At 53.8% G+C, this 119,141-nt stretch overlaps 12 protein-coding genes and 2 long non-coding RNA genes across 50 annotated transcripts; 7 read left to right on the forward strand and 7 right to left on the reverse strand.

Moving 5' to 3' along the window:
• Positions 1-246: 246 nt before the first annotated feature.
• On the forward strand, positions 247-10,486 carry PRODH2 (proline dehydrogenase 2). 2 transcript variants are annotated; one of them, XM_058707456.1, is made up of 10 exons: positions 247-488; positions 570-766; positions 847-985; positions 1,068-1,154; positions 4,653-4,733; positions 4,811-4,966; positions 5,043-5,209; positions 8,741-8,851; positions 9,250-9,335; positions 10,253-10,486. In XM_058707456.1, exons 1-10 carry the CDS (start codon positions 312-314, stop codon positions 10,435-10,437), a joined length of 1,386 nt encoding a protein of 461 aa, XP_058563439.1. In that variant the 5' UTR covers positions 247-311; the 3' UTR covers positions 10,438-10,486. The 2 variants fall into 2 exon arrangements, with proteins under 2 accessions (XP_058563439.1, XP_058563440.1); XM_058707457.1 differs by having other exon boundaries at positions 274-390.
• A 1,343-nt stretch (positions 10,487-11,829) lies between these two features.
• LOC131499515 (inactive serine/threonine-protein kinase TEX14-like) lies at positions 11,830-19,469 on the forward strand. Of its 5 annotated transcripts, XM_058707563.1 has the most exons (16): positions 11,830-11,941; positions 12,552-12,802; positions 15,301-15,415; positions 15,791-15,956; positions 16,036-16,190; positions 16,271-16,331; positions 16,408-16,532; positions 16,667-16,759; positions 17,190-17,525; positions 17,605-17,762; positions 17,839-18,032; positions 18,115-18,187; positions 18,271-18,359; positions 18,449-18,619; positions 19,135-19,184; positions 19,273-19,469. In XM_058707563.1, the coding sequence occupies exons 2-16, from the start codon at positions 12,670-12,672 to the stop codon at positions 19,367-19,369; spliced, it is 2,016 nt and encodes a 671-aa protein (XP_058563546.1). In that variant the 5' UTR covers positions 11,830-11,941; positions 12,552-12,669; the 3' UTR covers positions 19,370-19,469. The 5 variants fall into 5 exon arrangements, with proteins under 5 accessions (XP_058563546.1, XP_058563547.1, XP_058563549.1 ...); XM_058707564.1 differs by lacking the exons at positions 11,830-11,941; positions 19,135-19,184 and having other exon boundaries at positions 11,948-12,802; XM_058707566.1 differs by lacking the exons at positions 11,830-11,941; positions 18,271-18,359; positions 18,449-18,619 and having other exon boundaries at positions 11,948-12,802.
• A 55-nt stretch (positions 19,470-19,524) lies between these two features.
• On the reverse strand, positions 19,525-32,503 carry ARHGAP33 (Rho GTPase activating protein 33). 4 transcript variants are annotated; one of them, XM_058707546.1, is made up of 22 exons: positions 32,392-32,501; positions 30,385-30,482; positions 30,221-30,305; positions 29,789-29,869; positions 29,544-29,681; positions 29,027-29,119; positions 28,318-28,440; positions 28,152-28,229; positions 28,001-28,067; positions 27,858-27,917; positions 27,617-27,769; positions 27,425-27,527; positions 26,048-26,192; positions 25,885-25,967; positions 25,694-25,801; positions 24,203-24,348; positions 23,410-23,563; positions 23,180-23,325; positions 23,026-23,100; positions 21,276-21,953; positions 20,792-21,183; positions 19,525-20,698 (listed from the first exon to the last, which is right to left on the reverse strand). In XM_058707546.1, exons 1-22 carry the CDS (start codon positions 32,395-32,397, stop codon positions 19,913-19,915), a joined length of 3,798 nt encoding a protein of 1,265 aa, XP_058563529.1. In that variant the 5' UTR covers positions 32,398-32,501; the 3' UTR covers positions 19,525-19,912. The 4 variants fall into 4 exon arrangements, with proteins under 4 accessions (XP_058563529.1, XP_058563528.1, XP_058563531.1 ...); XM_058707545.1 differs by having other exon boundaries at positions 19,525-21,183; positions 32,392-32,503; XM_058707548.1 differs by lacking the exon at positions 32,392-32,501 and adding an exon at positions 31,545-31,634 and having other exon boundaries at positions 19,525-21,183.
• Positions 32,504-32,602: 99 nt separating this feature from the next.
• Positions 32,603-41,516, forward strand: LOC131499524 (uncharacterized). Its single transcript, XR_009255925.1, has 3 exons — positions 32,603-32,775; positions 34,941-35,065; positions 40,700-41,516. It is a non-coding gene; the product is annotated as an uncharacterized LOC131499524 (long non-coding RNA).
• PROSER3 (proline and serine rich 3) lies at positions 35,288-43,985 on the reverse strand. Of its 12 annotated transcripts, none has more exons than XM_058707556.1 (11): positions 43,858-43,985; positions 42,760-42,856; positions 42,251-42,453; positions 41,306-41,427; positions 41,093-41,199; positions 40,324-40,406; positions 40,086-40,225; positions 36,826-37,001; positions 35,757-36,708; positions 35,587-35,668; positions 35,288-35,475 (listed from the first exon to the last, which is right to left on the reverse strand). In XM_058707556.1, the coding sequence occupies exons 1-11, from the start codon at positions 43,866-43,868 to the stop codon at positions 35,334-35,336; spliced, it is 2,115 nt and encodes a 704-aa protein (XP_058563539.1). In that variant the 5' UTR covers positions 43,869-43,985; the 3' UTR covers positions 35,288-35,333. The 12 variants fall into 12 exon arrangements, with proteins under 12 accessions (XP_058563539.1, XP_058563538.1, XP_058563536.1 ...); XM_058707555.1 differs by having other exon boundaries at positions 41,093-41,202; XM_058707553.1 differs by having other exon boundaries at positions 41,093-41,220.
• Positions 43,986-45,028: 1,043 nt separating this feature from the next.
• On the forward strand, positions 45,029-47,633 carry HSPB6 (heat shock protein family B (small) member 6). Its single transcript, XM_058707588.1, has 3 exons — positions 45,029-45,264; positions 46,264-46,386; positions 46,500-47,633. The coding sequence occupies exons 1-3, from the start codon at positions 45,082-45,084 to the stop codon at positions 46,677-46,679; spliced, it is 486 nt and encodes a 161-aa protein (XP_058563571.1). The 5' UTR covers positions 45,029-45,081; the 3' UTR covers positions 46,680-47,633.
• A 56-nt stretch (positions 47,634-47,689) lies between these two features.
• Positions 47,690-53,368, reverse strand: LIN37 (lin-37 DREAM MuvB core complex component). Of its 2 annotated transcripts, none has more exons than XM_058707585.1 (9): positions 53,029-53,368; positions 49,733-49,808; positions 49,522-49,572; positions 49,176-49,205; positions 49,009-49,094; positions 48,757-48,923; positions 48,072-48,212; positions 47,911-47,984; positions 47,690-47,826 (listed from the first exon to the last, which is right to left on the reverse strand). In XM_058707585.1, the coding sequence occupies exons 1-9, from the start codon at positions 53,060-53,062 to the stop codon at positions 47,745-47,747; spliced, it is 741 nt and encodes a 246-aa protein (XP_058563568.1). In that variant the 5' UTR covers positions 53,063-53,368; the 3' UTR covers positions 47,690-47,744. The 2 variants fall into 2 exon arrangements, with proteins under 2 accessions (XP_058563568.1, XP_058563567.1); XM_058707584.1 differs by having other exon boundaries at positions 49,522-49,575.
• A 1,212-nt stretch (positions 53,369-54,580) lies between these two features.
• On the reverse strand, positions 54,581-56,030 carry PSENEN (presenilin enhancer, gamma-secretase subunit). 2 transcript variants are annotated; one of them, XM_058707589.1, is made up of 4 exons: positions 55,875-56,030; positions 55,583-55,740; positions 55,027-55,131; positions 54,581-54,867 (listed from the first exon to the last, which is right to left on the reverse strand). In XM_058707589.1, exons 1-4 carry the CDS (start codon positions 55,913-55,915, stop codon positions 54,728-54,730), a joined length of 444 nt encoding a protein of 147 aa, XP_058563572.1. In that variant the 5' UTR covers positions 55,916-56,030; the 3' UTR covers positions 54,581-54,727. The 2 variants fall into 2 exon arrangements, with proteins under 2 accessions (XP_058563572.1, XP_058563573.1); XM_058707590.1 differs by having other exon boundaries at positions 55,583-55,674; positions 55,875-55,970.
• Positions 56,031-56,080: 50 nt separating this feature from the next.
• On the forward strand, positions 56,081-58,359 carry U2AF1L4 (U2 small nuclear RNA auxiliary factor 1 like 4). Of its 3 annotated transcripts, XR_009255923.1 has the most exons (9): positions 56,081-56,226; positions 56,373-56,460; positions 56,832-56,898; positions 56,981-57,030; positions 57,106-57,204; positions 57,370-57,503; positions 57,609-57,704; positions 57,791-57,953; positions 58,071-58,359. XR_009255923.1 is itself a non-coding variant. In XM_058707587.1 (8 exons), the coding sequence occupies exons 1-8, from the start codon at positions 56,183-56,185 to the stop codon at positions 57,809-57,811; spliced, it is 585 nt and encodes a 194-aa protein (XP_058563570.1). In that variant the 5' UTR covers positions 56,081-56,182; the 3' UTR covers positions 57,812-57,947. The 3 variants fall into 3 exon arrangements, 2 of the variants coding, with proteins under 2 accessions (XP_058563570.1, XP_058563569.1); XM_058707587.1 differs by lacking the exon at positions 58,071-58,359 and having other exon boundaries at positions 57,805-57,947; XM_058707586.1 differs by lacking the exon at positions 57,791-57,953 and having other exon boundaries at positions 56,083-56,226.
• A 149-nt stretch (positions 58,360-58,508) lies between these two features.
• On the forward strand, positions 58,509-61,098 carry IGFLR1 (IGF like family receptor 1). Of its 3 annotated transcripts, none has more exons than XM_058707582.1 (5): positions 58,509-58,648; positions 59,082-59,304; positions 59,773-59,957; positions 60,263-60,641; positions 60,725-61,098. In XM_058707582.1, the coding sequence occupies exons 2-5, from the start codon at positions 59,118-59,120 to the stop codon at positions 61,048-61,050; spliced, it is 1,077 nt and encodes a 358-aa protein (XP_058563565.1). In that variant the 5' UTR covers positions 58,509-58,648; positions 59,082-59,117; the 3' UTR covers positions 61,051-61,098. The 3 variants fall into 3 exon arrangements, with proteins under 3 accessions (XP_058563565.1, XP_058563564.1, XP_058563563.1); XM_058707581.1 differs by lacking the exon at positions 58,509-58,648 and adding an exon at positions 58,822-58,960; XM_058707580.1 differs by lacking the exon at positions 58,509-58,648 and having other exon boundaries at positions 58,972-59,304.
• Positions 61,099-61,478: 380 nt separating this feature from the next.
• Positions 61,479-81,828, reverse strand: KMT2B (lysine methyltransferase 2B). 2 transcript variants are annotated; one of them, XM_058707544.1, is made up of 37 exons: positions 81,446-81,828; positions 80,251-80,323; positions 77,857-80,006; positions 77,498-77,611; positions 77,255-77,405; positions 76,709-76,988; positions 76,492-76,547; positions 75,968-76,246; positions 75,535-75,629; positions 75,156-75,254; positions 74,906-75,019; positions 74,619-74,765; positions 74,420-74,515; positions 73,830-73,947; positions 73,190-73,303; positions 72,826-73,010; positions 72,662-72,751; positions 72,467-72,571; positions 72,260-72,333; positions 71,557-71,672; positions 71,369-71,460; positions 71,149-71,286; positions 70,147-70,305; positions 69,793-69,913; positions 69,637-69,715; positions 69,375-69,535; positions 68,082-68,309; positions 66,701-67,997; positions 66,529-66,618; positions 66,342-66,451; positions 63,406-63,543; positions 63,250-63,324; positions 62,974-63,151; positions 62,588-62,695; positions 62,389-62,472; positions 62,139-62,268; positions 61,479-62,048 (listed from the first exon to the last, which is right to left on the reverse strand). In XM_058707544.1, exons 1-37 carry the CDS (start codon positions 81,803-81,805, stop codon positions 61,773-61,775), a joined length of 8,280 nt encoding a protein of 2,759 aa, XP_058563527.1. In that variant the 5' UTR covers positions 81,806-81,828; the 3' UTR covers positions 61,479-61,772. The 2 variants fall into 2 exon arrangements, with proteins under 2 accessions (XP_058563527.1, XP_058563526.1); XM_058707543.1 differs by having other exon boundaries at positions 69,793-69,940.
• Positions 81,829-82,790: 962 nt separating this feature from the next.
• Positions 82,791-92,062, reverse strand: ZBTB32 (zinc finger and BTB domain containing 32). Of its 11 annotated transcripts, XM_058707576.1 has the most exons (8): positions 91,963-92,049; positions 90,658-90,758; positions 85,073-85,249; positions 84,337-84,511; positions 84,010-84,083; positions 83,831-83,899; positions 83,553-83,714; positions 82,791-83,374 (listed from the first exon to the last, which is right to left on the reverse strand). In XM_058707576.1, exons 2-8 carry the CDS (start codon positions 90,734-90,736, stop codon positions 83,097-83,099), a joined length of 1,014 nt encoding a protein of 337 aa, XP_058563559.1. In that variant the 5' UTR covers positions 90,737-90,758; positions 91,963-92,049; the 3' UTR covers positions 82,791-83,096. The 11 variants fall into 11 exon arrangements, with proteins under 11 accessions (XP_058563559.1, XP_058563562.1, XP_058563551.1 ...); XM_058707579.1 differs by lacking the exon at positions 85,073-85,249 and having other exon boundaries at positions 84,337-84,384; XM_058707568.1 differs by having other exon boundaries at positions 84,337-85,249.
• A 688-nt stretch (positions 92,063-92,750) lies between these two features.
• LOC131499522 (uncharacterized) lies at positions 92,751-97,862 on the forward strand. Its single transcript, XR_009255924.1, has 2 exons — positions 92,751-93,757; positions 95,568-97,862. It is a non-coding gene; the product is annotated as an uncharacterized LOC131499522 (long non-coding RNA).
• Positions 97,863-102,770: 4,908 nt separating this feature from the next.
• On the reverse strand, positions 102,771-113,213 carry UPK1A (uroplakin 1A). The gene is made up of 7 exons (XM_058707258.1): positions 111,861-113,213; positions 110,161-110,361; positions 106,472-106,546; positions 106,229-106,336; positions 104,830-105,009; positions 103,412-103,495; positions 102,771-103,329 (listed from the first exon to the last, which is right to left on the reverse strand). The coding sequence occupies exons 1-7, from the start codon at positions 111,939-111,941 to the stop codon at positions 103,285-103,287; spliced, it is 774 nt and encodes a 257-aa protein (XP_058563241.1). The 5' UTR covers positions 111,942-113,213; the 3' UTR covers positions 102,771-103,284.
• Between the last annotated feature and the right edge of the window lie 5,928 nt (positions 113,214-119,141).

Here is a 119,141-nt window from a genome sequence, read left to right on the forward strand (position 1 = left end):
CAACACCAGACTCCCTTGAACCCAGGGGTCCTGGCTCCGGAGTCGCACTTTCACTTAGCATGGAGAGCACCTAGGAATTGTGAGCCGCTGTGCTGAGGGTGGTTGGGGGCTATTATTGGGGCTTTCCTCTCTTGTCCCGTTATTTTGAACTCTGTCCCCCTCAGTTAATAATTAACTGCCCCCCAAGGAGCCTATGATCCTAAAAGATTTGCCTTTCCCTGGCTACTGCCTGGTTAATCAGTCACTGTCCCTGGCCGGGCAAGGGGCACTTGGGAGACCTCTTTACTTGCTGTCGGAGCAGCTGGGGATTCATGATGCTCCGGACCTGTCGTGCGCTCTGTTCCCAGGCTGGGCCCTCCACTGGAGGCTGGCAGGCCCTAAACTTTGATGGTGGGGCTTTTCACCTCAAGGGCACGGGAGAGCTGACACGGGCTTTGCTGGTGTTACGGCTGTGTGCCTGGCCCCCTCTGGTCACACATGGCCTGGCGGTGAGCAGTGACCCTGGGGACGGGCCTGGGGGGGGGGGTCCCCAGGGCTGGATTCTGAGCCCTTGCTCTGTGTCAATCCAGCTCCAGGCCTGGTCTCAGCGGCTCCTGGGCTCCCGGCTCTCGGGCGCACTTCTCCGAGCGTCTGTCTACGGGCAGTTTGTAGCTGGTGAGACAGCAGAGGAGGTGAGGGGCTGCGTCCGGCAGCTCCAGGCCCTGGGCCTCCGGCCCCTGCTGGCCGTGCCCACTGAGGAGGAGCCTGACTCAGCTGTCAAGACTGGGTGAGTAGGGGCCAGGCCCTGGGAGGTTGGCAGGAAGGGGGGTGGTGGGCTCCAGAAGCTAATGCCTGCTGGCTGGGCAGTGAGGCCTGGTATGAGGGGAACCTCAGTGCTATGCTTCGGTGTGTGGACCTGTCACGAGGCCTCCTGGAGACCCCTGGCCCGACTGGGAACATCCTTATGCAGCTGAAGGTGACGGCGCTGACCAGCACTCGGCTCTGTGTAAGGGACAGACCGGATGGGGGAGGGGGGTATGGCTGCCTACCAGGTCCTCCTCACCACTCCACCCACTACCCTATTCCAGAAGGAGCTAACCACGTGGATCAGAAGACCAGGGGCTTCCTTGGAGCTGAGTCCTGAGAGGCTGGCAGAAGCCATGGACTCTGGGCAGGTAAAGACCTCAGGCTGGGGGAGAATGGATGGTTGGTGGGGAATGTGGGGGGAGCGGAGTTCTCTGTACTTGCATGTAGCAACCACCTGTAAGCGGGATATTCAAACTGTGTAGCTGCTGCTACTCCCCAGGCTTAGAATAATCAGGATAAGTATGCTATAGCCCTGGGGTCTGGTCGGAAGAGATGGAATATGGGTCATCTGGGGGTCTTGGGGAGGGGCCTGGGGGCTGGGAGTTCTCAGAGGAGGGAGTGAGATAGTGGCTCTTTACCAACTAGAAGGAAGTAATCAGTATTTGGTCAATCAATTCAGCTATGCTATGTGCTGAATGCCTGGGAGTTGTGATTAGGCCAGTGGGGTTTTGGTTAATTCATCCATTCCTTTCTTTTTATTTGCATACACTATTTTTACCCTCCCTGCCATTGGCATCTGGCTTCGTGATGAACAGAGGGGCCCTCCTCCTCCCTGGGTCACTTGCTTTCCTTGGCATCCCTAAGAGCATCACACCTGGTTTTCCTTTTTCATCTCTGCTGGCTCATACTCTATCCTTTTGGGCTCTTCTCTGCCTGTCTCTTAAATATGGAGGTTCCCCAGGGCTAGGTCCTGGCTCCCTCCTCCTTACTCCTTAATCCCTTCAATGGGGCCTTCTTACCCACCCTATAGCCTCAGTTTCCGAAGTCTGTACTAATGAGGCCCACGTTTATCTCCAGCCCTAGCTTTTTCCCTGAGCCCCTGGATATCCTCCAGACCCCTCACACCTAGCAGGTCCTACCCTGGCTTGAGTGTCTCGCCAAGGCTGCTGCCCTTCCTGTCCCCATCTCAGAGACAACCCTACATCCCATGTCTCAGATTTGAGTCCCTACCCTCCCTGGTCTCCACAGTACAATTCACAACTGTCCTGTTCACCGTCATATCCTCAGCCCCTGGCACCTAGACGAGATATGATAAATAGATGTTAAATAGATGGATAAATGAAGCAGGTGATTTTTAAGCAATAAATTACTAGCGAAGAACTTACTGATCACTCACAATGCACCACACACTGTCCTAAGTGGCTCATATATGTTTGAAGGAAATGTTTACCCTGCCTGTGAGTGGGTATATAGAGTGATGGTTAAGAACTCAGGGTCTGAAGGTGCCTGAGTGGCCCTGTCAAATTAAGCATCCAACTCTTGATTTCAGCTCAGGTCATTATTTCATAGTTCGTGAGATTGAGCCCCAAGTCAGGCTCTGTGCTCTTAGTATGGAGCCTGCTTTGGATTCTCTCTCTCCCTTTCTCTCTGCCTCTCCCCAACTTGCTCTCTCTCTCTCTTTCTCTCTCAAAATAAATAAATAAACTTAAAAAAAAAGAACTCAGGGTTTGAGGAAGCCGTGTGGCTTTGGACAAGCGGTCTCGCCTCTCTGTGCTTCAGTTTCCCTCTCTGTAAAATGGGGGATGATAATAGTCCCTACTTCAAGGAGGTGAAGATTAAGGGAGTTAAATTCTTGGTGAGATAGGTGAAATAGCACCAGGCACCACGCAGGACCTCGATGAGGGTGGCCATCGCATACAAGTGAGTTTTGCCAGTTTACCCCAGAACTCCCCCGAGACTCTGCCCTCAATCCTCCGATTGAGGAAAAGATGGCTGGGCAGGTGCCCCATCTCTTCCCTCCTTCTGGAGAGTTTTCTCCACTAAGATCCGGGGGAGGTTTGCCATGTTCTCCCAGCCCAATTCTGGGGGAGTTCCACTAGCGGACTTAGGCCTACCTCTCCATGTGGATTCTGTTGGATATAACAGAACTAAGTCCCACCTGTTCCTCCTTCTTTAACTTCCCAATTTCTTTGAACTCACCTGGACTCCTTGCGTCACCAGCGGCTCACATTGACCGTTGGAATCTCCATAACAAGATCGTAAGTTAGGGACAAATATTATTTCCACATTACAGATGTGTTAATTCCCTGAATGTTTATTGATCACCTACCATGTACCAGGTGCTGTGCTCCTCCAGGGGTGGAGGGTGGAGGGGACGATGACCAAGACAAACTCCCTGTCCTTGCTGGTCAGGGAGAGGCAAGAGGCACTCAATAATTAAAACCAAAGCCAATATGGAACATGTGTCAGTAGGCATCATAGGGAATAGTAAGGCTGAGGAAGGAGAAAGGAAAGCCCCAGATCGGGAGCTGCAAATTTGAACCAGGGAAAACCTCTCTGAGAAGGTGACATTGAAACAAAGACCTGGAGGAGAGGTGGGAGCGAGGTAAGTGGACATCTAGGGGAAGAGTGTTTCCCACAGAAGGAACAGCCAGAGCAAAGGCCCTGAGGCAGGAAGGTGCCAGGCGTGTTGCAAGAATAGCAGGGAGGTGAGTGTGCCTGGAGGGCAGTGAGCTCGGAGAGCTGAGGAGAGGAAAGTAGAGGGGACGGATGGGTGGAGCCTTGTGGGCTGCAGTGAGGCTCTGGCCTTAGATGAGGATACTGAGGTCCTAAGAGACCTAATACAAGGCAACACTTAATGGCACTTACTATGACCTAGCTACTGTTCTATGCACTTTCTATGTGTTAATTCCTAGTTACCTCACTCACCAACCTTCAGTCTTCTCCCTGGAAAATGGAGCTTGGAATAACTATCTACTGGGATCGTTGTGAAGATTATATCAATAAGCTAGTATATGAAGTCACTTATTACAAATTGTTTAAACAATTTTAATGTTTACTTTTTTATTAAAAAATTGTAATGTTTTAATTTATTTTTGAGAGAGAGAGACACAGAGTGAGAGCAGGGGAGGGGCAGAGAGAGACAGAGACACAGAATCCAAAGCAGGCTCCAGGCTCCGAGCTGACAGCACAGAGCCCAATGCAGGGCTCGAACCCATGAATGACGAGATCGTGACCTGAGCTGAAGTCGGATGCTTAACTGACTGAGCCACCCAGGCGCCCCATAGTTTTTTTTAGAGAGAGACAGTGCTAGCGGTGGAGGGGCAGAGAGGGGGAGAGAATCTTAAGCAGGCTCTGTGCTCAGCCTACAACCTGACAAGGGGCTCGATCTCACAACTCTGAGATCATGACCTGAGCCAAAATCAAGAGTCGGATACTTAACCGACTGAGCCACGCAGACACCCCGGAAATCACTTATTATTATAATGACAACATATATTGAGCGCTTATCATGCGCTGGGCCCGTCCCATTCTTCTGTCAAGGCACACTCCACACAGCAACTCCATGAGGTAGGTGCCATTATCATCTAATCATTGAAAAAATAGACAATAAATGAGGCCCAGAGAGGTTATACCACTCATCCAAGGCCATACAGTAAGTGGTGGAACCAGGATTCAAACCCAGATCCTGGGTTCTTGACCACTTTATTTCCCTCAATAAGTAGTATCTGTGTGATACAGCTACTTTTCATATTTCTAACGATTTCTAAACAGTTTTCCCTTCTCGGTGGTGGGGGAGAGGAGACATAGGCCCTGGAAGGATCCAGTAACCCGAGCCATTCTCGCCTCCCCTCCTGCTCCCCCAGGACCTTCAGGTCTCCTGCCTCAACGCCGAGCAAAACCGGCATCTCCAGGCCTCTCTGGGCCGCTTGCACCGGGTAGTACAGGTAACATCTTCTGTGGCCTGGCCCCACGACACCTCCTGGGCACCCTGACGCCTGACCACGGCCTCTCTCACCCTCAGCACGCCCGGGCCCAGCATGTGAGGCTCCTGGTGGACGCTGAGTACACCTTCCTGAACCCTGCGCTCTCTCTGCTGGTGGATGCCCTGGCCATGCGCTGGAACAGCCCCGGCGAAGGCGGGCCCTGGGTGTGGAACACTTACCAGGCCTATCTGCAGGTGTGTGGCACGCTCTGGGGGACGGAGGGTGGGGGTCCCGGTGTCCTGACCCGAAGCTGCCGGGGTCCTCCGCCAGGACACACATGAGCGGCTGAGGCTGGCCGCCGAGGCCGCTGACAGGGCTGGCTTGGCCTTCGGAGTGAAGTTGGTACGAGGGGCATATCTGGACAAGGAGAGAGCGATGGCTCGGCACCAAGGGACAGAAGACCCCACTCAGCCTGACTATGAGGCTACCAATCGGAGGTAGGACTGGGCCAGACAGGCCTCTGAGATAAATGATAACCTCTAACCTCTCATCAGAGCGCACTACATGATGCTGAGCTTCCTGTGTATGTCCATGTATTACTTCCTCTCCCCGGTTTAGGACATCGTCCCTTCCCACCCTGAACAGCAGCCTCCTCTTCGGGCTCCCTGCATCCTCCTTTGTCCCTCCCCCTCCCCAGTCTATTCCTTACCGGCAACCAGAGGGACTCTATTAATATTGAAGTCAAATCCTGTCCCTCTTCAGTTCAAAACCCTTCCGTGGCTCCCACTGCACCTCAACAAATCCCAAATCCTTAAAGCAGCCCACAGCTCCCTCATGATCTGAGCTTGTCACCTCTCTGACTTCTCTTCCTCCCACTCTGCTCCTCACTCACTGCACTCCAGCCACACTGGCCTCCTCGATGATCCACAGGGCCTTTGCACTTCCTGTTCCCACTGCCTAGAATGTTCTCCCTCCACACAGCTGCATGGCTCAATCCCTCACCTCCTTACGTCTTTACTTATTGGTACCTTCTCAGGGGACCTTCCCTGCCCTCCCTATCAAAAACTAGAACGCCCACGCCTACTCTCTTCCTGAATTTATTTTTCTCTTTAGCCCTTACTTACTGGCATCTGAGGTTCTATACACTTTCGTATTCAATTGCACATTGTCTGTCTCCCCCCTCTCTAGAGTGCGGGCTTGGGAGGGCAGGGGTTTCTGTTTTGTTCATCGCTGAACACCCAGTGCTTAGAATCATGCCTTCTACATGGTAGCTTCTGTACAGGTCTGTTCAAAACATAAATAAACAACCCCAAGAAGTAGGTACTATTATTATTACCCCCCACTTCAGAGGGAGGAACCCAGGCACGGAGAGATGGAATCACTTACCCAAGGTCACATAGCTCGTAAGTGGCAGGGCCATGTTTCGAACCCAGCAGGCTGGCCCTACAACCTGCATTCTTACTCACCTCAAATCATAGTGTGCGGGGAGCAAAATATGGGTGAGCTCCTTGGGCCCCCATCCCAGGACCCTAGGAAGGAGGAAATTGTTCCTTTACCACATACTTTCTGATCACCTAATTTCGATCAGGACCTGTGCTGGACCCTGGTCCCAGTATCAATCAAGGTGGTCCCCAAGCCCTGTCTGTGTAAAGCTTACAAAGTCTACCTCCATTTCACATTGGATCCAGAAGAGGTTTCTAAAGACGCAGGGACTGAGCCAAGTTTACAAGGCAAGTGGTCAAGCCATGGCTGGAACTGAGGCTTGCCTCCAAGGCCCATGAGGGCTCCTACATACAGTTGTGTCCCACAGGCTTAATCACTGGCACCATTATTATTTCTTTTTACTAAGATATAATTCATATACCATAAAATTCACCGCTTTAAAGTATACAATTCAGTGCATTTTAGTATATTCACAAGGTTGTGCAACCATCGCCACTAATTCCAGAACATTTCATCACCCCCCAAAAGAAACCCTGCATCCATTAGCAGCAGTCACTCCCCATTCCTCTAATCTTTCTGTCTCTGTGGATTTGCATATTCTGGACATTCCCTATCAACGGAGTCATAGAATGTATGGCCTTTCGTGCCTGGCCCCTTTCACTTAGCATAATGTTTTCAGGGTTCAACCATGTTGTTGGATGCATCAGTACTTCATTCCCTCATACGTCCGAATGATATTCCACTGTATGGACGTACCACATTTTGTTTGGCCACTCATCAGCTGACAGACATTTGGATCGCTTCCACTTTGGGCCATTGTGACTAGTGCTGCTATGAACATTCCTGAGCACATTTTTGTGCAAATATGCACTTCCAATTCGCTTGAAAGCTCAATCCTCTAGGAGTGGAATCACTGGGTTATACAGTAACTCCCTGTTTAACTTTGTGAGGAACTGCCAGATGGTTTTCCAAAGCTGCTGCACCTTTTTACATTCACACATTATACATTCTGAATACATAATAAATTTGTGTGATTAAAAATCACAATGATTCAAAAATGAATACAGACATACCTCACTTCCACCCAAATCCCCATCTCATTTTGGAGATGTTTATCTCCTAAGTTCCTTTATGCATAAATAGGCAAACACAAAGGTTTTGTGTGTCAGTGTACGAAAGGTATCATGCCTGCACACCGCTCCCTGTTTTTCCACTCAACTGCCTATTTTATTTTTTTTTTTTTAAATTTTTTTTTTTTCAACATTTTTTATTTATTTTGGGACAGAGAGAGACAGAGCATGAACGGGGGAGGGGCAGAGAGAGAGGGAGACACAGAATTGGAAACAGGCTCCAGGCTCCGAGCCATCAGCCCAGAGCCTGACGCGGGGCTCGAACTCACGGACCGCGAGATCGTGACCTGGCTGAAGTCGGACGCTTAACCGACTGCGCCACCCAGGCGCCCCTCAACTGCCTATTTTAAAGGAAGAACAGTCTAGTGATAATAAACGCAGGCCCTGAAGCATCAGACAGCCTGGATTGAAATCCCAGCCCAGCCACTTCTAGCTGTGTGACCTGGGGGCAAGCTTCAGTCTTCCCCTCTGTAAAATGGAAATAACCAGAACGTCTACCTCATGGAGCTGACCTGAGAGTCAGAAGAGTGAATGTATGTGTGTCAGGCAGGACCCCAGAGGAAACGGAATTCCAAGCAAAGGGCTTTAACTACAAAGAAACGTAGTAAAATGCACTCTCTTTATAGAGAATAGGAATATTGAGGAAGCCCGGAACCTACAACAGCATGAGGCTCTTAGGGCCCTTGTGCCGTAGCTGAGGAAGAGGGGCCACCCTAGAGGAGATGTGGCCACCCACAGAGCAGACAGGGTGAGCCAGGGAGGGGGCTGAGGGGTGAACTACCCCAAGCTCTCTCTCCTCCCACCTTCTGATCTCCTGCCCATTACACCATGGGTGATACAGGCCATAAACGTCAGTTTCCTGGGTAGGGGGCAGAGGAGGTCAGAGGACAGATCTGGCAGTCTGTCCAACTCAACTAGCCTAGTACATGAAGTCCTTAGGGTAGCGCTTGGCCTGCAGCAAGCTGGGAAAGCATTTGCCAGTCATCTTACCTTTCAGTGCCCAAGAGGGTCCTCATCCCTTCTCACGGCTGCCTGGCCCTCCACTCTCCATTGTGTGCCACCGTTCGTTTCCGCCAGTCTCCACTTACAGACAGTTGGGTTATTGCTACTCGTGTTCTGTAGATAATGCTGCAGTGAATGACCTTAGGTAAATTTCATCTTGTGCACGTGATGTGGCCCTTTGCTGTGAGACTGCCATTGTGCCAGGGGCTTTGACACCCTCATCTTACTCCATCCTCAGCAGCACTGTTAGGTGAACTTGAATTGTTACAGGAGAGGAAAAAGGCTCAGAGAAGGGCTAACCCTTGCACCTGGTGCAGGTGGAATGGAGGGACTTTCTGACTCCAGAGTACTTGCCCTTAGGCACCCCACCTCCCAGGGACAGGAGCCCTTAGTCCCTGGAGACTGACCCTTAATCAGCGGGTGCCATAAGCTGAAGAGATCATCTCCCTTCAGCTATAGCCGCTGTCTGGAGCTGATGCTGACCCATGTGTCCCACCGTGGCCCCATGTGCCACCTCATGGTGGCTTCCCACAATGAGGAATCTGTTCGCCAGGCAACCAAGCGGTATGTAGAAGAATGGAAATAGGTACCCACAAGAAGGCCCCCTTCCTTCCTCTCCCTTGCTCACATGCCAGGGTGGGCAGAGGGGTGGGTGGTGGACGTGGAATAGGGGGAGGAACGGTGAGGGGCCAGTAGGTCCACAGGGGTTCTGGGGAGGCTATTCAGACTAAACAAGACATTGCTCCTTATTTGCTGGGGCATAGAGAGGTCTGAGGGTCCCAGGGAAGGAGGTGGGACTCACTGGAGAGCTTTCCAGGGGCTTGAGAGCAGTGGTTATCTATCATTGGGTTTGGAAGTACTTCAAAATTTTAGTAACTGAAACAACCATATGACTGCATAATGGCTGCTTTCAGCTCTGAATCCAGCCACTGTCTGACTTGACGATGTGGCCTTGTTTGTAGCATGTGGGAGCTGGGCATTCCTTTGGATGGGCCCGTCTGTTTTGGACAACTTCTTGGGATGTGTGACCACGTCTCCTTGGCATTAGGTATGTGAATGGCCCCTTCTCCCCATACCCGACCACCATGCCTCACCCAGTCCTAGGCCTCATTCCCTCCCAGCCACATCCCTTCTCGCATTCCCAACCAATGCCTGGCCAGCCTCCCATCCAGACCCTTCCGGATACATCTGTTGTTCCCATTATCTGAAGGCCCTGCCTGCTTGTCTCTGAGCCCGCTGTCTGTTGGTTTTGTTGGTTCTTGAACATGGTGTCTTATTTCCTGTGTGCTTTATCTTTCCTGTGTTGTTCCCCTGGGTCTGAGACCAGAAGATTTATGTTTTCTTCTGCAGGCACTAAGGGGTACAAAACCACTTTACCCTAAATTCAGAGCTTGAGGTTTCTTGAGGCATCTCAGTGATGCAACTTTGAGCTACAAATATGTGAGAGGGCTGATCCAAGGCCTCAGTCTCTCAGAGATGGGTTTCTGTTTTCTTCTGTGCTCCACTTTGGTCAAGGCCATCATTCCCTGTGAGTGGGGGAAGGTGGGAGGGTTGACTTCTGGTTAGCTCTTACATGGAGGGTGCAGCTTAACTTGGGGGAGTTCCCCATTACAACTCTCACCCTGGTCAGGCTCTGGGCCTCGATCTCTGCACCCCTCAACTCTGCAAAGTCATCAAATAGCAGCTCACTTTTGCCTTCAGGGTGGAAGGACTTCCTGTGCATCCCTTTCCTCCGCGTGCTCACTTTCTCTTAATTTTGGATTAGTAAGCTCCTTACTCTTTTGGCAGTATTTTTATAACTTTAAGAAGATTTTCTAAACGTTTACTGCAGGATTTCTAGTTTTCTAAGTGGGAGATTTTATCCAACTCACCTAGTCTGCCATGTTCTCCGAAATGAAAGTCTCTGTTCCAGATGGGGCCTCACCCCAAACAGGTGTTCATACCCTGCCAACACTCTCCCCACAGGGCAGGCCGGCTATGCCGTGTATAAGTCCATCCCTTATGGTTCCCTGGAGGAGGTGATCCCCTACCTGATCCGGAGGGCCCAGGAGAACCGGAGTGTGCTGCATGGTGCCCGCAGGGAACAGAAGCTGCTCAGCCAAGAACTTCGGAGGAGGCTGCTGGGGCGGGGCCTGAGGGTTCCCCATTAGCACCCTCAGGGGTCCTGTGGTTAATAAAGATCCTGAGAGCTATTGCCCAGGCCGCTGTCCTGCACTGAAGCCGCCTCCTTGGGGAAGGACTAATCTCAACCTCAGTCAGCCCATGCTAGGGAGACCTTTAGTTGACCCTGGAGCACAGCAAGGGCATTGATCAAAGACTTATGATGCCTCTCCCTAACCCCAAGGCAGCCTATCCTGCAATGGGCCTGGGATCAGTCAAGTAACTGATGTGGGTGCTTTCTTAACTCCAGTGGATGTCCAGATAAAGAGTAGACTTTGAGGTACTGCATCAAGAGGCCGGGAGGGACAGAGGGAAGAGGCAAACCACCCATTCACTTGGTAAGCATTTACTGAGGCTCCTTCTGAGCTACACTTTGAGGTGAACAAGGCTGAGGACACAACAGTGCCGAAGACAACTCTGCAGGCCCTGCCTCGCAGAGCTTGGTCAGTAGTGGTAGACAGATCCGTCTTCACACAATGACAGCCTGGTGGATCAAGAGGGCTTCCAAGACTAACCAAGTGAATGCTGAGCAGAGCATTCAAAAGCAAGGGCATATGCATAGACAGAAAAGTGTGGAACAGACGGGGGAGTGGGGAGACAGGGATGGAAGGGTAGGCAGGCCAGATGATGCCATCTTTGATGCCAGACTTCAGGGCTTGGACTCTGTCCCAGGGGCGTCAGGATGCCCTGGGGAGTCGGGACAGTTTCAGGTAAGGGAGGGACAGAGTTAGGCCTGGCTTAATAAGATTTCCCTGGTGCCATGGAGAGGGTGTACCATAGTGGGGCGACAGGCTGGGAGCCGGAAGGAAGCTGGGGTAAGAAATCCCTGCAGGCAGCTGGAGCGTGGCAGGGCTGTAACAAACTGAGGAGGGGGCTGGCTGATGGAAAGGACACTCAGGAGGCTGAGTGGATAGGCCCTCAGCAGACAGACTGGATGGGAGGGAGACATTGCAGGGAGGGGCCCAAGGCTCTGGCTTGAAGAGGGGGGACCCTGAGATGGGGATTGGGGAAGAAATGCAGTTTGGGGGAGATATTACGGCAAGCGTGGGACCCAGTGGATGTGAGGGTCCCAGGGGATTCCCAGGGGGAGGTGTCCAGGACACTGCGGGCCCCAGGTTTGGGGCAAAGAGATGAGGCTGGGGCAAGGAAAGGGAGGAAACAGCCCACGGGGATGGTGAGAAGCGTGGGAAGAAGACAGCCAAGGACAGGGATGAGGAAAGGCCCACCACCTCCAACAAGTCCTGGGGCAGGCGTAATCAGGTGGTAACGTAGGGCACAGCCCACAGCTCTGGGGTGGACATCGCTTTTTCTTTTCTCGCGTCACTTCAGGGCTGGAGGGGCGCCTCTCAGGGGTGGGGGCTACTGCGCAAGCGCAAACGTGGCGGGAGTGGGCACTGATGCGCATGCGCCGCTGCTTCCTGCTCCGCGGCCCGCCAGAGCTAGTGTGCCTGGGTCACGTGGCAGTCACGTAGTGCTTGCTGTGTGAGCCCAACGGTAGGTGCCAAGACCCCTGGGCTGGGCCCTAGGCCCCCAAACCTTCCTAGAGCTTACTGGGCCCTCAGCTCTTGGCCAGACCCGCCCCCAGGCCGCCCTCTCCCTCGTTCCCATCCTTGGTGGCCCGCAGACCCTACCCTTTATCAGACTCTGGCTCCCAGCCCACAGGCACAGGCCTCAGATCCCCTTCTTCCTCAGTCCCTTCCCCCAGCGCGGAGATCCCAACCCAGCACCCAGAGGTTTCCCTGAACCTCAGTCCGCATCCCCGGACCTCAGACCTTCTCCCAGCCCGCAGACCCTGCCCTCAGACTGTCTTCCTCCCTTCGATCCCCTTGCATAGCCTGGAGACCCTGCCCCTTCTCAGGTCCCAACCCTCGGGCCCCTCTTCCTCCAGACCCTTTTCCTAACCCCCTAGACTCCTTTCCTACGCTCAGATCCTATCCCTGGAGGTCCTTACACCTCCCTGAGATGGAGTGCCCAGCCCTCAGACTCCCTTAGACCCCAGACCTGCTGGTTGTAGCTCCCAGAGCCCACCCCTTTGCTCCTTCAAACGCCTGACAACAAATCAGACCCCTCCTGACTCCCCTGCCTTTCTCACACTGCCCTCCAGGACTCCCAGCCGGCTCTGTTTTTATTGCCCCCAGAGGTCCTGTCTTCACTTTCTCCTGCCCTCATGAGACCCCCTAGGTGATCCCCACCCAGGAGCTGACTGAGTCCGGAGCCCACAGATGCCCTCCCCGCGCTCTCGATTCCCCGTGGAGCTGGGCTCTGTTGGGGATCCAGAAGCCCAGGTGGGACAACTGCATCGCCTGGCTGTAGCTGGGGGCCCAGGCTGGGGCCTCACGCGGCTCCTGCGCAGAGGTGAGGGTCTGGCTGCTTGCAGTTGCCTGTGGGGCAAGATCAGGAGGCAGTACAGAAGGTGTGACTTTAGCTGGCCAGTCAACGGCTGTGTAGTGGGCACCTGTTGTCCATGATGGGGATTTAGGGGTGAAGCTAACTTTCTGGGTCATTTCAAATGGAATCTATTAAGAGAATTTAAGAGAATGGTGAAGATGAAGTAGATACATTGAAAAGGATGGCTTTTTGGATGGGGTGATACTTGTCCCACATTATAAAAGTTGGTCATGCTTGGGGCGCCTGGGTGGCTCAGTCGGTTAAGCGTCCGACTTCAGCTCAGGTCACGATCTCGCGGTCCGTGAGTTCGAGCCCCGCGTCAGGCTCTGGGCCGATGGCTCGGAGCCTGGAGCCTGTTTCCGATTCTGTGTCTCCCTCTCTCTCTGCCCCTCCCCCGTTCATGCTCTGTCTCTCTCTGTCTCAAAAATAAATAAACGTTAAAAAAAAAAAATTTAAATAAATAAATAAATAAATAAATAAATAAATAAATAAATAAAAGTTGGTTATGCAAAAACCTGGGGAAGGGCACTTCAGAAGGGTGGAATAGCCATTGCAAAGGCCCTGAAGTCCAAACAGACTGGGTATGTGTAAGTAGCCTTGGAGCGAGGGGGCTCAGAGAGAGGGCTGAAGCTAAGAGGCTGCGGGTGCAGACAGGAAAGGGCCTCAAAAGTAGTGTGTGAATTTTGTTAGATTTTGTTCTGTGTGTGATGGGAAAGCATTGGAGTTGTAAGCAGGAAATGAAGGCCTAATTTACAATTTCCATTTTTTCATTGATGTTTGTAAGTCGATTGTGTATCTGGCTACTACTTTCTGAGCTTAAGTAATCGTTGTAACTTTTGGTTCTTTTACATTTTTTGTTACCTGAGGATGGTGACAGTTTGGCCCAGCCCTTTAAACTCGAATTCTTTTTTTTTCTCATGTGAGGTGTTGGCCAGAACCCCTGAACTTTGTCGTGGGTGGATAGCTCTTTCCTTCTTGACATCAAAGGGAATTAATCTGTATTTCTGCATTAAGTATCGTGCTTACTCTTGGGTTTTGGTTTATAATTTTTATGAAGTGAGGAAGTTCCCATCTATTCTTAGTTTTTGAGATATTCCCCTCACCCCCAGTCATAAGTAGGCATTGAATTTTATCAGGTGCTTTTTCTGTATCTACTGAGTCAAATGTGATTTTTGTTCTTTAATCCACGGAATGTCTTTTCCTACGTTGATTTTGTTATGTTGAATCATCCTTGATTTTTGGGAATCTATTGGGTAATCCCTTTTACTTTATTTAGGGGGGTTGCATCTATGATCATAAATGGAATCGAAATATACTTTCATTTTTGGTTCTGGAAGTTCATCTGGTTTTGGAATTAAGGTCTTACTAGCTTCATAAAGGGAGCCTTGCCCTCTTTTTCTCTTTTTTTGTTTTTGGATCATCGTGTATAAGATTACCTATACATGGAATGAAATGATTACCACTGTAATGATTATATCATGCAATGAGGTCTGTTTTAAGAAGATCCTTCTGCAGGGCAAGACAAATGCAGAAACCCAGTTAGGATGCCATTGTGGATGCAGTGAATGTGATATTCGGATGTTCCTAAAGGACCACATCTGGAGGGATTTTGTGACAGAGACCAAGCTGGTTTGGACCAAGTGCATGATTGATTTTAGTCATATCTGCCAAGGACATAGGAGTGCAGGGACAAAGACACCACGCATTTTCCCTCAGTAGGGATAGGGGCTAGGGCCTAGAGGGAGACGGGTGAGTCCAGGGTAGCTGGGAGCAGTGGGTGAATGGGCTTCATGTGCGGTTAGTTACCTGTCCGCATGCAGCAGCCACAGCAATGATGATGGGTGGGGAGAGGAGGGGTTAGCAGGGGGATCTGAGCAGGATGATGGGGGGGGGGAAGGGCTTGGCATAGGCGCGGAGGCTCAGAGGAGACTGCTACTTGGATTCAGCTCTTAGGAGCAATATTCAAAAATAAACTTGAGAGATTTCCTGGTAAAATCCAAAGAGTTTGCTTTTCTTGAAGAACTGGATGCTGGCCACATGGGATGTGTATCCATACACTGAATTAAAGCTGGGTAGAGGCTGCCTGCCGTGGACAGTGCTTACTCCTGTGAGCCGGAGTCCCTGAGAAGTCCACTTCCCCCTGGCCCCCGGGTACTTTTGTGTGATTTTACCACTTCTGGGACAGCAGATGGGTGTCAGCGTGGCAGGTAGACGTCACCCCTTGTTGCAGCTCTGTGCACTTACTAGTGGTGAGTACTGTGTCGAGGCGAACTCTGAGGCAGAGTCCCCAGGGGCTGGAGGGTGGGGGGTTCCAGGACGTACAGATAGAACCTGGAGTCAAGGGTCACCCAGTCAAGGAGGGACTGTGGGGACTGGAAATTGGCAAAGGTGTTGCCTAGCAGCCCTCAGGACCTCTGCCTCTGGAGTAGAGGGCAGGGACAGTCCTGAGCCTCGCTGCCCCTCAGTTGTCCAGGTCGATGGTGAGAACTCTGCTGGGCAGACGGGGCTCTTCCTTTCGGCGCTGCTGGGCCACAGCTCTGCCGTGCAGCTCCTGCTGACCTTCGGCGCCAACCCTAACCAGTGAGTGGACGGATGGCGGTGCCCCCACGCTCCCAGGTCTCTGAGTCACAGTCCCAGAGGTCCTGGGAGCCAGGGCTTTCTTCCGAAGACACCTCTCTCCCTCAGGACACCCTCCTATCCCCAGTGACCTCCCCCTTGTTCTCTGAATTAACCCCTTCTTGTCCTCCAGTGACTATTCCCATTCTCCTGGTATCTCCCATGCTCACGGTGATACTCTCACCTCTCAAAGACCCCACCGTGTCCCCCAAGTGACCCCTCCTGTTCTGATATCCACCTGCCACGTTCCTTTCATCCCTCAGTGATCCCATCCTGCCACCTCTTGTCCCTGTTACACCCTTTTCCTAATCCATTTCTGTCCTCATTGTTCTGCTGCAGCCGCTGCCTCGATGGCAGCACGCCTGTGCACGCAGGTGCCTTCTCGGGCCGCCGCCCGGTGGTGCTGCACCTGTTGCGGGCAGGGGGTGACCTGCGTCTACATGACCAGCAGGGTCGCACGCCTCGGGACTGGGCAGAGCAGGGTGGCGCCAGGCAGAGCCGGGAGGTGAGCGGCGGCCCAGGTAGGGTGGGGGCGTATAGAGTCAGCACCCCGATCTGCTCCAGCGCACCCCGCCCCCATCCAGGTGCTGGAGCTGCTAGAGCTATGCCGAGCCCGCGTAGCAGCACTGGTGCATGGCGGTGCGTTGGCAGCCAGTGCGTCCCTGGGCCAGCTGCAGGCCAGCTCTGTACACCACCTGTGTGGCTCCCTGTGGTTGCCGCGGCTGCTGCGTGCGGACGGGTAACTATCCACGCGTGAAACCCACTCGCCTGCCGCTCCCAGCTACCCTGGACTCACCCCTGTACTTCCCTTTGCCCCAGGGCGCCGAGGCAGGAGCAGACCAGAAGACCCCCCCAAATCCCAGCCTTGGGGTTTGGCCAGGTAAGCGGGAGAGGTTGGGGGAGCAGGGGCCACCCCTGTCCATTTCTTGCCTCATAGTCTCACTCCCCATCCCCAGCTGAGCAGCCTGTGGCCACTGGGGCTGCTGACGGGCATACCCCTCGCGGACCCCAAGGAGCTGCTGCCAGCCCAGGGCGAGCCCGACCGCACCTACGAGAGCAGCTCCCGCACCCTCATGGCCAAGTGAGAGCTAGCCCCCCCAGGCCCCTGCCTAACTGTCCGGCAGAGCTCTGGGAGGTATCCAGCTCTCCTCCTAACCTCACCAGGAAAGCCCCCTTGTCTCAGACCTGCACTCTTACCACCTCCTCATTCTCTAGCCTTCTGTGGAGGGGCCACCCTGTGACAGCTCGGCGGCTGAAGGTACTGGGAACTCAGCCTGATGTGCTGTTGGCCGACCTTCAACACTGCAGGTACCCCCACCCCCACCCCCAGCCTTGCCCTCAGGCTAGCCCTGTCTCACAGACCAGTCTCCTGCCTGCCTGTCCTACTCAAGTGTTTCACAAACAGAAGGCCAGGAACGTGACAGCCGCCACCGTTATAGTCTTCACCTCCAGGCCAGCGCTTGGCACGGACCCCTCCTACCGGAGTGACCACCCCTCCCCCTGACCGTAAAGTGGCTCCCCGTTCCGCGTGCAGTGTGTTACAGGCCGGATGTAGGGAGGGTACCACAGGTGGGGTGTGAAGTGGGTGCCGGCCCTGCGAGCCAGGTCTCAGTGTCTCCTCTGTCTGGTGGCTGGTGCAGATCGTCAACCCCTGGCACGCGGTGAGCTGTGCCCAGGGGCAGCCCCCACCATGCAGGTTGGGGCCTCCTTGTGAGTGGCCTGATCTCCTCCCACCCAGCACCCTGCACCACCCCAACATGTTGCTGCTGATGGCACTGAGCCCCTCGGCGGACCTGTCAGGGCTGTGCCTCCTCTTCGAACCCGTGTGGCTGGGCTCCCTGCACGTGGTGCTGCACCCACGGGGACCGAGTCAGGGAGGGCCCCGCACTGTGCCAGGCCTGCCGCCCGGCCACCTGCTGCTGCAGGTGCTGGAGGCCCTGCTGTTCCTGCAGGCCCGCTGGCGTGCTCACGGCGGCCTTAGCTCTCATGCCGTGCAGCTGGTACGGCCAGGCCTGGCCAAGGTGGGCAGCCTGGAGCACGGGCGCCCACTGCACCGATGCTGGCTGCCGCCCAGGTGAGTGCCTGCCTCATCTGCCCGCCCCTGTGTCCCTGTCCCGTGGCCACAGGCTCACCAGGCCCCTTGGCCTCCGCAGGCCACAGCAGGGCTACCCCCGGGGAGGCCCAGGCCCAGGGCTACCCCCGCCTCCTGAACTGTACCCATGGCTGCCACTTGAGCTCATCTGCGGCGACGTGCCTGCCGCCACCTCAGATCTCTACAGCTTCTGCATCCTGGCCCAGGAGGTCTTCACTGGTCAGTGAGTGATCATACACCCCGCCCCACGGAGGTACCTGTACTGTTTCGGTCCCCCAGTCATGCTTCCTCACAGGAGAGCTGCCCTGGGCTGGGAGAAAGGGGCCTGAAGTGAAGGCTAAATTGGAGGCAGGTGAGAGCCCGGCCCTGGATCCCCTGGTACCAGCCCCCTACCAGGCCCTGGTTCAGGCTGGGCTGGGCCTAGGGCCCGCTGACCGCTGGGGCAGCCTGCAGAGTACTCGATACCTGCTGCGGGAGGCCATGGCCCAGGTACAGGGCAGGTTGGCAGGGTGGGTGGTAGCCATGGAGCCTTAGGCAGGACCCACGTCCCATACTCCGCCTCCTTCCCCAGGACTCCACTCCTGAGGTGAGCTCCCGGAAGCATTGGCCCACACGGTACCTTTCATCCCAGGGTTCCCCACCAGGTGAGAGGGCAGGGAGTGGGTGGGAGCAGGTGGTGAGCTCAGCTCTGCTCTCCCCATTCCAACCAGCTGGTCTGTCCCCCCAGAGACACTGTACTGTGAGGTGGCTCCCAGAGCCAGGAATATACCCAGGCCTGTGCCCCCTGTGATGCCCCTACGCCCCTCCCCATGCCAGGTAGGAGCCAGAGCAGGGACATGGAGGACCAAGGGAGCTGTGGGGCACCTGGGCAGGCCCTGCCAGCTCTCTGCCATGGCTCTTTGCAGGCCCCGGAGACTCCTGAGACCCCAGGCCACAGCAGAGTCCAGAGGGGCACAGCCTGGGACTCAGGCAGCAGCTTGACTCTAGGCAGCCTGAGCCCCAGCCCCAGCCTCTACCCAGGCTTCAGCCCCGCAGCCAGGGTCAGCCTGCACCGCTGCCTGGAGCCCAGCTCAACAGTATGGATACCCGCGGGGCCCTGTGCAACCATTCATTTGTTAATCTTTTACCCCTCACCCCAGGTGTCACCAACCCCAGTATCCCTGGCTGCCTCCCCTTTGACCAGGGACTCACAGGACACCCCAACTTTCCTGTCACTCACCTGTGCCCCCCTGACCAACTCTATTTCACCCAGGGCCCTGTCCTGTGCTCCAGCCATCAGGACTCAGCCTCCCTTCTAGGGACCCAGGGCTCTTTGGAGGAGTTTGAGAGGAAGTTCTCAGTCACGATTCAAGCCCTGCAGGGGCTGTGGCATCACACACACAGGGCTGCCCTGCGGGGCCCCTCTGCCATGTGAGCCTAGCCCCTGCCTGCTGACCCACAAGGAGGCCTCCCACACCCTGGAGGCTGCTGGCAGGGAAGGCCATGAGGGCAGGTGAAGCAGAGGACCCTGAGCCTATCCCCTGCCCCATGCCACCTTCCCGGGCACCCTCTATGGCCACTGGGTGGCAGCTCCAGCCTTTTTCCCCTGCAGGTGCCCAGTCCTGAGCTGATCAAAGGAGAGCTCTTCTCCAGCCTGCAGAAGTGAGAAATGGGCCCTGCTGGGGGACCCCGGACCCCTTCCTCACCCCCGGGGTAACCTTGGCTCCACCCCTATCCCACTACTCCCCAGGATGGACCTGATGGAGGAGGTCATAGCAGAGCTGCAAGGTGGATGCCAACTCGGAGACAAGCCCAGCCTCGACCCCACTCCTGACACAGATTCTTAGGGTGCCCATGACTGCCTCCCTGAAGATATCACTGCTCAGAGCCTCCCAGGAATGGTTCCCCGTTCAGCACTTGCTGAAATGATAAAGTGATAAAGCAGCCTATCTGTCTCTGCCTCTTTGTTCACTGCATCTGGCTCCAGCATGACACTAGCAGCCATATTTTCACCATTTTTATTAATTTTATCAGATGGTTTAGTGGGGGTGTTGGGGGGGGGGAGATGGGCAGGAGCTGTTCCCCAACCCCCTGTGCACAGGGCAGGACAAGCTGGGGGCTCCTGAAGGGAGAGGGAAGACAGGCTGTTAGCCTAGCCCTCAGATTTGTGCGAGAGCCCCCAGGATGGGAGGACGGTGGGGGGATGGGTGTGCCCTTCGGCCCAGGGTAGGAAAGCTATAACAGGTTAGGGACCCACATCAGAAACAAGTTACAAAGTTAGAAACCAAGGGTAGGGGTCAGGAGCTCAAGAAAATACAAAACAAGGGATTGGATTGGGCCAAGATCAGTGAGGGGGAAGGGAAAGGAAGAAGGTCTCCCCCAGCCGTGGCTCAGCAGTAGCTTCGGGTCTGACCCTCAGAATGGAGGGACCAGCTGGGAGTGGGGTAGGGGGGTGGGGGACCAGCCCCCTCCCTTCCTTGCCCCCCATTCCTGTACAAGGATCCTCGGTGGTGTTCACCCCCCCTCCCGTAGGCTGGTGGGGCTGCCCTATACAGCAGAAGAGGCTCTGGAGGGCCCCAGGGCCCAGGCACCCTGTGAGGGGTGTGGGGGCCCCAGGGGGCCCGCTGTTTCTGGGGGAGGCGGGGAGCTGGGGGGCCAGGATCTGAACGGCTACGGGGGTGGGCAGGAGGGGAGGAGGAGCTGGAAGAGGCGGGTGAGGGACCCCTGGGCCCCAGAGCTAGGTTGACATAGAGGGGCTCAGGCCGGGTAGGGCGCCGGGCAGGATGCTGGGAGGCTGAGTAGCCAAGGTGGTCATGGGGAAAGCAGGAGGGGGGTGGTGGGTAGCTGAGCAGGAAGTCGGGGGACCTGTGGAGTGGTGGTGACTGGCCAAGCAGGCCGTATGAGGCATTGAGCCTATCTGGGGGCATAGAACGAAAGGGACTCCAGGACCGAGTGGGGCCAGAGTAGGGGGATCCCTCACCTGTCTCGATTTCATAGTACAGGTTCTCTCCCCTATCAAGTGGTGCAGGGGGACCTAGGGGGCTCCTCCAGACCGGGGCTGGGGAGCTGGGCTGGTAGGATGGGGAACCCAGGGAGTACAAGCCTGGTTTAGGGACCCCAAGGAAGGGTGGCAGGCACTCCCGGGGGGCCGAAGAGAAGAAGCCAGGAGTAGGAACCTGTGTGGGGACAGAATACAGGAACTGAGCTGCTGTCTCTGGCTCATCTCCACACCCCCTGCATCCCCCACTTGTCCTGAGCTGGGCACTGACCTGGGAAGGGCCTCGGAGTCCCCTCCTTGAGGTCCCTGGGGGACGCTGGCTCCTCACCAGGCTCCCGTCACTTTGTTGCCTCGGTAGGGAAGGTGGGGGTCCAGGAACCCAGGCACCCGGGTGGGCTAGGGAGTTGGGGGCTGGCCCAACCCCTGAGGTCCCTGGGGGCTCACCGCCCACCTCCAGTGACATTGAGCGGTGAAAAGGGGAGTGGGGAGCAGAAGGGGTGCTCCCATGCTCCTGTTGGCTCTGTCTCTGGGCCACCTGCTGAGCCCGCTCAGCCAGGGCCAGGGCCATGAGGCGTGCTGGGTTCTTGGGGGGTGGGGGCGGGGCTCCCCCAGGGCGCAGGAGGGACAGGGGTGGGGGCAGCAGCGGAGAATCTGTACCAGGACCTACACAGAGAGGAATGGGAAGAGGAGTCAAGCAGGTCTTGGGTGCAGCTTCTGGGTCTATGAGGGTGTAGGGTAGACTGAGCAGGACTCACCGTGCTGGCCTTGGGGCCCCCGGGGACCAGGCAGTGACAGCTTGCTGCAGATCTCCTGTTGGCAGGTGTCACTCAGCTGGGCCTCGGCTCCACGCAGCAGCAAGGGGATGAGATGCGGCCGCAGGCCTGGGTTGGGGCTGAGGGCTGGCGTCGGGGTGACTGAGGCAGGTGTTCCCCCAGCCCCCAGCAGCTCCAGGACAGCAGGTGGCACTGATACAGCTAGGGGCTCTGAGATGTCCAGGGCGGTGGGCGAGGCAGGGCTGGTGGTCCCACGGGGTGAGAGGGCCTGGGGGGTCACCCTGGGTGGGAAGGCAGAGGCAGGGGCTGGGGGTGCTGGGCTGGCAGGAGGTGCAGGGTCCCCTGGTGTGGGGCTGCTGCAGCGAAAGGTCAGGGGATCAAAGTCGAGCCCCCGGAGCCCCTCCAGGCAGCGGGGTGGGCTGAAGTCCAGCTCGTCACCATCATCTAGCCAGGCTGAGGTTCGGTGTGAAGGGGAGCCAGAGAGTGCCCCCAGCCCAGCTGCTGAGGATCCAGATGATGAGGACTCAGAAGAGGAGGAGGATTCAGAGGAGGAGGAGGAGGAGGAGGACAGGCTCTCGCAGGAGCCAGCAGGTGCTGGGCCCACAGGGAAAGCATCGCTGCTGGAGTGGGGTCGCCGTAGCCTGTGCAGCCTCTGGAGGCCTGGAAGAGGGGACAGTTTGGTGTCAAGGGCCAGAACTTTACGTACCCATACATCAGTGAGAATAGGGCACGCAGCCCAGTGGGTTGGTGGAGGAACACGAAGAGGCACTTCCCTGGATAGGGTCACAATGGCTGCGAATCCAGGGAGAGCTGTTCAGACTCACAGTGATAAAGGAAATAAATGGCAAGGCCATGAGGAGAACCATTCCAGACCCAAAGGCAAGAACGAAGTCTGACAACCACATAGCTTGTGAGCATGAGACCAATGGGATCTCACACGTAGCTGGTGGCAGTGCAGACTGGGGCAGCCATATTTGGAAAACAAGTGGGCCTTCTCATGTACAGTTGGACATGAACATACCCTACAGCATGCACCTCCATCCACTCCTGGGTACGTGCAGCGCTCTCACCAGAGTGTGGGGCATGGCAGAGATTGCTCACCAGAGCCCCTCAACCCATCGGGAGTGGGACGGACATGCAGCTCTGGATGGGACATCCACACACGGCTACCAGAGAGCAGCTGAGAGGAACGAGCCTGGGCTACACTGGGCCACATGGGTGGCAGTGAGTGAAAAGTGATGTTCCTCATCCAACACCATACCCCCTTTCTTAGGATACCTTTAAAGATCCAAAACCACTAGGACTGTGCTGTATGTTATTTATGCAGACGCCTACAGGTGAGGAGACCTTAGAGCAAGGGGATGCTGACCATCAAGTCTGGAGGGCGCCTCCGGTGGGGAGGCAGCAGATGCGAGGGGAGAAGCTTGAAGGTAAGGTCGTGGGGCTCTTTTAGTTCTGGCCAGTGGGTTCATGGGTGTTCATTTTATTATCTAGATTTGTTTTTCAACAGGAATGCATAGAAGACTGTTTGAAAGGGCCCTGCCTGAACCAATGATAACAGTACATCATGAACCAAGGGTGATGCTTTATCCAACTCATTGTACCTAATGTCCAGATTAAGGAAAAAAAAAAAACCCAACCCCCCAAATTTGAAGCACATTTAGAGGCCACCTCAGGGCCCCCGGCCCTCCCAGTTCCACCTGGGCACAGGCATGAGCCACCCTGTGCTCACCAGCTCCGCTGGCCTGTGATGACAGAGACTCCTCGCTTTTGGCAGATCTCAGCGTGACGGTGTCAGGTCGGCCACCTGCTAGGAGAGGGACAATGGTCACAGGGCACTTCAGAGTGCCTCCCCCTACCACCACCGCCCACTGCCGGCCTCTGACCTGAAGGCTGCGGTGGGGCACGGGTGCCCCCCAGCCAGGGTAGAGGTTTCTTTCGGGGGATGCTGGGGCCCCGGCCCAGGGCAAAGAATGTCTTCCAGCTGCTCCCCCCTGGCTTTCGCTGTTTCTCGCCTCTCTCCCTTTTCCTCCTGGGGTTTGCATGAGACACAGGAGACAGTTTGAGGATCTGGGGCCTCCAGGCTGATCCTATGCTCTCCTAGCATTCCACTCACCTCTCCACAGGTGAAGCTGGGGCCTTGGGAGTTATGGGCTCCGTGGGTGTCCCCAGACGGCCCTGGGTGCGAGCCTGGGCTTCCTCCAGCGTCAGCAGGCGAGTGGAGGGGCCGCTGCCCGCAAGTGACTTGGGCCTGGGGAGGAGGCAGCGGCCTAGGGAATTGGGAAAGGGGGCAGCTGTCAGCTCAGGGTGCCATTCAAGGCCACGGGCAAAGCCAAGCGCTACAGCCCAAGCCCCGGCCCCGCAGCGTGCCCACCCGGGCTGGCAAGGCAGGGGGCCAGGGCGGATCAGGCGGGAATGGGTGGGCAGCAGGCAGGTGAGGAGGAGGAGTGAGGCAGAACGAGCTGATGAGGAGGCAGCTCCCGGCAGCCAGCGAGGGCAGCGGCTCTGGCTTCAGTTACCTCGGGCCAGTGGGCCCTCCGACGTGCTGAATCCTGATTGGGCTGGGGTCCCGGGTTGGGCGGGGAGTCTGGGTGGGGCCAGGGCGGGGTCAAGTCTGGGGACCTCCCACCTCCTCCCAGATGGACCCATGGCCCCAAGAGCCCCCAGGAGCTACAAGGGGTGAAGGAAGAACGATGTCCGGGCCAAGAAGTGGGGATCCTGAGCGTAGGAGCTGAAATGAGAAGGGGTGGGGAGGGGAGGGAGAGGCCGGGGCGGGGTCCTCAAGGAGCCAGGAGGGAGGTCCAGCTTCAGTGGGGTAGGGATAGGGCTGGGAGCCCACCTGCCCTCCCACTGCAGCCCTAACAATGAGGGGGCAGTAGCCAGGACATGAGCGGGTGAGATGGGCGTACCTGCAGGGTCGAGGCCAGCAGAGGAGAAGGTGTCGCTAAACAGGACATCCACGTGGGTGAGCAGGAATTCCACCACCACAGACTGCACCCGAACCTCCCTGAAGGCTGCAGCCCCACCCAGTCCCACTGACTCCAGTTCCATGGACCTGGGTGGGAGGAGAGAGAGGGAGGCCAGGTGATTTAAGCTCCAGCTGGTGGATTTTAGCTACCCAAAATGGGGAGCCAATGGAAGAAATGACTGTCATCTAACACCTCTGACCTTCCCCAAGTGATCACATCTAGCATTGGGCTCTCAACCTTTCCCCAAACCTCCTTCCTCCCTGTCCGCAGCTCAGTCAATGCTCAGGCCAAACACCTCCGGGTGTTGTTCCTGATCCCCCTCACATCCACATCCAATCTCACATCCAATCTCTCAGAAATCCTCCCTGCTCCACCCACAAAATCTCTCCAGAATCTAAACTCTTCCCCACTGTCCCCACCCCTGGCCTGGCCTCTACCCTTCCCATCCCAGACACCACAGCTCCTCCCTGCCTCCCTGCCCCCTCCCCCTCCATTCTGTGTTCTGCCCTCTGCAGTCTGCTCCCCTCTGCAGCCAGAGGTAGCCCCTCCATGCTGGGTCAAGGCCCTCCTGGCTCAGAGCCCTCCCCTGGCTGCACCCCTGTCCTGGTAAAGTCTGTCCTCACCATGACCCACAAATCATAAGTCATTCCTCTCTCTGGTCCCCTGGCATCTCTGACCTCACCATCTCCTCCCCCTCAACCACTCCCTCCCTTGCTCACTGGGCTCCAGCCACACTGGCCTCCCCGCTGGTCCTCCAGCACACCGGGCACCTTCCCAGCCTCCAGACATTGGCACTTTTGGTCCCCTCGGTCTGGTTTGTTCTTCCCCAGATATCCACATGTGTCCCTCCCTCACCTTCCAAAGTTCTTAAATGTTACCTTCTCCGTGGAGTCTTCCCCACCCACTTTATTTGAAATTGTAAGCTGCCTTCTCTTTTTGTTTCTTTGTCCTCATAGTTCTTATATCCACCATCTGATGTACCACCTATTTTATTTGGGACAGAGAGCTTGCCTGTCTTGGTCACCATCAAATCTTCTGTGGCTCATGCTGCTACTGGCCACAGAAGCTTCTTACTGAAGCCTTCCCTGCCACTCTAAAAATCTCAAAATACCATGACCCTGTGCATCTCCCTTCCCTGCTTTGTAATCTTTCTCCTTGGTACTCATCACTATCAGACCATAGTGTCTATTTTTCTTGTTGATGGTTCATCGTTCATCTCCCCCATGAAAATGTGGACTTAGGAGCACAGGATTTTGCTCACTACTGTGTCCCAGTGCTGAGGAAAGGAACTGGCACACAGAAGGTACTCAAGAAATATGTGTTGAATGAAATGAATAAGAGAGCAAAAGTTGGGCTCTGGGTGTGGGGGGCTTCTTGAGGCCCAGCTAGTGGAGAAGGCTGAGGGGGCAGGCTGGTGAGTTGCCAGCTTACCGTAGCAGATTGGGTGCCCAGACAATGGCCAGGTTGCGGGCATGCATGCTGGTGTTGGCGCTGTGTCTTGCCATGCGGGCCAAGTGCCTCAGCAGGTACTCCAGGGTCCTGGGGGTGGGAGTGGAGGAGGACACCTGAGCCTCAACTCCCTTGGGACCCCACCACAGCCCTTTCTGTCCCTCCTGGTTTACCTGTAGTGTGGTGGGGGCAGCTGTTGGATGACGTCGTGGACACGCACCAGGCGTTCCTCCTCCCCAGGCACTGACATGGCTTCCTGAGATTATGCACAAGCATGATGGGGGCTGGGCCAGATGCATCCCAACACCCTCCAACCTTGCCAGCTCCCTTACTCACACTGAACTTCCCATAGAGCTGGTATGTGAGCAAGGGGTTCGGCAGCTCCCGGAAGTACAGCTTGCAAAGGGAGGACACACTGTGGATGTCCTGCAGAAAGGCGGGGCCAGACAGTTCAGGGATCCTCTCACTGTCAAACTCATGCCTGAGGCCACCAGGTCAAAGAGGAGAAAGATTCAGGTCAGAGCCGAACCACCTGGCCATGTTCTTCCCCCACTTCCCAAAGTGGCCACACATAGGTGCATGCACATGGATCCTGTGCTGGGCTCTTCAGAGGCAGAACCTTACTGACCGCCTCCCACCCCCCCCACCCCACCCCCGCAACAACTCTGTGTGCCCCAGAGAGCATGCCTCATTTGACAGGAAGGACACTGAGGCTCAGATGGGAGATGCCCCTGCTGTGGGTACCCAAGGCTATCTGAATCCAGAGTGTGACCATGCTCCTTCCACGAAGCTGTCATTCTCCTGGCTTCTGGAGGTCACTGAAAAACGTGGCCCAAATCCCAATAGCCCCTGCTCACCACTCTCTGGTGAAGTCCCACTGCTCTTGGGTAAACATCCTATCATGTGACCTCATGCCTGTCTCTCAGAGTCTCAGGCTCCACACTGACACCTCATGCCTCCTGTCAGCCCCAGTGCTCATGGCTCACTGCTTCCCCTTAGACTCTCCCACATGCTGTCCCTCCTCAGCTCAGAACCCTCCTGTGGTTACCCCCTTATTCTGAGTAAAAGGCAAAATCCTAACAGTCATCAAAAAGGCCCTGTATGCTCTGCCCCCATTTCCTTCCGGGACATGACCTCCTGCCGCTTTCCCTTGCACTAACTGTTCCCTCCATGGTGAATGTTCATCCCAGCACATCCACACAGCTCACTCCCTCACCTCCACCAGAGCAAGCTCTCTCCCAGGCGGCCTTCTCTGCCCACCCTATATAAAACTGCAATACCCCTCCCCAACTTATTATGAGCCTCCCCACCCCATTCTATTTTTCTCCATAGTACTTGTCACCTGCTAGTACACACTCTCATTTCCTTGTTTGTCTCTCCCTCTAGTATGTGAACCCCATGAGGGCAGGAATCTCTGGTTGTCTCTCATCCACCACTGTGTCCCCAGTGCCTCATGCTTGGCATGTGGCAGGTACTCAATGAAAGTTGATCTCTTGCTTCCAATGCTTATTCTGCTCTTGCCTTTCAGGTCTCAGTGTGGGTATCACTTCCTCAAGGAAGCCCTCTTTGCCCCCAGCCCCAGTCTAACCCCACTCTAAGCCCTCCTAACCCTCCCTGATAACTCTATGTCCCCAGCACATGGCACAGGGCCTGAAACAGAGATGATGCTCAGTAGGAGTTTGTGGAAGGAAGGGCTTGGTGGAGGGCCCTCACCGTAGCCTCTGGATGTTGGATGACACTCCTGAGAGCCGGTAGATTCCATCCACCACCCCATGGGCCTCAATAAACTCAGAGCAGCAGCGAAGCACCTGGGGCACTGGGGAAAAGCAGGGGCTCAGGTCTAGGCAGGTTGCAACCAGGGTGGGAGGAGAGGGTTGGGCAGGGAGACATAGGGCCTGTCCTCACCATCCTGGCCTGAATTGCTGAGATGCTCTCCAAGGTCACAGCCAAACACCCTCTGCCTCAGGATGCCCCGCTGCCGTAGCCGCTGCCGAGAAGGGCGGGAGCGCATGAATGTTCGGAGGAGGCCAGCCAGCTTCCCACGTGGCCGGGGCACAGCTGTGGGGGTAAAGGCAGGCCACACAGGGTCAGTGCAGCCACTGATCTTATGGTGGGGGGCAGGGGCCTGGCCCCTTGTTCCCATTACCTGAGGTCAGAGAGGAGACACCCTGGGGAGTTGGGACACCACACGGGGGGCCATCGGCATCTGTGGGGTGAACAGTAGGTGGAGAGAATGGATGGCAAGCAAAGGATGCAGGGAGGCCTCCACATTTTGCCCCTGGCACTTACCCCCCTTTAGTCCTGGGCCAGGCCGCTCTGTGAACAACTCCACACACTCACTGGGGAAGAAACCGACCTGAAGAGGGTTTGGGGTCAGCGAGTAGGCCACCCTAGCTGGCACAGTGCCCTGCCTCACTTGTCCACCCCAAGCCAGGCTCACCTGGAAGCCTCGCTTGCCCCTCCACCAGCTCCGATCCTCAGTGGGTGGCATGTCGATCACTGAGACAATGTCTCCCACCTGAGAGTGGGAAGGTAATTGGAGGGAGGGTCAGAAGGGACAGGGGAAGTGGGGAGCCCAGGTGGAGTCCGCTTCCCCACAGTCTCACCTCGAACGACAGCTCGTCTGGTGCCTGGGCTGTGTACCGTTTTATTACATGGGCAGCGGCCACCGCAGGGATGTTAAGGGAGGCTTCCTCACTGAGGAGCAGTCGCCGGCCATGGTTGTCCAGCTGAGATGGTGGGGGCAGAGGGATGTGCAGGGAGAGGCCAGAAGAAGATAATAAAGGCAGAGGAGGTTCCTCCATGTCCAGTGGAGCTCACTACCTGTCCCCTACCTAAAAGCCTCTGTCAGTCAGAGCTATCGGTCAAAGAGCTAAATTCTTGCCCTTACCCAACAAAGCCCCTCCTTCCTCTCGTGTCCCAGGATACCCCTGCACCCTCATCCTCCATGACACTGCACATTTGGTATCTAAAAACCGATTGGTTTAAGCCACTGTTGGCCAAGTGTTCTGTGAGTTACAGTAAAACCTATTTCTAACTGATATATCTTGAAATCCTCACATCCCCATAGTCCAATGCCTCTCTGTCTCTCTGTCTCTCTCTCTCTCTCTCTCTCTCTCTCTCACACACACACACACACACACACACACACTCATTCTCTCTCACAGGCATGTGCCCACACAGACACTGAAATATCAGTGCCTCCTCCACTCTGGCTCGTTTCTTTCCTGTGCCCACACACTCTCTCCGGCTGGTTCTCACTCCTCAGACATCCCTCACTCACTCCCCACCCCAAGTCCCCTTTCCCGGGCCTACCTCCATCCAGGTGAGCACAGGCCCACAATTGAGGTTACTGTCCACCAGTCCTGACAAGGTCTCCAGGTATTGTAGCAGCAGTGGTACCAGCATCTGGGGGCAGGTTGTCAGGATGGGCTTTTGTGAGGGGAACTTGAGAGAGTCACTGCCCTCCTATACTGCCCTAGCTCACCTCTAGGCAGGGCTGAAACTCAGCCTGAATGCATGGGTGCTGCTCCACTGGTAAGCACTGAAATATTTTCATATCAGTTAGTAAATAGGCTATGCCAAGCTCCTGTGTGCCCCCATTGGTCTGGCCATGCCGACTCTCCCACCAAATCCCCTGGAACTCCCATGATCCTAAAGCTGAAAGCAGCCTCCAGAACCTTGCTGCAGTTTTATTCTGGGCCTCTCCATTCTGATTGGTTGGAACTCGGGCCATACCAGTGTTTAAATATTTAACTATCCTCCCTTGATGGTTTCACACAGTGCTTATGAGGACACACCATAGCTGAGGCTGGGACCATAAACAGTTTACCTGGGCAGCCCTGGCACCCTCTGGGGGTGGGGGAAGCTCTGGGAGGCAGGAGAACCTCCTGTCAAATATGCACCGGTGTAGGTGGGCATCCAGGGAACGGAAGTCATCGTAGCTGCGCAGAACTGGCCACGAACGGCCCTGAGGGAGCAGGAGGGACAGAAAGGAGCAGTAGTCCTATTACACTGAGCCAGTGTAGACCATGAAGACCAGACTGTCAGGCTAGATGAGAGGAGGGGTGGCCTCACCTGGCAGGTCACCTGTACCCCAAACACCAGCTCATTCTCTCCAGAGAAGCTGGGGCCTTCACGCTCTGGAGACAGCAGGAGCTATAGTGGGAAATAAAGGCTCAGGTAAGGGCCTCACTTTTGTCCCAGTCCTGACATTCCCAGGTTAGCACTATCTGGAAATGGATCTGTGTCCCCTGCCTGGGGCTCCCTAACGGCAGGGCCTGCTGATGTCTCAGAGTACAGGGCCCTGGCACAGTGCGTACACCTAACAAAAAGTTAGGTGAATGAATAAAGAAACGAACAAATGAATGAACAGTTCTCTTCCACCCTGCACCTCCTGCCAGCGACTGCTCAGCTATTCCTGAGATAGGCTTCAGGGGTAAAGTGGCTGATACTGCTTCAAGGTTGGGTAGGATCTCACCCTCCCACCTGGGTGCAAAGCCCCCATACCTGAATATGGCCAAAGTCAACATTCTCATAGTGGAAATGGGCACAGTCAGCCAGCCGAGGGAAGGGACCTCGAGGAGCCGAGAGCCTGGGGGACAGGTGACACATCACTAGTGGCTCCTGTGCTTGGCCCCCCTCCTAAGCTGAGCCTCACCCTCACCTCTCACCTTTTCCCAGGCTTCCCCTTCACACTAGGCCCCCCAGTGTGGGGCAGAGGCTGCACTGAGCCTTCCCCTGGGCCATCCAGGCTGTCAGTGCTGCGAGCCTGTAGAGCAGAAAGAAGAATCAGAGGCCTCCAGAGATGGGAGCAGAGGGACAACGGGAGCATTGTTATCTGTGAGCCTGGGCCCAGAGGCCCGAATTGCTTCACAGGCTGCCCTGAGCATGGAGCAGAAGGGTAGGTCAGGGGGAGGTGAAGGCAACTGAGGGTAGGCCTGTTTCTTTGTGGGTGGTCTGGGGTAGGGGGCTGGAAGAAAAGGGACTGAGGGTGAGGGAGGGAGAGCGCACGCTGGTACCATCTCTCCCTGTTTAAAGCCCTCCTTTAGCCCCTGCGGAGTATAGTCATCTCCCCTATGTGCCTCTCCACACCTTTCATTGATGTCTGGACAATCATAGCTCCCATCTTATCAATCTTCCTGCTTCTAACCTCTCCCCTCCTGCTCGCTTCTTCCTAGCAAGTGCTGGTATAATTTTTTTACCACACAGATCTACCTCTGTCTCTCCATAGATCATAGACCTTCAATGGCTCCCTGTTATCTTCAAGAAAAACTCTGAATTCTCAGGTCTCTCTTTACCACTCCAGCCCAGCCTTCCCCCCCAATGGCCTCTATTCTCAGGGCTCACACTTTAGAGTCCAACAAAAGCATGACCTTCTCATTTCCTCCTAGGCCTTTGCAAAGATTGTTCTCTCTGCATGGGACACTCTTCCTAATTCTTTCAGTAGGTTCACTCCTCCTCATGCCTCAGGTCTCAACTCTCATTCTGTCCTCTTGACCCAGGCTGTGTCAGCCTCCTCTTCTGGACTCCTCTATCCCCATTCCAGCCCTGAGCACTCTGAGATGTCACTGGTGACAAGCCCATCTCCCCCATTGGACTGTGACTTCCCCAGGATCAGGGACTCCAGCACATAGCCGGGCACAGAATTGATGCTTCTCACAGGGAAGGTTGCCTGATTCCTCTGTGGGTCCCAGTGTCCAGTTACACAGCAGGAACCAAATAAAACCTGACAAATAAATTAACCAGCTGCCAGATAGGGATTTTCCAGGCTGGGCTCTAGCCTCTCCTTCCTTCATATCCCTGAGACCCCAAGTTCATCCTTGGGTCTCACCCTCAGGTCTGTCCCCCTCCAGCTCAGAAAGCTCCTCAAAGCAGGATGAGATCTGAATCTCTTTGCACGTGGAACATGGGGTCTGCCCGGAGGTATCAGGGAATGTCTGTTAAATGAGCGAATGAGAGGATGAATGGATGAATGAGCAGAAGCAGCATGGTGGGAGAGGGAGATGGTGGGGGAGGGAGGGTGAGGACAAGAAGATGGAGAAGGACCCAAGGATCTAGCAAGAGGTACACTGCTGGTTTGGGGTTGGGGTGAAGTAAGGAGAGGGGAGACGCTGGAGAGGATGAGGTAAAGGTTCAGGCTGATGGGGGGTAAGGGAGCGTAGATTGAGAGGAGACAGAACGGAATGAGATGGAAGAGAAAGAGAAGAAAAGGGTCAGGCTGAGGATGGAGCCTGGTGGGGGTGGGGCTCAAGAACGCGAAGGGGGCTGGTGGTAGGAGGGGGAGTGGGCTAGTCAGAAAAGGGTGGAGGTGGGGAGAGGAAGCTGAGGAAGGCTCTGGGATGGGGATTGGCGAAGGACCCGGGAAGCTTCAGCAGGCCCCTGCGGGGGCCACTTCGTGGTGCGGGTCCTTCCCGGGACTAGCCCCTCCCCCCCAAGCCTGGGTCCTCGGCCACTGTCACCTCCATCCAGGACAAGGAAGGGGACGAGCACTGAGGGGGCGGGGCTGGGGTAAGGGCTTGGGCCCAAGACCAGGCCGGGGGACGAGAGGGACCTCGACGAGGGGTGAGGGGCGGCGCAGGCCGCGGGCTCGGGCGGGGCCGGGGGCGGGGCGCGCGGGGCGGGGCCGCGCGCGGACAGACTGACACGCGGACGGACTGACGCCCGCTTGGGCCCCTCACCACCATGGTAGCGTAGCCTCCTCAGGCGCCGGCCGCGCTCGGCCCGTCGCTCGTCGTCCTCGTCGCCGCTGCCGCCGCCATGGCGACACAAAGGGGAGGGCGCGAGCCGCGCGCGGGCGGCTGCAGGCCCCGCCCCTAACGGCTGCCCGTGGCTCCGGCGCGCGCCCCACGGAGGCGGGGCAGTGGGGGACGCGGCGCCGCTTTTCATTGGCTCCGCCCTTGGCCTTAGGATGACTCCCCGCCCACCTAGCGGCTTTTCATTGGCTTGGGTTTTGGTCCCATCCCTGGCTCGGCCTCTTCGGTCCCGCCCCGCGAAGTTTGACAGCGCCGCGCCCATGACTGCTTTTCATTGGCTGTCATTGCCCTCCTGAGACACACCCCCAGGTTCTTTATGCTTTGCTTCCAACACTTCTAACACTAAGCAGTGGGCTCTCCCCTTAGTCCATTCTCAGTGACCACTCCTCTGACACTGTTTTCCCCCTTCTGACACTCTTAATTGGGTTCTTCCATGGCCTCGGGGCTTTTCTCCATCCCCAAGTAGCTTTTCAAGGTCTCAATCCTCTAGCTCCAGCATTGTCAGTTGACCCTGACACCGCCCACAGAATACTGAGGACATTTGCCCATGGATGGTTTTCACTGGCTCAGATACCCTGCCTGGGACATAATCTTTGCCCTTCCCACATTGTCCTTACCTCCTCCTCTACTGTTTCTTACAGGCCGGCCTCCGGCTCTGACTCCTTTTTCATAGGACCTGGTTTAACCCGCAATGCAGAACATGACCAGGTCTCCTATAAAGCCAATCCCAATCTTTCCGCCTCTAACTTGAGCCAGGTCCAGAAAACACTATAACAATGCTGTTTCCAAGAAGACTTTCACTGGTCATGTTCTCAACAGGGCCCCTCACCTCAGAAAGTACAGCTTTGATTCATTCTCTCATTCATTCAAAAACTAATCACTTAATTTGTGGCTACGTCAGTATTCAAAGGAAGGGAAAATATATCCTGCCTACATGGAGCAGAGATAAACTGTCCCCAACTGTGCTGTGTCCAAATTTCTGACTCACAGAATCCATGAACATAACAAAATGATTGCATTATGTCACTAAGGCTTGGAGATGATTTAAAATCCAGCGATAGTAATTAGGATAGTCTTTTGTCAACTAGTTAATTCCTACCTGTCTCAGCCTGAACGTAACTTCCTCAGAAATCCTCTTTATATCTAACCAGCTATTTCCTTCTTTTTTATTTCATTTAATTGCGTGGTTTGTTCAAAAAGGCTGAAGACAAATATATGCCATGTCTATGACATACAGAAGCTACTTTTAATAGAAACCTATCCTATCCTCCCTCTTTAATAAATACAGATATCAACATAATCCTGATCATACATTCTCCAACATTTTATTATGAAAACTTTCTAACATACAGCAAAGTTGAACAATCTTACAGTTGACACCCATAGGTCCACCACTTAGATCCTACAGTAAAATTAACATTTTACTGTATTTGCTTTATCTCAATTCACTTATTACTCTATTCATCCTGTTTCATTAATCTTACTATTTTTTGGATGTATTTCAAAATAAATTATAGGCATTGGTATACTGTCCCCTAAACACTTCAGCATGCATATCTTTCACTAGAGTTCAATATTTATTTTTGAGGTAAACTTCACATACAATGACATTCAGAAATTTCACTGAATTTTGACAAGTGCATACACCTGTGTAACCAAAATCCCTATCCAGCATGGCAACTGGACTTCTTACATGGAAGTCCAGGGCTCCAAAGCATACAAAAGGAGGGGGGAGATCAGGGGGATACTGTATCATCTTGGCTAATTTGGTTTAGAAAGTTAAAGCAGTATCATTTCCTCTGCATTCTATTTGTTGAGGCAGTCACAAAGTTTTACCCAGTTTCAAGGAGAAGGGACATAGAATCTACTTTTTGATGGGAAGTGTGTCAAATAATTTGCAGACAAAACAATAGGTTTTTCAATAGTCCAGGTGCCATAGCTTAGGCTGGGGTGAGGGCAGTGGAAGAATAAGGGGTTCAATTCCGGATAGATTTTAAAGGAATTGCTAGCCAAATTGACTGACTGTGGGGTGGGGGAAAGAGAGGAGTCAGGAATGGCCACATGGCTTTTGGCCTGGGCAACTAGAATAGAGCACAGGAAAACCAGAGTGGCAAGTTAAGGGGAAGATTGAGAGCTCAGTTTAAGACCTGTGAACTTTGAGACAGTAGGCATTGGCATGGAAATGGTGAGGAAGGGAGCAGGTAGCGGAATACAGGAACCCAAGGTTCAGTGGCCCGGTCTAGGGTGAAGATTGAAATTTGGGGACTATTAGAATAGAGATGGGCTAGAGATGCCTGAGAATGAGTACAGATAGTTAAAGGCAAGGACCTGGGACATGCTAAAGTGACAGGTTGGAGCAATGACAAGGTGTGACCAGAGAGGTGAGGAGTGGGGTGGGGCACTGGAAGGGTAAGGAGGAGGTGTTTCAGGGAGGGAGGTATCAGCACACTAAATACTGTTTCTGGCTCAAGCAGGGTGTGGACTGAGGATTGACCATTGCCCAGCACTCTGATGACCCCCATTAGTTTCATGCCCAAAGGACAGCCCTTTGGTCTCAGCTGAGACAGGAGGATCCACTCTGAGTTGAGAGTCAGCTAAGGTAAGTCCAGTCTTGCCTGAAATCTGTCCTGGAACCCCTCCCTGTCCTGACCTCAGAGAGGATTCCTCAGAGAGGATACCAGAAGAGATTTTGTGCCAATGGTCAGGAACTAGAGTGGGGTGGAGCAGGGCAGAGGTACCTCGGATAGGGGGAGGGAGGGAGCCATTTCTCTTAATTAGCACGACTCTTAGCCTTTCCAGAACAACTCCCAGAGAAACTAAGTAACTTGAAAAAAACATTTTATTGGGAAAAATACAATTTGTATAATTCAGCGTCGTCTGGTCTCAAGAGAAGCTCCTTCCTTTTGCATTCGCCTCTCTGGGGACCTGGAAGGTGATCTGGTTGGAGGAGACCAAGTCGCTTGGTCTTCAGTGTGGTCCAGTAAGAGCGATAACTGCGCGGCCACTTTCCTGCAAAAAATCCGGCGTTGTAGAAGCTGAGGTGGTTATGTGCTCAGGATTGGGGTCTGGGGTTGTGGATGGCTCTGGGAAAGGCGTGTTGTAGATCCTGGTGATGGTCACCTTTTTTGCAGCCTCAGCTCGGCCCTCTTAACTCTTAGCACCTGCAGTACAGGGTCGTCCTGGAACTCGCTGCCGTCAGAGTCTAGGGGAAAAAGAGGGGGCGCCAGGAGGTTGACTCGTGGGGTGCTGGACTACTATCCAGATCCGGGCAGCCACGCACATCAGCTCACCCTCTGCAGCCTCTAGAAGTCGGGCGGCCTGGCAGAGCAGATCTGAGGAGGCGTGGTCAGCAGCGGACGGGGGCGTAGCCACAGCCTCCAGAGACCCCGCCCTGAAGGAAGGGGGCGGGGCCTCGATGCAAGCGGACACCTCCTTAGCTGGAGGGGGCGGGACTCTGGGTTTCAGATACCCAGCTTCAGCCAAGGGAGTGTCTTTGTCCTTCTTCGGCTCCGACATCGCTAGGGGGAGCTTGGCCTTGGCAATCCGAGACTCTGCTTTAGACCGACTAGGCGGGGTCTGTTCTTTGGGAAAATGGGATCCAGATAGAGGGGGTGTAACCTTGGTTTGGGGCTGTGTGGCCTTGACTTTCTGAGATTCAGTCTCTGCCAGAGGTGGGCCCTCAAGGTGAGGGGGCGTGTCCTCCAGGCTGTCCGGGAAAAGCCGAGCGGCTACTACCTGGCCCAGGGCGCCTCTGAGCTGCAGGCCAGGACCCTCGTCAGCTGCCGTGACTCTCCCAGCGGACTCGCGCCGCCGGGCTCTGCCACTCCCAGGCTTGGGGCCCTGCTTCTCAGGCTGGGCGGGGCAGCTTGGCGCAAGAGCCGGCGGATCCTGGGGGACGGCTGGGGGCGGGGAGGTGGAGGCTGAAGGTGCCGCGTTGGAGGCCTGGGGCACCGGAGTGGAACCCGGAGGCGCAGGGGTAGAGGCGAAGGGCGTGGGAGGAATGGCCCCGAGAGGTACCCAGGGACCAGGCTGCGGGGCCCAGAAGAACCCATGTGGGCTGGGGCCCCAAAAGATGTGTGGAGAGAACCCTGGCGGAATAGGAGGCCTCTCCATATAGAAGGCCTCCAGGGGACCAGGCCGGGTCACACTGCTCCAAAGTGGGACGCAATTAGGCTGGGTTCCCAAGGAAGCAAGGGACTCTGCAGGGGCAGCGGAAGCTTGTCGACAAACAGGGACAGGGACCTGAGATAAAGAGAAAGGGTAGAGGGGTCCTCAGTCGCCTCCAGGCTCCTCTTTCCTCCAGCTCTCCTTAGCATCCCTCCCTCCAGCCCCCTCAAGCTCCTCCCTCCCCCATCTCACTGGAGTGGTGAGGGCAGGAGTCTGGGGTAGCACCCAGGTTCCATCACCCTGCCCTCCTCGAGCCCTTTCAAGCTTCCGCCGCTGCCGCCACTGGTATAGAATGTCATCCTCTGGACGCAAGGGTGCCTGGGAGGAGATCGGGGCTGGAGCAGGGATGGGGGCATGTGCTGGTGTTCCTGTGGGGTAAGCAGAGAGGGGCTAGGGTGATGAGCAAACCAAGGACAGTCTGTTTATATACCTTTTAACTGTACCAGAAAGTTATTCAGACAAGCTCTCCAGATAATGTCCCAACTCCTCATCCAAATAGGAAGTGAGAAAAGAAGCAGAGTCAGGGATAGAGCACTCCTGGGCTTCTCAAGCTGCCATCATACAATTCTTTATTCATCAGCAAGTATTTATTGAGCTCTTACTTTGTGCCTGGACATTATGCATACAGCAGTAAACAAGACAGATGCTCCAGAATCTGCCCTCTTCTCCCCCTCTTTTTTTTTTTTTTTTTTTAATTCTTTCAGACATTCATTTTTGAGAGGGTGGGGAGGGGCAGAGAGAGAGGAAGACAGAATCCGAAGCAGGCTCCAGACTCTGAGCTGTCAGCACAGAGCCTGACATGGGGCTTGAACTCATGAACTGTGAGATGATGATGGCCAAAGTCGGACATTTGACCAACTGAGCCACCCAGGGGCCCTTCACTTCTCCCCCTCTTTACTGCCCTTACCTGGGGCCAACCCAACAGGAACCTTTTCTCTTGTTTCTCTACTTCTGTCCTCCCAATCTATTCACCCTGCAGCCAGAGAGAGCCTGGGAACACCTGAGTCAGATCAGGGCCCTCCTGGATTAGAACCCTCCCCAGGCTGCACCTGTCCTGGTAAAAAGCAAAAGCCTGTGCATTTGTGGTTCCCACTGCCTGTCATGTTGTTCCCTCCTGTATGTACAGGGTTCAGGCCCTCAAATCCTTCCAATCTTTGCTCAGTATCACCTTCTTAGTGAGGTCTTCCCTTGCTACCCTATTTAAAACCAAAACAACCCCCAGCCTTACCACTCCCAATCCTCTTTCTTGTTCCATTTTTCCCCTTAGTACTTTTCACATTCTAACATACTCAGTATGGCGCTTCTTTGTTTATGTATCTCTGGCAGCTACACAAGGGCAGTGATTATTTCTGTCTGACCATTCTCATATCCCCAGTGTCAAGAACAAGGCCTGGTGCCACCAGTATCTGTGGCATAAATGCCGAATGAACTGATCATATTGAACTGCAGTGCCCAGACCCGTGCTAGGGATACCGCAGTGACTAAGGGTAAGGCCACTGGTTGTCCTCAGTTCAGTGGGGCAAATGGACATGGATATCATTCCGATCATTCACAGCATAACTTCATCAATAATGATCAGTAGGGCTACCATTGTCTCTTAAAAGACCTGTCATTTGATGTTGCACAGAGAAGGGGGGAGGGTGTCACCCTGGATCTCTCTCCCTCACTCCCCTCTATATCCCGTGACTCTACTTCCAAACCTGGCCACTTCCCTCTACTCTGCTCCTCAGGCTCTGGCCCAAGTGAAACTACCAGCATCTCTCACTAGGGGGTCAACAGCAGCCAGAGGGAGTCTGTTAATACCCAACTTAGATCACATCCTTTCCCTGCTCAGAATCCTCCATGGCTCCCTAGTACTAAGATCATGACCAAATGCCTCCTGTGCCTACCTGGCCCAATGTAATCTGACTCCTGCCAGTCTCTTCCACCTTACCCCACACTACTCTCACCCCCCGCATCCCTTGCCTTTTCTAGTCCATTGTCTGTACCATGTTCCCTCCCACCTCAGGTCCTGAGTACATGCTAGAGGGCTACTGTCTCCACCATCATTGTTCAAGTCTCCAGTTAGATAGCCCCTCTTCCCCGGAGGCCTTCTGTGACTTCCCAGCATCACAACCATCGCATGGCCTTCATTTCTGCTTATATTTCACTTTTGTTTGTGGGGTTATATAGCTATTTTCTGCCCTACACTGACTATATTATGAGGACCATGAAGGTGGGACCATGTATGGTTGGTTCACTGTGGAATCGCCAAGCCCACTCACAGGGCCTCATCCACAACAGGTATTCAATGTTTTTTGTGTGTTTGTTTGTTTGTTTTTAACACTTACTTTTGAGAGACAGAGCATGAACAAGGGAGGGGTAGACAGAGAGAGAGACACACAGAATCTGAAGCAAGCTCCAGGCTCCAAGCTGTCAGCACAGAGCCTGATGCGGGGTTTGAATCCACAAACCATGGGATCATGACCTGAGCTGAACTCGGATGCTTAACTGAACCACCCAGGCGTCCCGGTATTCAATGTTTTTTAGATGAAAGAATGAATACATTTCTGCAGAACAACTCATGAAGTACATACTAGTTTTACCCCCATTTTACAGATGAGAAAACTGAGGCTTAGGAAGGAAAGGTGAATAAAAGGTGAGGTGAAGCTGAAAAGGAGCAAAGAATCAGACAAGGAGGCAGGGTCACGCACCAGGCACGAATGCCTGTCTGTTCACTGTGCCTGCCTGTCCCCACTCACTTAAGCCCCGTGAGACACGGAGAGCATCTGTCCTGTGCACCACGGCATCATCCCAGGACCTGGGCATGGAGTAACAGTAACAACAATGATGACAGTAGTAACCCAGGTCCTTCATCCCACCTCTGAAGTCTGAAAATTTTAGACGGCAGAAATGGAGAGTTCAACAGTTTGCATGCTTTAGCAGAGTCACACGATGTGAACAGCACTGCCAGGGGGCTGGGTCAGTACACCAGACTCAAACACATTAGCATTTCGCTGAACAACACGAAATTGCCAATATTCAACCACCTTTTACTTACAAAGACAGAGATCTTCATGTGGTTCAATATAACACAACCATAGCAAAAATTGTACGACTAGTCACCCTAAATGAAATACGCAGAGATCATAAACAGCCTTCATACTCTTTAGGTCAGATTTTGCATCAAATCAGGTATGGTGCCAAATTAGCAAAGAGCTAATTTCCAATTTTGGACATCTGTGTTCAGAACTGCAAACGGGATGCAGGGAGAGAGCCTGCCATACTAATGATAGGTACTGTTCACAGACCGGCGGTAAGCGCACCCTGCATTATTCACCGACTCATTTATGACCCCTGTTCTAAAGCTGCAGAAACAGAGGGGCCCAGAAAGGTCCCAGGTGACACAGCTGGTAAATGTCAGAGCTGGGATTCACATCCAGACTGCCCTCAATCGTGGCCTCAGAACTTACCGTGTGCCTTGGGGTCAGAGCCCTTGCTGGAGTCAGGGGTGAAGGTCATGGAGAAGGGAGAGAGGCCATCAGAGCTGACGGGGCATGAGGAGCCGCTGGCATCGCTAGGGCTGAGTGAGGAGGAGGAGACTGAGGCCTTGCTGTAGGGAGAAAGCAGAAGTGAGGCAACAGAGGTCTCAGAGGCAGTGGGCTGGGCCCGGAGCTGTAGGAGTGGGGACGATGAGGGCAGGGAAGGCACCTGCGCTTGAGCAGCCTGGCAGCTCTGCTCTGCAGGCTCAGCGTCTCCAGGTCCAGCAGGGGTGAGTTCCACGTGCTGAGGCTCTGTGAGGTGACAGGGGTCAGAGGCCAGCCCCCACCTCAAAGGGTGCTGGGAAAGGGGCTCTGGACAGAGGGCCCGAAGTCCAGTCTGCACTCCACCTGGTACCCTCACATGCTGGCTTAGAATCTGCTCCTCCTCCTCAGGGAAGGGGGACCCAGTGTTCCTCTGTGGATCCACCCCCGCCCCTCCGCGCCTCCCCTTCCCCCCCTTGTAGTCATTGTTGTGGGAGAAGGGTTGACCTCACCTTCCTGACCAAGACTGGCTAATCGCAACAATCTGTCCTCTGGTTCCACAGTGATTGGCTCAAAGATGAACGAATGAGAGTAAGCCCTGGTGCTCTGGAAGGAACTATTGGAAAATCCTCCTCTTTCCGCTAAACTAACTATGTAAGTTAGAAACCTAGAGCGAACTAAGGCTATCTTAGTGACTTCATGGGGAAAGCCTGCCTGAGATTGAACCCAACAAAGAGGAACAGAGATTCAAGAGAGTTGAGTTCCTCTTAATACTGTCCAAACACCTGGATCCAGCCATGCCTGAGAGCATATACATTTGGATTTCTTGATTGTATTAGCCAACGAATCCTTCTTTTTTGTTTAAGCTTCCTTGAACTGGGATGGACTCTAAGTCTATCCCAGGGCTGGAGCTGTCAGTTCAGGTACAGAGGGAAGGAAGTGGATGAGGATGTCACCTGCTTCATTTCCTGAAGGGGGGCCACGGCCTTAGCCTGAGATGTGCTCGTCACCTTGGCAAGAGTTGAGACTGCTATGTCGGGTCTTCCTTCTGGTTCACTGGCTCCTGCTGAGAAGCCCCAGTTGACTTTGGTGGGGTATGAGGAATGTCTGCTGGGGACATTGATCAGGAAAGGTTTTCACCTGGGAGTGGATGGGACTGAAGCAGGTACCTGCTGCAAGTCGACTGCTGGTGTCTGGAGATTCAGGCCGCAGCCACCAAAAGTCAGCTGGGCCTGCAGGCTGGCGTTCCTCTCTGCTTGTAGGCTGAGCCTGGCGGAACCGGCTTATGTACCTATGAGCATCAGAGAATGGGAGGTGGGTGAATGAGTGGAGCCACATAATAATGACAATAACAGTCACAATAGTGACGTTTATCAAGTACCATGGAAGTACCTACTACTTGTCCCTCAACGTCTGTTCTCCTTTCTGATATAATAATGCAATATTATATAGGACTATATAAGACTGGACAGGTCTTCTACAGATATATTTATCAGGGATCCTTACAGTTTTATGGTCATGTAACTAGATTCTTGACCAACAGGGTATGAGGAGATGTGATTCTGGAAAGTGGATGTGGCTGGGAGCCATTTTGGTCCATAAAGGAAAGAGCAACAGCCTAGTGATGGGAGGCAACAAGATAGAAGGAAACTGTGTTGTGTCCCTGACATCTCAACTAGGGGCTGCCATATCAGCCCTGGTTGCTTCTACCTGGACTGTTAGGTGAGGGAGAAGTAAATGTTCTCTTGATTAAGCCCCAATTAATTTGGTACTCTTTATTAAAGCAGCTGAACTTGCAGCATACAAATCCAAGTACTATGTTATAGTACTTGTTATAGATGCTTTATAGACAGTAACTCGTTGAAACCTTAAAACAGCCCTAGGGGGATATATGCTATTAATATCCCAATTAACAGATTGAGGCCCAGATTGGAGGGTAAGTGACAGAGCTAGGATTTGAACCCAGGCAGCCTAGCTCCAGAGCACTTAATAACACACATGAAGTGTGGTTCTAAAAGTGCTGCATTAACAACTCTGGCTATGATGATTATTATGGGATGCCTGCCCCCTCCTGACCCAAACCCTTCTTTCCCTCCAGGGCCCCTGGTACTTACTTGGCCACCACGGACTCCCGGCTGTCAACCAGGGTGGGTGGTGGGGAGGCTCCCTTCTGTTCTTCAGTGGTGCTAGGTGGGGAAGGGGTCTCTGAGCTGGATGGCCAGGACTCTTCAAACAGCTCAGAGGAGTTGGGACCTGTGGCCAGAGCCTTAGGAACTTTGGGGAGCTTGGACTTCTGGGACCCGGACGGCCTCAGGGTCTAAGATACGGAGATGGGGAGAAGAAAGTGAGGGCTGAAGGGTCATCCCTGTAGGGGAACGAAGACACACACGAAGCGTGTCTCAGTCCAGAGGGGAGGAAACACATCCTATAATGGCAACAACTCAGTGATTGGGGCTATGACAGGGGATCCAGGTGACAGAGGACTAAGGGCAGAGCTGTAGGGAGGGCAGGAGGGACTGTCTCTTAATTTCCTACCCCTATCTCTCATCACATGTCCTCCTTCCCTCTAGTCACTCCCTCACCACTGGGCTCACATACAGCACTCTCTATGGGGTGTCCTCACCTTGGGGTGCCAGGTCTGGCTTCGGGATGGCCAGTAGTGGCTTTGATCCAGGGGAGTATCCTCAAAGGGGCTGTCTCCGACTGAGAAAACTGGCAGACTGCAAGGGGAGAGTAAGGCTGGCAAGCGGAGCATGGTCAGTGCAGCCCTGTTAGGGGGTTGCAGGGTGGAGTCGGGTTGCAAGGTTGGAAGAGGAGGGCAGAACCAGATTACAATTCCCACAGATTCCTGGAAGAGATGAACTATAATTCCCATGAAGTGCCACTGCACATTCAAGATAATGATACTAGAGGCTCGATTCCCACCAGCCCTTGAAGCAGTCTCAGAAAACCAAGGAACTGCTAACTGGTGGCTCTTAACCCTAATCCAATCTAGGAGACTTTAAAAAATACAAATGTGAGGTCCTCACCCCAGGCCAAAAGAATCATAATATCTGGAAGGAGGCTGGGCATCTGTATCTCTTTTGCATCATCGGTGACTTCGGCTCAGGTCATGATCTCACAGTTTGTGAATTCGAGCCCCAAGACGGTCTCTGTGCTGACAGCTCAGAGCCTGGAGCCTGCTTCCCATTCTTTGTCGCCCCCGCCCTCCCCTGCTCATGCTGTCTTTCTCTCTCAAAAATAATAAATAAAACATTATAAAAGAAAAGAAAATAAGAGAAAAGAAAAGAAACAAGCCTAAAACTTATCACTGTACATTTCCCATAAGTCCTTGGGACACTGAGGCGAAAACAGTAAATGGACTACAGTCCCCGTAACTGGGCTCCGCCTTAAGCAAGAAAGGTCAAAAACAACACCCATAGGAGTCTGGGGGAAATTTTAAAATTAAAACATTTAATTTCCAAGAGGACACTGGGCATCTTTAGAGGAAAATGAAAAGTCCTGGGGCCACTTAGAAAGCGGAACATGAAACGCTACGGGGCCCCCGAGATGATGAAGTCCAAGGCTGGAGCCGCCAAAGGATGTGGGGCATCTTGGGAGTTGTAGTTCCAATGCGGTTGAGAAAGAGACTCCGGACCCTAGCAAATCTGACCCAAGGCTGTGTTAATCTCACTCTAGGTCCTCCCCAGGCCTCCTGTGGTCCCCGGGAAGGATCGCTCACCTGCGGTCCATCCCGCAGCTACCTGGGCGCTTCCGCCTGCTAAGCTCCTTCACTGGGCTGACCCCGCGCACAGCTTGGTCGCTTAGCAATGCCTTGCCAGGCCCGCCCCTTTCTGGGAGTGCCGACGCTAAAGAGAGCGGCCTCCAAAGCGACCAATGATGGAGAGGAAAATAAAGGTAATTGGAAACGGGCCAAAGGGAGATGTCTCACAACTGGCTGTATTGTCGGCCTGACTTGAGAGAGCATGTTTGATTGGAGAATCGTAGCGCGCGGCAGTAATTGGCAAGGCTGCGGACCAATGGAAAGGATCTGAGGGTGAGCTCGCGGTTAGGAAGAGTTCCAAAGTACACTAGCTGTCCCGCAGGGTGTTCTAGCCACGCCCCCTTTTGCTGCAGAAATGGACTCCAATATAACTACCGCTTTTCGCGTTGCAGAGCAATTAGAGAATCCGTCCCCTCTCTAACCAACGCCCCTTCATCCGTCGGACCAGCCAACCGGTCCCGCGGGGTCATTAACCACTTCTGTCTTGCTGCAGGAGCAGCTGGTTGCACTAAGTGCCAGGCCTGGGCTCCTAGCCGAAATGGTGGGATCAAAATGAGCTATTTCGGGCCCGGCGCGCGGCCCCTGGGGGGCCAGCCTGGACTCTTCGTGCCTGCGCCCTCTGGCTGCTGCTCACCTGGCAGACCCCACTACCCTGGGCACCCGAGGCTGAGTCAGAGGCCCAGAATTAGGCCTGGCTTGCCGGGGGGCTGGGCCCAAGGCCCTGTTGAGATGGGAGTAGGGTCTGTTTTGTGTCCTCCTGACAGCCTGGCTGGCTATCACATTCCCTGTACCCAAGAATCTGCTCCTAAGACCGCCAGCTACGTCATGCCCGGAGCTGCCTGCGGGGCGGGAATGGATTAAAGGGGCTGCGAACCGCTCGGTGGCCCTGGGTCCCAAATACCGTGCTGTTCTACCTACTCGGCAAGGCTGCGCCTCCTCAGCCTTAGTTTCCCCTTTGGGAAATTGGGGGATCACCTCTGGCATTCAGCAGGCGCTTAATAAATGGCCAAGTCATTGTTGGGCTTTCTAAATAAGGCTCTATTAATGGCCGGCGCTGGCCGCGGTCCCAGTGTCCCCGGGCGGCCCGCCGAGGGGCGGACACAAGGCGTACTATAAGAGCGGCTGCCGCGCACGCAGGGGCACTGCGGAGCCTAGGGGCGGCGGCGGCGGCGGCGAAGCAGGATGGAGATCCCCGTGCCTGTGCAGCCGTCTTGGCTGCGCCGCGCCTCGGCCCCTTTGCCCGGGCGCCTCTTCGACCAGCGCTTCGGCGAGGGGCTGCTGGAGGCCGAGCTGGCTGCGCTCTGCCCCGCCACGCTGGCCCCCTACTACCTGCGCGCACCCAGCGTGGCGCTGCCTGCCGCCCAGGTGCCAGGCCTGGGGGAGGGCGGTAACCTGGCCACTTCCAAGGCTTGGGGCCCCGGTCATCCTGAGGGGGGGGGGGGGTGAGGAATGCCCCCTGACTTTGAGCGGGGTGGAAAGTCCGGCCACTCAAGAGGGGCTTCTAGAGTTGCCGTAGTATGGAATCTTAGCGGTCGGATTACTGAAGGGGGTGGGAGGTCCCTGACCCTCAGAGGAGGGGCTCAGCTCTGAGGGGCTGGAATGGCTGAGTCACTGATAGGGTGCGGCGGTCACTCCGAGGGGGAGCGTTGGTGACTGAAGGAGACCGGTGATCCGGGGAAAAGGGGGCGCTCAGTCATTCTGAAGGGGGCGTGTGGGTTCCCAGGGACTCCTGAGGGGAAGGAATGTTTTGTCATTTTCGGGGAAGAGTTTGGAGACTGTATGTGGTGTCCCTCTGTCTCGAGACAGAGGAAGGGTCCTGTGACTTGAGAAAGGGGGGCCTGGCCACTCGGGGAAGTGGAGGATGAATACTGGTAACTGTTGAGGGCGTAAGCGGCCCCGTGACTCCAGTGGGAGGGTAAAGAGAAGACTCTGGAGGCTGGGGGAAGAGGCATCTTGGCAATTTCTGGTGGTGGTGGTGGGGAGGGGGTACAATAAAGGCACCAGGAGTTCTGAGAGGAAGGGGGCTGGGGACTCAGTGTCCAAAGGATACGCTGGCTATGGGTCCTTGACACTGGGGGAGGGGGCAGGGTTACCCTGTGAGAGCCGAGGTCCCTGGCTTTGCCCAAGAGGGCCTCATCAGTCTGTGTGAGAGGAAAATCTGTGATTACAGGGGGAGGGGTGATCCCAGCTATTCCGGGTGAAGACATCCTTTGGGGCTAGGAGTGGGAAGGGAGACTGCCCAGTTCCGGAGGCCTGGGGCAAGGGCAGCCCCGGAACGGGCGGGGGGAGGGGCCTTGCTGGGTCCTGGGAGCCTCCCCCCCGCCCCGCCCCCCCCCCCCCGCCATGACGATCGACTGTGCTTAGGTCCCGACGGAACCTGGGCATTTCTCGGTGCTGCTGGACGTGAAGCACTTTTCCCCAGAGGAAATCGCCGTCAAGGTGGTTGGCGACCACGTGGAGGTGCATGCGCGCCACGAAGAGCGCCCGGTGAGGCCGCTGGCGGGGTTGGGACCAGAATGCGTAGGCGGGACCCACCGGCCGGAGCGACAGGGCGTCTATAGGGAAAGGGCGGAGCCACTCAAATCTCGTTCTCTCTCCAGGATGAGCATGGATACATCGCACGCGAGTTCCACCGCCGCTACCGCTTGCCGCCTGGTGTGGACCCTGCCGCCGTGACGTCTGCGCTGTCTCCTGAGGGCGTCCTGTCCATCCAGGCCGCTCCCGCGACAGCCCAGGCGACGGCCCAGGCTCCACCGCCGCCGCAGGCTGCTGCCAAGTAGGCGGTCATGCCTGAACCCTGGGAGCCGCCTCTGGCCCCCTCTTTTAAAGCCGACCTGACTCCGCCCAGCCAGATGTCCTCAGCGCGCCAAAACCACCCACCCAATCTGGGATCCTACCCTGACCCCTCCCAACTAGGCTCTGCCCTGGTAACCTAGACCTTTCCACTGACGCTCCCACTCTCATACCCCCTCCAGCTTTCAACCCCCTGACACCTCCCTAGCTTCCAGGCCCTACAAGCACAACCCTTCAGCCTACAGTCTCCCAGCCCCACTGACCCCACTTTCTTGGCAATATAAACCCACTCAAAATTCCCTCCTCTGCTTCCTTCTGACTCATCTGTTAAAACATCTCCAAATCCCATTTTGATCCTTCCCCACTCTGACACTATGTTATGGTGTGGCCAGCCCTGCTCCCACCCTAGATCAGTCAAGCATAATCCCGCTCCACCCCTCAAATATCCCAGACTGCCCAGACCTCCCACCCCAGACCATCTAGGCCTGGTCCTCAAGACTCTGGATCCTTCCCCCTCGTTCCAACTGGACACTACTCCCCCTACCCATCTTGTGACTTGAAACCCCAGCCAGCCACCCCCAGACTCTTGAGCCCCTTTTCTGACCCCCACTCCTGGACACCTATTTCAGGCCAAGCAGGACCCTCAGCCTCAGACTGTACAGACACCCACCCCATCTCCCCAGATTCTGCACAGATATCCTAAGCCCCACCCCCAACTCTACCCAGAACCCCCCAGTCATTCTGTCTTAACCCCTAAGTCTCCAACCACATATCCCAGGCAATCCACCTTCCACACACCTCCCCTTATTCTCCAAGACCCAACCAAGCAGCCACTTTTTCTTCGGTTCCCCACAATCCTTCTCCCTCCTTGAATTCCCTGCCAACCCTGTCCCCTCATACTACCTAGGCCCACTCCCCGAATAAATGTGATAGAGCTGGTACCAACTGCTTTATGTCTGGGCTGGGAAGAATAGGCTGGAGCAAGCAGAGGCCAGTGTGAAGGTGTGAAGGAGGGGAATGTTTATTGGGGGGCTGTGGGGAGCAGGGGAACATCACTGGCGCTCATACATCTCCCGTAGGATCTTCATGCTTTCTGAGTACCGAAGCTGGTTCCGATGAGATGCCTCCTTCCACCTGTGGTGGGGGTGGAGAAGCAGAGGGAGGACTCAGCAGTTGGGGCAGAGGCCATAGGGGTGCCAACAGGATGGGGATGCTCACCTCTGGCGGATGCGTTTCCAGCGCTGCATGTTGCGGTAGATGAGTGTGGATGGTGAGGGCTCAGTCTCGGAGGGCTGAGTGGACAGAGAAGCCAGGCTGGGTGGCCATGCCCGAGCCTCGTAACATATGCCCCATAGCCCTGGGTCAGTTTGCATACCCACCTCATCCTCGGGGGTACCCTGGGTCTCAGGCTGCAGCGGGGATGGAATTCGGGACCTGCAAGCATCACCAGAGGGCCCAGCGGCTGTGGGTGGAGGCAGCTTGTACACATCGCGACTCTTGCTGCTGGTGACCTCTGAACTCTGGGGACACAAGGGCCCCACCCCGGGCCCAAGAGGTTAAAGAAGGCCAGCACTATATACTTCACCCCTCCTGCCTCATCCAGTGACAATAGACATGGGGGTCTCACAGGGGCTTGTCTTAAGAGCCATGCCAAAAGAGTGTCTCCTGTCCAGTCCAGGGACCCCCCTCCACCTCTGCCCAGCCCAGGGACCCCCAGTTACTCCTGCTCAGCCCAATGACCCCCATCTTCTCCCCTAGGCCAGGTGGCTACACCTTTTTGCACTAAGGACCCCTGTTGAGCCCCCCAGCTTTTGGTCACATCTATCTGCCCAAGGGAGCCCTGTTCCCTCTCCCTCCTAGGCCAGGTAGCTGTGTCCGTCTGGTTTAGGGAGTTCCATCCATACTCTCAGCCAAAATGTTCATATCTGTGTGCCTCATCAGACCAGAAATCACTGAGGGACAGAGACCTGTGCCTGTCTATCCCACTAGCTTTGGGAGGACACCCTGTGGTTATCTACCCACTGCCCCCCTGGCTGCCGGGAGGGGGCCCACCACACATCCAACCTCCTCATCCTCAGGCAGTGGGGGCAGTGGCGAGCTGGGTGAGCGTTCTCGCTCGCGCACTGAGGGGCTGTTGCGCATCCAGGCACGGCAGATTGGGTACAATGGTGTGTTCTCACTGAACTGAGCCAAGTCCACACTCCGGTCAAACAGCTTGATCACATATGTGTCTAGGGTGACGGGAGGGGAAGGTGTGTGAACATCCTCCCATAGCTGCCCATCATGGCCTGCCCTCTAGAGTCACCGCCTACTCACTGGATCGCTGAGGCCCTCCCTCAGCCAGCCCGTCATCCATCTCCCTCCTCTTCTTCCTCCGCTGGTGGGGGAAGCGGGCGGATGGTCTGTGTGGGGCAGGAGAACATCAGGACCAGGGCAGGGGCTGGAGACTTCTTGTCAGTTGGCTGGGGCCCCTGCCACCTTACCGTTTGCCGGTAGATGCAATGGAACAATCCCTGTGGGGAGACACAAGATGTCAGCAGGTGACTCTAAAACAAATGCCTGCTTAAAACCCCAAAAGGTACCCTGGGGAGACTGAGATGTTCACAGGGACCCCACCGAACTCTTAGACCCTGCATCCCACCCACGCCTCCAGGGCTGGAAGGGCCAACCATAAGGAAACCTAAGCTTCTGCTGCCACAGGGTCTCTGTACATGCAGGGTGGTCAGGACTGCGGTGGAGGAAGTGTGGGGCAGAGTGGTCAGAGCCTGGATGAAGAAGGAAGTTATCCAGCACAAGCCCTCAGATACAGATCCCATTAACAAAACTTACTTGTTGTGGGTGTCCGAGGGGGTTTTCCCAGCTTCCTCCTCCAGGCGCTCCCTGCTAGTGGAAGAGAACTGTGGGCTCAGGGTTCCCAGGGGCAAGTGGGAAGGCACCAAGTAGCTTTTCCATTGGGCCCCTTCCTCCCTAAGCCAGCTTCTGGGGTCCTACCCAGATCCACCCAGGACAACCCATAACTCCTGCTGGGCTAGGTCCCAACCTGTCCATGTGACTCTTCTCCAGCAGACACTGCAGGACAGCATCAAGTTGGTTCCGGGCCTTGGCCATCTCCAACTCTGGGGAAGAAGATACCAACCAGGAGTCGGTTCTAAGGCCCATCGCAGGTGGGCAGCCGACTAGGCTGAAGCAGGGCATCCACATCCAAGCCTACGGCTGGGCCCAGGCACATTGGGCGGTGCAGAGGGCAAAGACAACTGACGTGAGGAGCAAGAGCTCCGGGTTCCAGGGTTGTCCCACATGCTCATGTGTGACCAAAGGCAAGTCACCTTACCTCACTGAGCCTGTTTCCTCAACTTGAAAATAGGTCTCCCAATGATACCTATCTGCAAGGACCGTTTGAGGTTTATTTATTTATTTATTTAATTTTAATTTTTTTTTTTTTTTAACGTTTATTTATTTTTGAGACAGAGAGACAGAGCATGAACGGGGGAGGGTCAGAGAGAGGGAGACACAGAATCTGAAACAGGCTCCAGGCTCTGGGCTGTGAGCACAGAGCCCGACGCGGGGCTCGAACTCACGGACCGCGAGATCATGACCTGAGCCGAAGTCGGCCGCTTAACCGACTGAGCCACCCAGGCGCCCCCCGTTTGAGGTTTAAATAAACCTATGTTGGGGCACCTGGGTGGCTCAGTTGGTTAAGTGTCCAACTTGGGCTCAGCTCATGATCTCCCTGTTCCTGAGTTCAAGCCCCGTGTCGGGCTCAGTGCCCCCGTGTCGGGCTCACAGCTCAGAGCCTGGAGACTGCTTCAGATCCTGTGTCTCCCTCTCTTTCTCTGCCCCTCCCCCACTTGTGCCCTGTCTCTCTCTCAAAAATAAATACAATGTTAAATTTTTTTTTAAACAAACCTATGTTATATATGAATCTCTTAGCAAGATGCAATTACAATAAGATGTACAGAGTACTTATTATGTGCCAAGAATTGTTCCAAGCACGTTACACGTATTAACCCATTAAATTCTCACAACAACTCTGGCAGGTAGATAGGATTGTCCCCATCTTATGGATGATGAAACTGAGGCACAGACAACTTAGGCTAGGAAATTGCAGGACTGAGGATTTGCACTCAGGCACTCCACAGCTGAAGTTATAAGGCAGAGACTCAAACTGGGTGCAGAATCTAGCTCCCAGATGTGGTCTGTTTGGCTGAGGCAGTGGTGTTATTTTAAATCTGAACTGAATCTAAATGGACAACATGTAATAATTGAGAGAGTGCACCTAAAATATCCATTTTTGGCTCCCCCCCTGCCCCGCTCGAAATGAGATATGGGCCCACATTCCTGCATTCCTGGCTCTGTTGGCCTCTGTGTTTGCCTCCCCTCATCATAGAACTTAGAGGTGATGATGTTATAAATATTCTCCTCTCGCCCTTGTGGGGTGTTTGCTCTCGTTCCAACCAGTACCTAGCATCACTCTAGTCCAGGGCTCAAAGCCTGGAAGGACGCTTGGGGACATGCTTTGCCAGCCCTGAGATGAAAGAGGCAGGGATTCCCAACAGCACGGAGGAGAGGCAGGGTGGGGGTGAAGGGCTGCAGGCAGCTGAGATTCTAACAGAGAGCCCTGGACAAGAGCCCAGGTATAAATCATACATACCCACATCTCTTTCCCTAGGCCCTGCTTCTCTCCTGAACCTCAGACCTTGGGATCCCATGGTCTCCTGGATACCTCCCCCTGGACATCCCCTAGGCCCCTACCATCTACTGGGTCCACACTGGCCTAGTGTCTCTCTAAACTTTACCACTTTTCCTGGGCCCCCATCTCTGGGGTAGCCCCACTCCCCCAGTCCTTCACTGGGCCTCATAATAGACACCTCTCATCTTCCTCCACCCCAGCTCACCAACCCCATGGCCTGTCCACTTGGCCTCCTGAGTATCTCTCTGCTCTCTCCCTATCCTGGTTCTCTCCCTTCCCCCAGGCTCCCAGCCTCAATCTCCTCCTCTGACCTACCCTGCACAACGTGGCCAGGAGACTCTTTGGAAAACCAAACCCACCCTGATCCTCCCCTGCATAGAATAGTCCACCACTCCGTAGTTCCCCAGGACTGAGTCTGAACTCTTTGGCCTGGTGTTCACAGGCCTCCAATGACCCTGCCTGCCCCCCGCCCCCACCATCATCTGTAGTCAGGCCGTTATATTATACTCTTCCACTCATGATTTTTTTTTTTTTTTTGAATTTGGGGGAGATCTTTATTAACTCACTCCTCAGTTCAAAACCCTCCTTTGGCTTCCCATTTCCCTCAGAACAAAAGCCAAAGTCCTAACTTGGATCCACAAGAACTGTCCTCCTCCCTCTCCCTGTTTGCCATCATCTCACACTCTCCACCTGACTCTCTCTGCTCCAGACACACTGGCCTCTCTGCTGGGCCTTGAACGTGGCAGATGAGTCTTCCACCTCAGGACCTTTTCAGAGCTATTTCCTACATCTGATTTGCTGTTCCCTCATCTGTCCTCACTCCTTTTTTTTTTTAATTATTTATTTTCGAGAAAGAGAAAGAGACAGAGAGAAAGAGAAAGAGAAAGAGAATGAATGAATCCTAAGCAGGATCCAGGCTCTGGGCTGTCAGTACAGAGCTGGACGTGGGGCAGGAACTCATGAACCCTGAGATCATGACCTGAGCTGAAGTCACAGGGCTCAACGGACTCAGCCACTCAGGTGCCCCACCTTGCCTCACTCCTGATCTTACCTTCTCCTGTTTCGTTTTATTAGAACTTATACCATCTAACACCCTACAAATCATTTTGCCTTTTTGGGGGTCTGGATTCCATGCCTCTCCCACCACCCTCATTAACATGCCAGTCCTGGGTTCCCATCAGCTCCGACGCAACCCAAAATGATTTCCTCTCTCTCAGCTTCGGTTTCCCAGTCTACCACATTTCCTGCTTCCTAGGATTACTGGGATACAGGGACCGGGAGGATTAAATGCTTCTCTGTACTTCAAGTGCTGAGCACAATGCCTGACTCATGACCACTGCTGGAAATGGGGAAACCGAGGCAGAGGCAAGAAGTGTCCTTTTCATTGTCACACGTCTCAGGATCCCCGGGTCTTACTGTACCACACGGTCTGAGCCACCACCATTCATTCTCAACGCTACCTTCAACACAGACCGGGAGGGTATGAAGATGGCAAGAATCGTTCAATGCCTGACATGGCGATAGTCAGGTGGGCGGCAGGAAGAAGTCGCGCGGTCCGTCTGATCGCGACAATCTTATCTATCGGGACTCCCATACCCTGATGGGTCCGGTGCTCCCCTACAGGCCCCCTACCTCGGGGTCCTCACCTGATTTCTCCACTTTCACCTTCACCGGAAACATGGCTTGGGTCTGAGGTGTGGCTAGCTGGGTCAGAGGAGGCCAAAGAGCCCAGGGTCATAAATGGAGGCCGAAGACTGACGGGAAGAGGTCAAAGATAAGCTTTGTGTGCGACCAGTCCTCCGCGCTGAGCAGTGTCCGGCGGCGACCGCCACTACAGCCGCCACCTCCTCTGTTTCCCTTCTGTGGGCGGGTCCCTTTGGCAATTGCTTGTTCCCATTTGGCAGTGCCACCGTCGATCTCGTCCCTGACCAATTGACACCGCTGCCATCTGCTCCCAGCTGTAAGTCCCACCTTTCTGAGGCCCCGTTTCCGGAAACAAAGCAACGGCATCCCGAGGTGCTTCCTGGGAGGTGTAGTTCTACGTCCGAGACACAGCCAGGGTAACAACGCCTGCGCCGCGCGAGGCACGGTGGGAGACGTAGGATCAGGGCTGCGTGAGGTTTCTTGGAACTTGTAGTGTTAGGCGCTTTGAGGAAAACCAATTTAGCTATTACCAAGATTTATCTAACCGTAGGAGTCCTTCTTTTCCCCGAGAAGAAGACAAGTCTGGAGTTAGGCCGGGTTCAACCTTACTGAGCCCTCGCCAGGTGCCAGCTACCTGTTACTCTCTCCTCAGGAGCAACCATTTACTTAGCAAATATTTATTAGCGTGCCAGGCACTCTTCTAGGCACTGGGGACACTGCACAGAACAAAACCGACAAAAATTCCTGCCGTAATAGAGCTTATATTTCAGAGGATGTAAGATTACAAGAAAGAAGTAAAACAGTTTAAAAGAAATGTAATAAAAGAAAGAATACAACCTCAAGGCACTTGGGGAGTACCAACGTTACGGATTGAAATTTTAAGTAGGACGGTCAAGGAAGCCTTCTCTGATAAAGCTCTTGGCTATGTTTATTGCTGCAGACAACATCTCCTTCAGAAAATGGGAAACTTCCATTTACCACAGATGCTTTGGGTCTGATAAATTCTAAGAGGTAGTATTGATATCCACATTTCTTAAAAAAAATTTTTTTTTAATGTTTTATTTTTGAGAGAAAGAGAGAGACAGAGCATGAACAGGGGAGGGCAGAGAGAGAGGGAGACACAAAATCCAAAGTAGGTTCCAGGCTCTGAGCTGTTAGCACAGAGCCTGATGGAGCGCTCGAACTCATGAACAGTGAGATCATGACCTGAGCCGAAGTTGGACACCTAACCTACTGAGCCACCCAGGTGCCCCAGTATCCACATTTCTGATGAGAGTACCGAGGCCAAGTGGGAAAATAGAGTTTTCAAATTCACACACCCCCAGAACAGGATAGCAGCCCCTAGTAAAGGAAGCATTGTTTCTTTCTTATTCTGCACCTGTAAAATAGGGTTCCTGAGCAGGAAAATTCCTATTTCAGAGGGTTCATAGAGTGAAGGATTGCACTACTGTGTGAAGCACTAAGCCTGACACAAAGTGAGCAGTCAATACACGTTTCTGAATATTAATAACCATTTTATGCTTCAACCTCCAAAAGATCCAGGAAGTCAATACAGAGAATTAGAGTCCTTTATTGGGGGATGTCAGCAAAGAACACAGGAGATGGGAACAAGTCTTAGGGGCTTGAGAGGGGCTTAGAGTAGAGGAGCCCATCCTGGGAGAATGAGAGAATGAGCAAGTCCCAGGCCTGTGTAGGAAGCTATCAGGGGGTACCTAGGGGTATGGTGAAGGAGAGATAATCACCAAGGGCGCCCCAACGGGGCCGGTAGATCTGGAAGATGGTGATCCAGGTTGTGAGTACAATCACCCAGAAGAGGAAGCCCACAGCTGAGCGCCAGACATCTGTAAGAAGGAACAGGAATGGGTAAGGTTGGCCTCCAACTGCCCTCTGGTCTCCCCCAGACTGGCCCTCTCTTCTCTTTGGGAGCCCCAGAATTCTGAAACCTCCATCATTCCCTCTGGACACCCAATGGCCTCCCTTCATCTGTGTCCTAGACTCACAGCCTTTGATTTGGCTCTGCTCTGTGTACGCCGGGACTAGGAACGCCTCTCGGAAGAACCAGAAGATGTTGACCAACCAGAGAAAAGGCAGGAAAGCAAACCCACCTAAGAGAAAACAAAACAAAACAAAACAAAACAACAACAACAACAACAACAAAACTGTAACAAAAAGCAATGACATTCACCCCCGCCCCAAACTTCTACATAGAGGACAGAAGTCCCTCTCCCATGTCCAAGTTCAAATGGAGATCTCTATCAGAGATTTAGGAATTCTGGCTCCTCCCTGTGACCCAAAAATCTGACTCCTCAATCATCTATTTCTCAGGACCCAGAATCCAGCCCCACAGCTTCCCCCCCCCCCCCCCCCCCCCGTCTCTTGGGACCCAGAAGTTGAGGCCCCAGCTTCCTCTTTCCTCAGGTCTCAGACCCTTCCCTCAGACCCAGGAGTCTGCAACTAAGACCCAAGAATCCAAGTCCCCAGGTCCTCTTCCCTCGGGCGCTCTAGTCCTGTCCCGGTCCCCTCTCTTCTCCTGGGACTCTAGGAATCGGCCCTTACCCAGGTAGTACTTCCGGCACAGATTTAGCTTCTCCTCGTTGGACACCCGCTCCAAGTTCATAGTTGCGCTGAGGCGGAGTCGTCCCGAGGGTCTGTAAGGGCAAGAGCCGAGCCTTGACCCCAGGTGACAGATGCAGGGATCGCGAACAACCACGCCCCTATTACGACAAAACGGAGATAAAACTGAAGGGTGGGTTTGCTGAAAGAAGGGTTCTCCGGCCCCCACCAGCAAGCTGACAGGGTTGAACGCTCTTCACGTTTATTGGGGTACGCGAAACGACCCCCAACTCACCAGTGGAACCTATTTCCTCCGCTTGGAAGCCTTTGCCACATTCAACTCCGGACGTTTGCGCGAGATACCGCAAGTATCTCTGGAGTTTGTAGTCTTTTTCAGTGAGGCAACGCTGCACGCATGCGCCTTCGGGGAACTCCGGGAGGCGGTGATTTTGCGGGGAGGGCGCAGGTCTCCAACACGCAAGCGCAGCAGACGGTCTAGGAGCGCGTGCGGTGGAGGGAGGCAGCGACAAACTACACTTCCCAATGCTCTAAAGCAACGGAAATGACGTAAAGAGCCGACTGAGTTGGAGGGTTCGAGTAAAAATGGCTGAATATTTAGCTTCGATATTCGGGACTGAGAAGGACAAGTGAGAACGGGCGCAGGGAGTGGCCCCCTGCGGGGACCGGGGCCGGGACATTTGGTTCCCTGGTGGCTGGGAGGCGTTGGGCGGTGCTTCTGGGGTGTCCGGCCTCCCCGGCCCTCGGTTCACCTCTGTCTTTGCACCTCTTCCAGGGTTAACTGCTCTTTTTACTTTAAGATCGGGGCCTGCCGGCACGGGGACCGGTGCTCCCGGCTTCACAACAAACCGACTTTCAGCCAGGTGAGACCCGGCACGGAGCCTTGAGGGTTAACGCCTCCCAGCCATTCCCCTTCTGTTGTCCATCATCACGAGGTCCCGCCTTTTCCGGATTTCAAAGGCCCACCTTACCACCGGCTTTTTTCCTGTCGGGCCTCTGCGGGTTCCTCCCCTTCCCTCAGGTCCCTCTCGCCACGCCCCCGTACTTACGAACTACACTGCTGGGCTGTCCCTGACTACTAGGTTTCTCTTCTGGTTTCCTTAAGCGCAAGCTTCGCTGATGCGCTCAATCAAGGTGCTTAGGCTTCTTCTCTGTTGCCTGGTCTCAGCCCCAACCTTCATACCCCACCCCTTTGCATGAGCTCAGGCCCCCGCCCCCTTTAAATTCTGTTCAGACCATAGTGCTGCTCAACCTGTACCGGAATCCACAGAACACCGCGCAAACCGCAGACGGATCACACTGTGAGTGAGGGGCCGGTCTTGGGGGCAGGGCAGACAGACCCCGGCAGGCCACCCCCTGATTTCATCCTGCCCCCTCCTCCAGGTCACGTGAGCGACGTGGAGGTGCAAGAACACTATGATAACTTCTTCGAGGTGAGGGTTGGCAAGGGATGGGTTGAGTTTCCTGTGGGCCAGGAGCTCAGCTGAATGCCTCCTGATCTTCCGCAGGAGGTGTTCACGGAGCTGCAGGAGAAGTACGGGGAGATTGAAGAGATGAATGTGTGCGACAACCTGGGGGACCACCTCGTGGGCAATGTCTACGTCAAGGTGTCTGCTTTCCCCCCAATAGAGCCTACAGGTGGAGGCATTTCAGTGTCACCACTGAAGCCTCACAGCTTGAGGTCCATCACCAAATCCAGCCCAGCCCCAGAGCTGCTAACTGATTCCCTAAAGACTTCTGAGTTTGCCAGCCCTGATCGATTTTTCCCTTAGTTTCGGCGTGAGGAGGATGCAGAGCGGGCAGTGGCTGAACTCAATAACCGCTGGTTCAATGGGCAGGCAGTGCATGCTGAGCTGTCTCCTGTCACCGACTTCCGGGAGTCATGCTGTCGGCAATACGAGATGGGGTATGGTAGTACGGGGGTGGGATGGGCACCAGGAGTTCCAGACTCCTGTGTGTTGGGAAGCTGTCATCGACGGCAGCGTCCTCCATCCATCTATCTCCTACCCAGGGAATGTACCCGGGGTGGCTTCTGCAACTTCATGCACCTTCGGCCCATCTCCCGGAATCTTCGACGTCAGCTGTATGGGCGAGGACCCAGGCGCAGGTACCTCAGGATCAGCTTGTCAGGATGTCTCACACCCTAAGGCCTTTGTACCCTGGGATGGACCTTATCCTATGTCCCCATAACAGCGTGTCTCTTTTAGATCCTAAGACTAGTTCTGAGCATCATCCCAGGACCAGCGCCTAAATCTCAACCCCAAAACCAGCTGGAACTCCAAACCCCCAAACCCAAGACCAGTCTGGATCTCCAATCCAGAGATCAGTTCCTGAGCACCTGTCCTGATACCACTCAGTAACTCTGGTGATTTCATCACCTGCCCTGCCCTACCCCAGAACTGAGAGGCAGGCCTGGGGAAGTGTGCAACATTTTTCACAGCTCTAACCCTCGTCTCTCCTCTCCTGTTCCCAGGTCACCCCCAAGGTCCCATACTGGTCACCGCCCCCGAGAAAGAAACCGAAGACGTTCCCCAGACCACCGGCATGGCCGCTTCTGAGACCCTGGCTCCCTTGACCTCCACTCCTGACAGGCATAAATGTTCCTGGCCAGAACACCTCCTGAAAGCTTCCTTACCTCCCCAGCGCCGTCTTCCCCAGGCTCCGGGGCTCCGTGATGTTAATCTGTTAAACACAGGGACCTTCCTTTACCACCCTTCCCCTAATAAAGTTCTGTATTGAGGGTTTAGAACCTGTTAGCTTGAGCCTAGCTGTGGGCTGGAGTTTCCTTCCACCCCCGCATCTCCTGACGAAAAGGGGAAGCGGGCTGGGCTCTGGCCACAACTTCAGCTGAAGAACTTCCAGCAACAGGTGGGAAAGCAGCAGGCTCCGGGCCCAAGGCTCTAGAAACCCCTCAGTGGGACCGGTAGCAGTGGGGACGCTTTTGTGCTGGGAACTTCAGGACATTTCTCGAAGGCTTCTCAAGGGGGAGGTGCCTGATTGTGGCAGGTTGGAGGATTCCCAGCCCGGAGGAGACTGGGGTTAGGAGCTAAGGTAAGGCCCCTGGGAGTTGAGTGGGAGTCTCCAGAGGGTGAGGTCCGGGTGCTCCATGCCAGCTCCCCTGAGGTGGGAGTTCGCGATACCTAATAGTTAAGCTTACTGTATGCTAGGTGCTGTTCTAAGCAGTTTACTTCTAGTAATGGTTTTAAGTCTTCGAAATAAACCTTTGAGACAGGTACTGTTCTCCTGTTTTAGGGATGAGAAAAGAGGTAAGGAAGATGGCAGCGGTGGGATATGAATCCACTCTGTGGTTCCTGAGTCCTCATTCTAGCAATCTAGAGGCCTTGGTGGTCCTTCTAATAACGGGTCAGGAGCTGGACTAGGGGCTGGTGGGGGGGGGGGGTAGGTTCCCCGTCTTCCAAAACGGTTTGGGTATCCAAAGCCCCCACATCACTGCTTCCTTCTTCTGCCCTGGTTTCCTGGAAAGTGTGACAGAGGCGCTGTGGCCGGAAGTTCTGTGGTCATGGCCCCCCAGGCTACAGACCCCGCCCGGATGGGGCCCCTACGCCGCCTCCTGACTGCGGCACTACTTCTGGCTCAGGCTGCGCCTCAGGAGGCCTCCCAGCACTGCGGGCGCCTAGAGTACTGGAACCCTGATAACCGGTGCTGCAGCAGCTGCCTGCAGCGCTTTGGGCCGCCCCCCTGCCCGGGTGAGGAGCAGGGGCCGGGGTATGAGGGCGGAGCCAGGAGGTGATAAGGAGATGGGGAAGGGACGAGGTCTGTGGATTATTGTCTGTGAGGCTTCCTTCTGCGTGGGGGCGGCCGGCCCTATGCAGATAAGACAGCAGGGGCGCTGAGCCTGTGACGGAAGGGATGGTATGGGTTACGTTAGTGCCAAGGCGAAGCGGTCCTGCCAGTGAGAGGGGCCGAATCTCGGCGGTGTTCAGAGGGTGGGCTGTGTGGCTAAATCGGGAGTGGGTGGGACTTGGTGCCAAAGCGGGGCGGGGCCTGTGTAGAGAGGGTCTTGAGCCTGCTTGGCCAGTGCGGGGAGGGTGGCACGTCCACTGATAGGGTGGGTGAGTCGAGTACAAGGTCGGGATAGGACAAAGGGGAAAGGGAGTCGTTAGTGCAGAAGAGGAGGGGTGGGCAGCCACACGTGAGACTTTGTTTCCCACCAGACTACGAGTTTTCGGAAAACTGCGGATTCAATGATTTTGCCGATCACGTGACATACCCCTTCAAAGAGTGTCCCTTTGGGCAGTGCAACCCCGACAATGCGGAGCTATGTAGCCCTTGTGGCGCCGGAGCCACGGCCCCCGCTCCCGCAGGGAGCAGGAGCGGAACCCAGCGTCGCTGCAGAGAGGTGCGGGTAGGCCCCGGAGGGCCTGGGAAGGGGTGCAGCCTGTCGGATGCGGGACAGGGGCTGGGAGGAGTGGTTTTGGGGTTAGGTGGGCGGGGTCTGGACTAAGGGAGGGAGTGTAGTCCCACTGAAGAGAATAATAGGGTTGGGGGAATAGTAGTATCAGGAGACCTACCTGGGTTAGGGGGTGGGTCGCTGGCTCAGGTGGGGATTTGGTCCCACTGAGGGATATAAGGATGGGAGGTTCAGGCTGAGGGGGGCAGAAGTGGGTGGGGCACGCTGCCAGCTTTACTCCAACCTATTTGCAGAAGCCGGTCCCTCCCAAGGAGCCCTGTCCTCTCAAGTCTGGGAAACCCAGAGTTTATAGCTCCCAGGAGCCCAGCCCATCAGCGATTTCCAGTGTCTCCTGGACACCTGAGCGCAACGTCACTCAGCAGGCCTTGCCGAATTTTGCCCTGCCAGTGGTGCTGGTTCTCATGGTGCTGGTTCTGCTGGTGACCTCAGCAGTGATCCTTCTGCTTGCCCAGCGGTGTCACCGCCGGGCAAAAGTCCTCCATCCCTACCCCGGCTTGGTTTGTGGCGACACCAGTATCCATACGGTCTTCTCCTTGCCCTCGTCCTCTCCAGGCTCCCTGGAGGCATCAGACGCAGGGGATAAGGTGTCTCTGGTTCCACTCCTGGGCAGAGGTTAGTCGGGGACGTGCCAGGGAGGGAAAAGGTGGACTAGAAGATTGCCCTTCCTCTTCCTCACCCCTCCATTTGTCTCCCAGAACTGCCGAGTCTGGCATCACAGCCCCTGTCTCGCCTCCTGGATGAGCTGGAGGTGCTGGAGGAGCTGATAGTGCTGCTGGATCCTGAACCTGGGCCAGGTGGGGGGATGGCACGCGGCACCACGAGACACCTGGCGGCGAGGTACGGAGTGCCCGCTGCCTGGTCCACCTTTGCCTACTCACTGCGACCCAGTCGCTCGCCACTGCGGGCCCTGATCGAGATGGTGGTGGCAAGGGAGCCCTCTGCTTCTCTGGGGCAGCTTGGCACACACCTGGCCCAGCTGGGGCGGGCAGATGCACTGCAGGTGCTGTCCAAACTTGGCTGATCTGGGGCTTGTTCGGCCTCCTCCTCAATGAAGTTTCCCATGAATTGCCTGCTGCCTCTGGGCCTCATTAAGGTGCCCTTTTGAAATACGGTCTTAACTGGGCCAAGACCCAACGGGAATCCCCTCATTCCACCATGCGCAACTAGACCAGATGTGGGAGCCGGCCTCGTGCCTCTGGGCACCCGTGGTCCCGAGAAATGGCCCTGCTACCCTGGGGAGAGCTCGTTCACAGGGGCCCAGCCGGATTCTAACTGGGAATATGTTGGACATTTGTTGCTCCGAAGCCTTAACAGACCCTCACAATTTACTTGTAATTCTGAGTGATAGCCTCACCCTTCTATGGAGGCTGACAGGCTTCCCGGGCTAAGGCATGGCGAAACGGGAGCTCCTACGTGCCCCCAGCACCACACGAACGGGAACACCACCTCTCCAAACATTGACAGACTTTATTACGGGAGGTTCCCACCTGGGATCCCCCCCTCTTAAATAAAAAAGTGCATAGAAAAGAAGGGATTTAGAAACCTTTGTACAGTATCTACATCCTGGGCCCCCAGGGCAGGAAGGGGGCGATTGCTGGGTGGGGTGGAGGCAGGGCCTTTGCCACCTGCATGCCCACATCCACCCCGAACAGGAGGGTGGGGGTGAGATGCTCTGGGAGGGACGAGGGAGCCCCCAGACGAGGGGCAAGATGGCAGCAGGGGGTGTGGTGGGCAGCCACGGCTTCAGTTCAGGAACCGACGGCAGCGCTTGGCGCCACAGTTGCAGGGCAGCTTGTTGCTGGCATCCTCAATGGGGAACTTGTAGTCGTAGGTGAGCTCCTCACCACGCAGGATGCGGCGCAGGGCGAAGATGACGATGTGCTTCTGGCCCTCCACGTGGATGACCCGAGAGAAGCAGTTGGGCTCACACGAGTGGTTGATGAAGCGGGCAGCGTTGCCGTGCATTGTGGCATCCACCACATCAAAGTCATCCATGCGGAACATGTAGCACCCGATACCCTACGGGGATAGGATAGGGCAGTCAGGTGCTCCGTTCCCACGGATCAGCCCCACTCTATCCCCTCGTCCCCACGGCCTGGGGGGGCCCACCTTCCCGTCGTAGAACTTCTCCCGCTTGTCAGTCAGCACAGAGCGAATGACGATACCGGAATACTCAATGACCATCTCGCCGGCATCGATGTTGCGCTTACAGAACAGGCCCCGCCCATGGATGGCAGATCTGTGGGGTAGGATAGGCAAGGGGGAGCTCAGGGGGCAGGGGGACAGAACCAAGGCAGCCCCACACCAGGGCACCTGTCCATCCACCCAAGGGGCATCCTCCCCCCCCAACCCCACTAACCTGTAGACACCCACAGCCTCTTTGGATGTCTTCTTGAGGTGGCGAAAGCGCATGGCCATGGGCAGCTCCAGGCTGGTGGCACGTCTGGTGGGGTCAGCAGTGTCACAGGCTGGTACCCAGGAATGACCTCTCTTGCCCCTGGTCACCCTCTTTAGGACCCTTCCAGAACACCCCCAGCACCCTGGCCTGCCCTCCATACCTGGTTGACCTGAGCTGCACCTCATCCTCTTCCTCGTCACAGGTGGCTCCCTCAGGGAGCACCCGGTGCTGGGAGGCCAGGAAGTTGAACATGTCAAAGGTACACTTCCTGCAGCAGAGAGAGGAGGAAAGAAGGGAGGATCACAGCCATTCCTTCAAAAAGATGCCACCTACCTACCCATTGGCTTGGGCCTGCCGCTGACAAAAGAAATACCGCTACCACTGGAGACAGAGAAAAGGGGAATGGAGGGGGTTCGTTCTTCCGATGTGAACTTCAGGAATAATTCCTGGAGTGGCCTGGCATCTTCTCCCAGGCCTCAGTTTCCAATCTCTACAGACTTCATTCCCATGCTTGAGAACTCCCATAGGGCTCCCCAGACCTCTCACCGGAGATAGACCTCGGCACGGGCTGCCCCGTGGGGATTCAGGGGTGGTTCCTCCTGGCCCTCTCCCTGCTGGTGGTAGCGGAACTTATAGTGCTGGCAGCGCTGGGCCCCGGGAAGCTGCTCTGCCAGGAAGATGACAGCGTCGTGGTGGATGCCCAGGAGCCTTGCCCCGCTCATTCCTGGGGAGAGTCAAAGGTGAGGACACACAGGTCATGGCAGAGGCCCACCTTGTCCTCTGGGAGTCCTCTCAGCATCCCTGTGGACTCTCCCCACTTACCACTGAAGGAGAGATGTCGGAGGCGGGCGTGCCCTCGGGCCTCTTGCACCTTCTCAATCAGAGTTCTCCACGCCCCTGAGGAGGGAGCAGGGCCAGAGCAGTCAGGACGGTGCTCCACCAGACACCTGCCCTCCGTCACCACTACTCCCGACTCACCCTCCAAGCTCTCTGCCTCCACGCTGAACCCATCCTCACTGCTGATCTCAAAGCGTAGATGTGGGCCAGCCCGTTTGGGGGCCTGGTTCTCTTTGTCCTCTGGGGATGGAGGCTCTTCCTCGGAGCTCGAAGCCTCACCTGATCCCAAGCAGCAGGTCACAGTAGGTGAGGGTCACCACTCCTGGACTCCAGAGTGCCCGGTTCCCCACCACCCTCCCTTCCTCTCCCTGCACAAGCACAGATACTTGGTCGGTGGCTCTCTTCCTGCTCTAATTACCCAGTGAACCCTACAGGATGGACATTATTATTCTTTTTAATGTTTACTTACTTATTTTGGAGAGAGAAGAGAGAGAACGAGCACAAGCAGGGGAGGGACAGAGAGAGAGGGAGACAGAGGATCCGAAGTGGGCCTATGCTGACAGCAGAGAGCCTGATGCGGGGTTGGAACTCACAAACCGTGAGATCATGACCCAAGCCAAAGTCAGGCACTTAACTGACTGATCCGCCCAGGCGCCCCTGGACATTTTTTTTTTTTTCCTACAGGGCCTGCGGTCCCTTTTCTACAGGAGTTCTTGGCTAGATGAGCATTTACACAGAGGCCTGGAGTGCCCTGGCTCTGCAGGACACACTTCTGGTTCATTCAAACCCAGTTTACAAAAATGCCCATCTACACCCCTCATTCTTTCTCTCACAGAGAATTTAAAATACCAGAGAGGTGCATTTTACACATGTATTTTTATATACACAGCATATCTGTATAAATACTGCAAATTTACTATTATATAGGCCCCTAACCACAGAGTCAAGTACGTGTATCTTATGAGCTATTTAAGGGATCTCTCAGGGGCCAAAGATTTGGAAAACACAGAAGACAGAAGTTGTTGCTATAGGAGATGTGGATATGAGAGACAGTGGAACGTCAAGGACAGCTCAGGTTTGGGACCTGAACACCCAGAAGGATAAAACTGCCAATGACTGAGATGATGAGGGAGAGGGAGGAACAAGTTTGGGGTGAAGGTCAAGAGCTCAGTCCGGGACATGCTGAGTCTGAAATTCCCCTTAGAGAACCTGCCCTTGCAACCTGCTGGGGGAGACGGCAAACAGGTGGCAGGACCTAGGAGCCCAGCAACCAATCTGGGGGCTGTCGGAATTAGAGATGGGATCCAGAGCCATGCAGTAGCTGAGAACATCTGAGAGTACAGATAGAGAAGTCAAAGCCAGGGCCCTGGGACATGCCAAAGTGACAGGCTGGGGCAATGACGAGGTATAACTAGATTGGTGAGGAGAGGGGTGGAGTTCTGGAAGCCAGAGAAGGAAGTGCTGCAAGGAGGGAAATCAGTGCAAATGCTGCTGCTTGCTTAAGCAGGGTGTGGACTGAGGACTGTCATGGCTGGGGGGCGGGCGTGGGGGGAACCTACGTTTGAGTGGAGTACACTTTAGGAGAGAGGCAGGACCCACTGTGGCCGCACTTTCTCCCCACACCACTTCTCTGCGCCAACCTGACTGCGTGCCCTCCCAGCCCTAGGCATGCCTCTAAACCTGATTTGCTGTGCGACCCACATCATCTCCAGGCCTCAGTGCCCCTGCATCCACCTCTGACAGTTTCTTCTACCTCCTCTTTGCCCTTGCCCCATCCTCACCTCCATTGTTCCCTGAACCCGACAGGCTGACTACAGGGGCCTCAGCCAGGCGCTCTCATTGCCTTCTTTCTCACGGTGCTCGTTCTCAGCTGCGGTACACTTGCTAATGTACGTGTCTGTTTCCTCTACCAAACTGTGGCGTGGTCCCTAAGGGTGGGGACCTGTCCGTCATGGTCACTGCCATAACTTCACACCACCTCTGACCCCCATAGGCGGTCTTTCAGTTAAGCAGTCTCTGTCCACCTCGCTCCGCTTCCACGCTCAGTAACTCAGCACTAACGTAACGAGAGAATCCACACATGTGGACAGGACTCGGGCCAGGAGAAATTCCGAGCCTCAGGCTGCTCAGTTGCCAGCTTGCTTGGCTGTAGCCTACCCCTCTGCCGCGGTCCTCTGTAACCAACACAGCACCGCCCTCCTAGCTTCACTGAGGGTGGCAGCCCAATCCACTCTGTGTGCCCCCATCCTGTGTCCTGATGTCTCTGCCAGTGCGCTGACCTCACCTTTCCCCCAACGCAGCAGTCTCCTATTCAAACCCAACCACCATGCCTCCTCCCACCTCCGCTTCCATCCACAAGCCCCCTTCCCCCTCCTCCGTGGCTCTGCTGTCTCAGCCCTCACACAAACCCCTCTAGGTTGCTGCCTTCCCCTCAGACCCTTACGCAACCTCGCTGGCAAGATGCCTAAGTCTTGTTTTGGCTTCCTCGTCAACCACAGTCTTCAATTCTGGACCCTGATACAGCATCCTTCCCAGTCGGTACACCAATCCTAAACCCCACATGCCTGGTGTTCCCTGAGGCAGTTAGGACTAGCGACTATTCCCTTCCCAGGGCCTCTGGGACACCACTCTCCTGTGATCTCCTTCCTACTGTTCCTGCCCCTCCGGGTCCTAGGTGAGCTCTATCCTCATTGGCACCCAGGTGCTCTTATCTAGCTGCATGGCTCTGAATCCCATCCCATTCTGACAGCCCCCCCAGCTGCTCAGCTTTACTAGGAACCTAACACTCTGACCTTGGCAGATTACGTTCTGAAGCTGACCCCCGGGCTCCTGGGCATGCTGCACGGGTACTTTCGAAGGGCGTCTTACATGGAGCTGAAACTTCCTCTCCATGACTGTTTCTGCCATGGGTCACACTCTCCCTGAGAGTGTCTCTAGAACTCTTCACACCTAGTCTCGGGCTCATAGCCAGGTGGATGTGCGATGTGTGTTTTCGGAAGTGGCCTGATTCTGAACTGACCATCACCCAGCTAAGGCAAGCACAAGGCAGGGAAGCAGAGCGACAGGCCGGTTCCTACCTGAGTAGTGGTGCCACTGGGACTCAAGCAGCAGGTCGGGGGGACCATCAGGGGCCCGAGGAGGACCACCTTCTGGGAGTGACAGCAGAGGGGACCGGTCCTGGAGGGGCCTGTAAGGAGAGACCTGTCAGAAAAAGGAAGGAACAGAGGTCCTAGAGCCTCCAGGGAAAGGGGACTGGCTACTCACCTTGGGCTTTCCTCCCCCGTGGGCTCCCCAGGCTCATCCAAGTCAAGAACTCCACGCACTGTGGGCGTTTTCATCCTTACTCGGCTAAACCTGGGGGAGGAACCCCGAGAAGGCTGAGCTGCTTTCCCCTGCCCACCTCTCACCCTCCTCCAGACTCAGCACACTCACTCACCCGCTGCCACTAAGCCCTGGACCCTGGGGGGCATCCTCCAAGGACTCTCCATCTTCCTCCAGCCGGGGAGTCTTGTTTGGGGGAGGCGCTGGTGGGGAACGGCCAGAGAAGGTGGACACCCTCTTGACGCGGATGGCCTGATGGGGTGGGCTGGGGGGTCCACTGCTCAACACCAGGGTCAGTGGAGGGGGAGGTGGGGGTGGGGCAGGGCGGACCACCCCTACCACTGGCAACACACCCAGCAGCGGTCCTGGGGGCAGAGTCCAGGAAGCAGGGGCTGTAGGGGGGATGGGAGGGGGCAGAGGTGGCTGCTTCACTGGGGGTGAGACGGGTTCACCCTCCCCAGCCATCTTCACAAAGACTTGCCCCAACTTGTTGACAAGGATGATTTTGGACGTGGCGGGTTTGGGGGGCTCAGGGGCAGGGCCCAGGCTCAATACCCGGACCCCTGGGGCCCCAGGGAGCCAGGCAAACGTCCGAGTGGGGTCAGCTGGGCTAGGGGGTAGGCCCTGGGAAGGCTGGCTGCCATTGGCCAGGGGAGGTGCTGGGGGGAGGGGTTCCTCTCTGGGTCCAGCACCTCCCTCTCCAGGCCCTCCTAGGTTCTTCAACACAAAATCCACAATTTCTGACGGCAAGTCCTCAGGAGGTCGGGTTCTGTCCCCTGCAGCCCCGATGACCCCAGCCCGGCCCACTCCTGGCCCCGAAGGAGGAGTCCCCTGGCCCCGAGGCTGCTGGACTGCCTCTGCTTCGCTGTCTGTGCCGTCATCCACTCCGTCCAGCTGTTCGATGCGGGGGGTTCCAGGGAGGGCACCAGGGGCCAGGGCAGGGCCAGACACCACAGTCACAGGGAAGTGGACATAGCGGGGGGTAGGGCTAGCCTCCTCCTCTGAGCTGTCCCCTGGACCCCCGTGGCTGCTCCCCACTGCCCCTGCGGCCACAATCTCTTCCTGGAAGGGCTCAGTCCCCAGCAGGCTGGCCGCAAAGTCCAGGTCAGCAGCACTCAGTCCTGACACCACCTCCATGTCCTCAAAGTCTGGGCCCAGGTCTTCAGGGGGTGGTGGAGGAGATGGGGCTGGGCCAGGGGGAGCCAGCTCCCCTGAGGTAGGTGTGAGGGCTCTAACGACTGAGGTAGGAGGGGGCACCCTGAGCTGTGGGGAGGTTCTGAGAGGGGGAGAGGCCCGCCGCGACGGTGGCAGCCTTGGGGTCAGGGGACTGGGACGACGGGAGCGTCTGGGGGGAGCTGGAAAGTCCAGGTCTCCCACCGTAGGGATGTGGTGGGTCAGAGAAGATGGACTTCCTGTTGGGGGGAAGGGTCAGTGTCAGCCACAAGCTCCTGCCTCACCCACCCACCCCCCTCTCCCCAACAGTCCCAGGTACTCACCAGGGGAGGGCAGGGGTCCAAAGGAGACACCCCCCAAGGGCCTCCGGGATGGTGAGTAGTTGGGCACTTTGATTCGAGCCCCTGAGAAGGAACGGGGGGCTGGAGGAGGGGCAATGCTGAGATCTGGCCGAAGTGGGGGGTCCAGGTTCTGAACAGGTGAGTGGTGCTCAGGAGCTCCAGGGATAAGGGCATCTGTATCTGGCGGGGGGTCCACATGATCCGGGGGTTCTGAAGAGGCAGGAGAATGGCATCAGGAATGACAAGGACCCTGTCAAAGCCTCTCCTCACACACCCTCCCTTCTTTTGAGCCAACCAAGGCTTCTCCACCCCCACCCAATGGTCTGGTCACAATGTGCACTGGTTCCCAGTCATCACCCAGGTTCCACACCCCTCTGTGGTTTCTTTAAAATGTCCACACACACCTGGGTCAGGGTCCCTCTGTAACTCCTCCTCACCCATCTCTGCCATCTCCCCCATTCCTGGCTGCCTACTGTTCTCTGACTCAGGCCCCACATTCCACAAGGGGCACTGCGCACTCTCCAGCAGGGCCAGTCCTACCACTTTCTCACCTGCACTGTGCATCCCTGCCACATCAAACACATCCGCCTCATGCTGGCGCTTGGGGCTCCCCATTACCTGGCTCCACCCAATCTGTGAGAACAAATCTCTGCTGCCGCCTCCAACACTCCCCTGCTTCCAGCCAGGGTGGCTGCACCCTCCTCCCCTCTCCACTTCATATTGGAACCTGGCACAAACTCCTTTTCTGCAAACATAATCCGAATCTCTTCCTTCTCCCTTTCAGCTCACAACCTCTCCTTTTACTGATCTCCAAGCCCAATCTTTGAGGTGTGCCATCCAGCGCTTGGCTACATCCCTCAGCGCTGGTACAGCTATGAGGGGACCAATTCGGTTCGAATCCTGATTCCACCACTGTGTTACGTAGAGAGCAACCGCCCTTTTTAAGCTGCAGTTCGGCAGAGCTTGCACCTTCCTTGTAAGGCTGTGAGGAGCACCACGGGAGCACATAACCCCAAGTCAGGTGGCCATAAACATTATCTGTTTGTCCAGAAGCTGCCACCCCCCACAAGTAGGTAGCATGGTGCTCTTCCCTCACTTCCTGCAAAATGCTGAGCACAGTCCCTAGCACATAATGCTATCAGTTACTGACATCATGACAAACGGAAGAACGACAAAAAACCTAGAGTATCTTTAGGGGAGAGGGGAACCGGGTAGTGGGAAACCGTTTGAGGGCAGCATTCAGGGAAGGAAATGAGGGAGTTCCATCACCCATACCTGAGGAAGGGGTGGGGCTGTGCACAATGGTCTGGTTCTCCTCTGCTGCCTCCAGGTGAACTGGCTCTTCCCTTGGACCCCACGGACGATACTCCAGAATACGACACCGATACCAGCAGCGCCGCCGAGCATCCACTGTGCTCCAGTACAGACGGGAGCACCTGTCAGGTGGGTGTGTGGGTCAAGAGAGTCAGGACAACTTGGGAAGTGGGATCCAGTCCTGGAGTCCTTCAACCCCACCCAGGCCCCCTGGGCTGCTCACTGGTAGCCAATGGGGAACAGCCGTCCCTCGCAGTCCGAGAGATCAGACAGGGTACCCAAGGAGTCAATTCGGATGGAACCTATAGTGCAAAGAAGTGATCAGAAGAGTGGGGCCAGGCAGGGTCAGGAAGACCAGGGTACAGAGCAAGAGGCTTACCAATGAGCACATTGATGGCATCAGGTTCGAGTCCCGTCAAGAACTTTCGCTTGAAGTTGATGCCCTCAAAGTCCACATAGACTCGGCGGAGAACATCAAACCCATCGGGGGTCACAATCTCCTGGGAGGTGGGTGGCAAATGGGGTTGCTGGATTGATGGGGGGAGGGGGGGCGAGGGGGCTGTGAGGGAAGGCTCTGGACGCAAGGACTGGACAGTTGGGTGCCTGGCTCAAGGACTGAGGAAAACAAGGGAGACATCAAGAGGTAGCTGGGAAGGGCTGAGGGGCTAAAGGGGCCAATGAGTGGAAAAAGAGAGAGCAGTGTGGAGCTGTCTCCCCCATGGTCCTGACTCACCTTGCCATCCAGCAGGTCTGTGTGTTTCTGGCAGAAAACTTTCTTGTCGTCCTGGAAGATGCAGTAGCTGGCCCGGGCGCACATGAAGTGGAAGTTGCTGAGGCAGGAGGAAAGGCAGCAGCCCACCGTGGCTCCAGGCTTCAGGCAGAGCTCACAGCGCTGCGGGTGGAAGGGGCTGCTGACGGGAGAAGCCAGTGACCGAGACCAGGGTCTGATGCTCAGCATCACTGTCTGTGAGACTCTGCTTGGGCCCCAGTCTAGCCCAGCACCTCGCATAGCAAAGGCACTCACCAAACATAACCTCTTCCCTAGATGCATCCAATGCCAGGTGCGTATCAAACCTACTTCAAATTTTCTGAAGCAGAGTGTTGCAGTAGAGAGAAAGGTAACGACAGCTAACGCTTACTTAGCAGCATTTACCACCTTTCTCACATGATTTCTTAAATATTTATTTAAGTAATCTCTACACCCAACGTGGGGCTCAAACTCAAGACCCCGAGATCAAGAGTTGCGTGCTCTTCTGACTGAGCCAGATGTCCCTCTCACACCATTTTAATGTGAAACCTGTATCATTTCATTTAATCTTCACTGACCTCCCACCAAGGAGATCTCCCCTGTGCTTCACTTCCTAATCCTGAGGCATCCTACGGCACCTAACCCAGGTCCCACACTGGTGAGGAGAGGTTCTAGCCCAGTCAATACCTCATCTCATAGGGACACAGTAAGAGCTAAGTGCCACACTGCATAGAAAGCATCCAGAACAGGTTGAATCAACAAAAAGACCTTCCAACTTTTAATCTCCCAGACGTCAAGCTCAAATGGGGGTGGGGGGGTAGCCGCTATCATTGCAGCACCAGAGTCCTGGGACAACCAAAAAATGATACCCAGGACCAGCGGTGAAAGGACACGTTGGGGTAAAGACTGAAACAGGAGCTGTCTCCCCTGCAGGGGGCCCTACCTGAGACCCCAGGGCTGCCCACCTCTCTAGGCCCGGGCTCTCACCATCTGCCTCCCTCGAGCTACAGCAGCATGCACGTTTTTGAGGGAGCCATCATTTTCCTCAAACACTTCAGCTGACCAAATGGCACAGTTGACATGTGTCCACTCATTCTGCCCAATGTATAGAAGCCGTCCCGCCTCCTGGGGGCAGAGGAGAAATGGTGTGAGGGGAGGCCCCAGGGACTAAGCCCCAAAACCCGGGACTTCACATGGTAGCCCTCACCTTAGAGTCTGCATCCCCATATTTGAGGCAGAGCGCACACTGACGGGGGTCCTCCAGGTGTGAGAAAGCAGCTGGATCCTTGCCCTGAAAAGCTGGAAGGGGTGTGGAAAGGGAAGTTCCAGAATCAGGACCTACAATTTGTTCCACCAACTCAGGGGCCCTGGCTTCCAGCCCCCATTTGCCAGTACCTGCCGAGGGGTCCCCTGGAGGCTGCCCTGATTCTGGGGTCTCTGGTTCCTGCTGCCTCCACTGAGCGTAGACATGGTCCAAGGATGGAGGTAACACGGCATTGGGAAGAACTCCGCTGTGGACAGGCAGGGTCAGCATCTGACACGTCTAACATGGGTGGCCACCCAAATCTTAGCCTAAACATGCCATGACACACTTGGTCCTCTCTCCATGTGGCATTTCTCCCAGTCTCCCAAATGAGCCGGGGCCCCCCCATGCCACCTGTGACACGTGAAATGCTGTTCCTCATGTCTGTAATAACTCTTCTTCCACATCTCAGCTGTCATCTCTTCTGGAAAGTCTTAGGCCCTAGGAACCTTCTCTGGGCTCTCATATCCCCTTGGACTTTCCCATCACCACCATGACAATCTGGCTTACCAGGCATTAATGTCTGTTCCACCTCAACTCCCACCCCCCAAACATGGCTAACTCATTGCTGTCCCCAACACTACCTTGCACAAAGCAGAAACAGAGCGGGCTAACTGCACAATCTGAGTTTTTGCTGACCTAGAATCCCCAAGGACGCTCCTCCTGGCTCCACCACCCTCGAGATGCTAACTCTATTCCTCGTCCATTCTCAGCCCAGGTTGACCCTGGATTCCCATGTGCCCTTGCTTTTGCCCTCATCCCCTAGATCCCCTCCTGCTACCCAGCCTTGCTCACTTCGGCAGCCGGGTACTCCGTCGCCAGTACTTGGGGTCATGGGCGTCGAACCAGCCGAACGCAGACTCTAGCAGCTGGGGAGTGGGTTAACAAAATGAGAAGAACTGGCTTCCCCAGGCAAGTTGGTGGGGGCAGGGTCTGAAGTACCCACTCTCTCTTCCCCACTTCCATTCAAGCCACCCTATAGGCTTTCCCCAAAGTTCTCACCTTCAGTAGGAGCCCCTTCATCTGGCCTCCAGCCCGGCGCTCTGGGGTTTCTCCTTCTTCTGAGTGCTTCATCAGGATGCCCACCATGTCCTCCATAAAGCTGTGCTGTAAGGGAGCTTGTCAGGATCAGAGCCCCCACCCCGCCCCCAAACCCCCTCCTCCTGACACCCACCTGTTCCTCTGTGTCCCACTCACCACGGACTTGTAGTGGCCTTCCTCGAACCGCCGACTCACGGCTTGCAGATCACAGGGCCCCGGGTGCAGCTGCTTTCCAGCCTGCCCACACTGCAGAGACAGGAAGTCAGCAGGGCTGGTGCTGGGCCTGGCCCCACCCCGCCCTACCTCCCGAGCCCCCAGACCTGAGTGCACAGCAGCAATGGGCCCGCCACCTTGGAGCTCAGTAGGCCCTGGAGCACCTGGCGTAGGCCCCCCTGCAGGGCCCCACTCAGGGCCTCTCGCCAGCGGGGGTGCGTGGCCCCCGCACACGGTCCGCAGGTATATAGCACGGAGTCTGGCAGCCCAGAAAGGATCTCATAATCTTCATCTAAAACAGCCAAAGTAGGATAGGAGAGAATGGTTTGGGAGGATGTGAGAGTTGGCTCTCAGCAGCCCCTAGAGGTTGCCAAGGATATTAAGCCCACCTGTCCCATAAGGGCCTGTGCTGTGGGTAGGACAGGGACCCCCTCAGGGCTGAGGCAGCAGCCCAGACACTCTGCTGCTCACCCGAGAGTCCCTCGCACTTGGCGTGCACCCAGTGGTCACACTGTGCACACTGCATCATCTTGCTCTCGTAGTCGTTGTCTTCATAGCAGCGTGTGCAGATTGGGCAGAAGTTTCCTGCAGAAGAGGGAAGAAAAGGGCAAGTCAGAGGAGCTGGGGCCACTACCTGTCCCCTGGAGGTCTCTCTGGGGCCACCACCTCTTGGCTGCCGTGAGGGCTGCCTCTGCTATGTTCCATCTTGGGTCCCTACTATTCTCAAATCGTTGGCTGAGGATAAAGCCTCTTTTAACCCTGTGACCCCAATGCCTCACAAAGAACCTTGCTAAACATGCTGCCTGAGCAAATGGGGAAAGCCTGGGTTTTCAAAGTGCTCAGCGGAGTCCTGAGGATCCAGGGGACATGTCAGGGACCACCACAACAATGGGATCTAGGCCCCCCACTCCCACTGCCCTCAGAGAAAGTATGTCCTTCTACCTGAGGTACTGGCTAGGCTTCCGTGGGAAAGTACCATGAATGGAAGGAAAGGTTCCGCGGCTAGAGGAGGATACAAAGCCACTAGAAAAACACATCTGTCCTGCCTGTCTAGGAGCCTGGCCCACTGCCCGGTGTCCCCCAGGGCCCAGGTCCCCTGACAGGTCCCCACCTTTCTCATAGAGCTGGGTGCACCTGGGGCAGAGGCTGTAATCTCCAGACCACTCGACGTCCCAGTTCTTCCCTGGAGTCGCCCCACAGCTCTTACAGCGTACACAGGCTGAGCAGATCTGGGGGCAGGGGGGGCAGGGTGACATTAGGGGGAGCAGCCTGGAGCAGTGTTGGGGGGTACAGTGGGAGGAGATGGGCAAAGAAGACTGGATGGCAGGCAGGAGACAAATGAGAAAGGACAGGGAAGAGGAAAAAAAGTGAGCAAGAGAAGCAAGGAGGAAGGAGGGAGAGGAATGAAGTGGGGGAGACTGGCACAGGGAGACAGGGAGGAGTGGAGATCAGGCAGGAGCAGGGGATTCTGAGCCTAGGACCTTGGAATCCATGAGCCCCTGCAATCATCCTGTGTTAAGTTCTGCACGTAAGTCTCGTTTATACGAAATTTCAGAAGAGAAAATGCTGTTTATCAGATAAACTCTCACAAGGACCTCTGACCTTTCCCTCCTCATGGAAGCCCTGGCCTAGAGTAAGTCTGGGGGTGGTAGCAGCCTTAATTAGAGCTCCAAAGCAAGGGGCGTGAGCCTCGTCTCTCACCCAGTGGCGCCGTTTGCGTGTGGCCCGGGTTGGGTAGCTGGGCCCCAGGCAGGCTGGATGATAAGCATGGCGGCAGCGCTCACACTCCAGGAGGTGCTGTTGGGAAGTTCGGGAAAGACAACAATGGCAGAACCTACTGACACAAGAACATCCCTCTCCTCCACGCCTCCACCCACTCGCACGGCTCCCGTGCCCAAACCTTGGATCCCCGGCCTTTGCGCCCACAGACGTGGCAAAACTTGCAGCGGCGGCAGCACCAGGTGTCATGATGTTGGGGCAGGGGCCGTTCGGCCTCCTCCAGACAGAATGGATGGAAAGGGTCACAGCAGACTTGGCAGAACACCAGCTGGGGGTGGGGAGAGTGAACAATGGGCACAGTGTGAGGCCAAGAGGCCAGGGATGAGACCCTGCTGAGAGGGCCCAAGAACTCAGGCAAGGAGGGCCAATGGAGACCTGAGGGGCTGTGGAAAAAGGCGGGGATCCAACCTCATGCAGGCCTTTACTGGCACACAGCAAGCACACCATTGGCGGCCCCCCTGGCACGGAGGTGAGCACACTGAGGCCGCCCATCAGCCACACGTTCTCCAGGTCACAATCCTCCTGAGGGGAAGAGAGGACACAGGTCAGAGAGCAGCCAGGAACACAAGGCAAATTCTTCTTTAAAGCCCTGGTTTCTCACATACGATCAAGTTTCTTCCAAACACGGTCCTTGAGACCCTCTTCCTCAATGCCATACCTTAAAATCCACACGGACCCGGTGCACTCCGTCAGGGGACTTCTGTTTTCCAGTCCAACCATTGGGAAAAGAAGTAAAGGGGCCAGGGGCCAGAGCGTCCTAGAAAGGGAGGTGGTGATCGGAAGGCCGCCAAGGCTCACCCTCTGCAGACTTCCCTCCACACTGCCATTTCCCCCAGTCTGCCCAGCCTTGTCTCTTGCCCAGATCCTACTTTGCTTTCCAGAAGGACAGGCCTGCCTTACCCCTCAGGGCCTGTCCTCTGGTGTGGAAAACACGGCACTCAGGTGAGTCCGTTACCCTGACTTGCTAGGAAGCTCCCGAAGGGCAGGAGCCATGCCTTCCACGGGGCTCAGGGTTCTTGGTGTGGGGCCTTGCTGACCTTGTCCAGGCGCCTTCGGGCCTTAAGCTGCAACACAGGCTGCAGGGTGGGTTTGCGGGGCCGGCTCTGCTCCTCAGGTTCTGGTACTGGTAGCTCTAGGCAGGACACATAAATGGTGAGGTTCCCCTATTTAGAGGTTCCTCACCTTAAATAGGTGAGGTTCTTCCTTCCCTATTCCCCTTTCTCCACAACCCCCTAATGTTACCTGGATCCCCAGGGCCATCTTTAACTAAGACCCACTAGGATGACCCGGCTCAATAAGCTACTGAAAACCTCACGCACCAGTTCTCCCTATCCACACCAAACTACCTCCTTTGCTTGCAGTCAGCTGTGTTCTCTAACATACTGGTAGGGCCCCGGGTCTGGAAACCCCGCCCCTTCTACACAAAAGACACGGGACTAACTGAAAGGGGAAGCAACAAGCAATTCGCACCATTCTCTCGGGGGGTCCGACGCCGGGGAGCAGGGGGACCCCCAGGCTCTGAGTCATCCGAGTCCTCGAAGATATCATAGGAGGGTCGCTGTTTGACGCAGCGCCGGGCTGACTTGCGCTGCAGTAGGAGGGAGTCCTGCTCCTCGGGCCCTGGGGGGGCCACCACCTCCTCCCGGGGCCCCCCAGCTCCCGCCCCCCGGCGTGGGCCTGGAGGACCAGGGGAGGCCTCAGGAGATTCATCGGAATCCCAGGGCAACAGCGTCTTCACTATCGTCCGGCCTGTGGGAACAGGGGACTTAGTAGGATCTGAGCTCAGCCAGGGACATGGGACACTGGGATGGACAAAAGCCAAAAAGAAGTGGGGCAGAAGAGAACGAGTACAGGAGAGATATGAAAGCACACGATGGAAAGACCACAAAGGTAGGAGACTGCAAAGATAAGGGGAAGAGAACAAAGAAAACATAGTTTCCTCCACACCACGGATCTAAACACGGTCGTATAAAGAAATACTCCAGTCCCGTTACCTTTTTTAGCCAACCGTTCCATCTTCCGAGCCTCTATCTTGTCACACTTCCGGTATCTGGGGAGGGGAGCAGCACGTCACCAGGGTAGGGGACTGGTGGTCTGGGGGAAGAGAGGAAGCTCTCCACAAGGATGCCAATCCCACTGCTCTGGCGGGGCAGGAGGCCTGGGTGACTGACAACCGTGGGTGGGAACAGAGGCTCCGCCCAGGCTACTCACACACAGCACTGCTTCTTGGTGTTGGGGCCCCCAAACTTGGGCTTGTCCAGGCAGTTGACACAGGACCCACAGTCCTGCACACGCAGGCAGCCCCGACAGTGTCCACACCGTGCCATCCGCATCTTCTTGCCATGATGGGAGGGCAGCGAGCGCCGGGGCGTTTGGGCCAGGGTCCCTCCAGACCCGGCAGGCTCTGAGTCTCCCCCAGGCCCTGCTGACTCCACCTTCCCCCGCCGAGACCGTGACGGGACACTCTCAGTCTCAGATGCCGATGACGTATCTAGCGTAACGCAGAGGAAGGAATGGAGTCACAAAGCCACTGGGCTTTTTACCTAGATCCCATTCAGTTGGCCTTCTGGTCTCCACTTTCCCACAGTGCTCAGGTCCCTGGTGCCCCAAATCTGCTCTAAGACCCAGCACTCCAACCCACTTGCCACCTGCCCCAAGCATCCAACTCAGCGCCCACCCTCCCAGGCTCTTGGTGCATTTGCTCGCCCCCAAACTCGACACGGCTGTCAAATCTTCCCACAACACACCCGCCCCTACCCTCCGTGGCGATGTCCTGCCGATCCCGGAGAGGAAGAGCACTGAGGCGGGGGACGTCTTCGGGCACCATGGCCCGGGCCTGACCTAGGGCCACAGCAGCATGACGACAGACATGTTTGATGCGGGGGCCTTGCACGGGGGACTCGGGGCCCTAGGGGAGGAGAAACCAGGAATACATGTGGAAGCAGCCCCTTGTGCTCCTGCAACCAGCCTTCTTCAGAGGGCCTTCCTCCCACTCCATACCGACGGTCTCTCTCTCTTAGTTTCCATCGATTCATCTTCAGACCTGACAGAACCTCTGTCTGAGAGTTGCTTGACAGTCCCCACGACTTCCTCCATCTGCCCTCCAGGGCTCGGCTGGTGGGGGGAATAAACAGGGTCAGAGGCTGGAAAGTGAGGAAAGATAGGACCAGTGGACTAGCGTGGGGGAGGGACGGGGCCAGGGAAGGAAGGAATACAGGAAGCTGAGAGACAGGCAAGGACTGGCTCTGAGCGTTCTCTGAAATACTAGAGGCTGACTGAGGAGACAGGCAGTTAAGGAGAGTTAAGAGAAGCAAGGCTGGACGATGGGTGCAGGAGCCCGGCCAAAGCACCATGCTCACCGGCAACAAAGACGCCACCTTCTGCTGCTGCTGCTGATCGATCTTGAACAGCTGCACCTTGGCTCTCTTGAGGAGGCTGAACATTTTCTCCTCCACACCAGACAGTGGTAAGGAACCCAAGCCCGCAACACGGGCCTTTTCCAGTGGTGGCGGCTGCTGTGGTGGCGGCTGTGGCTGCAGTTGTAACTGTGGCTGTAATTGTGGCTGCTGTGGTGGTAATGGCTGGGGCAGCAGCTGGGTTTGCAAGGCCTGTAGGGGCTGCTGTAGCTGAGCCTGAGGCTGAGGCTGCTGCCCATTGCTCAGAGTTGGCGCCCCAGGAAGGGGCACCTCGGCCTTGACAGGAGTGGCGACCACAGGGGCAAATCGAGGCAGGCTGAGGTGGTTGGTGCGGCCCACTGCCCGTGGCTCAGGCTCAGCTGGAGAGTCATCGGCGGGAGGAGGCTCTGGCTCAGGGGCTTCAGGGGCCCCAAGAGGAGTAGTAAGCACCGATTCGTAGATCTTCAGGTGGGCTTCGCTTGGGGTAAACTGAGGCGCCCGAAGGAGCAGGGGCCTCCGGGATGGAGTGACAGGGGCAGGAAGTGGGGGTGGGGCCGGTGGAGGAGCAGGAGGAGGAGGGGGCAGTTCCCGGGTCAGTGAGGTCCAGCGAAACGTGGGTTCCCTTAGAATGGACCGTCTCTTTTCAGGAAGCGGGACTGGGGTAGAGGGGGGAGTTGGGGCACGCGGTGGAGAGGGAGCTGGTGCCGGTTCTGGGGGGGCGAGTGGGGACATGGCAACAGGAGGCCGCAGAGTAGGTGAGACTTCTACCTTTAGGGGCTTGGGGGGGTCTTCGTCCATAAATCGCCGGGGTGTCTTGATGACACGGGAGGAGCGGGCACTCACCACGGGCATAATAAACTGCCGGATATTCTTCAGGAAGGTGGTACTTTTGGGGGCCACAGTGGGGCTGTCTTCCAGAGGGCCTCCCGTGGTGGTGCTGGGGGTTGGAGTGGGAGGAGTACCTTCTGGCACTGCCCGAGCAGCTTCTCGCTCTGCCCGCTGGCTGGGAGTCAGGGGAGGCCGGCCCCTCTTCCTGGAGCATGTAGCTGGAACCACTGGAGGAGGGGATTCTTCCTGCTCCTCTGGGGCAGGAGGTGGTGGAGGTGATGGTGGGGGCAGAGGGGACACTGGGGGTGGTGGAGGACAAAGTGGGGACGAAGGAGAAGTTGAGGGAGGAGGGAGGGGTGGAAGGAGTGGTGGGGGTGGTGGGGGTGGTGGGGGTGGAGGGGGTGGAGGGGGTGGAGGAGGTGGAAGAGATGGAGGGGATGGAAGGGGTGGAGGGGGTGGAGCGGGTGGAGGGGCTGCAGGGGCTGCAGGGGCTGGAGGCTCTGGAGGAGTCGAGGCTGGGGATGGCAGCTCTGCCTCTTCCTTTTCCTCCGCTAGCATCATCTCTTCAGGTCCAGCTCCCTCTACCTTCTCTTCCTCCTTCTCCTTGCCTTTCTCCTCTTCTGTCTCCTTCTCTCTCTCCTCCTCCAGCTTTTGCTCTTTCCTCCAGCAGGGGCCCTCTCCCTGTCCAGATCCAGCTCTTCCTTGGGGGGCATCCTGCCAGCTTTCCTCACGTTGATCTTGACCCTGACCTGATTCAACTCCCAAGGACAACTGTCCCATCTTCACTTTTTTGGCCTTTGAAACAAACTTGATGACGAGAGGGAGCCCGCCTCGGCCTCGGCCTCTACCTCCACGGCCTCCTCGCCCAGCCTGTCCTCCACGCTTAGGGGTCCCAGGTCCTGGGCCGGGCCCCTCCTTGCACTTCCAGCTGCCAGTTCGGTGTTTTACTGGAACCACAGGAGGTGGGGGCTCGGGTTTGGGGATTGTCACAGCTGCTTCTGCCACCACTACTGCTTGTTGCTTCTTCCTGCAGGGGCCTGCTGGCCGTCCTGGGGGCCGTCCCCGAGACCGACGTGGAGTGGAAGGCTCACATGTCCGGCCCCGGGGGGCTGGGGGTGCCTGGGCCCGCCGGAGAAGTTCAGTCAGTGCCTGTACCATCCGTTCTGTGCCTTCCTCACCCCGTTTCCGGGCAGGAGTCTTTGGGGGGGTAGGAGCAACATCTGCTAGGCGAGGAGGCGCAATGGGGGTCGTCTTATGCTTGCGGCCCCGACCTCGGGGGGCTCGACCTAAAAGGAGAATAGGTGTGGGGAGATGGGTCAAGCTAGCCCTGCAGACTGAAGAAGGCACTCCAGGAAGGCAAGGACTAAGTCTTACTTGTCTGTTTCCCCCACAGCCCAACCTAGCTTGGGCTTGAACACAGAACACACTCTGTAACTGATGGAGACTCTAGCGGAACAGGGAAGAGCTGACACAAAGAGCAAGAATCACATTCCTGTAAAACTACAGAGGTAGAGTTTCCCCATCACTCACCTCGCTGGGATCGGAGCGCAGAGCGCAGGGAACTGGGGGCCACATCTTCATCTGAATGAAAACCCTGAAACTCCTGATTTAGGGGACCAGAGGTGGAGGGGAAAAACAGCAGTCAGTGCCAAAGCCCTCATTTCACCTGAGACTCAGGTATGGAGATACATCCCCAGTTTCCCTCTTAACATACCCCTACCTATTTACGGAAAAACTTAAGAAGCTGGAAGATGTGAGAAGAATAGAAAACAGGGTCTCTCCCTAGGGACAGAGGCACAGGGTATTCTGATCCCCCATCCCCTGTGCCGGACCACATCAGCACAGCCACCAGTGGTTCACTGGCCCAAAAGGGAAGAGAGCGGGGTCTTCCCAGGCCGGGAAGTAAACACTACCCTCAGATTCCCTCATCCTCTAACTCAGAAAACGGTGGGACTTGTTTACTCACTCTCAGAATGTAGTTTCTTCCTGAATGAAGATGGGAACGGGGCACCCAAGTGGGGTGTGTGTTTCAAATGGTTTACTGTAATAGGTTCCACTCTGAGCCCTCAGGTTACTACACACTGTCCTAAGTAATACAACCCACACCTTCCTGACTTTTCTGGGAGGCTGAGGATAAATCCTGAGCTGAACTCAGACCTGCTAGAGTTCCCAGCCTCAGCCTTTATTCCATTTCTCTTCAATCTGTGCCCCTGAGAGGAAGCCTTCCACCAGGCTACCATCCCTCCACCTTAAGAGAAAGAATCAGGGTACCGGTGAAACCAGTGATGTGTCAAATTGTGAGGCCAGGCGGAGCAGCCTACAGGTAAGAGCCCAGAGAGCCCTAGCCTAGGTCCACTAAAGCCACGCTGCTGCTGTCAACCACCACTGGTTGGGCATGCGGTACCCACAGTCTTCTCGCTCAAACCTCTACTGGCATGGCTTTGCCAACTACCAAGATCATCATCCCAGGACACTTCAGCAGGATGTGCCTCGGGCCCAAGTGCCCAGCTGCAGCCCGGCTTCTCTACCCACTTTCGGAGGCCTTTTGCACCGACACCTCCGTGCAGCCTATCTCCTCCCAGGCCTATCCGCAGGGCCCCACCATCCCTCCGCAAGGACCCTGAGAACCTCGCTTCCTCACGCCACCCCTCGGGGCCACCCCGACCCTAGGAAGCCCCCCGGCCTCCGCCCCGCCCGGCGTTGGGGACGCCTCTGACTGCCTCACCTCATCGTCGGATTCCTCGTCACTGCTCTCCTCAGGCACGCAGCCCCGGCTGAGGCCCCAGCCCCTGCCCCGGCCCCTGCCCCGGCCCCGCTGAATGCGCGGGCCGGCCCACAGGCGGCGGAGCCGGCGCAGGCCCCGGCGGAGCCCCAGCAAACGGAGCAGGGCCGTGTCCTCCCCAGGCTCGGCTCCGCCCGGCCCCGTCGCGCCGCCGCCGCGCCGCAGAGCTACCCGCACTCTCTCGGCTCCGCTGCCCCGTCCGCCGCGGCCCCCGCCCCCGCCGGAGCCCCGCGGCCGGCCCGGGAAGCGGCCCCGCGCGGAGCCAGGCCCGGGGCAACTGCCGCCGCCCGCCGCCGCCGCCATCTTGGCACCGTGAGAGGGGCCGGGGAGGCGGGGGGAGGGGCGGCCCGTGCGCAGGGCCGGGGGGAGGGGAGGGAGAGGTGGGGCGGGGCGGCTGCGGCTCACGACAGCAACCAGCGCCGCCGCGGGGCTAGCGGGAGCCGGGGGCTGGGCCGACCACGCGCGGGGCACCACGGGAGCGGGAGTCCGAAACCAGTCGGCCGTCACCCTTAGACCGCGCCTGAAGAGCATAGACCCCGCGTTGCGGCCCGAGAGGGGTAAGGCGCAGGGGCCCCCGGGAAATGTAGTCCGGACGCTTCGCTCCTTCCGCCGGGAGCTAGGGCCGCGAGAGCTGGGACTATAGAGTTCAGAAAGCCATCTCCGGGGCTGCCGGGAAGTGTGGTTCTCGCCGCAGACCCCTCCCATGGTTTCTGTAGAGGCCAGCGGCACGCTTGAACTACCACTCCCAGGGTGCAGTGGCTTCGGACCCTGGGAAATCCCAAAGACACTGGGAAATGAAGTTTGCGACTGCAAGAGGCGTGGGCTGCTAAAGGGGCCGCGGCAAAGAATTAGTGTCAGTTAGAGGTGCGACCCGGCGGTCGTTCTGCGCAGCATGGAGGGAAGGTGCTTGAGAGACCCCGGCTTTGCAGACCCTGTGCTCAAGGAGTGGAGGCGGGTGGCGGAAAGCAGGGTAGAGCACGCGTTCCTCGAGCCCTGGACTGGGGGTCCCAGACTCAGACCCTGCGCGCCGTTGCTTGCTGTGGAAGGGGGGAATAACTTGGGTGTCTCACAGGCTTCCCCCACAGGGCTTGCTGCTAAGTCAGCCTGGACTTCGCGGCCCTCGGCCCCTACCTCTGGGGGAGGACTGATAGACCCGGGAGATGGAGGTGCTCCCCGCCCCGCCCCGCCCCGCTGACAGTGGATGCACGGCCACCAGGGGCCGCTACAGGACAAGAGGCAAGGCTGTCCTTCCCTCTCCCCTGCGCACAGACTGAAGTCTGGACTCGGCTTGTCCTGAGAGGAGGGCACAGGAAAACTCTTTATTTTGGTGATGAGATCGCCAGTCCCCGCACAGTTAATTTTCACTCGTGCAGACTTCACTTCCCACACCCCACACGGACTCGCTTGCCCAGGCTCATAGGGCCAGCGGTCATCTGGGAGAAGGTCTCGGCGCCCTTGCTGCAGTGCTTCTTGGAGCCAAATTTGCTACGCTGCCGTACCTGCGGTGCTGGGTCAGAAGCCTATCCAGCCCGGCGGCCCGTCTTTCATTATTTAATTTTATTGTTGGATGAAGCCAGAGAAGGTACCGACACCGTCAGGTGGTGGAGGAAGGGGATCTACAGGGAGAAGTCGAGGCCCGGGATGGCCTTGAAGAGGAGGAGTAGAGGAATGTGGAGCGAATGGTCCATCCAGGTGGGAGCTGGCTGGGCGAGTGGCCGCGCATGTGCGCCTGCATGGAGGCTAGGCTGGGGCAGCCCGCCCGGCACAGAGGGCAGCGGTAGGGTGCGACCCCATGCGTCCGCAGGTGTTTGGTCATGGCTGAGAAGTCCCGGGAGCGCTGGGGACATAGGCTGCAGGAGAAGGGCTTCTCTCCTAGGGCAAGTGGAGGGGGAGGGCGGTGAAGGAAAGAAGGGGCGGAGGCTGGCCTAGGGGGTGATCTGGGCAACTGGACAAAGGAATTGTGTGGGAGCCAAGCAACCAGCGAAGGACTCAGGGACAGACTGGAGTTTGTAAGGGAGCAGATAATTCACCGAGGGCGGGGGGCCCATACCTGTGTGGACTCGGTAGTGTGTCTCCATCTGATGCTTGAGTGTGAACCTCTTTCCACAGACAGAACAAGAATAGGGCCGAGACCGAGCAGGAGGGGGTGGGGGAGGTTGTTGGCGAGGCGGGCCTGCTGTGCTCACCTGACTCACACAGGTTGCAAGTGCACCTGTGGGGACAGAAAAGGCATGGCTGGGAATCCCAGAGCTGGATCACTGGTACTCCCAGGCAAGACATCAGGAGGTACAGTGGGACTGAAGGCAAAGGTGCCCTCACCCTACTCACCTGTGTGCTTCTGATTACAGTCTTCCATGTCCCCAGGGCTGAGCTTTTCGGAGCCCTGGGGGAGGGAACCTGGAGAGAGCAGAGTGAAGTTGGTGCCCTACTCAAGCTGGACTTCTGGAGCCCCAGCCTCAGGAGAGAGAGCATGTTATAATATTTGTACAGGTCACTGAGGGGCTTACCTGGGGCAGGACTGGAGGAGGCCAACTGGCTGTGGTTCCAGAGACCTTTCTCAGGGTTCAGGGACAGTGGGATCCTGGGGATGGGGTGGGGAAGAGTTAGCCTTGGCAAAACCTGGCCAGACCCATCCTGGGGAGAGAGGAGTCAGGAGTCCTCCTCAGGGGCTGGGCTTTGACTTCCCCTGTGGTGAAAGCTTCTTGTCCTATCACCAGCTCAGGAAATGTACAGTAGAGATAAGAGATGTGGTACCCCTTCCACCCATCACTGTCCGCCTGTCCTGAGCCACTCCCTCCCAGCCAGGGAGGTCTTCCACTAGGCTCTTCACTCACCTCTGGTCCTGAGGCCAGACCTCCTGCCAGGCTCCAGTGATGGGGGTGCTATGAGAGAAGGGAGTGCCATATCTGGGTGGCAACAGCAGGATGCTCCACAGGGCAGGCTGGCCCTCCCCGAACCAAGGGGTCTCAGCCCACCAGGGCCTAGGAATGACGCTGTTTTGGAGGGAGCCTGGTGGGGGAAGGGGGCCAGGGAACTCCCGAAGTCTTTCATCAGAACTCCCTGGGCTCTCTGTCACCCACATAATCACTTCTTGCTTTCCATCTATTCCCCCATGGCCAAGAGGGGATTGCTTGAGTTTCTCCTTTGATCTCATCTCCTCCCCTTCACCCTCCTGCAGTGGTTCTGCTCTCTCAGGGCTCTCTCTTGGTGGCCTTTGCTCATGCAGTGTCTCCCATTCTATTCTACCAGCACTAACACGTTTTTCTGGTCTCTGCTCTCCATGTCCCCCCAGTCCTCTTTCAGAATCCCTTGTGGGTTTCTCTGGCTCCTCCTGATGTTCCCTCAGCCCTGGACCCAGCTCTCTAACCCCATCCCATCGAGCCCTCCTGCATGCATCTTCCAGGGACTGCACCCCCAAGGCCCTGGCCGCTTCCTCAAGGGGCCCCAGTTCCCCCGGCTGCAGCTCTACAGTCTCCCCATAAACAAAGTACAGAAGCTGGGCAAAGGTAGAAGGGCTGATGCCTTTCACCAGAGCCCAGCGGCCCCTACGGCCCAGCTGCTGGCTCGCACCTGCCAGCACCAGGCTGTGGGCAGGGAATTCCTGGCTCCCCACAGTGATCAGGGTATCACATAATGCTGGCCGGAGCCTGGCTGCTAGCCGTACCAGCCGATCAGAGCTGTAGGGGCTAGGCAGTCTTGTCCGGAACAAGGGCATCGTGCCTTGCCTGGGTACCAGTCTCAGAGGATCTGAAAGAAAGGCCACAGTGTGGGGTCCATGGTGGAAAGGGAAGAGAGCAACGGCATATTCTCAAGCCTGTGGAGGTGAGGGGAGAAAGAGTGAGTTGCAGGTTCAGAGCTCTCTGTGTCCTGAATGAGGCACATAAACTAACCCAAGAGGGGATCTGAGCTTACCCAGAATCATAACAGACCAGGGGGTAGGGATGAGGGTGGGGATGGCAGGAGAATGGAAATTAGACCAAATTCGGGACTTAAAAGAGTAAGGACCAAGCAGTTAGCAACCATATCAAATGGTGGGTTTAAGGCTGGTGTAAGATGGGTCCAGTCAATTAGCAGTCTCTGACTTAAAAGATAGCAGAGGTTGATACTTATGCTACTCCAAGCCTTTCTGTGGGGAAAGACCTTGGAGCAGGCCAGGCTGCCTTCTTTCCAGACAAAGAAATCACCATAAGACCCAGTCAGCCCTGGCAGTTAGGGATGGAGCACGACACTGCTTCACGGGAGAGCTTAGAAAGCTAGCGTGCCATCCCCTCACCCCCACCCCAGGCCCATCACATGAAGTTGAGTAGTCCTGAGAGGCAGAAAGGGCAGCAAGACTGAGGTCATAGCTGCAGAAGGGCATGCTCAAAGGCATCAATAAATTATCTCCCTACGGCTGAAACTTCTAGAACATGTCCTCAGAGAAGGACCTAGAAGAGACCAAAGAATCCCCTCCAGTGGGTTGAGAGAACAGGTGCACAAGCCACAGAAGAGATGGTTCCCAACTCAAGGATGGAGAGAGATTTTGGAGAAGGTTTTGACCCCTGGGGAAGTGGGAGAAAGGGAAATGGGAACGGTAGAGGGGGAGGGATTTCCTTTCCAGATTAGGGTAAGGAGATGGTTTAATTTTGTTCCCCACAAACCAAAAGCAAAGAATAGATAGAGTCCAAACAAGGTGGAAATTTATCACATATCAAAACTACCACGTTGGCTTTTAAGAAGAGAACTGGGAACTGAGGTACTAAGAGATCAACAGACCTAAGTGTCTCAGCAGGCATATTCCTAAGTGTGGGCTCACTGTGAGTAAGGACCCTTATTGGGAGAATTACTGCTGCGACACCTCGGGGAGAAGGCTACTAATTGGCAAGAAGTGAACAGAAGAGGGGGTGTAATGGGAGGAAAGTCTCAGCTGGGGAGAAGCAACCACTCACCGGTTGTAGCTTCCTCCTGGACACCGCATGCTCTGAACTGCTGTTGGGGCTCCTGGGGCCCCCCTGGAGCTAGCCCCGCCCCTGACCTCACAGTCTTCCATTGGGTGTCCCAAGTACCAGTCTGCCACAGTCCCCCAAGGGGGTGTGGTTTTATAACCCTGGCTCTGCTTCACTCCCCTCTCCCCAGGAGAGAACACCCTCTCCACTTCCAGATTCAAGACATTCTGGCTCCCTGTCTCCTTATTTCATTTGTGAACTTCTAGAGTCCGAGAAGTTCATCTGAGGGGTGCCTAGCTGGCTCAGTCAGTAGAGCATGCTACCCTTGATCTCTGGGTTGTAGGTTCGAGCCCCGTGTTGGGTGTAGGGAGTACTTTAAAAAAATAAAATAAGAAATATTTTTTTAAAAAAGTTCATTTGAGGCAACAAGGAGTTTGGAATAATCAGACCTGCATTTGAGTCTCATCTCTGCCATTTACTAGTTGAGTCACCTTGAGCAAGTCGCCTCTCTGAGCCTCAGTTACCTCATCCACGAAATAGGGATAACCTTTGCTGACCGCATTTGGAGGTGAGGATAAAGATAAAATGACATGATAAGTGTGAAAGTGGTTTGTCAGTACCTCACATCATTCAAATAGTATTAATCCTGCTACTGAGAAGCATCAGTAGAGCTCCAGCAGCTGGAAGCTGTTTCTACTACCTCAGAAGCAAAAAGGGCTGAAACATCTGGATTCCAAGGAGAGAGTGAAAGAGGGCCAAAAGCACGCATCGTCCTTCCTTGCCTTGACTTAGTACTAGGGAAGCTTTAACTGCTCTGTGGAAATGACCCCTGTCATCTGGGCCACCACTGGGGACTGAATGTGCAAGTGACTCAGATTCTCCCATCAAGCTTTGAAGGGGGCAACCCCAGGAAGGGCCTGCGGTGGTCTTCGAAGAGAAAACTCCCTTTTCTTGGGTTGATGACAAATGACATTTCTCTGAAATCAGAACCCTGGGGTTTCTTTCACTTCCTGCCAAAAGGGTCAAGCTCTCAGGAGATTTCCCCTGTTTTCACACTTTAGTGCTTGTTAACCTGGGGAAAGGAGGTCTGAGAGACTCAAATTTCTTTTTCTGTTTTTTCTTATTCCATTATCTCCCATCCTGTGCACATTTTTCATTCTTTCAACAAACATAGAGAGATCATTTATGATATGTGCCTGCTGCATCGTATATGCCCAGTAAATAACTGGAAGATGTGCAGGTCAGGCACTGGTAGGCTGCTCTGGTGACATGGCAGAGTCTGGTTCCCCCGGGCTTCTCCCTTAGATCCTCGTCCCCTCCTAGACCCAAATATTCTGTCTCTAAACTCCTGTTTCTCCCTTTTGTTCAGGACCCCAAAATATTCAGACCAGCCTTCTGCTTTCGCCCTCCAGACCAAACATGCCTTCCCTCTACTTCTTGTTCTAGCTTGGGTGCAGGCAGATGTTAATCCTTTCTATACAGACAGGGTGTGCCAATGGGTGAGGCTGGTGGAGGGCAATAATAGGGTGGGGAGAGGGGAAGATGAGTCAGAGTGAAAGGGAAAATGCAAATGGACAGGCTGTATTCATGTGCTACTCTGAACGTTAAATATTTTCCATTTCTGAGCTTTCTAACTCCTCATACCACCACACCCAGGGACTCATTAGACACCCATATTAAAGACACTTGGCCTGAACATATAAAAGCACCAATCCCTGATATGTATGCATACAGAGAAAAACATCCTTTCTTCAGCACAGAAATACAATCCCTGGAGATATGGAATAAGTGGGGAAAGCCATGAGAGAGAAACCCCACGTGTAGAAGGAAGGTACAGGGGTCTGGACGATTACATCATCACCCCTTGCCTCCCAGCTCTACTTCTTGGGTCTATGACTCAGCTCTCTCACTGGTATGATCTGCCCATTGATGATCAAGAATGTTGGAAACTGTGCTCAAAGGGCAGAATTCTCTGTAAGCCAACTGTAGCTGACGGGGAGTGTCAGCAGGCTTCCGGGAAACATGGAGGAGAAGGTGCAAGGAGATTCCCCATCCAGTGAACAAAAGCCCCCAAGAATGGGAAGCCTCATTTTGCCTCCCATCTGGTGTCTACCCGACCTAAGGATATCCTTTTAGAGACCGCCTCCTTGGAGGTATCTCCAGGGCCCTCTACACCTTAGCCCTTACGCTGGTGACACTTCAGGCCCTTCTCTCTACCTACATTCTTAACTACACAGCCCAAGACTTCTTGCACTGAGCAGTAACAGCAGAAGCATGAACAAATTGCACTTTGACTTGGAAGGGTAGGGACACTGCTAACTGTCTATTTTTGAAAGGTCTCCCATCACAGTCTCAAAACTCTTGTCCAGCTTCCACTTCCCAGGTTGACTCTGTAGAAATCACTTGCAGTTGTCTTATGGGGTGGACACAGGAAACCATGAGTTTTGAGGACACAAACCTGCATCCTGGGAGAGGGTACAGTGAGTAGAAGAGATTAGGTAGGGCATAACTGGAAGGAAGTATGTGGGAAAATGAGGTATGATTTTTGCCTCTCAGTCCTAATACATTACTAAATAAAGTTTAAAATCTGATATTTTTTATTCTCACTGATAGGCTTGATGATAAGCTCCTTCATAAGCCCCTGCAGGTACAATCCAGCTTTATATAAAAATGTCAACACAGCAATACAGGTATGGATTCTCCTCAAATATAATTAAAACTAAACCATCAGAATAGGCCAGTTAGAGGTATGATTACTTGTTTTATGAAAAATGTTCTCTCTTTATCTCACTTTTTAAAAATTTATTTATTTATTTATTTATTTATTTATTTATTTATTTAAGTAGGCTTCGTGCCCAGTGCAGAGCCCAACACAGGGCTTGAACTCACAACCCTGAGATCAAGACCTGAGCTGAGGTCAAGAGTCAGATGCTTAACTGACTGAGTCACCCAGGTTGCCCCTATCTCACTTATTTTAAATTTTTTTTTCAACATTTTTTAAATTTATTTTTGGGACAGAGAGAGACAGAGCATGAACGGGGGAGGGGCAGAGAGAGAGGGAGACACAGAATCGGAAACAGGCTCCAGGCTCCGAGCCATCAGCCCAGACCCCGACGCGGGGCTCGAACTCACGGACCGCGAGATCGTGACCTGGCTGAAGTCGGACGCTCAACCGACTGCGCCACCCAGGCGCCCCAATCTCACTTATTTTAAATATTGAGTACTTCCAAAGCCAAGGTAAACAAGATTCAAATTAGAAAAATTCTATGAACTTTCTACTCTCCAGGAACACAACTCTTTCTGCAAATTAAGGTGGTTAAACTCCCCCACAGCATTTCATACAGATTTAAGACCAATTATCTAAATCTAACATAAAATTTCAAATGCCCACTCTTTCTAGTTAAGTTCATCCAATATATACCAGAGAAGAGACACCACGGAATAAATTAGTTTCTTTCTTCCTTCAACTCTATGTTTCATATAACTCAAGAACCAGATATAATCATAGCCAGTGAGCTGAATCTAGGCCATAGAGACCTTATCATAGTATATCTTTTGTGGATTAAGTGGAAAAGAACTAGACTAAAGTGAAAAAACAAAAACACTTAGGTTCCACTGCATCCTCCCTGTTGGATGGCCTTTGTTTTTTCAGCCCTAATATGGAGCTAACTCTTCTGAGACCCTCAACTTCCTCACAGGGGCTGTCTTCAAGACCAGAACTGAATGCCAATATTTCCTTAAACCCAGGCAAAAGGCCCCACTCTGACGCCCTCTGGCTGTGTCCCTCGCCTTGGGCTAGGGATCCCAAGGACATCTAGGAAGACCCCACCTGGAACATATGTTCCCCCAATTCTAGGCCATTCTCTAGGAGTTTGGAACCCTGAACCTTCTCACCCAAATGGCCCACTTCTAGGACCTACATGGTCCTCAACCCCAGGTCCATACTCATGAGTGAATTGTGTGACTGATGTACACACCCCAGGCCCTGGTAGGTAGACTGAGCTCAGACATGCAGTCTAGTATATGAAATGCCTTGAAGTGTGTGCCAACACCAGGTTTGGGAAGAAAAGAAGACATCATTTCTAGTCTTGTCTGGTCCCTGTATATAATACAGCAGCCTACTTTATTCCAATGATTCTTAACCTCGTAGGTTAAGGGGGTCACCATTCCTTTTAAAATTGTAAGCTATGGAATCAACTGTTTACACTAGAAAATTGTAGATACTCATACCATTTTGCATGTGAATGACAAGGGATTCACAGATTGCTCTGCAGTCAGTCCTTGGACAGGTTAGATGTTTCTTGCTCATCCGTGTGGCTGCCTTGCACCCCCTCCAATACAATATGCATACAGTTTTTCTTATGATTTCCAGGAGTTCAAACCCCCCTGAAATCCACTCATAGACCACTTCCTTGCATTCCCCCACCCAAGGTTTAAGAACTCTGGGTGTACATGAAAGCACTCTGAAAGCTTTAATACCATGTAGAATTTGAACAGCTGAGTGAAATTAGATACAAACACCCTGCCCTGTAAGTATAAAAGATTTTCTGTAAAGACAACCTGGGTGATTTCCTATGGAGCAGGATGTCTCACACACCTCTTTCTATGCTTCGGTACAATATCCATCTTCCTTATGCATCTGGCCCCATTTTTATAGCCTGGTATCTTCTGGGAATGACCAGAGTTTGGGGAAGAGTGGGGACAGGGAGTGAAAGGCTCTAAACGTGACCCAATCCTGTTTTTTTCCTAGAGACATCACATGGCAATAGTATCTCATGGAGGTCAAACAACGTATTTGAGATTCAGAAACTCCCTCCTCAAAAACCTCCAGAAGACCATGGGCCTAACCTCCTAGCAAGGTTGTCTAACCTGGACCCGGTACTGGAAAACCTGCCAACAGCACCTCAAGCTGGAGTCCAGAGACCCGAACTCTCCCCGCCGCCGCCGCACCCACCCCCCCCACCCCCCCCGCAAAGCCTTGCAACCACATATTCTCAGCACAGCCTGGATGCAATAGCCTTTGACAACTTCTCATCAGGCTTTCAACCCCAGCAACACTCACTCTCAGCCCAGGCTGAATCCAAAGACTCCAGAAAACCTCTCAAGTGTACATCAGTGTCATCTTTTGGCCAGTGACTCCCAACAACCTCTGGAGAGTCACAGGTCTCTCCTTCCAAGTCACCAGATCCAGACTCAGTCCAGAGACCTCAGACAACTTCTCACAGTTCAGAGGCCATACCTCATGGCCAATGACACCATGCAGAGCTCCAAAGGCTTTCAGCTGCCTCATAAGCTAGCCTCAGGGACCATGGACCAACTCATAGGGCATGTTGGCCTAGCCTCTGCCCAGCCTGGGTCCAAGGGTGCCCAGGAGGCCCCGTTCCCAGCCTCACCGGGGCAAAGGAAGTCTCCAGGGACTAAAGCCCTCAGTCCTCAATTCCCGACCCTCACGGCCACCACTCAAGCTCCCACACCCCAGCTTTTGCCTGGGTCAGCTCGGGCCTGAAGAAGTGTAAGAAAAACCATGGCACTCACTGACTCAGACCCTGTTCTTCTTCCCACAGCCTCACATACACTGAGGGCAGTGCAAGATCCAGTGTCCGTTAGAAAGCAGGGATGAGCGTGAGGCCAGGAGCTCGAAGCCTGGGCGCGTGCACCGCTCGCTTGTCTCCCTGAGGCGGACGCTGATTGGCTGCAGTGTGGACCGCATCTACCGAGCATTCTCAACATCCTAGGCGGCACCTAGGACAGCTCCACTTGCTCCCTCCAGCCTCCCGGCCTGCTTGCTGTGCGGTGTGGCAGGGCTTTGAGTCTAATTGGTCCGCGGACTCAGGTTTCAGGTCTCTAAGACTGAGATCTTATCCTCCAGCCCGTCCCCCATCCCTTCTAATTGGCTGCGGAATTTGCTCTCCCTCCGCCCCCCTCTGAAAAAACTAGGCCCCGAACCTCCTTCGCTAACAGCCTTGGAATCTTCCTCTGCAAGGGCTCAGGATACCACCAGTTCTTTGCTCCTGTCTTGCCAACGAGTGGCTCTCGTTGCAAACCCTTTCATCTCTCTCTCTCAACCCCTGACAGTCTATGAAATGTATGTCTGTGTTTGGTTGGGGGGCCCTCAAGAGCCAGCCGGGATTCAGGTGCCTGTGGGCAGCTCCCCTTTCCTGCCTCTTGCCTTGCTTCACTACTGATTGGCTGCAGAACGCCCCCTGCCTCACCTGGAAGTATGCGGGGGCAGGGAAGGCACCAGAGGGGCAGTGCCTTGACCCGCGATTGGTCAAATGCTCATTGTCAGCTGAGGCAGGGTTAACTGCGTACTTCACGTACCAGCCTCCCCTGCCCGCCCCACAACCCCACCCCAGCCAACACACCAGAGAGAATGGCCCATTGCTTTGCCCCACCATTAAATTGGTCAGAGCTAAGAGCCCAGCCAGCTGGCGTTCTACCCAGGAAGGGCTGTAGTGCCGACAGGCGACTAGCTCGAACTGCGCCAGTCCGAGAGCATTACTGCCGCCTCCCACGAGCTCCGCTGCGGTTGCACTGCTGATTGGCTGGCTCCACTCTCTTCTAAGTGGCTTAGCCTTGCGTTCGCGCAGGGACACATCCAATGAGGAGCGAGGGCGCTTTCAGGAGGCGGGCATTGCTCTACCGGTTCCACTTCTGATTGGTCCAGGGGCTTGCCTCTTCTCTTTTGATCGATCAGAGGGGCGGGAGGCGGGAGCCCAGCTCAACGGTTTCAGGCGGCAGTTGGGAGTTCTGTCCCTGTGCTTCGAAAGTTCAGCTTCAGGACTCGGTGGAGTGTTGTCTGGCGCCTACTTCCCCGCAGCTAGCTGAGGAACTGGGGAGGGAACACGGGGGCAGGAGGACCTGGGACTGTAGCTGCAGCTCCAAGTCGGGATGGAGACCGACTGAGGCGAGTGGCGGACCGGCGGGTGCAAACCCCTCAAAAAGCTGGAAGAGTCAGGTGCTGTAGTAGTAGTAGTAACAGCAGCTCCCGTTCACCGAGCCCTTTTGGTGGACCGCTGTGTGTGCATCATCTCACTGACTCCTTCTAAATAACCCTGTTACTCTGCCGGTTAACCTCCGAGGGTCATTTGTCGCCCACAGCGAGAGCCCGCATTGCTGGAACTCCGACCTTGTTCTAGAGAGTCCGGCATTCGAGCTACACCATGATTAAGTAGGGTTGATCTTGTAGATGTGGGGTGGGGCCTGATGTGATCACCTTGGCCCTGGCTTACCTCGTCCATACATGAAGGTGTTTGGGTTTTGGTTTCGGACTAGGATCTGATCCTGAAGGCTTCACTCAGTACATATGCTCAAGTCCTCAAACTTTTAGGTAAATGCATTTGCATTCTGAGCAAGGATAATTTTAATGTTTATTTCTAAGAAAGAGAGAGAGCGAGCACAAGCGGGGGAGGGGCAAAGAGAGAGCGAGACAGAGGATCCGAAACAGGCCCCGTGCTGACAGCACAGAGCGGGACGCGGGACTCGAACTCATGAACTGTGAGATCATGACCTGAGCTACAGTCGCCGCTTACCTGACTGAGCCACCCAGGCACCCGAGGGAGTCCTTTAGACAACAGAAATTTTTTCCCCACAGTTCTGGAGGCTGGAAGTCCAAGATCAAACTGCCAATAGAGTTGGTTTCTCCTGAGGATTCTCTCCTTGGCCTGCAGATGTCTGCCTTCCTATGGCCTTTCCCCTATGCACGCACACTCCTTGTGTCTCCTCCTCTTTTTATGAGGTGTCATGTAAACTGTTTTGTGTCAGTAAACTGTTTGTGTCAGTTCACATATTGAAACCTAATCCCCAATGTGGTATTTGGAGATGGGGGGGCTTTGAGAGGCGATTAGGTCATCAAGGGGTGGAGCTCTTATGAATAGGATTAGCGCCTTTATAAAAAAAAAGGCCCCAGAGATCCCCCTTGCCCCTTCTACCATGCGATGTTCAGTAAGTAGACCGTCATCCATGAACCAGATCCACCAGTGCCTTGATCTGGGACATCCCAGCCTCCAGAAAAATAGATTTCTGTTGTTTATAAGCTACCCAGCCCATGGTGTTCTATTATGGCAGCTTGAGCAGACTAAGACATAGTCCTATTGGATTAAGGCCCTACTCTTATGACCGCATTTACCCTTAATTCCCTCCTTAAAGGACCCCTCTCCAAATACAGCCATGTTGTGGGTTAGGGCTTCAACATAGGAATTTTGGAGGGGACACAATTCAGTCTGTAACACAGAATATCTACCACTAAAGGCCTCGAAGTTTGGTAGGGGAGAGACAAATTATTTACTTCAGAGGGAGGGGGCACATCAGAATGGTTAAGATGTTAGCTCTGGGAACCAGACTGACAGGTTTGGGTCCTGCCTGTACCACTTATCAACTGTGTGAACTTGAGCAATTTTCTTCCACTTTCTGTGCCTCATAAGAATCAAACGAATAGACACCCCTGATATTCTTAGAATAGCCCCTGGCATGGAGCAAGCGCTGATGGGCTATTGTTGGCCATCGTTATTGGCTGCAAGTAAACTTAAAACTATGCTAAGTGCTCTGAAGAAAAATCACAAGAGAGATACTTTAAGAAAGTAAAACAGGACGCTAACCTGGCCAGGATTTTCAAGAAAGGCTTCCTGGAGGAAGTGAATGCTTGAAGTAAGATTTTCCAAATAATTACTAACGACTAGGAGAAGGGTGAGTCTTCTGGGCAATGGTCAAATAGGTCCCAGAGCTCTGGGGTGAGAGGAGGCATGGCCCCGAAGACCATTGTTGTTGGAATGGAGAGAGCAAAGTGAGAGGGAGCAGGGGAAGCAGGGGAGAGTGAGGCTGGATGTGGTGGGCGGGGCCTGGCCCAGTAGGCCATGTTCAGGAGGGCTGGCATTTCCTAAGAACCACGCAAAGTCGCAGGAGGAGGTGTTTATGACTTTTCAAAGTTTTTGTTTTTATTTATTTTGAGAGAGCAGGGAGGGGCAGAGAGAGAGAGAGAGGGGGAGTCAGAATCCCAAGCAGGCTCCTTGGCAGAGCCCGATGCGGGGCTCAAACCCACAAACTGCAAGATGTTTATTTTTGGGAGATGTTTGACCTGAGCTGAAATCAACCGACTGAGCCACCCAGGTGCCCCCCTCCCCCCCCCCTTTTTTTTTTTACAGGGAATGGTTTAACCCTTCCTGGCAACGCTGCAAGCCCTGCCACGTGAACAAACTTGGGCTGGCCTGCGGTAGACACATGGCCCAGTTCAGAGTCATTACCCCAGCCACCTACACCCACTGCCAGCCAGCCATACATGTGAGTGAAACCACCCCAGACCAAACAGCCCCCAGTCACCCCACTAGCTGACTGCGGCTGCGAGAGTCAGCCCAGGTGAGACCAACTGCAGAACTGAACTGCCTGGCTGGGCTCAGCCCAAATGGTCCGGAAGAATCAGGAGCTACAAAATAATAATTATTTTAAGCCACTGTGTTTCGGGTGGTTAAATAAAAAAAGCTAACTGACATACCCTGGACCAGAGTAGTTTCTAGGCAACAAATATCACTTACCTGGATTCTGGGTCTTGAAAGTTGAAACATTCCTTCTGTTTCCAGACTGGTTTCTTCAATTTTTTGAAAGAATTTTTATGAGATGAACTTATTTAAAAAAATTTTTTTTTAATATTTATTTTTGAGAGACAGAGCATGAGTGGGGGAGGAGCAGAGAGAGGAAGACACAGAATCCAAAGCAGGCTCCAGGCTCCGAGCTGTCAGCACAGAGCCCGAGGCGGCGCTCGAATGGAAGAACAATGAGATCATGACCTGACCCGGAGTCAGCTGCTTAATAACCGACTGAGCCTTGGAGGTGCCCCTTATGTGATGAACTTTAATGCCTGGGATCTTTGGGTCATTTTTCCCCCAGTAGGACTGAAAGTGGCTTTTCAAAAAACAAACAAAAAAAAACCCAGTTGCTCTGTTTTGTATCTTTCTATTTTCATTTGCAGAGCATCTGAATAGGCAATTAAGGGAGAAATCATGATTCTATTTCATATTTTTGATACTTCTCTTGGTTAAATGATGCATCCCTAGCTGGGCTCAAGGAGGTGCTAGAGGTGGCCAGCTACCAGGGGGAGGGGAGTAACAGCCACCTGTTGGGCACAGCCCATTGCCAACTGGAACAAAGCCCTGGAATCTGGAGAGAAGCCCCTAACTTGCAGTGTCCCTCTAGCGCCCTCTACCGACAAGACCTGACCTCATGCCAGCTGATAAATACTGGAATTAAGAGGCAATCAATCAAAAATTGGCCCCGTGACTAATGGGCTCCCCAAATGTAATAACATTTGATAGTCAAGAGAATGGCTAACATTGAGTTCTCAGTGCTTTTTGTGTTATTTATCTCTGAATAATCAGGAGACAGCTTCTGGGGAGAGAGGATAGTGGTCCTTTCTGTGTCTATGGTCTGTTCACCCTTCCCTAGGCTCAGAGCCTGAGTTGGCCCTGGGTAGCCAACTTTCCCCCTGGCAGGGCAGGCCCATCGGGTGGAGCTGAGTCCATCCCTGCTCCAAGGCAGGCATGTGCCCCAGGGATGGTGAGTCAGAGCTCTCTCCAACCCTCCACACCACATTGCGGTGATGGGACAATGGGAAATAATCCAGGGGAGGAGCCATGTCACCTCCAGAAACTCAGACATCCAGACAGGATGTGGATGTGGTGCTGACACTCCTTGCCTCGCTTCCTTGTAGTTTTAAAAATTCCTTTTTCTACCTAGCACTTACTATCCTCTGACATGTATTTTTCCCTTCTTGGTTTCCTTGATCTCCTCCTCTGAAAGGTAAGCTTTTATAAAGGGAGAGACTGAGGTCTGATTTGTTCCCTGCCGAGTCCCCAGATCTAGAACAGTGCCTGGTACACATGTTAGGCAAGCAATAAATATCTGAATGTATGAATGAGTCATTAACAACTATACCGCCTAGGACAGGGGCAGATGCAACTTACCTCAGCATAGCTTCCTGGGCCCCCAACTGGGTCTTAAGATATCAGTGACATTGTCTGCATAACATTGGTTCTCACTGGATCTGGAAAATTTGAGTCTTCTAATTCTACAGTGCCTTGAATACCCAGGACTTAACACCAGTTAAAGAATTTTTGATAAATTCAGTGCGTTGTCCATTTGGTAACATGAACATCTTGTGAGTTGGTTTCTAGTGAATCACCCTATTTCCTTATTTTCACTCCAGTCCTCAGCCATGTGTAATTTCTTCCTGCAATCCAAAATGAAAACATTTTGAAATAATGCCAACAGATAAAAAATTTCAAATAGGGGTGCCTGGGTGGCTCGGTCAGTTGAGTGCCCGACTTCGGCTTAGGTCATGATCTCCTGGTTTGTGGATTCGAGCCCCGCGACGGGCTCTGTGTTGACAGCTCAGAGCCTGGAGCCTGTTTCGGATTCTTTGTCTCTGTCTCTCTCTCTCTCAAAAATAAACATTAAAAAAATTTTCAAATAATGACACTTGTCAGGTAGGTACTCTGAAAAACTCATGATGCAAGCGTGAATATACATTATTTAAAAAATATTCATCAATTGTCGGTGGATAATCATTTCCGAATTAAGGAAAATTACTCATAAAAATACATGGGCATTTCCTGTGCATACACAAATGTTTCCCTTTTTTTTTTTCTCCTTTTTAGAGTTCTACAAATGTAGAAACATACATTCAGTTGTTTCAAATAAACTTGTTATTTTGGAAGAATTTTGAATTTGCAGAAAAGTTGCAGAGACAGTACAGAGAATTCTTGTATGCCCTTTACCCAGTTTCCCCTAATGTTAACATATTACATAGCCATGGACATGTATCAAAACGAAGAAATTAATGTTGGTACGCTACCATTAATCTTCAGACTTTATTTGGATTGTGCCAATCTTTCCACTAATATATCTTGTCTTCCAGGCTCCAATCTAGGATAACAGTTTGCACTGAGCATATATTCAGTTTTGGGCTTTGCGCTTTTATCAATAAACAATATATCTTGGAGATGGTTTCATATCAGCAAATATAAATGCGGCTCCCTTTAAACCTAGCCGCATAGTATTCCGTGGTGTGAAAAGAGAATTAGAGAACTATTTCTTTTCTGACATGATTTATGCTGTTTTTCAGGGATTGCTTTTAGGTTATTCTCGTACAGAGCATCTTTGCACCCACTTGTGAGTGCATATGCAGAATAGATTCCCAGAGGTGGAATCACGTGGTCAAAGGGGTGAGAGTTTTACATTTTCGGGACTAAGCTTACCTGCCCTCGTGTAAGGAATGTAAACCACAGCGGGTGTAGTCAGAGGCGTGTGCCTGCCCGATGGCTTGTACAGTGTATTCTTTCCATTCTATACTCTCAGATGATGAAAGAAACATTGACCCAGTGGGGCAGGAGAGGGAGGTAAGCCTGGGGAGGTGGCAAGGAGACAAGCCATAAGGGACCTTCAGTGCCAGGCAGAGGTGCTGGATGTTATCCCGAGGACACTGGGGAGCCGAGTAGGAGTAGAGGCTCGATCAAGCCATGGACAGACGTGGTCAGGTAGAGATGTGGTAAGAAGAAACGTCAAATGGCTACCTCTCCCTTGGGTGGCCCCGGGAGCCTCACTCGGCCCTCACGTCTCTCTCCTTCCCTCTCACCCACAGGAGTGGGCATGTGAGCGGAGGGACCAGGGCAGACAAACCTGTTCTGCCGGCTGAGGCCTGCCTAGGACAGGCCACGCTGCTGCCAGTCCGGCTGAGTGAACTACACTCTGCAGGCGTGTGACCAGATGGAGCCAAGGAAGGTGGTGGCAAATGTGGGACAGAGGTGGAAGCCTGCCTACCCGCCCTCTCCGAAGCCAGCGCAACCCCCAGCCCCAGCATTTGGCAGGGCCTGGCCTGTTTTAACTGTTTAGGTAAAATTCGAAAATGTTCCAGGGCGCCTGGGTGGCTCGGTCAGTTAAGCGTCCGACTTCGGCTCAGGTCATGATCTCACGGTCCGTGAGTTCGAGCCCCGCGTCAGGCTCTGTGCTGACAGCTTGGAGCCTGGAGCCTGCTTCAGATTCTGTGTCTCTCTCTCTCTCTCTGCCCCTCCCTGTTCATGTTCTGTCTCTCTCTGTTGCAAAAATAAATAAACGTTAAAAAAAATTAAAAAAAAAAAAAGAAAATGTTTCGCAGAACCATTCTTTTCTTGATACACATCTCATGTCCCATGGTGACGTTTTTCTTAACATTTGTTTATTGTTTTTGGAGGACAAGCAATAATCATTGAATATTGGCAAATACCAAAATAGCCAAGAAATGAAGTAAAAGTCCCTGCAAGTCTCTCCTCTTCCTTAGTAACCGACGATAACCTTTGGGAGACTTTGTTTTACAATTTTATTTATTGATTTTTTAATGTTTATTTTTGAAAGACAGAGTGCAAGTGGGGGAGGGGCAGAGAGAGGGAGACACAGAACTCGAAGCAGGCTCCAGGCTCCAAACTATGTGGGGTTTTAAAGCTCTGGGTTTCAAGGGGCGCCTGGGTGGCGCAGTCGGTTAAGCGTCCGACTTCAGCCAGGTCACGATCTCGCGGTCCGTGAGTTCGAGCCCCGCGTCAGGCTCTGGGCTGATGGCTCGGAGCCTGGAGCCTGCTTCCGATTCTGTGTCTCCCTCTCTCTCTGCCCCTCCCCCGTTCATGCTCTGTCACTCTCTGTCCCAAAAATAAATAAAAAACGTTGAAAAAAAATTAAAAAAAAAAAATAAAGCTCTGGGTTTCAAAGCAAAGCTATATGTTGTTCAGTATTTTAGAAACCACTTTTCTTGTTTTTGAAAAATAATAATCTTTCTAAAAAGTTTTTCAAACATTATAAAGATATGTATGGTATGCAGACCCTTCTCTCCTGTCAGCTCCCCATTCTGCTCCCCTCCTTAAAGGAGTCCTTTGTGGGGAAATTATATATATATAATATATATATATATATATATTATATATATATTATATATATATAAAATATAGTATGTATTATATATATAAAAAATATAGTATGTATTATATATATTATATATGTACATATTATATATATATATATATATATTCTGTGTATATATACTGTGTGATCTATATATTATATATATAATATATATAATTTTTATAAAAATGAGATCATGCCTCCTGTTCTGCTCCTTGCCTATTTACCTAACAAGATGATCTATGACACATCTAAACCCTGGAATGCATTGCAACAATAAAAAGAAAAAAAAAAGAGGTGAGTTCATCAATACTGAATGGAAAGTGACCATAATACATAGTTAAGTGAAGAAAGCAAGTTACAAAGCAATATTTTATAGCATGATTCCATTAAATGTGTGTGCACTTATATAAATATCTATGGATGTGTCTATATAAACTGTTGAAAAGCTAAAAAAAGACATTCATCATGTGTCAATAGCAATTATCCAGGGGGGATGGACCAGATTTGGGGGAGGGGTGATGATTTCCTGGGGCGTGAAATATGGGACGCTTCCACTTCTAAATTTTTATAATCTTTAAGTAGAAGGGTTATAAATTCTTTTAAACATCATTCTGAAAACATTGACCCATTTCTTTAAAAAGACCCAGCCCTGAATATGTTATCCACAGGAATAAAAGCACTGTATGTGCAAGTTTTTCTACTCTGCATTTCTTGGAGACTTTTCCACGTTAAAACATTATTTTTTACTACTGTGTGGTATTCTAGAGTATAAACATAGCATAGCTAACTTAACCAGTCCCCGACAGAGGCTCATTTAGGTCACTGTGATGAACATCCTTATGTATACTTGCCAATTATTTATGTCATTATGACATTTTTCTTTTTTTTTTTTTTTTTTTTTTTAATTTTTTTTTTCAACGTTTTTTATTTATTTTTGGGACAGAGAGAGACAGAGCATGAACGGGGGAGGGGCAGAGAGAGAGAGGGAGACACAGAATCGGAAACAGGCTCCAGGCTCCGAGCCATCAGCCCAGAGCCTGACGCGGGGCTCGAACTCACGGACCGCAAGATCGTGACCTGGCTGAAGTCGGACGCTTAACCGACTGCGCCACCCAGGCGCCCCCATTATGACATTTTTCTATATTGGCTCATGTAGTTCTCCTTTTTTTAATGTTTTTATTTATTTTTGAGAGACACAGAGCACGAGCGGGGGAGGGGCAGAGAGCGAAGGAGACACAGAATCCGAAGCAGGCTGCAGGCTCTGAGCTACCAGCACAGATCCTGACTCAGGTGGGGCTCAAACTCACAAACCGTGAGATCATGACCTGAGCCGAAGTCGGGCGCTTAACAGACTGGGCCACCCAGGCGCCTCCCTCTACATTCTTCTTAAACAGCCACAGAGAATCCGGCCTAAGGATGTAACGTGAGTTGTACAACCCACCCCCTGCCGATGGTTGTTTCCCGTTTTTCACCCTAACAAAAAAGCCTCTTTGACCATTACAAATTAAAAAAAAAAATGTTTATTTTTGAGAGAGAGAGAGGGAAAGAGAGACAGACAGAGCGTGAGTGGGGGAGGGGAAGAGAGAGAGGGACACGGAATCCGAAGCAGGCCTTGGGCTCTGAGCTGTCAGCACAGATCCTGACACAGGGCTCCAACTCACGAACTGTGAGATCATGACCTGAGCTGAAGTCGGGCGCTCACCCGACTGAGCCACCCAGGCGCCCCAGATCATTGCAGATTTTTAAAAGTATATTTTAAAAAGTTGGATATCTGAATTCAGCATTTGCAGACCATCTGTGGAGTAAATGAGGAGTGTGGGAAACTTCATTTGATGGAGAAGGAGGCCAGGCCCTCTTGGCAGGGCCTAATTCCTATAAAATGGACAGAGGATGGCCTGCTTCAGAGAGGACAAAGGAGCGAGGATGAGATTCCTAGAGTTTTGCTGTCATCCACCCATTAGAGAACTTGCTGGAAGCTACAGCCCGTAGGAGGAGGTTATCTGTCACCCATACCAGCCCAACAGCCCGAGCTCTAATTTTCCTTTGATAAACCACCCCCACTTCCCAACACCACCCTTAGCAGTGTTAATTCAGATACCCTCCCTTCCCCAACCAAAGGATGGGCTAGACTCTAAAGTAAGACAGTGAGATTGAATCCCTGACCTTGGGTAGAGCTGTCGGGAGAGAGGCCTGTCTTGCTGCTGTGTTGCTTAGCTATGAGAAAGTCTGTCTGCGAATGAAGCAGGTTTCCTTGAAACTTAGATTGAACCCCTGGATCCAGACATGCCTGAAGCCAGAAATACTGACTCAGTTGCATGAGCCGAGAAATTCTATGTTATGTTTCAGTCAGTGCCAGTTGGGTTTCTGCCACTTCCATTGGAAGAGTTATTGTTCCTTTGTCTTTGCCCCAGAAGAAAGCAAATTAATTCATTCAACCAGTATTTATTGAATATCCACGCTCAGCCCTCTGCTGGGTGATGCTGGGGACAATACAGTGACCATGAGTTTGTTCCTCCCTTCCTGGCGACCCTAGTCCACCAGAGAATAAACAACCCCAAACTATTTAGCAATAAGGGCCAACATCTACCACGAAGGAGGAGCTTGGGGAGCTGTAAGAGAGGCATTGGTGATGGGGTGGGTGGGATCCCGGAAGGGTCCCCAGAGGACAGGACTTGAAATTGACACTGAAAGATGGGCCAGGAATCAGCAAAGTGAAATGACGTCGAGGGCTAAGGGCCCACGCACACATGTCCCAGTGTTTCGGGGCACCTTCAAGTCCCAGCAAGCCCCAGAAACCTGGGAAAAGGTCTTTGGTGAGGAAGGAGGGAAGCTTGAGGGAGGTGGGAAGGGGAGAGCTGAGGCAGCCATCCAGTCCGCGGCCGGAGGAAACAGGAACAGGAGGAGGAAGAGGCCGAGGCGTGCATGTGGCCTTCCTGTTCCTCACAACGTGGTGTAGAAACACATGGCCATCAGCATCACAGGCAGCTGGAGGAGGAGGCAGTGGAGTGAGGGGTGCTCCAGCCCCACACACACGTCCCACCTAGCCCAGAGGCTCCCCACCTCTCACCGTCCACATCAGGATGGCAAACCCAAACCACGAGATGCCCCATGTGTAGCTGTCGATGGCATGGCTGATGTGCTCGAAGCAACCCTGGGAGGGGGAGAGACCGGGCGTGGGGGTTGAGAAAATGTCACCGTGAGCCCTGGGGAAGGTGATTGCCTTCCTCAAGCCCTGGTTTGCTCCCCTGTGCAATGGGAGGCGTGGCAGTGTCTACCTCCCAGAGCGGTTCTGGGGAACCAGGGATTCGATGTGGAGCCCAGCCCCCGCACAAGTGGGTACTGCCCTGTTGGTGGCTATGAGAGTCTGAGGGCAGTCTTGTCTAGAGCTGGCTTTCCATGCTGCCCGTAAGTTCCCAGCGTTTGAAATCTGCCTTTAGGATGAGTGCAGTTTTGCTACGTCCTTTAGGAATGAGGCCAGGTGGGGCCCGAGTCTCACAAGCGAGTCATTTCCATGTAGACCCCTGCCTCTACTTGGCAGCAGCAGAGAACGAGATTCAGGGTGTCTGTCCTGGAGTCAGGTGGGACTGAATTGGGGACCAGCTCTGCCACCTGTTAGCTGTTGGAGCCTAGGAATGATTCTGACTCTCTAAGCCTCAGCTTCCCCGTCTGTGCAAGTGGCAACCCTGACGCACCGGCCTCCGAGAGCACTGGTGGGGACTCCATGGGACGACACGCGCGCGCGCGCGCGCGCGCGCGCGCGCACACACACACACACACACACACACACTCCGCACAGAGTCGGGCTTGAGAAACGGCTGGGTGACTCTGACAGCGGTGATGGTTTGCACAGGCTCCTCTCTCCGTGACACCTGATCTAAGACATGGCTGAAGCCCCCTCCCCCCTCCCCCCCCCCCCCCCCCGGGGGGCCCAAAGCAGCCAGAGCAACCACTGGGACTGGTTCCCCTCCCAGCTAATCTCCCCTGGTTTCAATCTCTGCCTCTGCACTCACCTTGCGCTAGTTAAAACGCCTAGTTGGGGCCTACCCTCCTGAAATCCAGCCCCAGCTCCATCCCTCGCTAGCGAGTGAGCTAGCTCCGTTTCCTCATCCTCAAAATGGGATCATTCTAATCTTTGCCTCCCAGGGCTGCGGTGAGAAATCAGACAAAAACTTGAAACACCTAGAAGAATGCCCGGCACCACGCAAAGGCTGGATAAGCGATGGCTGGTGTTGCTGTTGTGCGATTGCTGTTATTGTTGTTGTTCTTATTCCCAACTGAGAAAAGCCGCAGGTGCCAGGTCCTGGGCCTCCCCCAGACTAGCAGAGGGAGGGAGGGACCGACGGGGAGAGGGTTGGGCGAGCCAGAGAGAGGGGGGAGAAAGAAAAAGCCAGAGAGGGGAGGAGAGGACAGAGCGGCAGGGAGGGAGAGATAGAAGAAACCGAGGCGGCCAGACCTGCAGACCGGTGGGGGGGGGGGGGGGCGCACCTTGGTGAACAGGTAGTCTGTGTGGCCCAGGCGGCAGCCTTCTTCATTGAGGGGAATGAAGTTGCCTGTCCGCCGACAGCACAATGGGGGCCAGGGGAGCACCACCTCCGGGGTGGCTGCCCGGAAGGCCGAGGTGAAGTTCACCCAATCCATAGGACCGGTTGTGCCACAGCACTCTTGCTGGAGAGAAAGGCCGGCCGGAGTCAGGCAGGCTCCGGCTCAGAGAGGACAGCCACTCACCCGAGGTTGTAGAGTGAGGCAGCTGGGCCTGACTTCCCCATGTCCTCGGCTTCGCAGGGGCGGGGGGCCAGTGTCCGTGTGTGTGAACAGGGAGCAGAAGATATTTGTCCCGTCACCAAGAGGCTGGTGGAGGATTTGGATCAAACCCACCGTTTCGTTACTTATTTTAAAATTCTTTTGAATTAGCTGTCAACAAAACCCGAAGTAAATGACACCCAAAGGCAGAATTTTGGCTTCTTCTGGCCCCTGTGGGTGTTTAATTTGTGGCCCTGGATGATAAAAACATAGGTTCCTTCAAATACGAGTCCCCATCTTGGCTAGCTGTATGACTTGAACCGAATTGGGACCTCAATTTCCCTTGGGTCCTCAATATTCTTCTCTTGTGCCACATCACATTGGGTTTAATTAAGAATGTGGCTTCGGGGGCGCCTGGGTGGCTCAGTCAGTGAAACAGCGACTTTCGGCTCAGGTCATAATCTCGTGGTTCACAGTGTGAGCCCCACGTTGGGCTCTGTGCCGACAGCTCAGAGCCTGGAGTCTGCTGCGGATTCTGTGTCTCTCTCTTTCTCTCTGCCCCTCCCTCGCTCATGCTGTCTCTGTCTCTCTCTCAAAAATAAACATTAGGAAAAAAAAAAAAAAAAGAATGTGCTTCTGGAAGCTGATGGTCTGGGTTTCAATCCTGGTTCTGTGACCTACCAGCTGTGTGACCTTGTGTAAGCCACTCAACCTCTTACCTTGGTTTCCTCATTGTTAAAAAGCTGATCTCCTTTATGGGGTAGTTATGAGGAAAAAGAAAGTTTTAAAGGTGCTTTGAACAGTACTAAAGAAGTTAGTACTCATTACATTTTGTTATTATGATTACCATCATTATTAAGAAGGTATGTGTAATGATTAAGAGCAGGGACTCTGGTTATAGGCTGTCAGATCTTGATCCCAGCTTACCAACCGCGTGACATTGGACAAGTGACATTCCCTTTTTGGGCCTGTCTCCTCATCTGGAAAATGGCCATGACCAGCCCTCCCCACCCCCCATAAGAACCGCAGGAGTGGGTATCATCTACCAGTGGGCATAATGGGAGCCCTAGCTACCTCAGAGTCCCAGGTCCTCCAGCCCTCCCCATCCCTTCGCCCGTCTCAACCCCCCCCCACCCATGTCCACCTCAATCATGATGCGGTCCCAGAGACGAGTCAGTTCCCGGCCCTGGTCCGTGTCTGCACTGTAGAAGGTCAGCATCTGCTTGGTAATCAGGGATGGGTTGGACACCATCTGCAGAGGTCCAGGAAGAAGAGGATCCAGTGGGGCTGGGTGGGGCGGGAGGTCCACCTCCACCCCACCCCCAGGCCCAGACCCTTGCCACCCTCCCCCAAGTCATGCCCCTCCCCTGGCCTCTGCCCAGCTCACATAGTCTCGGTGAGTGTAGGATGTGATGCAGGAGGCACACTCAAAGATGTAGACGATGAGCATGAGCACCAGGTACTGGGGAAAGAGGGAGGGAGAGACAGAGGGACAGCCCGGTCAGGGCAAAGCCTGTATCAAGTCACACCCCCTCAAGGGACGGACTGATGGATGGAAATGCAACTTTATTTTATTTTATTTTAATGCTTTTATTTATTTATTTTTGAGAGAGAGAGAGAGAGAGAGAGAGAGAGAGAGAGAGAGCATGAGCAGGGCAGGGGCAGAGAGAGAGGATTCTAAGCAATTCACAGAATTCTAAGCAATTCACAGAATTCTAAGCAGGCTCCAGGCTCTGAGCTGTCGGCCCAAAGTCCGACGTGGGGCTCGAACCCACAAGCCATGAGATCATGACCTGAGCCGAAGTCAGATGCCCAATCGACTGAGCCACCAAGGCGCCCCTAGAAATGCGACTTTAAAAAGAAGTGTAAGACAATGTGAACGGTAACATCTACGTGGTGGTTGTACGTACAGGGGTTCCCCATTCAAGTCTTTCACCTTTTCTGTGTTTTTGATATATTTCTGTATTTTTTTTTTTTATAACAAAATGTTAGGAACAAATGAAAGCAACAGAAATATGTAAAGTATTTCCTGAAGCTAACTATTGGCTTGGGTGCAGTAAAATAAATGTCTACCATAGGAGAAAAAAAAATTTTTTTTTTTGACATTCTTGAGACAACCAGGAACATTTGGTTGTCTGTTTGTCTAGTCTGCGTTCAAACAGATATCGGAAGAGAGATATGAAGGAATTTGCGTGGGTTTTGTAGGTGCACCAGTGGCATGATGGTTGCGCATAAGAAGAAGAAAAGCTCTTCCCTCACCCCACGCCCTCTGCCTCAGAGCAACAGGGGGTGGAAAGTGGTCGTGCTAACCCCTCTTCCATGAGCTGAGACCCTGCGGTATAACACGTCTGGCTGCTCGAAACAGTGTCCTCATCACAGAGAAATGTGCACGCAAATATTTATGGGTAAATGACTAGGTGTCTGGAATGCACTTCAAAATACCCCAGAAAGAAGAATGTGGGCAGGCAGGGGTGGAGCAGAGGGGACAAAGCTGGCCAAGTCTGTGGTCCATGTCGTTGAAACCAGGTGATGGGGGTGCCACTCACTCTGCTCTATGTTTGAAATTTCCCATAAAATTCTACGCCTTACGTGGAAAGATGCTCAACGTCACTCCTCATCAGGGAAATACAAAGCAAAACCACACCAAGATATCACCTCACACCCGTCAGAGTGGCTAAAATGAACGACTCAGGAAACAACAGATGCTGGCGAGGATGTGGTGAAACGGGAAGCCTCTCGCGCTGTTGGTGGGAACGCAAGCTGGTGCCGCCGCTCTGGAAAACTGTGTGGAGGTTCCTTGAAAAACTAAAAATAGAACTACCCTATGACCCAGCAATAGCACTACTAGGAATTTACCCAAAGGATGCAGGAGTACAGATGCATAGGCACTTGTACCCCGATGTTGATAGCAGCGCTTTCAACAATAGCCAAATCATGGAAAGAGCCTAAATGTCCATCAACTGACGAATCGATCAAGAAGATGTGGTTTATACATACAATGGAATACTACTTGGCAGTAAGAAAGAATGAAATCCTGCCATTTGCAGCAACCTGGATGGAACTGGAGGGTATTCTGCTAAGTGACATAAGTCAGGCAGAGAAAGATACCGTGTTTTCACTCATATGTGGAATTTCAGAAACTTAACAGGGAAGGGAAGGGGAAAAATAGTTTCAAACAGAGAGGGAGGCAAACCATAAGAGACTCTTAAATACAGAGAACGAACTGAGGGTTGGAGGGGCAGGGGCGCGGCGGGGAGGGGAAAATGGGTGATGGGCATTGAGGAGGGCACTTGTGGGGATGAGCACTGGGTGTTGTATGTAAGCGATGAATCACGGGAATCTACCCCCAAAACCAAGAGCACGCTGTATGCACTATGTTAGCCAACTTGACAATAAACTACATTAAAAAATAAAAAATAAATAATGAAAGATTGAGAAACAAAGCAACATGTTAATGACTGGTGAATTTAGAAAGATTTGTGGGAGTTTACCGTTGCCACGATTCTGTAAGTTAGATAATTTTTCAAAATAAAATGTTTAAAAATGTTCTCCAGTAGGTAACCAATGTTCAATTTGCAATATTTGCAATAAAATATCATGTGAAAAAAATGCCCAGTTAAAAAAATAAAAATAAAAATAAATAAAATTTTGTGTCTTAGTTAATGACAAACTAATAAGGGAGACAGACACCTTTTTTTTTTTTTTTTTCCCCAGTTGGGTGAGCTTTTAGGGCTTAGGTTAAATGGTTATGCCAGAGAATTCCGTGCAGGAAAGAAAGAAAAAGAGAAGGAAGGCCTTTCCAAGGCTCCATCTTACAATAAGGCCCAGGTCCTTACCAAGGCTGGCAAGACTCACCCGATAGGCCCACCTTCCCCTTCTCGCCCTCATGCCCCTTGCCCACCGCCCACTGTACCCACTCCATCCAACCTCATTTCCTCTCCTTCCCCGCCACCCCCACTTGGCTCTGACTTCAGAGCCTTTGCTCTTGCTGTTCCCTCCCCCACGCATGCTCCTCCGCATGCTCTTCCTGTAGACACAAGGCTCACTCCCTCACCTGCCCAAGGCCTTCGCTTTCTCTGGCCGCAGGCCTCCCCTGCCCCAGCTCCGGCTCTCCCTTCCCTCTTCGCTGTGCACTGCTGCTCCCGTTGGAGCATCCTCCCCTGGGACAAGGGGTTCACCAGAGCCCCAGTGCCCAGCGCGGGGTTTGGCACGTGGTTCTTGCTCAATAAACGTTTGTCGATTGAATAAGTAGCTGCTCCCGGGAATCGAGAAGGCCCTTGATTGTAGAGGAGGCGCCATGTTGGCTCTGCAGCAGTGGGGCTGGGATTAGAGGCCCTGCCTTCCCGAACGCCTGGGCTGTTGGCCTCTTTGAACCCCGGTTTCCTCAACTGGGAAAGGGGCAGAGAAGCGTAACTTCGGAGGCTTCTGGGGAGATCGGCGGAGCTCATTTTCTAAACTGCTCAGCCTAGTGCCGGGCACAGGAGGGGTGCTTGGGAAGTGTGGGTTCTTGTTGTGGTGGTCATTCCTGGCAGAAATTCAGAGCACGGGCTCGAGCTGAACTACTCGGGTTCAAATCCCGGCTCTGTCACCCGCTCGCTGTGCAACCCTGGATGAGTGACTTCACTTCTCCGAGCCTCAGTTTCTACTCTGTCAAACGGGTTCATGATGAGGATGCTATCTCACGGTAGGTTGTGAGGAATAAATGAGCCAATCTAGGTAAAATCTAGAATGTAGCGAGCACTCCTTGAACGGTAGCTGTGCTGTCATTACTGTTGTTGTTCACGAGCACAGCCTCTGGGGACCAACTAGCTGAGGTTCGAATCTCAGCCCTGCCACTCAAGAATCATCCTCCTGGGCAGAGCTTCCTTGCCTTCCTCTCTGTGCCCCAATTTTCTTTGGAAATTGAGGATAGCAGCTGAGCCTGTTACTGGGTGAGGGAAAGATTAAATAGGATGACAGGCCCAAGTGTGGCACCATGACGAACACACACTCGTGGCTGCGGCGGTGGTTACTATGGTTCTGTGTGGATGATCTCCGTGCCCACCCGTCCCCATGCCCTGCCCCCCGGGGCCTCACCGTGAGGATCGTGGCCCGGCGGCGGCAGAGCGCCGCGCCCACACCAAAGCTGGCCACCACGAAGAAGGAGAAGCCGCAGAAGATGGCGATCCAGGCGCCAGCGAAGACGTCATCCTTGCCAGAGACGCCCATCAGTGGGTACACGCGGTACTGGTCAGCTGTCACCCACACCGTCTCAGCAAACAGGGCCAGGCCTGACAGCTGGACAGGGCAACAGGTTAGAAAGGCTGGCTCAGGCATGGCAGCCGGGGCTGCGGGACTCTCTGTGAACAAGTTCCCCTTCCGAGCCCCCACCGGCCTCAGTAAAGCGGGCTGTAGTAAGAAGGGCAAGGACCTCGCCTTCCGTGAGTGGGGATGGGGCTGGGCAGAGGCCAGAAGGGAAGGGCTGCCCGGCCGGATCCCTGCCCCCCCGCCCACATCCCGGCCGCCAGTTGCTTCAAGGACACGAGGAGATGCCACATACACAGCCCAGAGCGCACGACTGGAACAGAGGAGATGCTTGATCCCATGCCCTCTCTCAATAGTGTTGTTATTCCCGAGCTGAGGAATCTGGCCGGGGCCGGAACAACTACAAACGCATCAACCCTTTGACCCACAATTCCGCCTGCAGTGATCAATCCTGCGTGTGCAGGAAAATCATAAACCCACACAGTTATTCCCTGTGTCCCCATGTAAAAGGAACCGGCGTGCCACATGAGGGAGTGCTCTGCAGTTATGACAAAGGGGCGAGGAGGCTGAGGACTCATGTGGAAGGGTCTACAGACTAGGTCAGCGGGAGAAACGGGGAGGCACAGAACAGGATGTGGAATGAGCTGTATCTTGGACAAAAAGGGAAGAAAATAGGTATACACGTTCCTATTGCTTAAAGAAATTGTTGGCGAAACTAAAAATCTAGGCACTTATAGGGATGAGAGATGGGAAGCAAGGAGAGAGGAAGACTTCTCAGTGGCTACCTTTGACAACACTCACACCGACGCTCGTGGGGTATTTAGTGTGTGCGCGCCAGGCACGGTCCCACTAACTGCTTTCTGTGTGATAGTCATCGTCACCAGCTGCAGAGTACTACGGTTGTCATGGCCGATACAAACAGTAACCATGTGTCGTCCCACGCTCTGCACGAATCTGATAACTCACCTTAAACTCTCGGCATTCCTATTTTATCTCTATCTACAGATGAGAAAACTGAGGCCCAGAAGGATAACGTTGCTGGCCCCAGGTCCCACAGTAGAAAGCAGCAGAGCTGGGATTTGAGCCCAGGCTGTCTGGCTCCAGAGCCATGTACAGGCATCACAGTTTAAAAAATTAAATAGTAATTAATAAGACATTGCTATGGTTAGTATTCATTACGATGGGCCTCCTGTGCCCCAAGCAGGCACTTTATGTCTATAGTCATGTTAACGAGGACAACATTTGTCAAGCACTTTTTCCGGAGCTGAGGGTCAGTATGGATTAACCCACACAACAGGCCCCACAATGGGGACACCAATCTATCGATGAGGAAGCAGCACGGAGAAGGAGAGTGGCTTGCTGGAGTTTGCAAAGCTGGGGAGCCGCAGAGCCGGGATTGGAATCCAGGCTGCTCTGGCTTGACGGCCTGCAGCCATCACCAACCCGGGAGTCCTGGGCCCTGAGCCCCCACCCTCAGGTATCCCCTCCTCCCTGCCCGCCCGCTGGGCTCCCAGCACTGGGGGAGGTCTCACCAGAATAATGATGTTGCCCACCACCAGCAGTCCCACCACAACCGGAGACCCCTTCTCCGCCTCTGCTGCTGCAGAAGCCATAGTCCTGCTGGGGACACATGAGTGGGAGTGAGGCCAGGAGGGGAGGGAAGCCCCACCAGCCTCACTCCACACCCCAGCTGCCCGGGGGTGCTCCTGGCTCTCTGCTGGCCCCAGACTGGTGCTGAATGAATCTCCCCACAACCCTGATGGCGGGCCACTTTACAGACAAGGAAACCGAGGCTCATTGGCCAGAGCAGTGCTGGCCTCCCTGCACCTCATAGCTTCCTACTTTCCCTTGCTCATCCAGACCCTCCAGAGCCCCCTCCTCACCTTCTCTTTCCGAAGCCTCTGTGGTCAGCCCCTCCCACAGTGGCTGCCTATATATCTATGCCCAGGCCCCTCCTTGGGCCAGTCTCCCAGGAAGGAGGAAGGGAGTCTGGAGGAGGAGGGGACAAGAGGTCAAGCAAGCCGACCAGCATGGGAAAACAGATTTATGAGCACCCCACCCCCCAACCCAGGTGATTTATAGACCTGAAATTCAAGATTGTGCTAATGTCTGGCTACATGAGCAGCGTGATGTGCCCATGGCCTCCGGTTCCCAGGCTGTCTTGGTGGGGGAGGGGGCCGGGCCACCTGATGTCTCTCCTTAGGACATGGGCCTTTTTGGGAGCAGGGGGGAGATCCAGTTTGGATCCACGTGTGAATCCTGAATTCCAGAACTGCCTCCTGTGCTGGTGGCTCCACCTCTCCGAGGCTGGGAGCCCAGGGGGAGGCCCAGACAGGGACCCAGCAGGCTAGGACAGAGCAGGACCGAGGCAAGGAGGTGGGGAGGAGATGAGGGAGCAGGTGAGAGGGCAGCTCAGAAGGCTGATTATATGGGCTGCAGGCTAAGGGAAGAGGACGGCTGGAGACAGGTGTGTGAGGGGAGTTCCGGATGAGTGCACAAGAGGGGGAAGAGAGTGTGCCAGAAAAAGAGGGAGGGCACACTGAATGGGCTTGGTGGGAGAAAAGCAAACCCTCCTCCCACCCCCCACGGACAAAGCAGGGTCACAGCGAGGAGCCATAAGTGGAAATGTCTTCAGGCTACAGAATCAAGAGACCTACACCGAAATCCCAGCTCTGCTCCTCTGGGCTGCGCAACTTGGTGCGTGCGTTTGCCCATCTGCAGAATGGGTATCATTCTTATACTTATAGCAGTGGGAACTGAGTGCAGGGATGTCTGCAAAGGATGCCCTCTGGGCGCGTGTACAGCAAGAGGCCAGGCTGCACCAGCAATGCTCCCAAGAGGCCCACTTTTCCTCCGATGGCGCCCCCTAGTGGCAAGAGGTTGGTTCCTTAGATGAAAATGGCTTGGGGCACCCAGTCACTCCCCAGAACTTCTCAAGAACCAAGGCATTTACCATGTTTTTTCTCTGAGCTGTAGCTCCCTCAAGTGTATGTGAAACCGGCAAACAAGTGGGACTTAAACTTCACTGTTAAGGCAATGGCTTGGTAATAAGACACGAGACGTGTTCCAGTTAAAATTAAAACAATTTGGCTTTTAGTCAATCCACTTTACATGTAAAATAGTTTTTCTGGGGGCACCTGGGTGGCTCAGCCAGTTAAGCATCCGACTCTTGGTTTAGTCCAGGCCATGATCTCTCAGGATCGTGGGATGAGACTCCTGTCAGGCCTCATGCTAAGCATGGAGTCGGCTTGGGAGCATCTCTCTGCCCCTCCCCCACTCTCTCTCCCTCTCTGTCTTTCAAAATAAATAAACATTAAGAAACAGTTTTTCTCTGTTGATTTACATTTATATTAAGGACTAATAAGAAAATTTAAATAATAATGTACATGACCTGTCAAGTACATTTTATGAGCTTTAGCTAAAATAACTTGGTAATAATAAGGCCATGTGAATAATATGAAATATTTTTATTTTCAAATGGTTGGTAACTGTTAGTTGTTGGGAGTTACATAAAATGTCTCAGGCTTTTGGCTAAAATCAAGTGTAAAATATCTAGTAAAAACAAAAAGTTATCAATGGGGCATTACTATGTCACCAGTCATAAAAGGGATCCATTCTGTTCTGAAACATGAAGCCAGTGTAGTTTGATGTCAAACTTGAATTTTCATGATTCTTTCTTCTTACTATATAAACCACTCTTCAAACAATACATTTTGAAGTGCTAATCACCTCCTTTAAAAAATCATAACGCCACATCCTCTAAAGATGACCTATGGCTATCCTATGACCCAGCCATTTGTCCCTGGGAATGCCCCCATTCCCGTCTACCAAATGCTCTGAATGCATTCGTATCAGCCTTGAACTAGAAACCACCCAAATGCTCCTCAACAGTAGAATGGATACGTACGTTATGGCACACACATACAAGGGACACTATTCAGCAATAAGAGGCAATGAGCTATTGACACTTGCAACTACCGGGATGAATTTCAAAAGCATTACACTAAATGAAAAAAGCCACACTCAAAAGATTGTAACTGTATGATTTTAGTATGAGGTTCTAAAACACGCAAAACCAATCTAGGGAGATAAAAGTCAAGGAAGTGGTTACTCTTGGGAGCATTGTGACTTGGGGGGGGGGCAGGGAGGGGATTCTTTTTCTTGATTTGGATACTGGTTACATGGAGTTGTTCAGATTGTGTGAAAGTACATTAAGCTGTATAGTCATGATAAGTGCACTCTTCTATGTATATGTATATATTTTTAATTGCAATGCATTTTAAGAGGGTAAAATCTTGGGGCGCCTGGGTGGCTCAGTAAGTTGAGCATCCAGCTCTCGGTTTCAGCTCAGGTCATGATCTCACAGTTTCATGAGTTCGAGCCCCACGTTGGGCTCTGTGCTGATGGTGCAGAGCCTGCTTGGGATTCTCTCTCTCCCTCTCTCTCCCTCCCTCCCCTGCTCACTCTGTCTCTCTCAAAATGAATAGATAAAACTTAAAAAAATTTTTTTAAAAGAGGGTAAAATATTTTCAAAGAGACTTACTCAATGTGTTGAAGGGGTGGTTTCTGCACAAGAGATGAGTTTAGGCTGTTTATGGACATGAAATGAAATGGCATGAACCAACTGACATCTAACAAGAAAATGATCTGGTTCTAATTGTGATGGTGCCATCGAGAAAGGCTCAGTAAGTAGTTTGATGCTGTGTCCTAAATGCCTCTCTAACCTTGCTTAGAGCAGGTCTCAACAGGCCTGTGTCTGACTAGAAGTGAATAATATATTTTCATTGTATTTATTTTTAAGATGAGATGTTTTGGGGGCGCCTGGGTAGCTCAGTCGGTTGAGTGTCAGACTTCGACTCAGGTCATGATCTCATGGTTCATGAGTTCCAGCCCCCCGTCGGGCTCTGTGCTGACAGCTCAGAGCCTGGAGCCTGCTTCCAATTCTGTCTCCCTCTCTCTCTGCCCCTCCCCCGCTCATGCTCTGTATCTCTCTCTCTTTCAAAAGTAAATAAACGTTAAAATTAAAAAAAAAAAAAAGATGAGATGTTTTGTCTTCCATGGTCAGTGGTGAAAGTCTTCTAAAAATTTTGATAGGAAATATTCCAGGCAGACAAGAAAATGTAGACAATACTTGTAACAAGCACCCTACATCCTCCCTACCAGCTTTGTCAAATGTAAGTATTTTTCTATGTTCACTGAAGATTTTGGTTTTTTTTCTTTTTCAAGTGGCATACATTGCAGATGGCATTTTAAGCCACCTGATCTCACCCCAGAGACAACTTCATTCCTACATTTGGGGCTCGTCATCCTCCACAACCCTTACACTGTCTTCTTTTTCAGATCTCAGGCGTCATGGGTTAATTCCATACCCTCAGCTCATTATTTTCCACAAGACAGCTCTTGTTTTACGTTTGATTTATTCCCTTATATCCCCATATCCCAGTCTCTGTCAGTGCCCTCTACCGGCAGACATTCACATATGTTCGAATGTTGAACATATTGTTTAGTTGGCTGTGTTCTTGTCGGATGGATACCATTGCTTTCCATGCATGTTTTGTTTTCTTTTTTTAAAGTTTTTATTTATTTATTTTGAGAGAGAGAGAGCGCGCATGCAAGGGGCAGAGAGGGAGAAGCGCCTGTCAGTGCAGAGCCCGACACGGGGCTCGATCCCACGAACCGTGAGATCATGACCTGAGCCGAAATCAAGAGTCGGGACGCCTCACTGACCGAGCCACCCAGGTGCAAGTGTTTTCTAATTTATATGCCCATGACCGTGTGCATTCTTTTCTCGCTTAGCACTGGTTTTAGGATCCACTCACGTTACTCTGGACACATGGAGTTCACAGTGTCTCATGGTTGCTTGGGGCACCCCTGGTGTGCCCCCTCCACGGTTTACTGTCTCCTCCCCAGTGAGGACACTCAGGCTCCTTCCAACCCCCCTCCCCCACCATGACCCCTGTGAATAATGCTGCTGTGGGCACCCTCATGCATGGCCCTTGGAGACGTACCTGTCTCTTTCCAGGGAGAATGGCTGGGTCATGAATATGTACGTGCCAGACTGCTTTCCACAATGGTTGTCCCGTCCATACTCCAACTGAGAACTCATGAGGGTTCCTGTACCCTTCCGTCACTGCTGACACTTGGCATTATCCAACTTTCTAGTTTTTGCCAGAGTAATTCAGTGTCAAGTGGCACCCGCCATTACTTCAGCTCTCACTTCTCTTTACTATTGATGATTTTGAGCACCTTTTCAAATGTGTATGAGCCTTTTGGGTTCCCACCCCCCTGCACGCTTTCATGTTTTTAATATATACATAGATTTATCAATATATAGTTCTATATAACGATACACTCTAGACAAACTGTATCTTATATGTCCTTACGCAATTGACGTTTTTCACCTCGACATTATGCTTTCGAAATTTATTTTCATCACATACGTGGCTCTAGCTCATCCATTTTTTGCAGCAATATTTCATAGGTTAAGTTTCCTTTCCAAGTTCATTTTGGCAATGATAGAGAATAGCAGCACAGAGCTTTGCAGTCCGTCTACAGAGTCTGAAACCTGAAGTTTGGGCGCTAAGGTCATAAGCAAAGGCTGAAATCTCAGGGGCTCCTTGGGTTAGCTGAGTAATGGAGGGCCTGAAATGTATGGGTAGGGCTGGGCAAGCTCCCAAGAAAGGGGGACTTTGGAGGTGGGTGGGGCCAGCGTGAAGTGTGGATGAGGCGGAAAGAAGAGAGAAGGCACAGGGAGACTAGGACGGGGTGTGAGATTGTGAAACAAGGAGGAAAGCACTGAGGCAGAGTTGTCAAAAGGTCCTTTTATTTTTTTCTCAAATTCATTGAGCACCAAGCACATGATCAGGCCAGAACTAAAGCATTAAGGACACGGTGCACCTAATGAGTTTTCTCAGGCCCAGCCCTATGTGGGGCCATGCTGGGAAACAGTGGTGGTCAGGCCAGCTCAGTTTCTGCCCTCCCAGGCTCACAGGAGAATAGGAAGACATTCACCAGAGAATGACAGCCCAGTATGGTCAGGGAGATGCTGAAGTGACCCAGGCCCCGAGAGAGGAAGCATGGGCCAGAGTGATCAGGGCCAGTGGGGAACACAAAGGTGAATGCGTGAACCCAGAGGAGGTGCCTCACGCAGCCTGGGGTGCAGAGGAGGAGAATGAGGCCAGCAGGTAAAAGGCAGGAAAGAACATTCCTGACAGAGGGAACATGGTATATACGTACAGTGGAATATTAATCAGCCTTAGAAAAGAAGGATATCCTGAGGCGCCTGGGTGACTCAGTTGGTTAAGTGACCAACTCTTGATTTTTGGCTCAGGTCATGGTCTCCTGGCCATGAGATTGAGCCCCACGTCGGCTCTGCACAGAGTGTGGAGTCTGCTTGGGAGTCTCTCCCTCTCTCCCTGCCCCTCCCCTGCTCGCTGACATGTGCACTCTCTCTCTCTCTCAAAATAAATAAATAAACTTTAAAAAAGAAAAGAAAAGAAGGATATCCTGTAATATGTGGCGACATGGAGGAAACTTGAAGGCATCATGCTAAATGAAATAAGCCAGTCTCAGAAAGACAAATACTGCATAATTCTACTTATAGAGGTATCTATAATAGTCAAACTCATTAAAGCAGAGAGTGGACTGGTGGTTGCCAGTGCTGGGGGGAAGGGGAAAGGGGGAGTTGCTAATCAATAGGTGCAAAGTTTCAGTTATGCAAGACGAATAAGTGTGAGAGATCTGCTGGGCAACATTGTGCCTCTAGTTAACAATACTGTATTGTAAACTAAAAATCTGTTAAGAGACTAGATCTTGTGTTAGGTGTTCTTACCATAATAACAATAATAATAATAGAAGACATTTAGAAGGAATATTTCCTTGGTATGTCCACAGCCTAGAAAGACCAATGTGTCGAGAGCAGCTGATAGTTAGAGAGCATTTCCAACCCACTGGGCACGGTTCTAAACATCCTACATATAGTATTAGGCACTATTTTATGCATCATACATGTAGTATCTCATTTAATCTCTACAACAGCTCTATGAAGAAGGGGTCATTAACTTCATTTTATAGATGAGGGAACAGAGACACAGAGAAGTCAAGGAACTTGCTCAGAGTCTAACAGCTGGTAAGCGGTAGAGCCTGAGTTCGAACCCAGGCGGTCTGGCTCTAGTGCCTATCCCCTTAACCGCTACACTGTACTGCTTCTCTGTGTGTATACTGCCTTTGCCGGAACAGCTTCCTTTTCTTGTTTTTAATCAGGAGAATATATTCATGTATTGCTTGCACAATTTGAAAACCTTAAGAATATCAGATTGACGAGGAATGATCTCTAAGTACTGTTATCAATGAAGAAAAGCAAGGTTCAGAACACCAGGAATAGCAGGCTACGGTGGTGGACAGGCAGGCAGGAGGGAAAGTCTCTTTGCAAATGCATAAACTATCTCTGGAAGGAGACACAAGAAACCAGTAATGGCAGTCACCTTCTCATGGCTAGAGGAGAAGGTAAGAAACATATTTTTCCTGGAGAGTTTTTGCACCTTTGAAAAGGTTGAGAGTGATGTAATCAAATGATGAAATAGTTTTTCTACTCTCTTTACCCCAAAGAACACTGATTTTGACAATCACCCATGGACAAGAGTACCTTTGTGGAAACCTGGGAGTCCAGCAGAGAAGTTCCATCACACACCTGGTGGAAAAACCTCAGACTGGATGCACTGAAGAGAAGTTCTACGCAACTAGGGGTCAGGAAGCAGCTGGGAGAATAGCAGCTGGGGGTCTTGGAAAGCATCAAAGGGACTTGGATCCTACTG

This window comes from Neofelis nebulosa, chromosome 17, assembly GCF_028018385.1.
Source record: "Neofelis nebulosa isolate mNeoNeb1 chromosome 17, mNeoNeb1.pri, whole genome shotgun sequence".
NCBI classification, from domain to species: domain Eukaryota; kingdom Metazoa; phylum Chordata; class Mammalia; order Carnivora; family Felidae; genus Neofelis; species Neofelis nebulosa.

What these genes read in the sequence shown, in the direction of transcription:
- UPK1A (XM_058707258.1), bottom strand. Translation starts at nt 111,941, where the DNA reads ATGGCTTCTGCAGCAGCAGAGGCGGAGAAGGGGTCTCCGGTTGTGGTG. An exon ending in GGGACCGCATCATGATTGAG is followed by an intron (nt 105,010 to 106,228) that starts GTGGACATGGGT and finishes CTTTCTCTCCAG; the next exon opens with CAAGAGTGCTGTGGCACAAC. An exon ending in TTGCCATCCTGATGTGGACG is followed by an intron (nt 103,330 to 103,411) that starts GTGAGAGGTGGG and finishes CTCCTCCTCCAG; the next exon opens with CTGCCTGTGATGCTGATGGC.
- HSPB6 (XM_058707588.1), top strand. Translation starts at nt 45,082, where the DNA reads ATGGAGATCCCCGTGCCTGTGCAGCCGTCTTGGCTGCGCCGCGCCTCG. An exon ending in TGGCGCTGCCTGCCGCCCAG is followed by an intron (nt 45,265 to 46,263) that starts GTGCCAGGCCTG and finishes GACTGTGCTTAG; the next exon opens with GTCCCGACGGAACCTGGGCA. An exon ending in CGCGCCACGAAGAGCGCCCG is followed by an intron (nt 46,387 to 46,499) that starts GTGAGGCCGCTG and finishes TTCTCTCTCCAG; the next exon opens with GATGAGCATGGATACATCGC.
- PRODH2 (XM_058707456.1), top strand. Translation starts at nt 312, where the DNA reads ATGATGCTCCGGACCTGTCGTGCGCTCTGTTCCCAGGCTGGGCCCTCC. An exon ending in GACTCAGCTGTCAAGACTGG is followed by an intron (nt 767 to 846) that starts GTGAGTAGGGGC and finishes CTGGCTGGGCAG; the next exon opens with TGAGGCCTGGTATGAGGGGA. An exon ending in TATGAGGCTACCAATCGGAG is followed by an intron (nt 5,210 to 8,740) that starts GTAGGACTGGGC and finishes ATCTCCCTTCAG; the next exon opens with CTATAGCCGCTGTCTGGAGC.
- ARHGAP33 (XM_058707545.1), bottom strand. An exon ending in CTGTGCTCACCTGGATGGAG is followed by an intron (nt 28,441 to 29,026) that starts GTAGGCCCGGGA and finishes CCACCATCTCAG; the next exon opens with CTGGACAACCATGGCCGGCG. An exon ending in AGCTCTATGGGAAGTTCAGT is followed by an intron (nt 25,968 to 26,047) that starts GTGAGTAAGGGA and finishes GCATAATCTCAG; the next exon opens with GAAGCCATGTCAGTGCCTGG.
- PROSER3 (XM_058707549.1), bottom strand. An exon ending in CAGCAGTCGACTTGCAGCAG is followed by an intron (nt 41,221 to 41,305) that starts GTACCTGCTTCA and finishes ACCCCACCAAAG; the next exon opens with TCAACTGGGGCTTCTCAGCA. An exon ending in ACTTCTAGAGGCTGCAGAGG is followed by an intron (nt 35,669 to 35,756) that starts GTGAGCTGATGT and finishes TTTTTCCCCTAG; the next exon opens with ACTCTGACGGCAGCGAGTTC.
- IGFLR1 (XM_058707582.1), top strand. Translation starts at nt 59,118, where the DNA reads ATGGCCCCCCAGGCTACAGACCCCGCCCGGATGGGGCCCCTACGCCGC. An exon ending in CCCAGCGTCGCTGCAGAGAG is followed by an intron (nt 59,958 to 60,262) that starts GTGCGGGTAGGC and finishes ACCTATTTGCAG; the next exon opens with AAGCCGGTCCCTCCCAAGGA. An exon ending in GGTTCCACTCCTGGGCAGAG is followed by an intron (nt 60,642 to 60,724) that starts GTTAGTCGGGGA and finishes TTTGTCTCCCAG; the next exon opens with AACTGCCGAGTCTGGCATCA.
- PSENEN (XM_058707589.1), bottom strand. Translation starts at nt 55,915, where the DNA reads ATGTGGCAAAGGCTTCCAAGCGGAGGAAATAGGTTCCACTG. An exon ending in GTGCCGGAAGTACTACCTGG is followed by an intron (nt 55,132 to 55,582) that starts GTAAGGGCCGAT and finishes GTTTTCTCTTAG; the next exon opens with GTGGGTTTGCTTTCCTGCCT. An exon ending in GCAGAGCCAAATCAAAGGCT is followed by an intron (nt 54,868 to 55,026) that starts GTGAGTCTAGGA and finishes TCCTTCTTACAG; the next exon opens with ATGTCTGGCGCTCAGCTGTG.
- U2AF1L4 (XM_058707586.1), top strand. Translation starts at nt 56,183, where the DNA reads ATGGCTGAATATTTAGCTTCGATATTCGGGACTGAGAAGGACAA. An exon ending in TGGGCAATGTCTACGTCAAG is followed by an intron (nt 57,205 to 57,369) that starts GTGTCTGCTTTC and finishes TTTTTCCCTTAG; the next exon opens with TTTCGGCGTGAGGAGGATGC. An exon ending in GGGCGAGGACCCAGGCGCAG is followed by an intron (nt 57,705 to 58,070) that starts GTACCTCAGGAT and finishes TCCTGTTCCCAG; the next exon opens with GTCACCCCCAAGGTCCCATA.
- LIN37 (XM_058707584.1), bottom strand. Translation starts at nt 53,062, where the DNA reads ATGTTTCCGGTGAAGGTGAAAGTGGAGAAATCAG. An exon ending in CACTGCCTGAGGATGAGGAG is followed by an intron (nt 48,213 to 48,756) that starts GTTGGATGTGTG and finishes TTGTGTCCCCAG; the next exon opens with AGTTCAGAGGTCACCAGCAG. An exon ending in TGGAAACGCATCCGCCAGAG is followed by an intron (nt 47,827 to 47,910) that starts GTGAGCATCCCC and finishes CCCCCACCACAG; the next exon opens with GTGGAAGGAGGCATCTCATC.
- KMT2B (XM_058707543.1), bottom strand. Translation starts at nt 81,805, where the DNA reads ATGGCGGCGGCGGCGGGCGGCGGCAGTTGCCCCGGGCCTGGCTCCGCG. An exon ending in CAGACCTGCTGGATGGCAAG is followed by an intron (nt 69,941 to 70,146) that starts GTGAGTCAGGAC and finishes CCATCAATCCAG; the next exon opens with CAACCCCATTTGCCACCCAC. An exon ending in AGAAGTTCTACGACGGGAAG is followed by an intron (nt 62,049 to 62,138) that starts GTGGGCCCCCCC and finishes CTATCCCCGTAG; the next exon opens with GGTATCGGGTGCTACATGTT.
- ZBTB32 (XM_058707568.1), bottom strand. Translation starts at nt 90,736, where the DNA reads ATGAGCAAGAAACATCTAACCTGTCCAAGGACTGACTGCAGAGCAATC. An exon ending in TGTCATTCACATGCAAAATG is followed by an intron (nt 85,250 to 90,657) that starts GTATGAGTATCT and finishes CCTTTCTTTCAG; the next exon opens with ATCCTCTGAGACTGGTACCC. An exon ending in CTCCTCCAGTCCTGCCCCAG is followed by an intron (nt 83,900 to 84,009) that starts GTAAGCCCCTCA and finishes TGCTCTCTCCAG; the next exon opens with GTTCCCTCCCCCAGGGCTCC.
- LOC131499515 (XM_058707563.1), top strand. Translation starts at nt 12,670, where the DNA reads ATGCCCTCCCCGCGCTCTCGATTCCCCGTGGAGCTGGGCTCTGTTGGG. An exon ending in TTCGGCGCCAACCCTAACCA is followed by an intron (nt 15,416 to 15,790) that starts GTGAGTGGACGG and finishes GTTCTGCTGCAG; the next exon opens with CCGCTGCCTCGATGGCAGCA. An exon ending in GGCCCAGGAGGTCTTCACTG is followed by an intron (nt 17,763 to 17,838) that starts GTCAGTGAGTGA and finishes GCTTCCTCACAG; the next exon opens with GAGAGCTGCCCTGGGCTGGG.